Source organism: Liolophura sinensis, chromosome 6 (assembly GCF_032854445.1).
Source record: "Liolophura sinensis isolate JHLJ2023 chromosome 6, CUHK_Ljap_v2, whole genome shotgun sequence".
Lineage (NCBI taxonomy): Eukaryota > Metazoa > Mollusca > Polyplacophora > Chitonida > Chitonidae > Liolophura > Liolophura sinensis.
In genome coordinates, this window is record NC_088300.1 from 46,045,533 (window position 1) to 46,166,552 (window position 121,020).

The window sequence follows — 121,020 nt, forward strand, 5'->3', positions numbered from 1 at the left end:
CTCACAGATTTTGATTCGTTAGTTCTCTCGGAAAATCGATTACAGGTGGCTGTTATTCCTTGTACCTTGAAAGTATGTTTGACAAATAAAAACCTTCATTTTAGTTACATTTTGTGTTATGTACTGTTTCGTCTCTGTTCAGAGGAGTTTAGAGATGTATGTGTATATATGTAAATGTACACATGACTAAGGCTGTTTATTCCAGTGTAAATGACCTAATTCATATGACTATATCTCAACCCGTCATAAATCACAGGGACTCGTGAGTTACAGGTTCACATCCAGCCTTGGAAAGGAAATTTGTGGGTAAGAATCCCTGCTCTCAGTGTTTGTCAGGCCATGTTGATTTCAAGCGCTCGATGGTGTTTGTGCAGCCGCGAGTTCGCTGCAGACCACTTGTCTTCCACCAGTATCGTCTGCATATATGTACTTTACAGAAGAAAGTTTATAATTTTGATACCTTTGCCCATTATGCTGACCAACATTATGTACTGTAATTCTTCAACCATTTGGCATGTTTGCAAGGTGTTAATTCAAGCGTATTCAGAAGGCATTATTCTGTGTTGAGTGATGATATAATACTTTTTGTGAAGCAGTGAAACTATCCACTCCAACCAATGCAGTTTCATCTCCAGAATCGAATTAAAATGTGCATAGATTGCAATGAATGTTGCTCTTTTACATGTCAAAAGGTTGAGAAAATAGGGTAAGTGAAAACTTAAACAATCAAATAATTCTGCTTAGTGCATAAATGTATTTTGGTAACAACGTGTATGTGACTCAATTTATTGATTAGAATGGTAGTATACATGATCCTGGAAGGTAGTTAAGAATTATTAACGTAACAAACAAGCTGATAGAGCCATTTATTTATGATTTGTGTTTTACATCGTACTCAAGAATATTTCACTTTATAGGACGGCGGCCAGCATTATGCTGGGAGGAAACAAGGCAGAGCCCGGGAGAAACCCACGACCATCCAAAGGTTGAGGGCAGACCTTCCCACGTATGGCCTGAGAGGAGGCCAACATTAGTAGGGCTTGTTCTCACAGCAACCACATGGGTGGGAGGCTCCTGGGGAGAGGCCACTGTCAAGTACTATGCAACAGAAGAGGGAGTGATTGACACAATCTTGTTAAATGAATCACTAACTGACAGAGAACAACAAAACTCAAATGCCACACAGCTAAATTGATTGTCATGTACGTTGTATTTACAAAGGTGCACATGATAAACCAACATGCAGCATACTTTATGAACAAATTTGACTGACTGAGTTCGTTCTTCACTGAGAACAAAAAATCTAAAACATCGCTAAAGCTAAGACAAATAAACTGTACAGTGAATCTGCTAAGGTGCACACGTTAAACTAACATGCCTTATACATTAAACTGAATCAAATCTAACATAAGCTTAAATGTTTCCCAAAATGGATTCCAATTAACACACAATAAAATTTTGACTGCAGCCAATATTAAAACTTTATTATGATTATTATATAATGATTATCTAGGAGATGCAAATTGTGCTTACCAGTAAATTGTTTCACTGTTACAATTTAAATCACATTTCACTGTTTGAATCAACTGGAATCAGGATTTGTTCTAGTGAACATGGACATAGCTCTTTCCTGTCAGCGAGTAAGCATGTAGCATGCATCCTCAATCAGAGACAAAAAAAGAACATGATTTCTTGAATCAACTAAAATTGCACAACCCTTCATTCATCAAGACAGTGGTTTACAGCTTAATTTCTTGTGATTTGATCAGTACTTCTGGCGTAATGTTTTGTAATCTGTTCCTGTAACACTTCACTTGTGGTCTGGATTTTGATTGCATCACCTGTCTGATGTTAAGGTCAACTTGGGCTGCTTATTGCTGACATCCTGGGGAGCACAAGGCCGTTTTCTCTCCTGATTGGCACCCATCACTTTGCTGCCTTGAGATGGATTCTCTTTCCCCTAAAAAATGGAACAATAAAAATGTATGTATACATATATCGGGAGGGCATAAAAAAATGAACCGCACTTTGACACTCCATATCTCCGAAACCCTCTTACATCAGCTTCTAAAAATTTACACACTCAAAAGCCATTATGTCCTAAGTATACAAACCAAATTTCAATTTCATTCTTAAAGATTTCTGTTCATGGGACCAAAATCAAAAAATGAGTCAAAAACGCATGTTCCAGACATTTCGAAATGATGTTCTACCTTGTTTTACTTGACAATATGATCAATTGGTCCTCCATCTTCTCTGTAGATGGCGCGCAAACATTTCTTCCATGAACTGATTGAGTCCCAAATCTCCTTATGAGTAATTTTTTTCCTGCAGTCCTTGATGCGTGTCACTCATGACACCTGACAGGTGATGCAATGTGGGTCACTGAAACGTGCGTTCTTAAGGCAATGTTTTCTTTTTAACCCTGTGTACAGACTACTCAAGCTATGACCTTGAAAATTGGTCAGTATATTAACAAAATCATGCATTTGAATGTCTGAGGTTTGAAAATGTTTGAACAAAGAATAATGGAGCAATGCAGAATCAAAGTACGGCCATTTTTTTATGCCCACCTGATATACTTTACTGATATGTCCCATAACCTTAACCTTAGCCTAACCGGCTGCAATGTGATGACATGACTGCTATGTGATGAGATGACAGGGATAGCTCAACAAAGATAAAAACTATCACTATCATCCACATCTTTGAAACTTTGTCCACCTACGGCTGATACTACCTGAACTACCTTATCCTGCAGCTGATACTACCTGAACTACCTTATCCTGCAGCTGATACTACCTGAACTACCTTATCCTGCAGCTGATACTACCTGAACTACCTTATCCTGCAGCTGATACTACCTGAAATACCTTATCCTACAGCTGATACTACCTGAACTACCTTGTCCTGCAGCTGATACTACATGAACTACCTTATCCTACAGCTGATACTACTTGAACTACTTTATCCTACAGCCAATACTACCTGAACTACATGTGCCTTATCTTACAGCTGATACTACCAAAATACCTTATCCTACAGCTGATACTACCTGAACTACTTTATCCTACAGCCAATACTACCTGAACTAACTTGTCATACAGCTGATACAACCTGAACTATCTTATTCTACAGCTGATACTACCTGAACTACCTTATCCTATAGCCGATACTACCTGGACAACCTTATTCTTCAGCTGATGCTACCTGAACTACCTTATCCTACAGCTGATACTACCTGGACAACCTTATTCTTCAGCTGATACTACCTGAACTACCTTATCCTACAGCTGATACTACCTGGGCAACCTTATTCTTCAGCTGATGCTATCTGAACTACCTTATCCTACAGCTGATACTATCTGAACTACCTTATCCTGCAGAAGATACTACCTGAATTCCGTAATTCTTCAACCTTTTCAGATGTTTGTAAGGTGTTTATTAAAGCATATTCTAAAGGTATTATACTGTGTACTCTGTTAAATTTGCCCACCCAACCAATGTAGTTTTGTCTCCAAAAGGCGAAAAGCCTGAGGAATTAGAGTACCTCATCCTACAGCTCACACTGTCTTAACTGACTTACTCTATAGCCAACACTGCCTGATCTAGTTATAATACAGCTGATAATACCATATCCACCTTGCTGTGACTAATCTTACGCCTTACACCTTTGTTTTCAAGCTGGCCCTACCCAAACAAGCCTCCCCAGCAGCTGGCCTTACCTAAATTTATATGTTTTACAGCTGGTATTTCTTGAACAAATTACAGCCGAGCCTTCAAGACACAAATTATTTTACAGTTGCTCCTACCTGAATTGGCTTATCTTTGGCATGCTTCAGAGTCCACTCTTTGGCATGTTGCAGGAACAGAGCTTTGTTGTACTTGAATTCATCTGACTAGAAAAGAAACAATGAGTGGCGTTGATACACTTTATTTACATCAAATACCATAAAACTTCTTTATTACAATGACTATAAATGTTCATGATACGACAATTATTTCCTCATACAAGAAGGCATACAACTTTTGTTCAAAGAGGATGAGAGGATAGACATACAGCTTCTGTCCACAGAGGATAGACATACAGCTTTTGTCCTAGGAGGATAGACATACAGCTTCAGTCATGAGAGGATAGATGTACAATTTCTGTCCAAACAGAAGACATACAATTTCTGTCCCATGAGGATAGACATACAACTGTTATGAGAGAATAGATAAACAACTCCTGTACTAAGAGGATAGACTTCTGTCCTAAGACAATAAACATACAACTTCTGTCCTAATGGGATGGGCATACAACTTCAGTTTTTCCTAAGACAGACGGATATGCAACTTTTGTTCTGAGAGAACAGACAAACAACTTTTTTCCTCAGAGGATAGACAAATAACTTCTGCCAGTTTTCATTACGTCCTAAGAGGATTTAAATACAGATTCTGTCTAGAGCATAAACATACAATTTCTGTCATGACAGAACAGATATACAGCTTCCGTCTTGAGAGGAATTACATAAAATTTTGGTCATGAGAGGAAAAACATACAACTTCTGTCATGAGAGGATTGACGTACAACTTCATTCTGTCCTAAGAGGGCTGATATACAACTTCTGTTGCAATAGGATAAACATACAACTTCTGTCATGAGAGGATAGATATTCAACTTCTGCCATGAGAGGATATACATACAATTTCGGTCATGAGAGGGTCTTCTGGGTTAGGTTCAGCCATTAAAAGCTGCAGGGAGGTCAATACTGTGCTGATGTTTAGTGATGGTCGCCAGGCTCCCTACAACAAAGAAAATATGCATGAAATACCCTGCGGGTGAAAAGAGACATGCACATGTTTCTGGTCTCAAGCAAGGACTGTCATCAAGAAGCCCTTTGCTTTTCTTTTGATATGTTTAACACAAATTATGATACATCAGCTCTAAGTTACACTCCCTATAAAACAATGTCATATAAAAAACCAACATTACTTGTTACTCTCTTTGTTTTCAGAGCATCATAAGATAATACACATCAGTCAACACACCAAAATGTAACAATATGTGTGGTGTTGCGCAACGTCACGTGAATGGATCAGCAAGCCTGACAACAGTACTGCACTTACAACAACAGCCCTATGTGAAACTCTGGTGCGAATCTAGTTAGTTTAACCTTGACCTGCGGGCTAGCAAACTCAAAGTAACCTATTCTGTTTCAAGATACAAAGAAATATGACCAATCGACCAATGGAAAAAGCAATTGCTATCATATTTATCATTAAGACCACAATCCACGTAACTCATATAAAATTATATAACATGCCAATTCTATATTTATTCACAACAAGAGTTCGGGTGAACACAATATACATCCCAAAAAAGGCATTTGTTTGAAATGTATAAAAGAATACCAGCAGCACTGTGGTGAGTATAACCATGAGGGGAATCTTCATGGGTGTTGATGACAAGTATGTAGTCACCATGACAACCGCACAAGAGGACAAATGTGTTCACAACAAATAAGAATTCTATGGGAAAACAGTTCGAGTTCTAGCCCGGACACAAAATCATTTCGATTTGTTTAGTATACATATGAAAAATGGCTATCTGGTTACCATGACAACCATGGGAAATGGACAAATATGAATGGTAACACATCATCATCTGTTGATGTATGTATCCCACAAAAAATAAAACTCTACGTAGAAAAAAGTTGGTGTTATAGCCCCAATACAAAACCATATTTATCTATATAGTACATATAGGGAAACTGGAGATATGGTAATCATAACAACAGTGGAAATGAACAAACGTGAGTCAAGACACATGGTCATCTGTGTACGTATATATCCACCAAAAACTACAACTCCACACAGAAAAACAGTTGGAGTTATAGCCCGGACACGAATAAGGACGGACGGACAGACAGACAAAATCGCTATAACATAATACACACTGTGTAATGGCGGGGGCATATAATAAATTGACTGATCTGATAAATTATAGATTAAAAATTTTTGAGCAAAATGTTAACCACCAATAAATCAACTGATAGGGCTACCTGACTGACTCAATTCACATGTTTACCACAAACTGATTTATTTATTTCACTGGTGTTTTTATGCCACACACAAGAATATTTCATTTATACAATGGCAGCACAGTGTATTTTACCATAGGTTTGCTTGTGCAAATGTACTTTCAGTTTTTTTCTAATAAGAAATTATTCAACCTTCACAAAAAAAAAAAAAAATCTTACATGTATGACACGAAAAAGGCTGAACGTCAGGTGAAATAGAGTATTTCAAATAGCCAAAACAAAACAAGTATAATGTAAGAATTTTATATCTACTGACATATTGCATGGAAAATCAATGAACATCATCACCTAACACTTGTGTTAAGGGCAGCTGGTTAGGATCAATATAAATTCAGCACACGCTAGGTAACAAGTACATGATTGACAGCATTAACTGTGTATCACCTATGTACATATGCATGCAGTCCTGAAGTAGTCATGTGATTACCTTTGGTGGGAGCTTGAGAATGTCCAGACAGATTCTGCCAGCACTGTCTATGTTCGGGTGATAAATTGGGGTAATGAAGGATACCTTAGGGGGCTCAAAGGGGTACCTGTAACGTTACATCATATCATAATCAATATAATGAATATATCATGCTTAACATGTAGTGCTATTAACATGTACTTCCTATTTCACATAATTCCATACCCATAAAGTTATTGAGGGAGTGGAGAAACTAACAGAAAACTTTGGGTTCTTTGTTTACTTGGTGCTTATCCTCCCTTTGAAGCGGTTGTAAAAGGACAACAATGGCTGACTACGCCTTTCTGTGTATTTCTTAAAGAGATAGAACCAAGTGCATGTCAACATACTATAATAGGGGAGTTTTGAGTCTTTTCATCATTAAAGGTAAAAGAATTCCTACTGTACCATGTGACCTGATAAAAAATAGACAACTACTGATCACATTTATTATAACAAGGGCATCTGAAAAAAGTTTCATAAAAAGTAATTTAGATGAGGTGAATGATGGAAAAAAGTGAGCCTCTGAACATTTGTCAACTTAAGAAGTTCAAAGAGTAGAGAGGTCTCATTTGTGCCTTTGAAACACAGTGAAATAAGTGACCTTTAAATTAATGTCAACAAACTTATTTATGTATTTATTTTATAGGTGTTTTGAGGCGTACTCAAGAATATTTCACTTATACGAGAGCAGCCAGCAATATGGTGAAGGGAAACCCGGCAGAATTCTGGGGACAACGCTTCCCACTTACAGCAGTAGAGGAAGCCAGTATGAACTGGACTTGAACTCACAGCGACCGTATTAATGAGAGGTTCCTGGGTCATTTTACTGCGCTGGCATGCTCACCACGGAGGCCTCGATGTCCACAAAGGTTGCCCAACACTTTTCATAAGTCACATGATACAGATGGACTGTTTTTACCTTTAACGACAAAAGAATTAAAACTCGAAACTTCCCGATTGGGTTAGGCATCATATTTGGTGTTCAGGACAGCATTGTGTGATGGCAATGCTAAAATGAAACACTGCTGTCATTTTGACAGACAAAATGGCTGATGAGTAGAAATGCTCAAGGATTAATTTATTCAGCAATCAGTTTCTGTCTATTTAACATTTGTAAGTTGTGTATGTCTTCACTTTACGATTATCAGGTATTAACAGAGACCAATTGTTTAAAAGAGTGTAACGTTCAAACCAGGCTTTAACTTTAGTCAGAGCAAAGTTAAAATTTGCTAAGCACAACGATGAGACTAAAACAAACAATTAAGCTTTACTTTTTTTCACAATTTCACACACAACAATTAGTTACATGAGTACCCAAACTCATCATCTGAAGTCTGCCGAATTAATAACTTAAATTACCTTTCTGGTATCTGAATCTCCAATTTAAACAAACCATTATGGTATGGAGTGTCTTCGGCACCCAAAATCTCTGTCAAATACAGAAACAAAGGACTCGCTAGTAAATCCTTCTATTTCATACAACCTTCATATACTTCACACAGAGCTATTTTATGATTCATCATAAAGCTGAAAAGACAAGATTTCCCTCAGTGATAAAAGTGATATTTTACTCAGTCAGATATCACTTTTCAGGACCATAGCTAGGGTCACTTTGGTCCTGGAAAACTTTTGGGCTCCCAAACTGTAGGCCGCACAAAATAAAGAAGCTGTATTAAAACTAACAAGTAAATTAAACAAAAACATGATGATTTACCAATGAAAAGTTATATTTTCATATGGGCCTAAATTTCTTTCATGTAGACTTAAAAGCTCTTAGAAAGCACCATTTTGATCCAGTTGCATTTTTTAAATTTCATAGTGTCACATTAAAGTTTAAGACAGGAACCTTTGATGGTTTTCTAGATATGGCCCTGAGTTAGTTATTGCATTTTGATATTTCACACCAAGACGACTATTTCTGGTTCAGGAAGCCTCTCAACAGGTTAGTTAATTTGTAGAAAAATTTGCTTGAAATTGATTTATGCAAGGGAAGTTTGAGTATTTGAATAGTGGTGAATGTTTCTTATCGTCAATCAGACGATAGCTTAATGGATGTTACCCCACTCGGTAGTCCATACAGATGGATGACTGAAGTCTGAATTTATCCAGCTTCCACCAGCTTCATACTTGTGAGGATTGACGGGGGTGATACATGGGGACAGCTATCAGAAATCGATAGCTGAGACGATTATGAGTACGGAGAGACACATTATATGGCGGCCAACAGTAGTGTATTGAGTGAGTGAGTGAGGTTTTGACGTACTTAAGAATTTTTCAGTCATATGACGATGAAGGAGTCCTTAGAGTGCATGTGATGTGCCTCCTTGTTGCAGAACAGACTTCCACCACTCTTTTATCTAGTGCTGCTTCACCAAGACACCTTACCGAAGGCAAGTAAGCAGCCCCACCTGAGCCGTTCTACTCATACGGGTCAACCAGTCGTTGCACTATACCCTTCATGCTGAACGCCTAGCGAGGAAGTTACTACTTTCTCTATTAAGGTCTTAGGTGTGACTCGACCCAGGATTGACCCTTGATCTACCGCCTCCCGAAACGGACGCTCTACCAGTAGCGTATTCAAGCCAGCAGGGAAAGTACAGAAGTACAGTAAGCTTATGGATCAAGACTGGGCTGTGAAGAGCCTATGAGAGATATGAGTTCTCAGGAGTTCTGCGTAAGGGCGCTCGCAGATGTACCGGAAGTTGGGGTAAGAATCCTGGCGATGCCTTGACTGTTGAGTGAATGGAGCATTTTTTCTAACCCCAACTTCCAGTATATGCGTGAGCACCCACACTCGGAACTCCCGTGAACTTGTATCTCCCATAGGCCCTTATACATACATATGTATACGTAATCACTGCCCTACACAGCTACACACACACACATACACACACACACACACATATATATTATATATATATATATATATATATATATATATATGTATATGTATATATATATATATTATAATTTTTTTCCAGCCAGCTAGATTCCTCATTCCCGTTTTTTTTTTTCCCCATTTTGACATTTACCTGGCCGGTGGATGCATCCTTCAATGCCAGATATAATTTGACGAAAAAAATGGGCTAGTTACTAGCTGGCTTAAGTTATGGTCACTTTGTTTTAGTTTCACTTTCAAAGCTGTTTTAAGAAATGTTCACCTACGTGCTTCTAAGAAATCCAACTTGTCAGTTTTGGCCCAACAAGACACCCCGGGTGGAGGAGACTGGGTTAGAAGTTGAATTTCTCTTTTCATTCTTGTATTTCGCAGCATGATAACACATTCATCAGTTGATTGATCTTCGCTAAGAAATTGTGACCTACTTCCTCTCCCGCCGGAATAATAATGTGTACACAGAATTCCGTGACGTCATCATGATATGTGTTGTATACATACAGATTGACAGTTGGCACGTTGGCACGCTTCCTTCAGAAGCACGTAGCTAGAGAAGAGCGGGAGGGCTGACATGGATTGGTAAGACTGGTACTAGATGGTTTACAGTGAACATTTGCCGAATCAAACCTCAGGGATTACAAACTATTGTAGCAACTATGTCTTTCCAGTATCTGTGACCCCATTCCCTCCCTCTCCCCTCTATTCTGTAATGCAATGGCAGAAATTATGCTCTGTCCCTAAAGTGGTACCTGCAGTGGCAGTTGGACAAGCAATAAAAAGGATACGTGAAATGGTATGTTTTAATTTTTTAATATGCAATTTAGGATGTGTCCTGGCATGTGAATGTAAGAAAAAAGAATTGTAGCTTTCTTCTTGGTCTGTTAAAAATGTTTTTAGTACTCTACATGGCATTTTTCCTTAGTCTGAGTACACTGACTGTTGGTTGAGAAATATTTGGATACGCCATATTCATGGCTGCTCAACCTACAGTCAAAGACAAGCAGATTTGGCTAAATGTTGTGGAAAAGGTTGCGCCCGTAAATTACATATTAAAAAATTAGAACATACCATTTAACGTATCCTTTAATTGCTAGTCTAACTGCCACTGCAGGTACTAATTTAGGGACAGAGCATAAATACTGCCATTGCATTTCAGAACAATCTACCAGCCAAACCTGTTGAATGACAGAAGCAGCGGCAAACCCACAAAATTAAACTGCATGGGCCTGTCATATTAAACAGTCGCAAGATATGCCTGACATAACATTCCATGTCATTGTATAGTAAAGAGATATTGTAAATGTGCTTGATGTGGGACGCTTGACACTGTGTGTGCATCTCAGTAATCTGAAGATTGATCACCATGTTGTTTTCAGTGACTTTGGCCTGACAGGAATGGGTCGAGTGAAATTGTCTTTTTGTCACAATTACAACAAACACGAACATCTCACGAGAAAAAGGTTGTATAGTTTTAAATGAATGACTCCAGTCATCAGTCAAAAAGTTGAATTTCTGGCTGTGACAGTTTGAAATAACAGCAAAATATGGATAATTGCACATAGGCCCCACCCCCTACTTCCAGAAATCTCACGCTTGCACTTAGCTCTGTAGGGTTGTAATTGCATATACTAATTGTTGTACTATCACAGTCTTGTTCCATAACCTTACATCAAAGACCTCTGTAATTTCTGTGGTGTCTTTACTGGATTCAAGCTGGGGCCTTTAAAATGTGCCTGCCCATACTCATAGATGTCTTGGCTTCCAGGTAGGTGTCCCGGTGTTATCACCAGTGAATCCACAAGAGCCTAAAAATAGTGGAAATTTGACAAATTCCAACTTTATCCAGCCGACGTGTTTGAAAATGTTTTTCAAATAAGATAGCTTAAATGGCATCTTTACATATGTTTCTTTTCAGGGATCGGAATGGCAGGGGAAGATGAAAGCGTGGAGCCAGACTCTGGCACTCCTGGACAGAAGCTTAAGTCTGTATGTTCAGAACTAGATTCCTATGTGGAATTTTTCAACAGGACATCTCGACATGTTGACATCCTGTGGTGTAATTATGCTGGTGAAGAGGTGAAATATCAAACACTTGGGCCCAAAATACAGCTGCTGTGTTCAGACAGTGAGTCTGCTGGTGCTACCAGATACCAGCACTACAGTGTCAACACATTTGTGTCTCACCCATGGATTGTCCGAGACTCCAACACAGGGGCCCTGCTGCGCATCAATCAGAGAAGATATTTATTACCTGTAGCTTATGATGGGGAGGGGTACAGAACACATGTCTATATTGACATTCCAGGTAACCTGAGCCCTGCAGTGCTGTGATCACGCATACTATCACAGCCCTGTCTTGATCCATAAATTTACCTTGAACACCTCTGTACCTTCTGTGTTGTCATCAATACATCAAATTTCTGGACTGACTGCTGGGACCTTATTAAAGCTGTATATGTAAATACATTTTTCTCCCCCTTCTGGGAATTCTTTTTTACCTTCATAAAGAAGCAGCTATCCTCAACTGCACCACATTATAAAGAGGTAAATCATTTGCTTCATGTATTCTTTGAAGTTGTGTGTATTACATTTCATGTTTTTTTCATGTTATATCACATTGATTTAAGTTTCTTTCTTTTGTCTGGGCATTTTCAGAGTGATCAATTTCTTCTTTTTTTTGCAGGTGTGTTGGTGGGGGGGGTGTCTTAATAATTATAAATATTTTGGCAGTATACGTATTTAACATTTCTGCATCATACTTTCTTGTTGCAGTGTTCAGCTTGAAAGACAGATGTTTGGAAGAGATCAAAAAAAGGATGGATGTTGAACTCTTGTCAGCAACTGAAATTCCTGCAACTTTAATTCAATCCTTAAATGAAAGTCAAGCAGTGACGTGTGTACTTTATGATGATTAAGCAAATTAATGTCCACCAGAAGAAGTTTAATTACATTTACAGAATGACTCCCCTGTCAGACTACTATTTTTCTCTAAGGATCAGCCATAAATGGCTATCGTATTTAAAATGATCAATAACATATGTGCCCTGTCAGCAAGTAGGTTTCAAATGGGTTTAAGACATATATTTTCTAATTGTTTCCATAGTTGTCAGTCTTAATAGTCCTCTTTTAATTTTTTAATTTATTTATGTGGAGTTTGTATTTCATACTTAAGAATATTTCCCATAGGCTACACCAATTTATATTTTCATTTTATGGGCAGAATGAATCTATGTCCAAACGTTGAAGGAGGGTAAAAAATAAAACTGATAAATCATCTAACTAATGCCAGAAGGAACCTCTGTGACTCAGTTGCTTAGCACGCAGTGTTATGACCCAGGAGCTAACACCAGTGCAGTCACTATGAGTTCAAGTCTAGCTCATGCTGGCTTCCTCTAGAGATGTATGTGGGAAGGCCTGCACACATGTGAACCATATGTGGTGGGACATGCATATAGAATGAAGAAATCTAATTACTGTAACTCTTCAACATTTTCGCATGTTTTCAAGGTCTTTTTTCAAGTGCATACTGAGGACGTTATTCTGTGTCCTGAAATTGATCAACCCAACCAATGTAGTTTTGACAAAAACAAATGAAAGAGGTGCCTGAATCTCGTAGAAAGTTGCTCTTTCATATGCGGAAAGGTTCAGGAATTAGGGTAAACTGGATTACATTATGAATCTTCTGTAATCAGATGGATCCAATATTCCAAATATATTGATATTCTGCCTGGAGCTTTTCCTAAACACATATGCTATTAAAAGATAGTTTATTAGTTCTACTGTGCCGTAAAGTGGCAACTTTGATTGGCCAGGAACCAAACAGCATTCAAAGTGACCACTTGATTGGCTGAGTTCATTGGTGATCTGAACTGAGGCAGACGACTGTCTCTATCAGAGACAGAATCTCAGAAATATGACCAATACTCTTGACTGTTAATACCTTAACATGTAGGCTCCTTAACTTTGGTCATTAAATTTGGCTGATATTTGTATCATTGAATTGTTCAAAGTTAATTAAGTTATCACACAGTTTTTTTACTCAATGCTTCTGTTCTTCTGTTTCCTTGTGAATAGGGAGCTCTCGTGCATTAATTTAGTTTCACATGTTTGTAGAAGTTTGACACAAATATCCAATTATACATACCATTTCTAGTTAAATAAATATCAGTGTCAAGTGAAATGGAAGGTGTATTAATTCCTGGCTAGTGCTGTGGTGTAGATTGTTGTGGACAGCTGAGAGATTAGCCATGATCTATATGTATGCATGTATATATGCTTGGGGTTTTACGTCATACTTAACAATTTTTCAGTCATATGACGACGAGTCTTTAAGCGTGTGTACATATACTGTGTCTTCTTGTAGCAGGGTGATTCCAGTTCTGCTGCCACTGAAGTATCATGCCAAAGACACCAGACATGACACCCCACCCCATCACATTATGCTGACATTGGGCCAATCAGTTCTGTTTCATTCCTCCGGCCTGTCAGTGCTGAGCACGAAGCAAGATAGTAACAAGTTGGCTATGTTTTTCGCATGACTCTACCCTGGATTGATCCCAGGTCTCCCAGCTTCCAGGGATCAGTTAGTTTAGGGCAAAGATGGTATGGTTAAAGGGAGAATTAGACACTTGTTGAATGAAATGTATTCTCAATAATTAGTTGAATACTAAGTAAATGTTGACATTATAATAAATGTGGTCTTGTCAGAAGAAATTTTGTATTCCTGTTTTATTGATTTATTTATTTGATTGGTGTTGTACATGTTCTTAAGAATGTTTCACTTTCATGACAGGGACCAGCATTATGGTGACTTATTTAACTAAAGCAATCAAGCCATACTAAATTGTCCATTTCAAATATCCCATGCTTTAATCTGGCTTAATTTACTACTGCTGAGGATTACAGTCCGGCAGTTTGCAACTTATTTAGTGAAGAGCTTGTCTCACTTCTCTCAACCCAAAAACCTCACTGCTGTTGTACAAGTGAAGTATGATTGAGTACAGCTCGAAAACCCGATCAAATAAATCAAAATAAACGACAGGAGAGGAAATTATTATCAGCTAGGCTTAAACTCACAGCAACCCCGTAGGTGGGAAGCTCCTGAGTTACTGCGCCATGCTGGCATTCTAACCTCCATGGTCACAGAGGCCAATCTACTCTGTGACTAGTGTCATATGATAATGTTGGCACAAATTATATGCTTGCCAAGAAGTTTTTACATCCCGCTTTGCCTCAAGCAAGTTCTTTGCCTGTATGTTATAACATATGACTGTCAGGTTTTTGCCCCAGTCTCACCAATCAGTCACACGGTTTTGGCTTCCTTCATGTGTGCTTATATGACGGTTGCCTTTGTTAGAGGAATGGTCCATATCTGTCAAATTGGGCCGTCTCCTCAACATCCCACGTACCGGGGTACGGACATTTTCCCTCCCGGACATTCCCCCCCCATCCCATCCAGGACATTTTCCCCTCTGGACATTTTCCCCTCCTGCGCATTTTTCCTTCCCTATATATCTACATGTATGTATGATCAGTGGGAAATATAAATATGATCTTCTAAGTGAGATGTTTTGTAATGATTAGCTCAGGGGGTCCAAATAAGCAATTTTTTTTTATATATTCACAAAATTCACATAGTTGTCTTCATATGGTGAAGATATTATGTTGATAATCAAAGTGGAACATCCCATAATAATGCTGGGTGTCATCATATGAAAGGAAGATACGCATGTGTATGGTATATAAAACCATTCAATGAAACTGTGCAGTGAAGAAAAAGTAAAACAGTATTCTGATAAAAGCTTAATGAATAGACCTGGTAGACAGACAGTGGAGGAAACACTAAGAGCAGTGGGCCATTGCATCAGACTGTAACACATGAACTATGTCCTATAACGTATTTCACTGAGAAACTGAGAAACAATACTTGTTCTCAGCTTCTTGTACTATCCTTTTCCCATATAAGACCTAGTTTGTATCGACTGTTTGTATTACAAAGTGTTGATTTAATTGAATTGAATGGTACACATGGAAAAAAACTGCTGCAAGATTCCAGTTTGTAAATGTTTTAATGATTAAGATCTGCTCTTGACTATGGATAATGGAGGACAGACCACAGAAGATGACCACCATGACTCACCCAGACCTACACACTCTGCCTTACCGTTTCTGAATTTCTATGCCTGAAAAACTTGGAGAAGCAACTGTGCGCATCAAGGGGGATAACCGAGAGAAATCATGGAATGATAACTCTTTCAATACAAAAAAGAGAAGTAAGCCTGCGCAGTAAGTGCCCCGGTTAATCAGATCCGGCATTTAAAATCGTTGCCCGCTCCAATTGCTATCGACGAATTTTGGTGTTTGGATAAGAAAAGGGGGGCTAGCAAGATGATGTATCCATCAGTAGCAAGCACAGATCTTCATGGTAAAGATAAAACACGAATAGGCACCAGTTAAACTCTTTCAAACTCAAATGAAAAGCTAAGCAACGAACACCTAGCCGTTGTTGTTGTAGTCGGTCAGAGGAAAAACGATAAAGAAGAAAAATTGTTTACTCCTGTTTTAATCAGTTTTTTAACACTAAATTAGAGATATTACACAGGTGCTTGGATACATTTTATTCAGCATTAAATTACTCTTGCCTCGGACTGAAAGTGAAAAGACACATGAGCTCTATTACACTTCAGTCCAGTCGGATTTCTCGACACATATTGTGTGTCATTTAGTATGTGTTGAGAGACCAGATTGGACTACGCAAAGGTAAGAGGTGTGGTGTGAAAAGAGACACCAAAATATGTCATATTTAGAAATGTACTTTGCTGTTTTGGTTTTGATCACAATCCCTTGTATCAATCCAACAAATCTGGCCGTACTACGACATGTGTAGGCCTACTGTATGGATAAAGAAAGACAAGGTCAGACACAATTTTTCATCGATTTTAGAAATAAGATATTTCTCTGCTAGGTTTGCACTCATCTGTACTTCCTGGTGTCCTGTGAGTCTATTGTGGCCAGTAGTTTGTTGGAAATATCCACAATGTGGACATAATCCATCAAAACGTCAGCATGTAGATTAGTGCTTGATCTGGACACATCACTTTTGTTTCCTGACTGATCCATCCCATAATATCACTTCGGTCATGTTTTGTGAATGAGTGAGAGACCTTGTCTTTCTATACTCATACAGTAGGCCTACACATGTAGCAGTATGGTTTGACCTGTTGGGGGCCTGTGGTTTTGATTGTGCATTTACACCAAGTCCAAACATGGGGTCATTCACCATAGCATTTCAGTCCACCTCACATGACACTGTCTTACAAGAATTCAACTGGCAACACACACCTAGCAAAAATCGATGTACATCTGTAGATATGGTGAATGCCTTTTTGTTTGCAGGACATTTACTTGTGCAACCGGCTATTAATTTTGGTTCTATTGATCCATTAAATTTTAATTTGTTTATTCTGCATGTTCTATAGTACTTTGGATAACTGGTAATACTACTTGTTTTGAGCAATTATCAGGTCCCTTGTGAGGTGTGGTATGAAATGATCACCCATGACTATTTTATGTTTTACAGCATCATTCGGCAATGAGCCGATGACATTGGGTTCCCCAAGCAGCCCCACCGGACACCCATCCCAGTACCTGCCGGGTTACCTTTTAGGGGATCCAGCTCCCCTGGTTACCTCTGTTAGTACCCTTTCTACACAATCCACGTGTTCACATAGCTTCACTCTGTACCAGCAGCCAGCTTGTAATTGAACACATATATTTACACTGGGTGCAAGTAGCCTTGCCTCTATTGTCTACATGTAAATACATGTACTTATGTTATTAAATATGATTGCTTGTTGGCCTCTGTAAGAGTTCGAATACATATTGATATAATGTTATACTGGTTTACAGTTGACACAGTGAACTTATTTGTTCATTTTTCTTTTGGTACAGTCCAGGATTATGACCTCATAGTAAATGTTGTGTACTTTTAATACAGACATTTGTTGTAATTTTCTCTGTATTTATATCAGGTGGGCATAAAAAAATGGGCCATACTTTGATGCTGCATTGCTCCATTATCCTTTGTTCAAACTTTGCAAACTTTAGACATTCAAATGGCATGATTTTGTTAATATACTGACCAATATTCAAGGTCAAAGCTTGAGTGCTCTGTACACAGGGTTAAAATGAAAACATAGGTTCAAAAACACATGTTCTGGTGACCCACATTGCATCACCTGTTTGGTGTCATGAGTAGAGCGTGCGCTGCACCTGTGTGACGTGTCAATCAAGTGTTGTCTGGAAAAATTGTCTGGCTCTAGTGTTAGAGAAACCCTTCAGCCAGATAGGCACAAGTTTTGCTGAATCAAGATGGTTTTCTCTGCGGTGGACAAGGAATTGATCACCTTTTCAAGTAAAACAAGGTAGAATGACATTTTGAAATGTCTGCAAGATGTGTTTTTGACTCTATTTTGATTTTGGTCCCATTAACAGAAATCTTAAAGGATGAAATTGAAAGGTTTCAGAGATATGGAATGTCAAAGTATGGCCCATTTTTTTATGCCCGCCCAATATATGTATACATATATTAGTCTGGCTGACACTGATTACCTATAAATATTAATCCTACTATTTCAGCCCGGTCACAAGATGTGGTCAGCAGGAAGCCCCCCTCGCTCTCAGACCAGGAACTTAACCTCCCCCACCAGTGCTAACAGGTGAGCATCATCCCCATTCAGTTTGAATCTCCAGCCTCATTTCACACCCTCCACTAGCTTGCTCAATCAACATGTACGATGTTAAAAGAAAGGACATCAAGTATTATAATCTGAGTACTTCAGGAAGAGGAGTATAAATAGATCTTAATAGCCACGCTTTTTTACTGATGTGCTTGATAACTCCAAATCAAGTTTTAGTCATAAATCCTTATGTGGCTATTGGGTGCGCCACGTTCTGTCAATCATGCCCACAGACACATGATTATGGTGCAAAACAGGGTTTTGGTGACGTAAACCAAAACAACTACATCATAAGGTTATAAAAGGAATGTTATTTCAGTTGTGCAACATCACAAACGTGAAAGTGTTTGATTTTCAAACTTCATGTGGATGCTTTATCTTCACCAGAAGGCTTTTTCATTATGAAGCTGTTAAACAACTTGCGGTAAGACGATAGTCGAAGAATTCACCTACATAGCTCCATGTACGTTGACATGTCAGCTGTTTCTCATCTCTGTAAAAGTAGACATGGCACAGGAGTCTGTTTTATCTTACCCTCATATATTTATTGTATGTCTTTTGTATCTACATCAGCATGCTGGGTTCACACAAGGACAAAGGTGGAGCTCCTCCAATCAAGAGCCTGTTTGACACAGTTGGGAGCCCATCTGCAGCTGTCTCCAGCCCCTTCTCCAGACATGTGAGTGTAGTCCTCAGTCTGTCATCATTTGATGGTATTAATTACCCTGTTAAGCAGCATAGAGAACCATCAATACCTGATGCAGATAGAGATATCAAGGCACAGCTGATCAGTCTACACTCATATTAAGTGTTTGCCAGTTTGAGTGTAGCTTTAATTCAGGAGGGTTTTGTCTGGTTGTTCGTGGCAAGGCCTGACAGCAACCTGCAGGTCCTGCTCTGTTTTCTCCAACCATAATGCTGATTGCTGTTGTATATATGAAGGATTCTTGTGGACAGCATAGATCATCAATCAAATAAATTAAATCAAATTAACATCAGGAGTGTTGTCAGGTGCATGGCAATTGGTAGTAGTTTACTTCCACCCATTAAGCTGATCACTGAAGTGAAAAAGGGGCTATCTCATACTCATTTGGTTTGTTTCTCTGTACATGTGTGTAGGGGGTTCCAGACAGGAGAGGTGGGGGGTTTTCAGCATTATGGTTGGAGAAAACAGAGCAGGACCTGCAGGTTGCTGTCAGGCCTTGCCACGAACAACCAGACAAAACCCTCCTGAATTAAAGCTGCACTCAAACTGGCAAACACTAGGTAGGAAGGGGTCAGTAATGGGCTGTCTCCCACTAATACAGAATACAGAATTTTACACCTGTAAAATAATTAATCAACATGATACATATTGACTGACAGTTGTCTGTTATTGGTGTTTGGGTAATGTTTGTGCAACATTTGTGTAACGTTATTGACTACCTATTAAACCTTCATGTACTTTTGGAAGTGTCTTTCATAATTAACTCACTATTTGACAGTTCTTTCCAGGCTGTAAATTGACAAATGATTGAGTTGATTTGACCTGACACAGCTTCTTCTGTACTTACAGATGACTATGACTCAAGGCCCAGGAGGATCATTTATGGGCTCTCCGGCTCCTCCCACCACAGGTAGGGTCGCAGCTGGTGTACATGTGCCTTTTGCAGGTAGCTGGTTTACGTGTGCTTTCTATAGGTATGTTGCCGTACTAGTTGTCCGAAAGAACGTTGGAGAGAGTTCCTGCTTTCTCTATTATGTCGTTTTAAATCATATAAGAAGGGTGAAAGATTACATGATAATAAGTATCAGAAGACAGATTTAAGGAAAAGTGCTTAGGTCTACAAGCACAAAGTGCATCTGGATTTAAAAAGTATTTTTGAGTACCTTGAAAAGGTCAATTATATGAATAATTGTGATATTTATTCCAGGTTTATCAAAAAGTTTTAACTCAAGTGCATTGGCATCAGACTCCATGACGTATTCAGCTAACCAGTCCAGAATATCACAGTCACCAGCACAGATTGATCCATTTTACACACAAGGGTAAGAAAAGTAGATTGGTCATCCAATAAAGTTGGTCCAGTCTGTCAATACAGTCGAGCCTCAGTGCCCTTGTCTGGACAAAATGTATTAAAACCAGTAGTTTTGTTCTCGCTATACCAGCAACAGTGGTTGCAAATGATCCTGTTAATGCTGGCTAGTGTAAGCTTCAGATCACGGGTCATTGCACTTGTTCAATTCAGCTGTCACTGGAGGATTGCCGCATATGGTTTTCACTTTTATTGGACATGTTTGGTGGCTGTCTACCCCGACCACTTGCAGCAGGTAACAAAGTTTTCTCAATTTTGTGATGAAAGAAATCTTTTAAACTAGAGATAAAAAAATAAATGTTTTACTCCTGGCTAAATGGCTATGGTAAGGTAAAAACCTAACTAAAATGAATCATTCAATTTTTGAAAGTGATTTTATTTCACAATAATACCAATATGTTCAGCTACAGCTGTAGTAAGTTTCCTTGGCATCTGATTTTTCAACAGCTTTACATTACAAGGTTCTGAAGTTAAAGATAGGCTCCACATATGTAATCCAGTGTTCAGCTGGTTGTTTCACATATTCTTTCTCTTGGACCAAACACACAGTCGCAGCTGTATTCAGTGTCCAGATCATCATAACTGCATAATTTCTCTTTTACAGTGAAAAGATATATAGAGGGGATTAAAATATTAAAAGCATTTCATGCTTATGATATGGATCAATGTCGCATGCATTATTGTGTATAATATAGACATTCATTGTGCAGCCAAACTTGCTATCCTTCCAAGATGGCGTCAGTCCCACATAGGGTGTCATAATACAGTACCACTGCATTTTGTATCAAGGGCCATTCACTTGAAAGAGGTGCTTAAGTTAGTGCAAGACAGCTTTTTGCAAGATGTCACAACTATTGTGAATTTGCACTTGCTGTCAGCATTTGTTGTACTGAATTGGCTCAAATACTAAATGGCTGTTTCTCACAACTGTGTTTATTGGCATTTCCAGGGAAGCCCTAAGCACAGACGATGTTCTTGATGAAACTTGGGTCACTGTGTTTGGGTAAGATATTTCGTATCTTTCATAGTAGATCACATGTCTTCCACCAATATCATGTGCTTATCTGTCACATGTGAAAACGTTCATCAGTAACTTGTAAGGTTAATAGTTTTCTCCACCTATAAAACTGACAGTCAGCATACATGTAAAAAAAAAATTTAAGTATGGTGTTAAACAACAATCTAATAAGCTAAATAAATAAATTATGTGAAGGAAATACAATAAAGGTATTTGAATAATAGCAAAACGGCCTTCAATATCGCTGTCACCATTTCATTGTCTCAGTAAACTGATTGATTTATTTAGTGTCCTCCAACCTAACATCAGAAAATAATAGGAAATAAATATTTTCAGATAAATCACTTTGTCTCTGTATTTGTCATTGTAAGTTATGGATTAAGATAATTTGAGATGCTTTGCAGCATTGATTCTTTATCCTTAAGAGGCTCCCCAAGTCTCCTGTCCACCAGGTCTGTTTTTACGTTCAGTACTTTTGATTTCAGATTTCCGCCTTCGGCAACATCATATGTGCTACAGCAATTTTCACAGTATGGCAATATATTGAAACATGTTGTGAGTTTTTTTTTTTTTATCTGTGTTTTTTTTTAGTGTGTAGGATGATTTTGTCCAGTTTTAACCAGTTGATGAACTTTTTCTGTTAATATGTCTCCTTGGCTTTGCCTTGGAAAGATATTACTGACCTCAACCAATATCTACCCGTATACTCTTGGAAGGTCGTCATATAACTAATAATGTATTATTGTGATAATGTGTACGCCTGATGTGTATTTGGATGAAAAAAAAACATTTTGATGAGTTGAAAGTCCAAAGGAAGTTATGCATTAAAATGTTTTAGTTTTTACGGTTAATTGCTCGTAGCCCTGCTGTCTGCCGTTTGACTGATTTTGTTGAGAAAAGCAGCAAAACCCGGAAACATGTCAACATGTATACCAGTACTTCTTGTTTCAATGTGTTCATAGGCTGGAAAATTAATAGATAAACAGAGTGAAAACGCTTGTGAAATGTCATTTGTTTACAGACCTCATCAGATGGAAACTGGATGCACCTCCATTACCAGTCCAAGATCCAGGCAAAGAAAGCACTTAGCAAACATGGTAAAGTGTTTGGAGGGAACATAATGGTGGGAGTGACCCCATGTATAGACAAGGTAGGTGCTCCTCTTACCATATCATTACTCTTCCAAATAGCCTCGTCACTCTTACTGAGGATCGTCACTTGTTTTGAAGCAAGCTACAGTTGCTCGGTATTATTTTGAGCTGTATATGGGAGGTTTGGGTTGTCTTCATCCTGTACATTGATCTGGAATTTTCTGATGATGGTGCAAACATAGTAGCTGAAAAATAGATCAACTATGACTGCAATACTCAGAATGACTTTCCTGCTATTCCTGTTTTGGAATACTGCCAAGTTGTTTAATGCGTTGACAAGCACACTTGTAGGATATGGAATAGGATTTGGGTCCTTGTATGTATTTCCATGAATTTTTAAATAAATCTAAAGTCCGTCAGAAATTTTATGAATGGACAGGTTTCTGTGGCAGTTATTTAGAACCTTTTCAAGTGTGAATCTGTCTTATTATGCTGTTATCCTTATCCGGTAGACAGTGATGGTGGAGGAAGAGAAAGAGAACAGGTCCATGAGCCAACTATCATTTATGCAGACACCTGGAACCCCTAGCACATCATATGTGGACTCTCCTGCCATGAACAGCTCCCGTTACTCAGCTATCCGACCACTCACAGCCACATACAAAGCTGTTCGGAGTGAAAACGAGGTCAGTAATTTTTGTTGGGATCTGAACGAAATCATGTTTCCTACGTCCAAGAAAATCATTTTCTAAGAAGTAACTTTCCTGTCCGGTATTTAGATGTTTTGGAAATATATGATGACACTTTCAAAGGCTTTTGCTTGAGGGGGACTATTTAATTGGCTGGTGTTAGAATCGGTTTTCACGAAATTTTACTTGTAAAATGACATTCAGGTTTATGAGTGGATGGAATCAAGCAGAGTACAATAAAACTAGGGCAATTCTAAATAGCTGCAATGACTTTCATGTAAGTCATCCATCAAGAGCAAGGTGTGTTTGAGGTGGGTACTTTTTAGGTGCTTCACATTTGACTAACATTTCAACATTTATTTTTTTTTTGTTTTAGGTGCTTCCTGCCGGTCATGCTCCACAGAAAAGCAATAGTTTTATATCAAAGACAATGGAGTATGTTTTTGGCTGGTAGCAGGAAACGTACACTCTTAGAAAGCAGACATGTTACCATGGGCAATAACTCTGTATGTGATACAACTGCCTATGTTGTGATAACTAATGTTATATTTTCATATATCATGATGGAGCAAAACCTGTAAACTTCATCTTTGTATTAGAGATTATGTCTATATGATTCAAGAAATGAAAGTGATTGAGTGTGAACAAGAATGGAGAAGGAATGGTTAATGGGAAATTACATGAATATTTTATATTTCAACAGACTCTGGAAGTGCTGTAGCTTGTTTATAGCCCCACAATGTCTTTTTAATAAAAATGTCTGAAACTTGCTTATTTGTGAATTTCTAATTACTTAAAATCTCGTCTTGGCATGCCATGGTATGACAGTCTACAAACCATAATTCACCAATTTCATATGCTATTACAAGTACATTGCACTGGATATTTTATGATTAAAATAAATGAACTGTATGTAAAAATGTGTATGTGTTGTCATTTGAATGAACAGTCATCCAGCACATTTTACTCTCCTGAAAATGTGGACTGGATATACACATTTAGCATTTGTAAGGGAATGTGATGTTAAAATGACCATTAGTTCATGTTGACCTATTGCTCACCATGAGATATCATGTTAGAAGGAAAGAAAGTCTGGTAATCATAAGTCTAGGTGGTGACACTGTGGGTGGATGCACAAAAAGTTAAAGTTGAAGGTCCAAGACCGTACCAGCTAAAAACCGGACAAGAATGAACAAGAACAAGCTGTATTGGTAGAGAGCAAGTGATTAACAAAATTCATTCCAAACCACCTATAAAAGTGACCTAAGAGTTGTTGTGTGCATATTGCCATATCCCAAAACAGTGGTGTTGGAATTAGGTGTACTGCAGTTATTGCAGGGTTAATGGTAATGTACATGTGGTTACTATAGCACATTTAGATTGGACATGTGTCAGCAACAGTTGTACGTCAGATTCCAGGGCTGATGTTTGAAGTGCTTCCCAACTATAATACCTTCAGGCTGCAGTGGTGTTACAGATTCAAGGTTCAATCCTAAATCTAGAAATTCAGAATTTTTCAGTTGGTGCAGCAAAACACAAAAAAGAGTTGCATCTGACTCATAAATAAACCTCATGGGATTTCCAAAAAATGTCGAAAGAATTATGAGGGGAAATCCATCACTAGTCTAAACCTGTCCACCCGAAGAGATAAGATTAGGAAGCGAAAAAAATGCCACGGTGTAATGTTCACTCGTGAATAGGATATGTAAACAATACTATAGACTGAACATGAATCATATGTCTAGGGAACTAAATCCGCTCTTCCTTTTTATTGATAATGTATTTGCAGTATTGCATTTGCAGTTTGCAACAACCGGTAAGCCAGAACTGAAGTTAAGCGGCAGGCAGCATAATTACAACACAAAACTGTGCGTGACATTTGCAGTTTGTTTTACTGTCTTTTGGACAAGGGGAGATAACCCAGACAAAAACGTCAGTTCCTGAATATATCTTTAAAGGCAAAGAAAACATTAAAAGGAAATATAAATCAGATGGAAGATCATTAAAGACGCCTCGAAAAAAAGTTCCTTTTTCTACTGTAGAATTTTTCTAACCAAAAAATTTGAAAATATTTGATTATATGGTGTCCTGTATTGACCCAAAGGTTTAGGTGATATCACATTCCTGTTTTGCGACAAATAGTTTGTTTAAAGGTCCATTCGGCAAAAGAATTGACATATATGTATGTGCATCCTGAATGATGAAATCTAGCAGCATGTGTATTTAATGGTAAAATTCTTATCCGACGTCACTGGTCCGTATAGGCCACTGTAGAATATGTTTCAAATGGTTTTACTTGTCTTTCAAAGATTCTAAAAAAATAAATTGAACCAATTTTGTTTAATGTTCTTTCATTTGACGTATACTTCATGTTGGTGTTTTCTTTGCCATTGAAACTACCTTGTACTATTCTTGTACTACCTTATTTCGTGGTTGGCATAAGAAGAATGGATGAAGTAGGCCACTGGTTGGCCCAGTGTGTGTATAGTGTGACGGGGTGGGCATCATGCTATGTCTTTAGCATGACATTCCAGTGACCCAGCACAATAAATATGTTGGCTTCAAGTCTGGCCTGCTATAAAGGGACAAGGTCGTGATATGACCGAAATATTGTTGAACATGACATGAACCCCAGTTAAATGAACACATACACTAGAATGCCATGTCAATGACATCAGAGCGCACTGATCAGCATCTGGTATCCTCTGTTTCTGCATGCCGTCGAGCAAAGTAGCAAAGTTGCAGATTTCAGCTTCCCTTCCATTCTCCCTCTACCCATTTCCCTCTACCAATCTCCTTTATTCCAGTCATAGACCTCTTCTAGTTCCTCACCATGAGCAGCTAGGGGAGCATGAAAATCTGCACTTTTGCCATGTCTCCGTTCTATTCCATTTATCTACAGGTGATCTCTTGATCATATTAAATCCTGTAGCTAATAAACCCTACAATTAAAATTTTAGCTCTATCATCCAGTGAAATCTCTACTCACATCTTCAGTCATATGATCATAGCCATGTTACTTTCAAGTAAATGTTGTATGATCATGTGGCCAGAACTCTGCCTTGTACACTTAAGATGGCCACCGACTTCTCACGACAGCTTCTTCGTTCTGGCACTACCATTGTTGAAACGTGCTATATGTATTTGAACAAAACTCAAACTGCACACTACGGATTTATTTTCTTGGTGTTTTACTCCGTCATAGTCAAAAATATTTCACTTACAGGATGGCGATTATGAGCCCTAGATCGTCCCACATACGGCCAGAGAGGAAGCCGGCATGAACTGGACTTGAGCTCACAGCGACAACATTAATGAGAGGGTCATTGCACCTCAGCAACCTCACCGCCTGCACATCAAAGAAGCCAATCAACCCTGAAGTTCTGGAACCATTATCTAAAACCAAATTTGTTTTATTGTACTAAAGAATTTTTTTGCCTCTGCCAGCGGTTAGGTTTATGAGGAAACCCAAGTGCCCCAAATAAACCCCTTCCAACCTCCACGCAAATGTTCATGTTTTTTATCCCAATATTGACACAAATTTTACACTTTCATGGAAAATATACTGTTCTTGATGTCTTTATCTCATTTCTTTATATATTTCATTATAAAAGAAAGGTTTTGGAAACAAATACATGTCTCTCCACATTTTAAACATATAGTTGTGGATTCACGTCACATCGGGGGCTGTGAATTGTGCAAGGTTTGCCTTGAAATTCCCTAGATTGGAGAGTGGAGTTTCCCAGACCTTAAAAAGCCTGGTAACCATTGCTTTTAGAGGTTGGACCTGGAAAATCGTTGAAATTGCCAACTTGGCACATGTACTAAGGGCTGATTCATAAACAGACTGAAAAGACAACTGAAGCTACTGTACATAAAATGCTGACAATTTTGTGGTGAAATTCCACTTAATAATACTACAGTGTGCTACAAGAAAGGAGAAATTGTGTAGGAGTTTAATTAATATTCCAAGGTTGCTTCGAACTGTAATGATTCCACGAGCAGTCTTGAATGAGTGAGTCAGATGAGCACTGCCAACACTACATTTTGGTTCCTGGACCTCACATTACTGGGCGTACCCTTTGCTTCTTGTACGTGGGCCCTGGCGCCAAGATCCACACAACGCTGGTCGAAATTAACCTTCCAAACGTTTGTTGACGCAAAGCCTAATGTTTCTTCTTTCTTCGGGGAAAATGTATACCAAGGAGAACATGCCCTCTAAGATTTTGGCACTTGTGTATAAGAAGAGTTTTCGGCATTAAACTAATGAGGCAAGTTAAAACTGAAGTGAATTGGGATACTTTGATTTAGAAACCTATATGCACCAATTTTAGACTCTCAGTGATTGATGCAGTGCTGTGTGTATATGCAAGTTCAGCTAATAAGATCACTTCACACTGCTCTAAACTTGCGTATACAAACGTGGAATATTCATTCCAAGTAATCTGGAAAACTCTTGAAATCTTAAAACTTCAAGAGCCCATGCCAACCTTACACTATACAAATCGGTCACTTTTCTGTTTTTGGTAATAGTATGTCAGCAATAACCATGAAGGTAACAAATAACAAAACCATAAATATTCCAGTTTCCCGGTCTAGACAAGGTTGTATTGAACAATATATACCAAGCAGCCAGGGACAAAAAAAATTCACGATGTTCTTGTCCTTTAGTTTTAGCGCTTCCTTCTCATTTGCACGGTATTATTGCGCTTCCAGTTGGCACGACGTGAACCACCGATTGTATGATTGAAACCGTGTCCCTTGCCAAGACCACGGGAGCTCTTGCCGGCAGAGGTAAGGCCACGCAGCTCGCGGTGTTTGTGTACAGGCTTACACAGCCAGTTGATCTTGGGGTCTCGTCTTATGGCCTTGTGGAAGGGGTCCACTAAGACGACCTCGTAAAATTTGTAGGTGGAATCCTGAGCGACCCAGTAGGAGCTAAGGACCCGCAGACCCTGGCATTTGCGACCAACACGTTCCTGTGGATAGAAAACACAACAAGTCTGATTACTGTATAGCCACACATGGATGATAGGAAGCATTTTTCTTCACTCTCTACTGCTACAAATCCTACAAAGTTACAAAGTTTATAGGAAATTCACGTGTTATCGATATGTTTGGCATGCAGAAACAGAAAACAGCAGTAGTTGTCAGCAATGAATTGTAATACAGGTGTTGAAACTAGCGTCGAGGACAAATGATAAGGACAAAAATAGTTAGAAATGTAAGCATTTATTTCTCTCTAAAGAGTTGTACTAAAGAATATTAATCACTTATGAGACGGTGGCCAGCATTATGAGCATTATGACTGGATGAAACCAGGCAGAGCCCTGCGGAAACCCACAAACACCTGCAAGTAGCTGGCCTACCTTCCCACCTTTTCCCAACATGAGCTGGGCCTCAAAGCAACCGCATTGGTGAGAGGCTATGGAGTCATAGTACCACACTAGTATGCTGACCACTCAGCCACAGTAGTATAAAAACATCAGGTCAGGCAATTTTGTACAGCTGTTCTCACTGGGACTAGACTTCGTTCCATAAGAACACCCAATGTGAATAATTCAATCAAAATCATTACTGTTCTAAACAGGTCAATTGGATGTACCACACATTGGCTACATATACATGTATGCTCAATCTATCTACAACCTCACAGTGTAACAACTGTTTTACCAAGAACAGAATGACAAGACAAAGTGCCACTGTCACCAGAAGGGTTGGGAGTCATCCCTAGAGTCACACTGTAAGGCTCATCCATCTGACATATGAGAACTGTGAGCATTCATAGAGAACACATAACATGTTTTCTCTTTTCCAATTGGGTGAGAACAGTCTTAGAAATGTTTTTCATAAAAATCAAGCTCAGACAAAAACTTGCTGAATAAAGACAAAGTTCACAACACCACTGAAAAAGACAGAAAATTGTGGTACCTAGCTTTGTGACTTAGCTCCTAGACATTTGAAGTTTAGGAGCCAAGTGGAAAATCAGCAAATTTTCCCCTTATCAACCTTAGACCTACCTCAGCCACTGAGCGGTGAGACCTCTGGAACTTCAACTGGTTGACTCCCTGGTTCACGGGTTTACCATAAGTAGCACCCTTTGGAACTGGTCGCTTGCGGCCACCACGGCGGACTCGCACACGGTAGATTACATATCCTGAAATATAAAGTTAGAAAACAATGTGAATAGTAACATTAAAGTTTTCCTGCATAAAACAAAGATGATGTGTACAATCTTGAAACACAAAAGCCAGATAAAAACAATCAGCCTACAGACCTTCCAAATTTCCAAAACCACTTTTGGCTATTCATGTGTTACTGGTCGATGACAGCCACCACAAAGAAATGGCATGTTGTTTTGACTAATACAAAATAAGATGCCCAAGCTTTCCAACCCCTAGTAAGGAAAGTAGCAAACTGTAAATAAATCTTACATGTTTTCTAGGGACATAATTTTCAAACAGAAAAGTGGTTTGATGAGTAACGATTACAAGATCTTATCTATATATACATCCACAAGGTAAATGTTAAACTGTCTGATTCACGTACACATATGCATAATGCAGTTGCTGTTCAGTATTGCAACCGACATGAAATTCCCAGACAGTACTAAGCAACAGCTGTACATCATTGCTTTTTGACAGCCATTTTCAACTGACAAAATTCACCTAGAAATGTATGTAAAAGGGCACCCAAATCAAAGACCTGTATGTGAGCGTGAGCAAACATTAATCCAGCACCTAATAAAAAAAATGTCTTCTGGCACGACATTGCATATACTTGTAAAATATCTGCATATAATCAAATCCTGAAGTCTTTCAGTCATGTGATGAACTTTGTTCTTGACACTGGCTGATGAAAATGGTGTTTGTTTTCTTGTGCAAGAACTGATATGGATTCACACATATATTTGCATCAAATTTTAAAGCCTAAAGCATTTAAGATTAAATTTCTAAAACAACAAACACGGTTACCACTCACCTTGCTTAGCACGATATCCCAAGCGCCTTGCCTTGTCTGGCCGAGATGGGCGGGGCGCTCTGTGAACAGATGACAGCTGGCGATACTGCCAGGAGCGAATACGCAGCAGGAAGCGCAAAACATCACTCTGTTTCTTCCTGTATAACTCCTGCATATACTTGTAGGCTCCCATCTTGGGCTATTAAAAGCAAACAAAATGGGGTACAGCTGTTTAGGATTGCCATAACTGTAATATACACTGCTGGGCAAAAACTGTCACCTAAGGCATTGTGAGAAACAAACCTACCAACACTTCACCATGTTCCACAGAAATTAACTTCATTAACACAGAGCTTTGCAGTTGCTAGTCATTCTTCATGGTGTTCACCATTTGCATTATTAAGCACTGCTACTCTCGAACCAATCATATCATGTGTGCATCACTACCAGCCTAACTGCAAATATGTAACTCTGATCTGAGAGGCCCAGCCAAAGAGTTACAATCCTAAGCTACCTGTTGTGAGTTGGTTTTCATAAAAAAGGACATTTTCCACAGGATTTCTTCACATGAAAGTGACGCCTTCATTTACGACTGTGAATGTCGTGGATCAACCTTGCTGACAGAAAGATGGGAAACTTACACATATTGCATCTCATTTCGCAGATTGAAACATTTGTCAATGTATCAAGCTACTACATAACCATAATTTATGATGACACTTTTCCACATCCATTGCAGTGCCCCAATACACCGCCTCAAGATTTGAATAAGATGTTTTATTTATGCTCAGTCGTACTCAAAACCAAGAGCCATAGGTCACTTCCAAAGCATCATTAGTTTGTAGGATTTATTGTCACCAGTGTCAACAAACAAATGAACTTGTCATGTGAAAACTGGCACTGATGGCACAACAGTTGTAGTTGGTACTGGTACGTAAATCAAGTGCTGGCTTGACATGCAATACAACTTTCATGCCTGTACTCGGATTTTTTTTGCGCATTTTACCATCGACAATTCGGTTATTTGAGGCAGACATTAGTACCATACCGAATTAGTTCACCAAAAATGAAATGTTTTAGAATAATCGGGCCTATGTACAGAGAGCGTAACCACTGTTCACGCTGTGACAAAACACTCATGGAGAGACGGACATGTACAGATACATGCTAACCCAAAGACCCCCAAAATCTCGTTAAAATGTCATTTTTACTCAAAATTGACGCGGTTCATAAATATTTATTCTTTGTCTATTCCTGTAAATGTCACAATAATGTCAGATTATTGATAGAACTGGTGGATTTTGGCGGATGGATGAAGCGTATATTCACACGTACATGTATATCACTGGAGCCTCAACGTTGAAAAGGCAGACTCGATTTACGGCAGTTGACAGTTTACGACATTCATTTACGACAACCTCATACATGAATTTTTGCGGGAAACGATGGACTGTCAAACTGCTCAACTCTTGCTTCTGTGAAACATCAGGCTAGGAAGAGTGAATCAAACGATCTGAGAGATCAATGTGTATGTTAGCCTAAGAAACAAAACAACGTTTTCCTCACAGCACTACTATAAGTGTGTTTCATTCTGATTACATGCTGTAATTTGTGAGGCCAGGAACTCGATCTAGTGATGTGCAAGTCTGGATCTTTGATAAAATGCATGTGCTAATCGATTAATAACACTTTTGCAGGTACTGACTATAATCCAAAATGTGCCCCTCAAAATAAGTTTAAGAATATTTGTAATCTGTTGTGGCATGAACCTGAAGTGAAGTGAATTTTATTAAATATGAAAATGTCTATTTAAATTCATAATTTTAAGTAAATAACTGTTTTTTTTTTAGTCTAGTTCCAATTGGTGCTCACTTGGGGAAAATTGAACAGGCTGCCATGCTCTCGGTTTTAATCTATCAAGGGCGAGATATTCTCACCCGAGGAGGCATCTGTTCTGCTGTTATGTCACTCATATCTGTCTTATGACTGATTATTGACAGGTAATTTAGAATATGGTTATTTTCTGTTATGTGAGTCATGTGTAATACAGTTGTTTGGCATATGGCACATATGATTAACTCATATATTTATTTAATCAATTGTTTTTACTTACTTGTTTTTAGGGCCTTAGTGGCCTAGTGGTTATCGTGCTATTGCAGCACAAAGACCCAGGAGCCTCTCAACAATGTGGTCGATGTGGGTTCAGGTCCAGATCATGCTGGCTTTATACATGTGTTACTTGTGTAGGCCGTTCAGCAACCTGCAGAGGCCTGTCTGACATAAGTCATGATTATTTCTGCCATAGAGCCTCACCACTTGTGTTGCCCGTCATATTTTCATTTGAGATTGAGTGGGTCAGCAGCATACAGTTCAGCAGTTAAATAGAAGGTATACATGATACAAGTCCAGTCTCATTTAATTTCATATTCCAACTTTCTCAGTGGTGTCTCTTGGTTTGTGACCCAGGTAGATAGAATAGACCCTGCTCCTCTAAAAAATATTGTAACTTGAAATTTTTCTGTGATGGGAACATGTTCAATAGACAACTATGTATATTTTGTTGATACTCAGGTGTATATATCTACATAGTTAACTCTATTTTTCAATTGCCTTATATTTAAATATTTAAGAAATATATTTAAATAAATCAGGATATGTAACTACATTACCACATGTTATTTTCATATATTTACTGCGTCTTGTGTTGTTTTTTTTTTATATTAAAGCATCATTTTTTTTTTTTTTTTGTTCCAGTTGTTGTACTCATTTGATAAGTGATAACTCTTCCATAGTTCTAACATGTTCTGGCCACTACATGCCTGAAATAGTACATGTGTGGTAGTGAACAGATATCTATTGATATTGCATCTTGATTTTCAGGGGAGGCAACTCCTCATGACAAACATGGACTAAAAACGACAGTGAGTGAATAGAACTCCAGTGGGTTTGGACTGCCTCGTGTATAAAATGGTAATGGACATCAGCCTAAACAAGTTCTCCAACAATCGTATCATAGGAGATGTACTAATTCTAACATAGTATTGATCAACTAATTTTAACATTTGCAGTCGCTGTGAGTCCAGCTCATGCTGGATTCCTCTCCGGCTGTACGTGGGAAGGTCTGCCAGCAACCTGCGGATGGTCATGGGTTTCCGTCTGCCTCTGATCGATTTCCTCACAATTCTAACATTAGAGTATTCATTAGTTCCTGTGAGGTCTCTGGCAAAATGTTATTTTTTTGAGTTTCGCTGTGACCTGTGAGGTGGACTGGTCTGATGAAAGCCAAAGGCAGACCATTATTTATCATACGTGCGAGGCTCTCATTATTCATCATTATTTCTTAATCAGGTTAAACCATTACAAAAAAATAATTTGATTAACTTGGCCGTACATTATATGAAACAACATTATATGCATGAAGTTCCTGTGGTGTTGACTCAGAGGTTCTTAATAGACTTACTTATGGAGACTGTAACAATTACCTTGTACTTATAAGGTCACAGTACTGAACCTGTCCAGCAGGTGAACAGGATATATAGATACACTCTTAAAACAAATTTGACTTTTGTTTTGGCGTATTATTAAACATGAAAATGATTCTGTTACAGTGGTCAATATGCCGTGAGGAATACATTCTGATACCTTTACAGCTGCTAATACTCTGGAGAAAAAAAATGTAGCTTTTGTTGATAGTATTATAATGATTTCAAGCATGAAAAACTGTAAAAAAAATTTATATGAAAGGGTTTTGAGATAAGTAATTTTAGAATACAGTCAAAACAAACCATTTTAAAAAAAACCATCTTATATTTTGACCCATTTGATTTGTTTCAAACATTGTCCTAATGATATCCTGTATTGATCACTGAGTCAGTATTAAGGAAACCTCCTCCTGCTTTGTCGGCATGTAGATTACAGCGTGCGTGGGAAGGTCTGCCAGCAAGCTGTGGATGGTCATGGGGCTCTCCGGGCTCTGCCCGGTTTTCTCCCATAAAATAAATAAATCAACTGTAAAAGGAACGAGTCATTAAGGTAAGTTTGACATACATGATTGTTCAATATTGTTTTGAAATAGACTTTTTTCACTAATGAATAAAACCCTAATGGACATGTAACAAATTCATTACCATGAAACTGCAGAGGAGAAGTTTACACATTAATTTGCACTAAAGTGCCTCAATCGTTGATGGCTACGTGCATTTTAAAGTGCAAAGGTGACCAAAAATTTATTGGGAAAGATTCATTTAATATTAGTTCTTGTACCAATCTTTATGGGTTTAAAACTTCAAAAGATGAAGAAGATTAAGAAAACAAGGTGAATGCATTAATATTACAAAATTCCAAAAGGACTCGACTCTTTCTGATGAGGGATTTACATACAGCAATTGAGTTATGTGTATTATATCACATCAGTTCTAATGTTTCACATATAGCTAGAGCTGCTTAGTCGCCATGGACAGCTGCAATATTGTCGAGGTGGCATTAACTAAGCCATGGTCATTCTGTTTACCTTCATAAAAGTTGTTATGGAAAGGCTTTACTGTTCATTCTAGAGCTGCTTAATGCTACTAATTATCATTTTTGAGGTACCTAGCAGTGTTGTATGAGAGTTTGTTGCTTGCGACCTTACACGTGTATAAAAACCAAAGGGCTTGCCGTCAGTTATATTTTTGACATGATGCAGATTCAGCGTGTGGAGTTTTTTATTTTATTTTTTTTTTTGTAGTTCTCGTAATGCATTTGCTACACATGTGAGATTACTTTACACAGCATCATAGTAATTCTGTGTAAAGCGTTTTATGTGTTGCAGCAGCTGTTTTTATCCATTTCCTGTTTATTTCAGTCCACATGACGTAGTAGTGCCAGCTTCCTATCTATGTCTTGATGTGGTCTTGCAGAGTTTCCAGCCTGCATTTCTGACAGACCAGACCTAGTTCAGCCTAGATGAATTCCTTTTAAAATTTGTTTGTTTACTCCACCAAGTTTCATGTGAATTAATTTATATGAGCAGATAGTACATCTACAAAGTTGCTTTATATAGAAAGGCACATATAATTAATTGCATTGGTGAAAATCTTTAAGATAAGCTGTAGTAGACATGTACAGTCAATGTCATTTAAGCCAATCTGATTTTGAGATTATTTGCACAATACATACATACATCAGTGAAAGACACCATTTTTTATTACCCATTTGTTAACTTCAGTTTAGAAATAGCTGTTCTGACTGTATATCAAGACATAGCCCTGTAGCAAACTAGAGCACGCTTACATGTAGACTAAGGCTAGCCATTTCTTATGACCAACAGCTGGTTTCCATTATAACTGCTGATAGGCCAACTGGCTAAAACATCTGGCACATGACATTTTCTGTTAATCTGGTCAAATGTCATCTTAGTGAAGAATTTGTATTTGAAGACAGCAAAAACACTTTGAAATATGGTAAAAATAATACATTTTTCACATATAAAAGCATGCCAATTTCATTGCAGAAATGTAAAACTTCACTTAAAGAGAATAAGAACTAAAGGAAAGGTAAATTTGATTTCCAAGAACTCTAGGCACATTCTGAGATATTTTGTTTTTAACATTTCGCTTTGTTATTTGGGAAAAAAATTTTTTTTATTATTTATTTAGTATTTTTTGGATGTGAATCTAATGTACTGTGTGCTTGACTTTGGTCAGCAGAGTCTGGCAACAGGAAATTTGTCAGGTATTTCCTGAGGGCTATTGTACCTTGACCGAATGCAGTAAAATGCTGTTCATACATACCTGCATACCTATATTCATACATACATACATACGTATATGTTATGCTCTTCTTTGTTTGTATGTACATACATACATACATACATACATGTTTAATACTGGGTGTTCTTGTAAACTTGAATGGTGTAAGTCACTCATCATATCAGTGAATAAATATTATAAACTTTTCTTATAAATAGTTTACGACAAAAAAAAATCTGTCATGGCAGAAAAAAACCCACAGAAACGAAGTACATGTTTTATTTATACCTATTTTGTTGCATTACAATGCCAGCGTTCTTACTTTCATTGTTTTGGACTAGAATCTAAGTGGATTTCGTAGATTTGCTTTGCAAGAATCAAGTCCGAATGTAATGCCACAAACAAGTTGCTCAAAGTAATGGCTTTAATGCATACAAGTCTTGGGATATTTTAACTTCTGCATCAGTAACAATATATTCTGTTGTAATAAAAATATTAATGTGAATTTAGGCTCTTTTTTTAAAGGCTAATCCAAGCAGATTGCCTTAATTTTGGTTTGTGGGAGTTGTGGTAAAAATCTCATTCCCAGGATGCTCAAATGTCAAAGTAAAGGAATGCAGTGAAAACCAAAGGTAAATTTTCTTTTGATCGAAATTTCAAATTTACCAAAACAAACATTTTGCCCCAGTGCTGGAGAGAACCCTATCAACTGTCTGCTTGTGGCAAAATCTCCATTTCATTTTCTGATTATTTCTGAATATGCATGAAATATGAAATATGCATAGGTCTAGTTAAGTTATATTGTTTCTTTGTCTGCCTTTGTTATGTAATTCTCGCAGTAACAAAGAAGCAGAGTGCCTGTTTCTTTGTTCTCTCGAAACAAAGAGCTGTGAAATCACATTTGCATCATGTGCAAGTGAGATATTTCCCAACAGCTGAAAAAAAAGAGATTAGGAAAGGGAAAAAAATTCCTCGCGTATGGCCTGGCTGCTGGGCAGAAAGAAAGACACTCTATGCTTTTTTACCCTGTGGCTTAGTTGAGTTATAATTTGTGTGTGTGCATCTGGGACTGATGATTCATTCAACATCTTATAACTGAGCCTCACAAGGGAGGGAACAAACTGTGACAAAATGTCTCAGTTGTGTGAAATAATGTGCAGCCATAACCCCAGGTTGTGTCATGTTAGAAAGTGTGGCCTGTCCCTGTGTGGGACTCTGGAGGAGCTTCATGCAACCACATGTCTGTTGTCATGGGAACATTTGTCAATGAGTCAAATGATATTTACAAAAACTTATATACATTTTTCTGCTATAGTAAAACTATCTTTTGTATAATTGTAGAGGACAAAATTAGTCTTTTGTACACTCATTTGTTTAATGAGCAGTAAAATGGCAGCCTGTTAAAACTACGATTTATATATTTTTTTAAGTTATAATTATTTCTTAAACTGGAGATCTTTAAACATTAATCTGCTTTGTCAAGCAAATATATTTTCCTCAAAGTTTGTAATTCCTACCCAATGAAATAATATAAAAAGTACACTATGAGTAATTTTGTAAATTTTAAATTCTTTGCTCTTTTTTTTTCATCAGTATTTACCCTTATTTTATTAGAAATTGTTTGTCTGCCTCCTTGAAGTCACTGTGCCACAGAGAATCTGCTGTTTTTGCTTGGGCTATTTTAAAGGTCTGCTGAATGATGAGGTGTCTGGTTTTGTAATCAGCTGAATATTGATCTGTTTCCCAGGGCGCACCAGTGACCAGTAGCATTCTGAGAACTGGCCTGTGATTGGTTAAAATCCATGAGAAGCTATGAGCTCATGGCTGGGTTGTCACAGACAGGAGCCTGCAAACTGATATCACCAAGGTGTCATGCTGCTGTGAAGGTAAGGCCCTGGACCCTGTATGATTAAACCTGTCTGCCATGCTTCTGCAGCCGCCTATGACAGCATGGAGGCTGCTGAGGGGGATGAAGGCCATGTTTGTGTTTTTATGAATGTGGCTGATAGTGTGTGTGCGCATGGAGGTAGTTAAAGGCTGCTGAGTGTACATATGTTGATGGAGGTTAGCTAGACTGGACCTGTGTTCTCAAAGCTGACAAGCATAAATACTGTCTGTGTGCCTCCCTCTGTACTCCCTTCTGTCTGTCCCCCCTCACCTCTGCTGCAGCAGTCTTAGCAAGGAACCTCAGGGTAGGATTTCACTGCTGATTTCGGGGTGTGCAGCCTCAAAGGGGGATACAGGCCTTTCTGGTGCCATGTAATAGATGTACAGCTGAAGGGCCAAGTTAACCGTGAGTTCGTTCATATCACTCTGCTAAGGCTGTAACAGCCTCTCCCTAACCCTACCTCTTATTGATTTCTATCCCACGTGAGTCAGATGACTGGCCACATTACCGGCATCGGTTGGGTCACTCTGTCTCAACTGTCATCTTGACCATTGTATACTGTCATTACATGATCCCCACATCTGCTAACTGCCTGTAGTCTTCACACCATTTGGTATAACACCTTTCGTTTTGTCTCGCCTTTTTACAGTGTTTGCCTGGTAGTCAGCTGAGTTGGGAGCTTAGACCATTCTGTTTCCGGTGAGCGCGGCATCATAGTGCCGGGTGCTGTAGCTGTTTCTTCTACCTTGAAGGGAACAGAATTACTTCCAGACACTGCTGTGATTGGCTAGGCAAACGAGCATGGCTGACAAGAAGAAGCGTGATTTCAGTCCGGAGCCCATGGGTTGTCTTATCGGCCCCAATTCCAACCCTAACAGACCACGGGTCAAGTGTTCCATGTTTGAGCTCGTACCCGATGCATTCGATGGGAAATCCCTAAAGATCGGAGAAGAGAGTCCCACTAAGAGAAGACAAAACAAGGCCCAGAACGGCAAAGCTGAACCTGAAATTGCCAAAGAACCCACCCCTCCCCCTCAGCAAGAGACAGAGGAACCCCTAGTCGCACAGAATACGGTCCCCCAAGAGGCTCGCCCCTGGGACAATGTCGATAAGGTAGGTGACATTTGTTACTGTATTACAACAAAACGTCTGTAATAATCCGTTTGATGTATCATCTGGTTGTAACACCTGTACTGTACGGTTACTGTTCTACACCTGCATGATGTAACACCTGTTATTTGCTAACTTGTTATAGCATCTGTACTACCGATCCATCGTGTTATTACACCTGGGAAGTGTTACCTTGCCCTTCTACACATTGAAGCGTTAACTGTCATGGTAACACATACTGAAGTGATACATTGCCAAAACAGTTGTGCTTGTCACAAAGTTACGCACACTTTACAGATTGGACCCCAGGGGGAGTCGTGCATCACGCCTGTCATAACGGCCATGACAAGACATGATAAAAACATATGTTTACAAAGTAAATACGCTTGATGCAACATTGTGATAGCTTCACAGAATGGACAGTTGACCAGTTTTATGTTGTTATATTATGTGGTGGTTGGGTTGTCATGTCTGGTGTCTTTGACATGATGCTTCAGTGGCGGCAGCACTGGTGGCATGGACTTGCCCTGTCGTAAGAAGGCACAGTATATGTACATACACCTAATGACTCCTTGTCATATTTGACTGAAAATTGTTAAGTGTGAGGTAAGACCCTATGGATACATAACATATACATACATACTTTTATCTGCATGTATATTGTACCGTGACATTTAGAGTACCATCATTGGCACTGTACCATCATTTATACATCTTGTGTATACCATAACAACAGTCATATATGTATCATCTGGGGGAAGGGGTCCCTCCCTACATGCAGCTGTCACAGTTGTGCCTTGAGAACATCCGTCCCTGGTGGTCACTATAGTATTGGTTGACCACAAGATTAAAGACTCCAGTTGCTGGCTTTTTACAGAGAGGTTCGTCATTAGCAATCATGTTTTTGATGTTCAATTCAGTATTTTTCCTCTGGTTCAGTAGCAGTGATGGCAGGCATTTGGTATGCCACAAGCCCTATGTAGGAAACCCCATGCTGGCTTAGTTGTGCAAGGTGTCACTCTCTCTTCAGATGTCATGGTCTCGACAATGAGGTACCTTTCTTAAAGGCAGTGCAAGCCCGAAACGAAAGGCATTCAAAAGATGCCATATGATAACAATGCAAGGCAGCATCAACACAGGTTGTTTCACAGCACTTCAGTGGGCGTTCTAAGCCTGGGTGTTGGGATATCACTAGATCTGAGATCTTTCATTCATCCCAGTTTAACTTTCAGAAATGCAGATTTGTACTCTTCCATTTACTAACCTGGAACTTCTGCGTGTCCTGTCCTCAACATGTCAAAGCCGTACGTTATAAAAACATGTTTCCTGTAAACATTCAGTAATTCTTACTTCATGTCGCCGTGTTATTTGTGAATGATAAAGACCATAATGTCAAAATTTACTAAGATGTATCTGTTACATCGGCGGCAAAGCCAAAATTCACTAAATGCCATTTTCACTATGTGTTGGCCACCCTTGGCATCGTTCACAAAAAGAAAAACTTGTGGAATGATCTGATTGAAACCAGTGAGATGTACACCATCTGAAGGGTGATTGACAAATAGTTTGGGAGTCTTAACTTTAATTTGAAGGGTGATTGACAAATAGTGTGGGAGTCTTAACTTTAATTTGAAGGGTGATTGACAAATAGTTTGGGAGTCTTAACTTTAATTTGAAGGGTGATTGACAAATAGTTTGGGAGTCTTAACTTTAATTTAAGCAAATCACATAACCCTAGCAACTGGGTCACATGATTTGAAAATGGCGGCTTGCAAAGTTCTGATGCTGTCCAAGTGGGTGCATCGGTTTCATTTGTGTTATTTGCGATGTTATGGCCTTTATTGTTAACACATAATGAGGTATATCAATTCAGAATTACTTTTAAGATCTGGGGACACCTCATTTTGTGAGGTACAGTATTGGCACTTTGGAGACAGCGCAGATGACAGGACCAAGTTCCAGGTTAGTAAATGTACACTTCAGAGCATTTAATGCTAAGCTGGGAACATGGCTAACCAATCTCAGAACTAGAATATTACTGAAGTGTTTTGTAACATGACAGAATTTGAAAGTGAAAGAGTGAAATACATATATAGACTCTTGTCTGAAGTGCTGAATTACAACCTGTGCCCATAGGCTTGGGAAGGTAATGATTGACATACTGTTGGTCTAAAATGAAATGGGTAATGGTTTATATGGACAGTGTTTAATGGTCTGTAATCTGCCAGATACTTCAGATTAGTGTTCTCCATGCCACTAAAAGTAAAATACATAAACCAAAGGCCATTGAGATAATAATAATTATTATTTGTCACATTATTAATTCGTTCTTCATTCAGGTCAAAGATATTAGGAGTTATACAGCACACATTTAATAATATTGTCCAAATCCCTACTAGATCCCTACTCCATGAGCTGAACACAATGCAGTGGATAGTTGGCTTGCCATTTACATGTTTCAGTTACCCTGGGAAGATGCTCAAGACTGTGTAACAGACTGAGTGTTTTTTACTGATCATGCAATGATGTAAACCTGTGACGTAATGCTTGTCTGTCTCGCTAGTCCACCTATCCACAGCCGTTATTGATTGCCATGGCTGAAACCCAGATAATCAGAATAACCTAGCCAATGGAATAGTTTCATGTCATAGAGGTTTTTATGGTACTGAGGATAATTTCTTTTCTTTTAAGTGGAGCACAACTTCATTGAGTTTGACAGTTAAATGATTACATCTTGCAAAGCTTCTACTCAGTTTAACACAAAAAAAAGGAAGGTGGAATCCAAGACAGGACACGAATGTTTCTCTTTTAGTGCCTGCTTCTGAATATTTATGTATTACATATTTATTTAATTGTTGTTTAACTCTATACTCAAGAATTTGCGCTTACACAATGGCAGTCAGTATTATGCTTAGAAGGGCATTGTATGCATGGGGTGAACTACCAATCATTGGCAAGTTATCGACTAATTTTTCCACTTTGGACATACAGTTAGTATGCACACCATTTTGGTGGAAGACAAGGGGTCTTCAAGAAATGTTACGGACTGCCACACAGACACACACAGACTGCCACACTAACATGATCAACTACTTATTGTCGCTAAGGCCCCATGTGAGAGCAGCTAGGAGAATCTACAAATTCCTAGACCAAGATCGGTTTTGAACCCACGTTTTGAGTATGTTATTTTTTATTATATGCTGTTATTTTTATCTCTTTACCGAGTCGAGACTCACAGTGCAATTGAAATTCAGCAATCTTGTTTTTGTTAATTGATTTAGCAAAGATAATGTGCAAATTGTAAGCCATTCACAAGGTAGTGTTACAACCTTATACAGTAAAATAAAATGAGATCCCTATTAGAAACTTTAGTTGAAGTAGGGTATGGTTCAGTGGTTGGGTGTGCAACTTCAAAAAAGGCTGGTACATGAGATATGAGTTCAATCCTGGATTCGGACAGGAAATATCTAAATACTTTTGCTCTCATGGACACTGACAGTTATGAGGCAAATTGGAATATTACCCCGTCATTCGTTGAACACAGCTTTTTTTTCCCACCAATATGGTGTTTAATTAACTTCAGTACTTCTGAAGTGGCAAATTTTTTCAGTAACTTGCCAAAGGTTGGTTGTTTAATCTGACCACTTCAGTTTCCTTTACCAATAAAACTGACTGCCATTGTATCAGCAAAATATTCTTCAGTGTGGCATTGCGCAAACACAATTAAACAACAAAAATTGTAAAATCCTTTTTTTATGAAACAGTTCAATGACTAAAGCTCTAAGTACACCAAACTTCAAGATTAAACCAATGTCATCATAAGACTGGAAAATAGCCTGCAGTACAAGGATAGATTTGGCAGATGAGAAATAGCATTAGCTAGGAGAAGAGAAACAGTCATTCGAGACAAACATGGGAAGAAGAGTTGCCAGATGTGTGCAACAGGGAGACAAGCTGGACTCGGAAGATTTCTGGCATTCTGGACATATCTTTCTTTTGTGTTTGCGTCTCTGTCTAGCGGACTGCCAGAGTTCTTGGAGTAATGTCATGTAGACCCTAGGGCTTTTTTGACTTACTTCACAATGTTAATGACCTCTTGTCTTCTCTAAGTCCTCAGCAGTGTAGGTCTATGTATGGCAGTGAGATTACTTACATTGTACATGATGTAACGTGATCTTGTCTTCGGCAAATATTTTGAACTAATATATTTTTAGTTTACAGACAAAAATTTATTGAGTCTTTGAAATGGAGATATGAGTTTAATCCCAGCCTTTATGACAATTATGGATCAAATTGGAATATACCCTTATCAGTCGTTGAAGACAGCTTTTCTTTCACCAATATATCTGCACTTCAGAAGTTTGTGAGGAACAAAGTGTCAAAGTTTGTTAGAATGAATATTTTGATTCTGGAGACCTTCTAGTAAGGCTTGCTCTGGGACCGATTCTGCAAAGATGTGTTTGACTTGTTAAAATTCAAAATCTGATTTTACCTATTTGTGAGTTGAAATTAGGCATCCAATCAAGTGTTCAGTGGAGACAAAGAGATAACAATAGACCAAATGCTATATTATACATATTGAACTTCAAAATTTTGATTAAGGTTCAATTTGTGGAATTAGTCCCTGATAACTGTACATGTAGCTTGATCAAGTTTTGTTAAGATCATATGAATTTAACATGTTCTCATGATGTACCTGTAGGCACCGGTGATTTTTTTCTCTGTTACTGTTACCTGAATACCCAAATGTTTGAAGTCTTTGATATCTACATATACCCCAGTACATTACTTCGTTCTGCTAAAATTTATTAAAAGGCTGAAAAAAACACTCTAGTCATTAACACATTCAAGGCTGTGGTTGTTTTCTATGATGGAGACGTTTCTGACATTTCTAAGGAATATGTATAGAAAATCATATAGTTATTACCCATCACCTGCGCTGACAGGGGAAAAGTGCCCAGATCATTGAGAACCTTGTAACCCCACAGGTAACATCATAATTGCTTCCCTGCCTATGATGACTTAATAATCTCAGTGACCTAGTATACAGGGGTTGATAGGAGGGAAGAGGCTCAGTGGCTTATAGATTACAGGTGTCTGAGTAGTAAGCTGATAACACAGGATAATACTGGCAGATATGTCAATAGGGGTGAGTTATTGAAATTCTGTGATTAATGTGTAATTTCACTTATCATTCATTATAACTTGTTCTAGGTTAGTAGTTTTGTTCTGAACCTATGAGTTGTTATGTACATGTATCACTGTTTTGATATATATATATATATATATATATATATATATATATATATATATATAGAAGGACCCACATTTGACCATGTGAAACTCTGTGGAATATGATGTTTCCTGCATTGCATGAAAACCAATAAGTCATGTAGTTGCCCTCATGTGGATTGACCGGCCGGTATAGCACAGATGGTAGAACGTCCGCTTCGGGAGCGGTAGATCCAGGATCAATCCTGGGTCGAGGCAGACCTTTAAAAGAGGGAGTCGTAACTTCCGCGCTTGACGTTCAGCATGAAGGGAATAGTGTATATCAGTATAATGGCTTGGGCGGGGTGGCTTACTTGCTTTCGGTAAGTCAAAGTGAAGCAGCACTAGATAAAAGAGCGATGGAAATCCGTCCTGCACCAAGGAGGCACATTACACACACCCTAAGGACACCTTCGTCGTCATATAACAGAAAAATTGTTGAGTACGACGTTAAACCCCAAGCACCTTTGAAAGAGGAAGTTATATCTTCCTCACTTTGCGTTCAGCATCATGAAGGGGATACTGCAATGACTGGTTGACTTGTATCAGCCTAATGGCTCGGGCGGGGCGGCTGACTTGCCTTCGGAAGTCGTCTCAGTGAAGCAGCACTAGATAAAAGAGAGTTACATGCACTCTAAGGATTCCTTTGTCGTCATATGACTGAAAAATTGTTCAGTTCGACGTTAAACCCCAAGCACTCACTCACTCACTCACTCACTCATTTGGACTGAATTTGTATCGTCATTTACAGCTATAGCTTTTTCCTCGACCCTGTTCTACAAAACAGTCATTTGATAAGTTGGTTGACACTGTTTTAATGACAAATTTCTTGCACATATACGTGTCTTCAGAAAGTCCTCATTTACCCAGCTCAGTGAATTTTCATGTGATCAAGTCTTATAAAGCCCCATTCACCTGTGTACAAGTATACTCCATTGTTTTGGGGCGTGGTTCTCCTGTTGTGTCATCTGTTTTCACCTGAGAAGGGAGAGACCTGTCACCGTGTACATACATTGTATACTGATACCACACTTGGATGGAGCACCTGACTGCCACTTTCTAGTACGATTTTTGCAGTATGTGAAGCTTATAACATAAAGAAACCCTCATTGCAATGTTCATTTTTCATTTAGTTTGCTGTTGAAACCAGAAATATGATGGATGTTACACTTTTAGTGTTTCTCTGGTCACTCATTTGTGTGTGGACTGAGTTTAATTACTGATACTCAATCAGTTATCCTTGTCAAAGTTGTGAGTTCAAGCGAATTTCATTCCTTAGTCAGATTCTGCTTTTGGAGAAGAAGCACCACACATACATAGTTTAGCTATCTGACTCAGCAGGTTTGGTGTACTAAATTGCTTTTTTGGATGACATTTGTAGGGAAAAAAAATACATTTCATGTCTGAAATTACCAATCTTTGATCTGAAATAAATTTGCAGTAATTGAGTGAACAAAGTTGTAATTCATCTAGCTCTGGAAAGAAGTGTGTGGTTGGCAATGATAAGTGATGAAGACCAAATTTAAACTGGCTTGATGGACATATCACACAAAGGTGTATGCTGGATAAGGTAATCTGAGCTAGTAAAGGGCCATTTTTTGCTGACTCACTGGCTATTGAATTAGGGAGAATTTCTAAATGGAAGATTTGTTTAATTTTTGGTAACATCTTTATGTCAAGAAAAAAGGAACATTATAATGTTACATGTCTCTGGCTTAAGCTGTAGAGATAGAAAGTAGCAGTGATTGAGTAGACCAAGACCTAGTTCAATTCAGCTTGTCCAGAGAAAATTTACCAAGTGCACGGAACTAATTCATGGATTTAGTGTTGACGGGATGTACACTGGACATCCTCAGTTTATTACCTGAGATTAAGAGACCTTACCTGGATTAGTGTCATTGAATAAGCTCAGGGTTATTCGTCGGATGTTTAATGAACTTCATATGAATATAGAAAGATGTGGGAAATGTTTGACGCTCAGCAACAGACTTCATGATTGTAGATCTACTGAGCATCTTCTATACATTGTAGAAGTTATTTTGAATGTGGAAATGAGGTATCAGGTGAGTTTTACACATGAACATTGTACTTCCTCATTTATTTCCTCTTGGATATACACATAGTTTTTTGTTCATCTACATTTACTTTTGAACTATTTACAGAAGTTCAATTTTTAAAAATTTTTTTTGAAATTGATTTCTTTTTCAGTTGGTTGGTAGGATGTCTGAATTGTAGTAGATTTCAGTCTATACTTGAATGATTGCCGCTCTAAATATTTCCTTAACAGTCAGCATAGGAGATTCATTTGCAAATGTTTAAAAACAAAATTTTCCTACTATAGTAAAAACACCGCATAACACAAAACATTAATGACCGCAGGGGTGGAAATATTTAATTTTGAGTTGGAAGCCAACAATCCTTTGATACTGAATTAACTGGTACCTTGGAATATGCGGTTAAGTGGGACAAAAGATTTTCCAGGAGCAAACACAGAAATCTGATGAGGTGTCGAACAATACCTTTAGACATACCTGTAATATAAGTAGTTTTCAAGCTTTTTATGATCCTTAATATATAGTCTGTTATTAAACTTAGTAAACCTTTTTGTGTAAATGATAATTTGGAACCCTTTGAGTGTATGTGTGTCTTGGTGTTCTGTTTCATGTAGATGACAAGATGTCTATATGTATAACAGAAATTGTACAGTTTTGTGTAAACCTGAACACCCCTCTTCACTTAGCAGTGAAGTGCCAGTAGAGTGCATGTAGTGAAGGATGAAGAATGACTGGAGTGGGTGGTGTCAGCTTTTGTACCAATCCCAGAGGTGTTGTATGAAGGGTTAATTGTTAAAGAAGGTGTGAGAAGGTCAAGCACAGATTTTGGACGGTAGCCATGGTTAGTTGTCATCTATTACACAACACACACATGTAACTGCACACTGCTGAGGCACACTGTGAAGAATGGTGACTGTGTAAATCACTGCTAGGATTCGAAAGCCCTGACAAATCATCAACTTGGAATTTATTACTGCACCCTGTTTAGACTGACTGTTCATTTTCTTGGCGTTTAGCCATATGTGTAAAATATATGGATGTCATACCATAGCCATTTATTCAGGCTCATCATATTAATTTGTCTTCTTCTGTATGACTAATATAATGAACATGCTTATACTATACATGTACCAGTAATATCAAAATAGTGACCGGGGAGAGTTATTTTCTGAACATAACCTGATACACATTCATAGCCATCTTCAATATTCTATCATCTTTTCCCCGCTTTAGGTGTATAGATTTGTTTGTACATGTGACCTTGTCATGGAACATGTAGGCGTACATGTATTTGATTCAACAGATAGCGCTGTTTGAAAGACTGCATAGAGCATGGATATGTGGCTTACATGCTGTAGTAATGGCAGATGCCTGCACGGCCTTTAAATCTGCCTCATTCCACAGTATATGTGATGCATGCGCATGATGCCATTGTAAGCATTTGTATTCTACACAGCAGTTGCAGCTGTGTCTGCACCTGCTCTTGAGACAGGTCAGGATTAGTTTGTCTGTGAATATTGATCCATTGTCTGACCACCAGCGCTGGCATCTAAAGTGTATCAGTGTTGTGTTTGTGGCTACATGGTTGGACATTACGTCGCCCTGTTGATGTCATAAGACTCTGCAGGTGCTATTTGTGTAGGCTGAATTTGGCACATTTGTAGTTTGCATCTGTGGGTGTTATGCCCATACAGCTGTGCTAGAGCCTGATGCAGCGTTGCCATCAAGACCAGTGTTGATTTACAAATGATAAACTATGGGAATGTCGGCGTTGTGTATTTACTATTACCATGGCAGTTAGACTGGAACTGCCGAGGGATCTTCCACAGAGACTATATGCTGTAGCTGCTAGGGAAGTTCAGTTCATACCAGCAGTATGACTTCCTTAACTTATAGGTCTCTCTCTAGTCTTTTGGACAAGGCCAAGGGTAAAGGGCACAAATTGGCTTGTGTATAGGATGTAATCAGTTAAACTTGTTTTGGAGATTTATATCTAAAACATCTTTTCTGCCATGTGGGGACAACCACGATATACAATATAGCATACATGTACGTTCTTCAAGATGGCACAAAATTCCAAACAAACAAATAAAGACGTGCTTCATTCATTTTGTTGTACACCAAAGGTTTGGTAGTGTAGAGCCGTTGAAGATTATAATTTGTGATTGTTTGATTAGAGAGTAAGTCAAACATTAAGCACACTACACATCTGTCTTTCACGAATGTTGAGGCATGGCTCCATTGTCCAAATGTATGAGACCAGTTACAGTGTAATAAAACTGTTTCAATTTTCCCCGGGGGGGGGGGGGGGGGGGGGGGGGAATTCAAGTTTAGTTGTAATCAGCAACATTCCTGTATGATGATCTAAGATGGCTAATAATATGGAAGCAGCTCTGTGAAATTATTGCAGTACTTCATTGCACAGAATTGACATGGCTAACATAACTTTTTTGTATATTTAAATCTTTTTATTACGTGTCATCTCACTTCTCTGAAACTTTGTTTAGGTTGTGAAATATTGAGCCATCAAGGGTGTGATCAGTGTTTGGTGTAATGGTTAGCATGTCACGGCGTGTGATTTCTAACTACAACTACGAGTATAAACTAATCTTCCATCATAGGAAGGGTACAGCAGCCGTTTCCAGTTGACCAATGAGGGTTCATTGCCTGTTTTGTAAATCTCAGCTCAAACGATGTAATGTAGGCACACTAAAATATTAACATAGGTGAAGAATAATTTGGAATTGGAACAATATTGTTTTTTATCGTTTAAATGTGAGAAAACACATTTCTGCACCTGAACAGAGTAACTGTGCATCTGCCTTAATCTTCATTTTTCATTGGTGAATTTCAGTGTAATATTCTATCAGGCCATATTTGCTCAAATATGAACATCTAACTTTTTGAGAGGTGTAACGGTAGAATTTATGAATGTTAGACTAAAAAGTATTGAAACTTTGCAGCCAGAATAATAATTTTCTCAAATATTATCTGTTATCTCAGTTAATATTTATTCATTTGATTTGTGCTTTATAATGGGGACCAGCATTATGGTAGGAGGAACTGAGCAGAGCCTGGGTGAAATTCTCAGTTAATATCATTTTGTCATGATCTCTTGTCCATTTATCTGACCCCATCATATCATTCTGCCACAAGGGTGAGGGGGAGCCAACCAAGATGTCTGCCTGATTGGTGACACTGAGCAGAGCCTGGGTGAAATTCTCAGTTAATATCATTTTGTCATGATCTCTTGTCCATTTATCTGACCCCATCATATCATTCTGGCATAAGGGTGAGGGGGAGCCAACCAAGATGTCTGCCTGATTGGTGAAAATCAGTTGGAGCATCATTAGCTGGGTGTCACTGGCATTCTTGGTGATCAGAAGATTAACATCTGACATGGGTCATGTTATCAGGTATTAATCAAGTGCCTTGCAATACCCTTGCAAGGGAATCAAGGTTTCCATTACGGTTAGAGTTGCAAGTGTGGCATCATTGTTACCAGTGTAGTAGTACAACTTTAAGAGAGCAGAAAGCAAACAAAAGAAATAAGGGTCCTCAGAAGGAAAATTGTTTCAAAAAGGTATCTGCCAATTGATTGATTTTTTCATGTTGAAAGTCCTGCTAAAAGTTTAGATTCCGAGGTGGGCTTTATCAGGGTCTTATTTTGCTATAATAATGGGAAGGCATTTTTAAGTCGAACTCAATTGTTGTGAAATATATTGATGTAATTTTTTACATGACAATAACCATAAAGCTGTTAAATCCGATATCAATACAAAGATTTTGTTGTAGGAAAATCATGATGTAAGAAAAAGATCATGATTCTGCATAGGGTCAATAAATCCCACCTTAGAATGGAAACATTTAAATCCATAAAGTTAGGTGAGCAAAAATCTTAGTACGCATAATTTATATAGAGTTTCTAGTGATCTTTGCTTATATTATTTCATTTTTTCTTCCACTTTAATCTAGCTTTAAAACTTTAGAAACATTCAGTGCAAACATGCAAACCATGCAAACATGGTCTTAAAAAAAAATGCATTTATTTTTTGGAAAAGCTTAGCCCACAGGCCATTCATTTCCTTCATTTACAAGTGGCAGCATTTTTCATGAAAGTACTGAGAGTAGCTGGCATTTCATACATTTTGTACAGATTTTAATGAAGAGTTTTAAATGTCAGACTTATGGAATATGGAGTATCTTCTGGCTTGCTCTTTCCTGTTGACATTTATTTGTTATCTCCATGCTATCCATTTGACATGGGAGTAGTATCTGTGACATCCTGCACATGGGTGGAAAAGGCCTTAAGCTTAGCTGAGGCTAGTTCCGGCATATCATATTACAGTGCAGTGCTTTCCTTGGAAATGGTTCATATTTCTCTTCAGGTTGGTGTGGTTTCTCCAATCCTATAGTTGATTCCTTCTCAAAACAAGACAGTAACTCCTTAGTGTTTTTCAGGGCAAGGACAGAAAAGCCCAGGCGAACAATATGGGTTGTTGGGTGTATGATGAATAAAATAGTCCGACAAGTACACTCCCTGAACATTCCTACATACTGATCACTTCCAGTCAGACACATTTTCCATGAAAATTAATCTTACATACCTTTTCTGCCTCAAACTGTATCCTTCTTAAAATGATGTATTTGTTTGTTTTTGTATCTACAATGTGCTCAGAAATATTTTTTATTTATGTAGTGAAGGACATATGTGGACGGAGGATGACTAAATGTTGAAGAAATATAGTTCAAGAGTGTACAGCGAGCTAATAGCAATTAACCATTCACTTGAAAACTAAGGAAATATTGTGTTCAAAAATTAAAGAATTACAAAAAACAGTTTATGAAAATTTATTCTGTATCTTGGAAAGCAGTGCTTAAAACAGATATGAAGTGAAAAGTTATGTTGTTAGGCAGATTGTATCTTTCAGAAGTTCTCTCATAGGTTATCTGTCCATGCTGTTGAAAGTGAGAAACATAAGATGACTTTATTTATTTTGTTAAGAATATCATTTTGATCAGATTCCTAGAATACATTAGATCACTGACTGAATGAGTTGTGGTTTAGAGGAGGGGTACTCTGTAGGACATGAGGTCAGAGGTCATCTAAATATTTGGCCCAATCCACAGACACAACAGAGCAATCTGGTTCCTGTCAAGCCACCTCATCAGATAACAAAGTTTACAATTGGTAGTCATGTGTCTATCAAGTTAACAGAACTGCTGACATGAAGGACATACAGGGAGTTGGGGTCCACCAAGTAGCTGCTTTTTCCTGAGGTTGCCATAGATATTATTTAGTAACTGAAAAGGGTTTTGTAAAAAAAACAAATGTGTGGTCAACAATACCCTGTCAGCAATAGAACATTTTTAAGTCAGTGCAGTCTGACATAGTTCACTTAGACCCTCAGATTGTTCAACAAACATTTTGAAACCGTTTCATAATAAATGTCATTAATTTTACCAAAAGTAGTAAAAGATAAAGTAGAGAACTATGTATGTATATATATGTGTATATTTGTGGCATAAAGAATAAGGATATGTGTAATTAAATGTGTGAAACTGCAGCAGATATAATAATAAAAATATGTTTTAATTTGAGGGTAAATAAGTGTCCTAAATATATTTGTTTATGGCACATACTTTATATAAAATTATAAAAATATGTAAACATAGGAAGGAGTGAAGCATTCTTGATTATTTTCTAAAACAAGCAGGAAAGAAATGTATGTAGATGCCAAGTTTTTGGCTTTAATTACATAGCGCTGTTTTTAAATGTCTTTTTTCCAAATTTTGTCTGCTTACATGCTGTTCACTCTGTCGTACTTTAACTATGGCCAGTACTTAAGGTGAGCACTTTTTGGGTTTACCACTCATGTCTTTCACTGGGTTGGGTTTCATACATCATAGTAGCTACAGTATTGAAAGTGTTGGCAGATGTTGTCTTATCTTATGACTCATACACCAAGTGATTAGTTTGGCCTGGTATGAGACTCCATCATGTTGATCACTGACAGTTCTGATTGGCTCACACAAGAACCTCCTGCTCTGCCTGACAACCAGACTTTCTGGGTATTGCAGGCAAAGGGCCAAAGTTGTGAAGTAGCCAAGCTGTTGTGAAGGCATTCCTCTTACATAACAGACTTCTAGTCAGTTTGACATATTGTAATCTTAACAAAAACTTTTTGCCACTTTCATAAACAAGGTTTTGTAACTTTTCATTTACATACTTGGCAGTATAACATGTATATCCGAGAGAACTACGGGGTGTTGAGAAATAATTTTTGTACAGCTTTCATCCTTTGTAACACAAACCAACCTTTTTTCGCATCATTTTCATAAAAAAAATGCGTGCATAAGTTTCACCGAAAAAAGTGCTTTAGAGGCTGAAAAAGTTGAAGATGTACAGTACATAGAAAACATCATATAGATGAACATAATTTCTGGTAGGAGGGAGTTAATTTGGTTTTCATTCTAACAGAGGTAGTGAATGTAATGACAACCAGATGTAGTTACTGTGCTTTGTTTTCACAGTTGATATATACAGGTGGTATGGGCACAACATTTTCTTAAGGTTTGTCTTTTTTTTGACCTGAGGGGTGTTTAGCATATATTCTCATAATATCTTCCATGTGCATATATACTGATATTGTATTATGATTTCAAGTGGTCCTTCAGCTATGGGTTTGTGATTTGCAGAGTACCATGTTTCAGTTACAAATTGTCTAGTTCTGCAATATATGTTTAACCCATAAACCTGACCACCGTCAAATAAATGAAAACAGTAAATAAATAAAACAGGTCAAAGTGTTCAACACCAATCAATCAATCAGTCAGTCATTGATAACCGGCATCTTATATGTTTATCTTAACCGATATACTGAAACAATAACATCTCCCCCACCCACCACCATCACTGCCATTGCACAAAGTAATAATAAGTGTTACTTCCTAGTTACCTTAGTGACAATATTGTCACCCAGTACTGTATATTATTGTTCTCCATAGGGTATACTGTACAGAGAGTTTTATGTATCTGACTCCTGCTCACTAGGGGCTACTCTGCAATATGGCTCCTTAAACCTCAGACTGTTAGCAGAAAGATGGAGGGGCTAATGAGTTTGACTGAATTTTTGCTAGATTCTGTTGGTTATTTACAGTATACATGACTATTTGTTTGGTTGTTATGGTAGAGACCTGAAATACATGTAATGGGTCAGACCATCTGTTCAGGGAAATGTGATATGATGGCATAAAAATGACTAGGAGATGGTCAAACTTATCTCCACATCAGGGGGGATAACCCATGTATGTCTTGTTTCTTATGTTCATGTCACACCCAATCTTTCAAATCAAAGTGATATGTGTGACTTATGTTGTGACTTGTGTCATTTAGTCTCATGTGATTGTTCATCTTTCATTTTCACTGAATAACATAGTAATTTTATGCTGATTGACATTATATGAACATTATTCATGTAGATCTATACGTTACTTATTTACTACTCAGCTGAGCTATTTATTCACCATACAAGTTCTTATTCACACATTTGTACTTTTTTGTTTTAATAATGCGATAAGCTGCATATGCCTCAAAATACCCTCTCTTGCAAAGCACTGCACTGTATGTCCTGTGGAGTTTGCATGCATGTTCTAATTCAGCTTTGTTGAGCTGGGTGTATTAGAACGTTTTTGTTGGAAGGTTAGCGATTGTACTTCGAGATGCAAGGCAGTTTCACCCGCCCCATCCCCAACTCCGCCCCCACCCCACCCCCCACCCCAGCTCTGCACAGCTTCCTCCACTATAAATCTGACCATTATCTGAGGAAGATTTTCTTGTGTACAGCAAATAAATGAGAATAAATAAATATGAGGGGGGGGGGGGTGTAATGCTGACATTTTTATTTTTTTACAACCAGTACCAACGTTTCTCAAGCATTATTTAGAATGCAGACACACGGGTCACATTTCTTATGGTTACAATTCTTATGTTGGCATAATACATATTCATACAACTGTAGAAATATTTGCATAAAATGAGCTATGGAATTATGAGTGTCAGTCATATCGTCAGTGATATGGATTTTTAAACATGGTGGAAAGACACTTATAATAACTGAAGCAATTGAAGTGATCAGATTTTCATATATTTTTTTATGAATGAAACCAGTTAATTAACAGTAATTACATATGTCAGAACATGTGGAACAAATCTATCAGCTCTGAGGATGGAGACCTAACTCATTGACAGAAAACTTGCTCCTGATTTGTTGACAATTTTTTTCATTACCATATTTTTATCTGATATATGCCCAGTATTTAAAAACATTTGTTTAGAAAAACACTGTAATTGTTATGTGAGGCACATACATACAATATTGATGCATTGAAAGGTAAGTACATCACTAAACCATCTGTGTCACTTGTGTTGAGTTAGCGAGGGTACTGGCACCGTGCCTGACTTGATTGTACATGTAACCAAGCAATTACACCCGGATACAGTCAGGTTATTTCCTGTCTAAAATTAGCTCATTTGTTTAACTTTATTCAGACAGTTGGCTGTATTTGAATAATCTAAACATGCATGAGCATCTGTGCTCAGAGTGTGGTGGATTATTGTTCTCTGAGGAGAACTAGAACAAAGAGAATATATTATGGCCATACAGTGAATAGTCCATGATGTTGCAGACCCATGTGAGTGACATCTCATGAATATGTATCTCTCTGAAGCAGCCTCTGCCATCCATGTTCTGGGGCCCACAGCTGTGGGTATTGATTTTTTTTTTTTTTTTTTGCCTCCCTGAGACCAGAGGGCCTGGGGTTCGGTAATATTCATAGGGCTGGTCTAATGATAAATTCTTGGGCTGGGGGAATTCTGTATTGTGTATAGGCTTGGTGTTATTGGTTTGGTGTAATGCTGGTGCATGGCAAGCTATCCAAGCTTGTGTTAGCAGCTTACAGTGCCTGGCTGTAACAGTGGAGAGTGACTGGGGCTTTAACTGGGTTGTGTGTGCTTTGTGTGAGAGTGTACATGTATACCTCTAACCTGGGCAGTTGATGCATTAGGGTGATATAGTGGCCACAGAGAGACAGTGAGAGCGTACCCACAGGCCTGTGACTGCCTCACTCACCCACCCAGCTCAGCCTGCACCCGCTGTCCGCTCCCCATTATTCCTGTACTTAAGCTGCTATCCACCACTGATCTGTTTGATGAGACACCCCCCATATGGTTTTACTTGTGTTTAGCTGAGCAGTTTGCTGCAGGAATCCCTTGTGACTAGTTGTGGCTGGCAGTTTTACATACTAGGGGATGTGAGAGAGGAGAGAGGGCGGACGAACAGCGAGGGGAATCATTTTATCCAATCAGGATCAGTCTGGTGGTTGTACAATCAAGCACGCCGACAGCCGGCCGGCCAGTTATTTTTGTATGGAGAACCGTTATTAGCATTGTGACATTTAATGCATATAATAGGAGAATTGTTCACGGCTGGTGGACTCCAAAAGCTAAGGCTCTAGCTGTGTGTGAGTGTGAGATACAGTCTATATGTTCACACCATAAAACCACACAGCCAGTATACACACACTTATATGTAGGAGGATTATATAAAATAGGAAGCTGCCCTCGTGTAGAGGTCACCCAGATTTGATTTCCCACCAGACGGAAATTATCTACACAAGGTTTTCAGTTACTAAGTGGATTTATCACTACAACAACAACAGCAGCAATGTCAATGAGCAGTCGAACGCCCGTTAAGAAGGTTCCCATTCACTTACAGGTAGGTTAGTCTGTATGCTGATCAGCATAATTTATTACAGAACATGTGATCTGCTGATATATAATTAAATCAGGATGCTTGTTTGAGAGTGAGCTCAATTAAGCCTGATTTGTATGATTGGTATGATTTTGTGCAGAGCTGAGCTTCTGAGCAATTCAACTTGCTCTGATAATCCTAACCATTCAAGTGTTAATAATTATGTGTCTGATGTATTAAAAATGGTGATGTATTATTGTGATCAAATATACATGTTAATGTATTAGTGTGTTCAAACACACATGTTGATGTATGTATTGCAGGCTTGCATATGAGTGGGCTCTAGTTGTGTGCATTTAGGCCTATGTTGTGATGACGATATCAAAAAAGTTACACTGTTACAGGTGTATAAAGTCTTAATGTCCATGAAAAGGAGGAGCTGACCACATTATATTGATTTTGAACCGTTCACGTCAGCATTCAAAGATGTAGGTCATGCGATTACAAGGTCTTGCTGCTCCCTTCTGAACCGGCTTGGCACGACTTCTACTTGCACGTGGATCTGAGGTCGCCTTTGTTTAATCTGTCATTAATGACTTAATATAGGACTTTCCAGCAAAATTTAGACTCTCAGGATAAATTAGCAGTGCAGAGATACTGTGGCAAGAGGATTTAGGCTAGGAGCGCTAATTAGGGTAACACTGCAATACAGCTAGAATTAAAATTTTCATCCTGAACTGAAAATTGCTTATAGGGATATACAATGCATGAAAACAGAAGTTAACATTGGACATTCAGATTTTACAGCTAGCATTGGATGTTACAACAATAGGGTCAGATTTTACAACTAGCATTGAAGTGTACAGCTAGAGATTACTAGGATAGACATCGCATGTAGCCAGGGGTGTAGACATTCTGGGATGTGTGTAACTCATGTGGTAGGCTCGTATATGTACACATGCATTAGTCATTTCCCGCCAGCCCACAATAGCTGCAGCTGTGAACATCTTAGTTGAATAGAATCATTGGGTGTGAAAGACGTTGTACTTATAGATGTACGTAAGATGACGTTTAAATACTGTGCATTCTAGTGTTGTATAAGGATGTCAGGACTTATATTTATACTCCATGCGACTATCAACCTCATTGTTGTAATTCACATTTTAAATTCAGTGTGATATTTATAAAATATATTAGTGTTTAGATTATGCATTTTTAAAGAGTCTATAGATAAAGTTTTGGTGTTTTCTTGGCTTTACGCAATTTATGTTCAAGCCCCATTTAGCATGTATTGTGGGACAACCAGATGTATGGCAGAAGAAAACCTAGCTGGTAGAGTCTGATAGAAAGTTACCCACCACACCTTGCCAGGTACCTGAGCATTGGTCTAACACTGCCCTGGTGCAAATGTCTGTGGTGAATTCTGTCTACTTAAACTATCAGTTACTGGGCTGTTTTGCCTGCCAGAAAGTGACTAAGCACACCGGAACTAGTCCAAGGCATTCATCTAAGTTAGATTGGTTCCAAAGTAGCATTCGTACTAAAATCTTAACACAAGGTTTCAATTAGCCTTGGGTTTTTTTGCCAAGTGTCTGTTAAGGTACAGTCACTTGTTTGGTTCAGGATATGTATTTTTTTCTTTGTGTGTCAGTGTTTGTGGGACTCTGACTATTTAAAGGTTACTTTTCTGCTAGTCTGTTGTTATTGTGGCGCTCTCTTTCGGTGCAGCGCTAAGTATAGGGCAAATCAGATAGTATCTGTTACATTGCACTCTAGACTATGTGCATCAACAACCTGTTGGAATACTACAAAAGAGCAGGCAAACTGCATGTTTGTCCCAAAGCTGCCATACATGTACATGTACATTATATGAGGTATTTTTATTGCAAATTGCATTATAAAATTATGGAATATTTGTAAGAATCTGAAGGAAAAGAAAATAACAGTGGTACCTAGAGGGAAAGAATTAAAATATAAAATAAATATCAGGTGGAGTGTTCTTGATGTAAACTTCAAGATAATAATGTAGTTTTGGAGTGATTTCTAGTTTAAAGTTGCAGTGCAGTAGCTACACAAATCACACATGACTGAAATATTATAGAATCATTGTGCACACTTTAGTGTTTAACCCTGGGCACCTTGTAAGTTGAAAGTTTTAACCATTGTGGACAGACCTGTGCTGTTGAAATAAAAGATGCATTCTTGTTAACTTCAGGTATATGTAATTAGTACCAAAATAACCTGTGGATACAAAACTATACAAATTTTTTCCTGGCCCTTTGGGCATAGAATTAGGAGATGAATTCCAGTTTGTCTGGTTGTTGAGGATTATATTTTGAACTTTTGCAATATGTTAGAAATTCAAATTTAAAAAGCTACTGATGTGGAATGAGGACATGATTTTTTTGCTTTATTCTTGTCTGTAAACAATTCTCATGTATTGTGCATGATGATATCCTCACTAATTAAACCATCCATCACAAAGTAGCTTTATTCATCTCTAAACACCAAACTCCTCATAAGCTGACAGACTTGTGTGAAGTTTTGACACAACTGTCGCTAAGAAAAACCTGTTTTCTCTCATTTTTGCAAAATATGCGGAGTTAAGAACTCAGGAATTCTGCTGTTTTTTTTTTTCTCATGATTGATTTCACCTGTACTTCTTCCAACATAATAATACCTGTCCTGGTCCATCTGTTACAGCATAATGAAGTATTTGGTGGTGGAAGGGTGAGGGGGATTTGAGTTATACAGGAGTTCAATGCAAGACCAGCTGTGCTCCTGCTGACACATCACCAGCTACCACAGTCATAAGCTCAGCACACTGCTACCAACAGCTTGAACTGTAATTGTACATGCAGTAATTGCCAGTAATGATGAAGTCTATATGTACCTGTGACACTGAGGGTAGTGTGATGTTGTGTACATATTATTTCATGCATAAACTGTACTTCACCTAAAACTTGTTGTGTAAAAAGGCACTTCCTATAAAACACCTAAACATATACTTTTGATAAGAACACTTTGAATTTTTCTAGTAATAATCTAATCAGACAATTAACTCCAAAGCGACCAATGAAGGTGGATGAACCAATCAGAATAAAGCAAAATGTGTCAATTGAAATATGCAAGACTTTGGTGGAATTGCATTAGATTTAGATATCTTTGTGAGAGCATTTAAATGTCTTTGTGATCAGTAATTGAGTGATTGATTGACTCATGAATTGATTGATTTTAGTCAACATTATACACATATTATGCATGAATATTCTGTGTGCATACTCTGCAAATTGATCAGAAACACATGTATTATAGCTACAAGTACCTTAACTTGACTTTTCACAGTTATATGAATGGGAGCAAAGTTTGAGCATTTAATCTCACAGGGCCGTCAGAATTGAAATGAAGCAGACACATATCCTGTCATACACAGTCCATATACACTGTATTCAGCAGTCTCCCATGAGGCTAGATTTATCTGTGAATGTCTCAAGACTGAGATAAACCAGATATTAGTGTGTATGTTTTCCTATAAAATATTTTGGTTTGGTCTGCCTTGGTGTCACAGTCCTAGAGGCTGCATGGGGCGTGACTGTAGCTGACAGGGAGATAGAGGCCAGAACCAGGGCTAAGGGCAGCCTCAAGTGAGTGTATACAACCAGTAATAAACTCACCATTGGAGTGTGTAGCCCGGTAAATTACACCAGGACAACCAGACCAAATTACCTTCATGGAAACCCATAGCCTGCCTCAAGGCTGTGGTAAGGCCACACCGAGTTTATTTCTCGCTACTTGACTGACGAATTTGGTGGATTGAGAATTTGCTATCAGCTGATAGATTGCACTGGTTTTGGTGATAACAGGCATTGTTGTGTATTGTGTCAGCATGGCCCTTTACCAGGAGCTTGTTGATTGCATAGGCCTGTTTCTAACACAGTCCTGGTATGACTGACGTTTTCAGTGCAGTAACTCCTGCTGCCCATTGTTATGTATGCCTTGTTTTCATACTTCCACTAGAGAACAGGATTAGAGTCATATCACCGTTCCTGTGGAAAAGCAATTTTATTGGACACACACACAGGTGAAAACTTGTTACTTAACAGTTTTCATTGAAGTAATTTTCTTCTGTAATACATAGTTGTGGATTGTTATGATCAGTTTGTATATTAAAGGCCATTCTGAATAGTTGTGTCAGTTCTCAATATTCAAGAACTCTAGGCTGTAAAGTCGTTCTGACAGGATAGCTGGATTGTGTTTCCCTGTGACAGGTTAATGCTGGATTATTCAGGATTAAGTCTCTGTGGGGGATAATCCTTCTTTCTTCTGATTTGCTGATTATCAAATTTAATGATGTCTGAAATTATATAGGAAATATGGTGCTTATGATTTTGGACACTTTGCCAAGCAGTGAATGCATATTGTAATCTGGACGTCATGACTAGCTAACACACGCGTACAATTTGGGTACATAACCAAACAATGAAAGTGAAGCCTTATGGTATTCTTCCCTGTTCTAATTTTTTTTTTGCACTGTGGGCTCTCAGACACAGATATATCTCTATTTATTTATTTATTTGGTTGGTGCTTAATGCAGCACTCAAGAATCTTTAACTTAGGTGGCAGCAGCCCAGTGTATGGGTCGAGGCATATACATGTATGTGTGTTATACAACAGGCTAATGAGTGCTAAACTTGTCATTTAGTCATATTATGCCACATGAGCATGGAACACCCAGATTTGCTCAGGCATACATTCTCATCCATGAGACTGAGGCTCAGATATCTGATATAGCTATTGGTGGAAACCAGGCTACATCAAGTGCAATATTATCTCTAAGCCAAGGACACACTACAGGACATACTGGTCTAAATTTATGTGTTATTCAGATCTGCTCTGGCACATTTGTTACCTGACCAATCTCACTATGAGGCTAAAATTGGTTATTCTCATGTAGTGCAACTCTAACTTGCATGTAGTACAGTCACACTGATTCATCTGCATGTACTCTGTCCAACAGAAATTACATTAGCCTTAATTCTTAACATTTGACCAGAATAGCATAACTCCTGTTGTATTTTGAAAACATAATGAAGAAGGTAGGTAGTGTCACCTAAGGCTCTAAAATCAGTTGCTAGCATTAGTGGTCCATGTAGGTGTAGATTGAGAAGAACTGATCGCACTTTTTTTTCATCTCAGTATACCATGTCTCTTGTGCACAGTAAAGTTCTTTCATTTGTTGTTTATGCTGAATAGCATGTAAACTTCTGCAATTGTGAACAGTGGTGGGAGTAAATCTAATTTGTGACCTGTTTTCAGGAGGTTGACACATGCACATTCCACTATCTAGTTGACATAGATATTGCGCTTTCTCACGCCTAAACATTTAGCATTTTACTCCTTTATCTTTAATTAAGTTGCCTGAATAAAAAAGATGGCATTGCTGCTACTATAATTAATGACTAGTAGAGCATCTACTGTGTGCGTGTGGAAATGATTGGGTCTTAATTAGTGGAAGACAAACGACCTTCACCTGGTTAAGTGTGATGACAGATTGTTCAGTTGTACTCAGCACCATGCCAGCTAGCTAATGGCTCATTAATATCCAAACTGTCTCCCCATCTTTGTACTTGTGTTGCTGGGGAGAGCCTGTCCCAGTACATAAGACAGATCAAAATGCTATACTGCTTCGGCAAGGGAGGCTGGGGAAAATGGAAGAAACTTTTTCATGAATATCAAAGTCAGCCAGATATTGCCTAGTGTGGTCTGTACAATGAGCTCAGCAGGCACATATTTATTGATTTCATTGGAAGGCAGGATGATATCCTACTGGAGAAATCTGAATATAACACCCAAAGGACAATTTTGGATAAAATTTTTGGGTTAATACCATAATAATAATGTTGAAGAGCTTTTAAGTCATTGGACATATGTCTGTAACATAGGGAAGCAAAACGCCTGCATCAGTTCTTGGAGTGGAATAGAAGCTTAAGGGAAACATATATCCCTAGATTCCGTTGGTCAATCAGAACAGACACTAAAGCACAGAGTATCACATTTAATTTATGCATGGTTTAATCGAGATCAGGTCAACCCTCTATTCACCTGATGGTTGGCCAGCTGATGAGACTTGCCTGTTTTGTGTATTTTAGAGAAGCCTACTACTCTGTTCTGGTTGATATATTACAGAGGCAGGGTTTTGGAGCACCACTTTCTCCCATGTCAGTTTGTGGGGAAGCTTATCACCCTCTCCACCCAGGCCAGATTCCTTTAGGCTGTGTCAGACCTAAATATACAGAAGATGCAGATGATGAAGATCTGCTGCTGCTGCTGCTGCAACTGCTTGAGATTCCACAATGTGCTAAGTTTTAACTGTAAGGAATGCAGCTTCCTTCTTGTATACACCATGAGGTGCAAGATGTTTGCTAAACCAATGGCACTGCCCTGAATAATGGTATCTGTAATGTGCAGGTTTTGAGTGTGGCTTTTTACTTGCAGTCATGATCATGTTACTCGCTTAATTACATAACAGCCTGCCTCCTACCAGAATATTTGAAGAAACCATGTCATTTCATCAGTTATGTCATTTCTGCTGCCCATTGTTGAAATGTGTGGCTAAACTTAGACTTTACTACCTGCCAAAATTAAACCATTGTTTGTCGCTAGTTTCTAAGGCACCAGTAGACCACAACAGCTCCATTGCATATATTAACAGCCAACATGGCGTGCATTCTGCTCATATTCATTTATATGATTGTCTCAGAGATTCATGTTTGACATGTACAAGTGTCAAGTACATCTGATTCATTTGGGCACTTCTTTGAGTTCCATAATTTGGGCTAAAATTGAAACATTGTCAAACTGCATGTATCTTTAACATTTGGCTACATGTGCAATTTAATAAAATGTTTGAGATGTTTTTAAATCACACATTTTAACCATCAAATTAAAATATATTTTATCAGATGAAGATATTTTTAAAACTTTGAAAAAATTTTTTAATTTTGAAGTTTGGACTTTTTTGAAAGGTAGGTTCCAGATCACAAACCTTTTATGGGCATGAAGAACTGACTGGATATTTATATGCATGCATTTCCAGTTCTAACATATTATTGTCCACTACCATTTCCAAGATACCTTGGACATACATGTTCTCTGTGACCAACAGAATAGTGTAACAATGCCTACTGGACATTATCAGTTAATTTACTCATTCCAAGCCACTTGTCTGGGTTTATCCACTGGCTGAAGACATGGTCATCTGGACTATCTCATCTTCAGACCAGTGCTACCATGTTACCATAGTGACCATTACTATCTGGTTACTTGGGTGACTGGCTGACATGTTCCATCACCAGCTGAGGAATCAATGTAGTGGAGTCTGTACAGCAGTGATTGTCCACTCAGACCTTAAGGAATCAAGATGCGTTCTCTGGTCTGTGTGACTGACCAGAAAGGCAATGTGCAAAGACATAAAAGTTCGCATAATGTACACCCTAATATGGGTGCACTAGAATGCTCTGGTTGTCTGCTGATGATATCGATGTTTAGTCTAAATAGAAAAATTTAGTCTCAAAATGGACAATTTTGTATGTCCAGTTTGGCCAAATCGATGTTGCTGTTGCTTTTCAAATCTCCACATGGACTATAAAATAACTGTCCTAGCAGGTAGTAGATGATACCATGGACTGTTTATTTACGATTATGATGGACATCAGCTGTCATAACTTTTTTATGTGTTAATTGTCTGCACGACTAATGTATCCATCAGTTGCTTAGCCACTCGTGCTGTTTATTTACTTGTTTATTTGATTGATGTGTTACACTGTGTTAGTCTTAATTATTGATAAAAATAATAATAAATAGTTTAAAAAAATCTTGATTATTTCAATACTATTTTTTCTATGGACTACTGCTTTCAAAAATAAAAATTATAATAGTTAAAATGAAAGCCATGTATGTATACATGGTTGTTTATATCCCATGTACATGTAGTAATGGAAGATGGTCTACCAGAGTGTGTAGCTCTGTGTGTAGTTTCATGCTGTGCGCCCTCTGTGAGTGGGTTTTTTTTTCATCTCTTCATAGTATTTTTTCTTAGGCACCAGCTTCTGGTAGCATATTTTGTGGCAGCCTCTTTGCTCTGAGGTTAAACAGTTATTTAGAAGGCATTGCCCTGTCACAAAGCTAATGCCTTTGCCAACAAGAAATTTAATCTCCTAGTTTCTTAACTTGTTATTTTTCAAAGTTTACTAACTGGGTTAAGCACACAGTTTTATATTTGACATTTGTTTTTGTGTGAAGTGGCACGTTTATCACAATCCTCCATGTTTTACAAAACCTTCTAGTCAGGTTTGTTACTATGGTTATACTCTGGATATTATTGAGTGAAATATTTGACAACTTCAATTTGTCACTTTTTTAAAAAATTTTCTTTCTGTCAATAAAAGTCACTTGAACTATGCTTTCAAATTACATATGTACATTTTCAACATACCTACACTGAAAGAAAGGAAAAGTCTTTAATTGGTATGCATTTATCTTTTAACAAAGAAAATGATTCCTGTAGGGTAATGCAGATGGGGGGGGGGGCAACTGTTTGTTAAATGGATTTCATAAGTTTGAAAAAGGAGGTAACATGCAACAACTGACATGAACCCACCTTTAACAAAAATGCATTAGCATAAAACACTCATTTTTGGATATGTGGCGTACTGTGAGAAGAAATGCTATTGTTATTTCTCATCATGGTACTTAATCATGTACGTCAAACTTTCGTTTGACCAGTTGGTCTTAATAACCTAACTGCTCATCATGTAAGCAGCTAGTGTGAGCAAATCACCTGGTCAATTGGGCATTAATAGTTCGCCTAATAGCCTGTAGGACGACCATTACCAGTGACCAGTAAGTGTTGATCATTTGGGCGTGTGCCTATGAATATACTGATGAGCACAGGCCTGACTTAGCCATGGTAACTGACATTTGGCACTTAAGTGACAGCAGTGGAGAACTGACTGATCAATATTCTGCCAGCTGTAAGAGAATGGGTATTGTGTACACTGGAGTGTAAGAACCACATACGTTATGTGTACGTGTATATCTATTAATGGCATCTATTAATGGCATATAGGCTATAAACAGACAGAATAAATCTGCTGAGCACATACATTTGCATATATAAATATTACAGCTGATCTGATTTGTTGCAGTGCATTATAGTGTCATTTGTTGTAAAGTACACATTTGTGTCTTAAAATTTATTTATTTATTTCATTGGTATTTTACGCCGTACTCAAGAATATTTCACTAATATGTCTGCGGCCAGCATTATGTTGGGAGGTAACTGGGCAGAGCCCAGAGGAAACCCACGACCATCCACGGGTTGCTGGCAGACCCTCCTATATATAGCCGAAGAGGAAGCCAGCATGAGCTTGACTTGAACTCACAGCGACTGCATTGGTGAGAGGCTCCTGGGTCATTATGCTGTGCTAGTGCGCTAACCGACTGAGCCACGGAGACCCCTCGTGTCTTAAAATAAGGCAGGGCAAAGGTAACAATACTAGATAAGGGATATAAGCATTAATGTTTAAATTTGTTCAATGTTTATACAGAGTGTATTATGTCGAAATAAATCACATAGAAATATTACAATAATATATTGTAACCACATCAGTTCAACACTCTAAATATTGATTCCCCTCTCTTTTTCTTCCTCATGGAATTTAAGAAACTGAAATATGATTTTGTATTCAATGATTATAATTAGGGTCAGGCCGTTGTGTGTTTTGCTCTTCTTTGTGGTAAATTTATGGAAGTCTTTATGACTGCATTTATTTTGTACCTCCTTTTATCTGTTCCTGTTTACTACATATATGCCCTATACTAGAGTATGAGCTTCATATAGCTTGTCCTGGCCTGGATGTGGGCTGGTCTCAGCAAACAAGGGTACATTCACCAGTACTCTCCTTCCTCTTCTAACTGATACCATAATGTTACATATGGTTTCCTCTCCCTGCCTGAGAAAGCCCTGTCTACCACAAGTCACTGGCGGGCCGGCTTAAATTTCACACCGTGTACACATGTTAAAACATTTCCCAATAAACCCCGCCTTATATAATGTATATATAGCCAGGGCTTTGAATGATTTATTATGTACGATTAAGAGATTATTTCCTAGCTCCTGTATAGCATGTTTGCAGGCATTATGAATTCTTACCATCAATATAGATATAATTGCATCATACAACATGCATGAAGATGAGTGTAAGAGAGCAAAATGTCTGAGTGTAAGAGAGCAAAATGTCGAGAATCGGTACTTGTGTTGAAATGTGTAGCAATTTGCCCTGCGTATGCCTGCATGCTGATTTCTAGTCAGCAAATTCAGATTTACATCAAGTCAGGTAATAAATGGACTCTTGATTTTTAGGCCCAGGATAGGCCTTTTGCATACATGTAAATATTTTAAAGATTCATGGGGTGAGGCTGCCTGAATCGTATCTAAAAGAAGATACCAGTATCCATGTTACATGGCCTTATGCATGTACATCTAGATGTTTACACAGCCTAGGAATCAACATGTATACCAAATGAGTTGTATACTGTGTACAATAAGCTCAGTAAGACTGTATGGGATAGGGTCTAATATTACATGTATTGTTATTCCTGGTTCTGTCCTTGGAATTTCATATTGTTGTTGATAATGCTTTTATTCAGATAAAGAGTTTTTTTCCCCTTATCAAATTATGTGTCTAGATTAATAATAGGTCTCAGAGTTTCTGGGGAGCGTTTTGTGCTCAAATATGTGCATACTGACAGGCTGAGGCACAAATGGCCTAGCCCCTATTTTCATCATAATAAAGTATTGTCATCAGCTGTTCACATGTTAATGGGCAATTGCTGACTCAGATGATAGCAATAATGTTATTCACATTTGTTAATGTGCGTGTATCAGCTTGGATGTATTATATATTGCCTTTGTAAATGTTTTCCCACAAGTAATTTCCAAATGGCACATTTTTATCATGTGACATTTTCCGCACGCTACTTTTTAACTATGCATGATTTTTCCCACCTGAAGTTTTCTAGAGTTATAATGCGAACTATATAAAAAAAATCAATATTGAAACTTACTACATAGGGTAAGATAGATATACATCTAAAACATTAACCTGTTTTAGATTTAAATATGTTTAACTGATTTAAGGCAGCAACTTTTAAGTAAAAAATAAAGTGTGGAAAATATCAGTGAAATGGCTGGGAAGGAGGGGATTTCTCTTGGTGAGGGACGGGGTGCTGATGCTGATTGTAAAATGAGGAAAATGTTTGTCCCCTAGGCATCTGTTGATGAGAATGTGATGAATATTATATCTCATTTGTCATTATGGACAGATGTGTGTAGTGGTACAACTAGCCATGCTGTGTCTGTGCTATAGGATCTGATAGCAGTGCGTACCTGGATATTCATCAACAGAGTGATGTTATGACTGGAAAGGGAAAGTACTTAACATCTATGTGTGTGTATGTGGAGTAAGCTGAATACAGCATGAAGGGGGGGGGGAGTGGTGGCAGTGCTTCTGGGAGGGGGGGGGGATATGTGTCATAGCTAGATTTACCCCCTGTTTAAGCATCAGACTTCGTGTTGACTGACACCATGGCTGCTTTCAGCTGTCCATATTTTAACCACTAGAGTATCTAGTTTATTTCTATTACATAAGATGAACACACATATACTTTGAATTGAATATGAAAATAAATCTCCAGTCTTGATCTATGTTATGGACGCTACGACTGTTCATCTGGACCTGACAATTTGATGGTCATATCATAATATACATTATATGCTGCAGCAGCGTGATATTGAGTCACACCTTAAGTAAGTATGGTCTTGTAATTATTCCACCTTTTCGCATGTTTGCAAGGTGTTTATTCAAGCATATTCTGAAGGCATTATTCTTTTTAGACTGATAAAATTATACTTTTTGTGCAGCTGTGAAATCGGCCAATCCAACCTATGTAGTTTAGTCTGCAAAATCAAATTAAAAATGTACATAAATTACACTGAAAGTTGTTCCTTCATATGCAAAAGGGCTGAGGAATGATGGTATTCTCTCCACTATTTTGCTTATTTTACAACATTGTTAATCTTCCAAGGTTTAAGTTATACCTGTTCAGATACCTTTTACATATTTTTGTGGTCAGATACATATAAAATCTTGTCTGTTGACATTTGGTGGGAAATAGCAGTATTATTTTCATCCATGATTGCGTCAGTATAGCTACCTCCAAATATCTATCAGTCAAGCTGCTTGTCACTAATTCACATTGCTTTATGATTTGTGAATAAGTACATGGATGCACAGTGTAGTCATGTACCACATCAAAGTATGTTTATTCCTCATTCACTTGGTGATAGCCTTCAGGGAAGGGGCAAGGGTTCCAGCTGCACATATACAAGGGGGAACCTGCTTCATAGCCTCCTACACCCATGTGTTTCCAATCAGGATTCACCCTGAGGCATGATCTCCTGTCATGGGTAATTACCTAACACTTCTGTGCAGAAGAACTGAGGTCAAAGATTAATTGGACAAGTCCATTTACAGATGTTTCACAGGGGATGTTTACACCTCTGGACTCTTGGGGACAATGTGGAATGTGCCATTCTGCTTTTCATTGGACATGTACATTTACATGTACTTGTATATGTTAATACATGTCGGTCTTGTAGGGGACAAATGTTGTTGCATTCCTTCCCATATGCATTATACGTCTACTAACAAAATAACTTGACCAAATCTTTTTGTATCTATATCTGAAGTAAGCCAGTGAAACAAAACCCTAAAATGAAGTTCTTTTTCGCTCATTTGTTAACATACAATTGTCCAGAATAAGGGGGAATAACTACTGCCAGGCCAGCAAGTCCAGAATGTTTTAACCATAAGAATCTTGCAGATAGCCATGTACATGTAGGAAGTGTGTTTCATAGATTGAGTCATACTGGCCTCACTCCAACTTGCTTGCTGTTGGTATATAAAAATAGGAGTTCTGCCCCCCTGACTGAGATGACAACAGACATCTTGGATTTTCAGGGGGTAGCATTTCTCTCCCCTTCCCCAGCTAATATATCCACTCATACATTCTGTATCCCAGCAAGCTATAGACACATAAAGTGGCAATTAGGCAGAAGCCTTTGTTTTATCTCAATGGGTTAATTTGTGTCATTTTTTTCACCAATATTTGGAATGTCAGTATTCCGGAAGTAACCTAGATTAGACCCTGCACACATTTGTGTTCACATATTGAGGTGAAGATTTTTATTCATTGATAAAGTAATCTAAATTTAGAAAATATTCACACTTTTTCTAGCCATTTCATTGCACGGTCAATGTGCCGTGTGATAAAGTAATGTATTTCAAGGCACTATCTCCATGTCCCCTGTCTTGTTAATTGCACTGACAATGTGGAGAACAGACTGGTCTCCTTACCTTACACTTGGCTCAGTGATTAACACCCTAAGGCTGTAGAATGCAGGTGAAAACCCTTACATCCACATCGTTAGCATGCGAGCACCAAGGTAAAGAGAGCCTGAGGCTGGGCAAATCCCAGGCTCTAATGTTTAAGATAAACACACTGAGGTGGCTGGACAAACACAGATAACTTAACAGCGTATACTGCTCGTCTTCAGGCTGCTATGTGCCCTCTCACTATTTGCATTACATTATTCATGCTGATAAAAAGAGCAAGTGTTCGGCTTTTAAACATTTATAAAGTTATACATGTACTCTGTATAAATTTAAATTTCTTATAGAGGATTATATACATGTACACTCTGGAGCATTTTAATATCTTACAGTATAGCTTGTATTATGTTACTGCCCAGGAGACCTCCACCAATGTGGTTGCTAGGAGTCCAGCTTATGCTGGTTTCCTCTCCAGCCGTATCTGGGAAGGTCTGTCGGCAACCTCGAGATGCTTGTGGGTTTTCCCCCGTGCTCTGCTCGGTTTCCTCCCGCTATAGTGCCGGCCGGCATTGTATAAGTGAAATATTCTTGAGCACGGCGTAAAACACCAATCAAATAAATAAATATGATGTTAGTGGCAGTTAATTACTTGTGAATGTACAGAGGCCTGTGTGGTGCATAACAGGAGTGGTACATGTAGAAGGAGACGAAGATTCATAAGTCAGGGCCCGTATTTATGAATGTCTTAAGACTTAATTCATACACAGCTACAACTGAAATGTTTTGTTCTCTGAATTTAAAAATTTGTACACTGATTCTTCACTGCAGAACAATGTGCTGAGTTTTACTTCTTAAGGACTTCTTAAGTTTTAAGTTGAATGATAAATGGTCACTAACCGGCAGTTCAGGTTGCAGGTGGGCAGAGATGTTAAAAAGCAATAACCCTGTGGTTAAATAATGGTTGTTTAGTAGAGTCATGGTTACATGTGAACAGACAATGGCCTAATTCCAGGCTAAGCACTAGGCACATTTCCAAATCCTGAATAACCTTCCAAAGCTTCCTCCACTAAATATAAAACAATCACAGGTAATAAAATAATCAAGTTGTGTTTAAAGGTCACAGTTCATTATTGTTCCTTTAATTTGGCTGGTTTATCTTCTGCTTAATTTTGTAAATATTTTATGAATTACTTCCATATATGAGACTGCTGAGAAGAATCTTTGTATATGATTGGTAACTTCAAAACAAAATTTCTTCCTTTCTTTGCATATTAGTCTGACAGTGGAGTGCTTTTAGTAAAATGTGACGCTTCTTATCATCTAGGTCAGTTTAGGCTATTTGTGAATATAGAGATCAAAGCAGCTTGGTTTGTAGGTCTCCCCCAAGAGAACCTCCTAAAATCTCCACCTTGTGGGAGTATCCAGCAGGCTGTCACACCCATCTCAGGTTGGAGAAGGCCAGGCAGTGAATGGGTTAGATCTGTTTGTAGGAGGGATTAGTTTTAAATTCAATTTTTGGGGGCTGTAATTACAGGTGACAAACTTATCGTACCTAGGATTAGATTACAGCTGACGTTGTGAGTTACTTAGCTGTGTCAGTCAGACCTACATTCTCAGACTTGGCTTCAGTTATATCAGTGACCTTCATAAACTCACATCTGCTTGACTATTACTTTGATCATCAGACACTGGTCAACCAGGTGTACAGGTGTGCTAGCAGACAACAGATCCAGCCATGACTGACCAGGTGAATGGTCAACAACAGGTAACTCTGTTTTTAACATTGTACATCTTAATTCTCCTGGAATCTGCCCAGTGACGTGCATCAACATGCTCTAATTAGTGGTGGGAAAACTTCAGTTGTGTCTGTGTACTTGTATACCGGTGCTGTCACTAAGCATCACTCAAGACAACCGTCAACAATGCCTCAAATAACAGGCTCTGCAGTACAGTAATTTAGACATGACATGTCAGAATCGGTGTAATTTATTGAGTGTTTATCATTGTATCTGGACATATGTTGACTTCAAACACAAAACTGCATCAGCAGGTACTCATCAGACAAAGCCGTGTGAACTATTTCCGTTCATGCCGGTAAATGCTTGGATGCACGCAGCATAATATCTCGTATCTGGTCATGCAGAAATTCAGTTGAAAATTTGAATGTGTCTGTGTGTGTTAGGAGCATGACTACTTTATTATAGATGGCTCCTGTGCTGATGACATTGAAGATCCCAACATGGGTATTATACTGGGGAGAAGTGGTTGTGGGGAGAGTAGTGTCAATATTGACAGAACCTGACGTCCTGTCCTGGTCTAGATCTATATCTCCTCTCTATGTCTGCACAGAGCATAGATAAAGTTAGTGACCGGCTGCAAAATCCACAGGTGCATCACTGACTTGTGCAGGCTGCTGTTCAGCCCATGGAAAGCATTCATTGTTTAGAAATGTTCATTGTGCACAAATCTGACTGCATTTCATCTAAAGTTTGGTACCGTACACCAAAATGCACTTTCAGAAACGCATAAAGGTGTTAAATTGTTACTTGAAGCCAACACTTGAATTTTTATTGATCAGAAATTAATCAAACTTCACAAAACAGATCTTAAGTGGGTGGATGAATCTAAATGTGTCAATTAAAAATGCTAAACTTAAAATGAAATACAGTCATTACAATTGATAGACTGCCAAATATATCTCAGAATAAGACAGTGAGATACATAATACTTGTATTTAGGTATCCAGTTTACACTCACTATTTAGTAAAATACCAATGTAAATGATGAGTAACTGGAAGTCGTCCTTAGCAAAAACTGGAGAGAAAAAATTCTGATACTTGTACATGCATTTGTGTAACAAGACGTGACCTTTTTGTGTTAGTGTGATAGTCCAAGGCTTCAGTAGAGGTATTTGTCAGGGTAGGAGGCCTCTTATCTGCTGACCCCACAACTTAAGTTTGACCAAGCTTCCTTCTGGGTAAGACGATTAGACATAAATAAACCCACTTGGCAGTAAGGTCCTCAGAGCAATGTTACTGTAGCATAGGCTGTGATAAGAATGCCTTACTGTGCAAGACAAAGGCTTTGTACATGACCAAGCAAGCAGACATACTGTGTGTAGCACTAAGGAGAAATGATACCTGTCAGTGAATTATGCAGATACCGGATGGGTTATTACAGAATATATTCCCAATAACCTGCTGACACTTTTCAATTGACATATAGTGTTTGTACCTTATGGTTTCAGAACGGGTTTGAGTCACTTTCAAAACTGTATTGCTAATTAACCTCTGCATCTTCTGTAATAAAACAAGCACAAGTTTGCAATACAGTACAGTTTAAGGGAAAAGTCAAACCCAGGCAGGAGGTAAGTGCAATCCTAGAGGTTTTATAGAGTGGTTGTGACTGAGCATTGGTAGGCCTAGGTACTGGCTGTGGGAAGTTGTCGATGGAAAATATAGTTTCTTTGTTAGAATGATTCCAAAGATTTTTGAAAGACTAACACAATGAATACACGAAACTGCAGTAAAATATCAGATGTATGTGCTTTTGATCGCAAAGTGGCAGTCTCCTTTTAAGTAGTGATTTACAAGTGAGTCCATGCGAGATTTGTAATCGATCACCATGACTACTAAAACTAGCTCAGTCTTCATCCCCCATAACAAGTTAAAAGATGGACAAATATCTTTTGTTTCTTCCGTAAAAGGTTTATCTTGTTGTGGGAGTCATTTCGCAGTGAAAAATTATCTGCCACTCAATCAATTAGAACAATAAATTGATACTTTGAAGCTGACACACTGTGCAACAACAACAACAACACAGTATTACAATATGAATTTCATGTAAAGAAGTGGTAAAAAATACAAACATGATACAGGACAAGTTAAATTTTGTCCATATGACTGTTGAGAATTTGTAGTTTGCATGAAACCATGTAGGAAAATCACCCACATAGTGAACGCAGGAAAAAAAAAATTATTTGTTCTAAAAGTTTTTCACACAAAAACAGAAATAGTAATTTCCCATTTGCACCAGGATATTTTATTCAAACTTTTGGCTTACCAGGCACAGTGTACCTTAAAATATTTTCTTTTCTGACTTTCTGTTACTGCAAAATGCTTGCATGGAATTCATTCCACTTTGTTAATTTATGCTTAACAATACAGGGTTTGCACAGCACCCAGATGAATTCGGATATCAAATTTTATTTGTGAACTTGAATAAAAGTTGAGGCACAGTATATGTGAATAACTTATACATGTATCAATGAATATATGATTATGAGTTGTGTTTTTTTTTTTCAGTTTGGATAATAATGTTTTGGTGTTTACTATGCTTGTGTGAAAAATATCATGGGTGTTTAATAAGCAGCAACAGCAAATTAGATTGTTTCAGGCTTTTTCTGGGATTAAGATATAGACGTCTGTCTTAATCCCAGGCTAAATTAAAATATTCAAAAGTGTCATGCAGAGACTTGGAAGAAGAATTCAAGTAGGCTTAGTGTCTAGCAGCGACACTTTGCAGAAATTGAAGAACAATAGGCATGCTGTATTGGAGTAGGTAAACAATACTCACAAGCGTCAAACCTTATTAACTGACAAACATTGTATGATTTTGAAAATCATGAACAATAGGAATAAATTAATCTCTGAAAACTGGCTGCTGGGACTGAATTCACTGTACAACATCCTGGGTGGCAGTTTAGTCAGCAGCTGAGCATGTCTGTATAGACAATCGATGTAGGCTAATCTTGGAAACTTTGTCAACACAGCACTCAGATAAAAAAATATACACCAGCCATTTCAGGTTACTTGCTGAAAACCCTGATTGCTGCGAATAGCGACTAATGTGTGTCAACCGGAAGTAGTGTACAGTAAAAGGTCTGCAGCCTGCTGGTTTTTTTTTTTTTTTTTTTTTTTTAGTTCTTTTGACGTGAGGCTTACACAATCCTTGCAGTAGTATGAATACATGATGTTATTTTTCACGTCACCTTTGTCCAAACGCAACAAATGATAAGACATCAGTGCGAAGGATCACGCAGAGGCACAGCCACAAGAGACTGCTGTCTGCCTGTGTTGGGACGAGAAGCGCACGCTGTTGCACCTGCTTTATGCACGAGAAAGTCATGTTGGTTTGTGAAATTTATGGGAAGTTTTGGCCAGTTTATTATAAAATATTTGTTGCATGGTTCTATATGGCATAATATAAATGTGTATCAAAATTAGTGTGCCGAAAGTCGACACCAGTCATTGATTTGATCGCGTATTTAGTCCCTATAATCAGGAAGATTTTGTTGTGCACAGGTAGATTACACATTGCAAGATATACTTTCCACTTTTCGTGGTTAGTATATGTTCAAATACCTGAAACACGGGATGCACCGTCTCTTGCAAATAAGGGTGTGTCTGTAGACAGAACTATATTCACACCTTCGAATGATAATCCTGCGCACCTCAATAGGTGTCCGACACAGCCCAGTAAATGGTTTGTCATGCGCCACTGGAGTGTTAATGAGTATCTTGGAACACGATACAAGCGGTAAAACAAATGACTTTTAGCCTGAGTTGTACTTACCTGCAACATCCCACAGAATGTTGTTGATGTAAAAATAAATAATCTAAAAAAAATGAATGATTCCTGTTAAAGAGATAGGACGTCAAACATTACCCGACCACTCCACCAACAGACAGACGGACAGTGCGACCACAGCATTGTGTAAACTGATAAAATTATACTGTTTGTGAAGCCCTGAAATTGGCCGATCCAACCAATGAAGTTTTGTCTCCAAAGTCAGATTATAAATGTGTATAAATTGCACTGAAAGTTTCTCTTTCATATTCAAAAAGGGTGAGGAATTAGGGTACTACATGTATAAGGTACCTAATAAATATGAGTACTGTCAGATTTTGTTTATTTGATTTAAGGATCCGTCTCTTAATCTCAGGTTTGACATAATGTACTGCTATGCAGACTGAGGTACATGTATGTTTTAGGAGTTGTGTGAGAGTAAAACAGATTTATCCAGTGATTTGGAGATCATCTGTTGTTGGCAGCATTGATGACATAATTGTGTATTGAGTAGAGAACAACATCTGCACTGTGCTAAACAACCTCACAGCTGTATCCAGTGAGAGATAGAGCTGACACTTCACTCTGTCTCAGGTTCACAGCTTTAAACTGGGTAGTACTACAGTGCTAATAGGCAAATATTCTATTTCTTCAACCTTTATGCTCATGAAAGAGCAACACCTAGTGCTATTTTTGCAAATTTTTAATTTGATTTTAGAGACAGAATTACATTAGTTGAGTTGCCCATTTTTCGAGCTTCACAAAAAGTCTAATTTTATAAGTCTTCATAGAATAATGCCCACAAAGTATGCTTGGATAAACATTTTGCAAACATGAGAACAGAATGAAGAATTCTAATATCGAAGGCTTTAGGATTAAAAAAACATAGGACATTGTGTTATGTATTGCATAAGTTTTGATATGTTGATGTTATATTGAGATACATATGCAAATCTTGAATAGAATTTTAATTGTTAGCAGAGGCAATAGGGATATTGAAACCTGACTGTATGCTGATTGATGTCATAATTTTAAATTCGCCTGTGTGAATGACACTCTGCAGAATGACGGAGGGAATTTGACTCTTTTATTACTTGATGCGAACTTGATGTTAGGAAGGAAGGAGTTAGCTTCCTGTGTGAGGAAGACCATAGAGCTGATATAAAAGCAGGATAACACCCATTGAGCTCCTGAAAGCTACTAGACTTTGGCGTGGCTGTACAGAGTACAGCTGTTGCCCCAAACTGTGTCTTTAGTGAATAGATCAGTGTTAAGCAGTAGATTTCAGTTGATATATATGGTAGACTTTGGGATCCTGGTGTATCACAAAAATATAGGATTTGCAAACTTTTAAGATCTGTTTGAAGCATGTAGGGACCATTGTGGAATTCTGGGTTATATAACTGTGTATATCAGTTTATATGAGTTAAGGATGCTACTGTAGGAAGCTTACATTGCCAGTCAGTTTTTCGATAAGACTTTGAGATCTTTTGTCAGTGTGACATTCACATCTCCTCATACGATCTCTTGTTAAGTCAGTGTAACATTGACTTCCTCATGACAGATTACACGTCCCTAGGGGCTGAAGCTCAGGAACCTCTCAGCGGTTGTGTATCCTGTAAGCGGTGGAGCTGTAGCTGTGACGAACATCGTGTAAGCAGTGTAGGGCCATCGATTCTATATTATCATTTGTGATACAAAGTGAATTTCACTGCTACACAATGTGTTGTTGTTGTTGTTAGAGTTCAGCATAATTTATCTGTGGTTTTTTATACCTTTCAGAGTGCCCAAACCCGACTCCTCATCAAAGGAGGCCGAATCGTCAATGATGACCAGTCATTTGATGGTGACATTTACATAGAGGATGGACACATCAAGTGAGTCTGAATTTTACAAGCCTTATTTCTCTGCATAACTTACCATATTAGGAAAAAGGCCCAGCAAAAGAGCAATGATTGACATAAATGATATCATTGATGATCAGTATAATGAAGTCTTGGAAACATAACTAGTTTGCTTGAATCTGATGTAAAGTAGGATTGGGTCAGTGAACTTTTTTTGATAGTGTTTTGTAGCTTAGACTTATTCCGATGTGATCTGTTTGTGATTTTCAGGCAAATTGGACAGAACCTGGTTATCCCTGGAGGTTCCAGGACCATTGATGCTAAAGGGAAACTTGTTATTCCAGGTGAGTGATTCACTATGCCAGTATAACAAGTAATGTCTGAAAACAGGTCATGATAGACAGCAAGTAAAACAGGGCAACAGATATTGACACACAGCAAGTTAAACAGTAATGACAGACAGCAAGTATTACAAAGCAACAGGTAATGACAGACAGCCAGTGAAACAAGACAATAGGTAATGACAGACAGCAAGTAAAACAGGGCAACAGATAATGACAGACAGCATGTAAAACTGGGCCATGGGTCATGACAGGCAGCAAGTAAAACAGGGCAACAGGTAATGACAGACAGCCAGTAAAACAGGACAAGAGGTAATGACAGACAGCAAGTAAAACAGGACAACAGGTAATGACAAACAGCAAGTAAAACAGGGCAACAGGTCATGACAGACAGCAGGTAAAACAAGGCAACATAAAACGACAGACAGCATGTAAAACTGGGCAACAGGTAATGGCAGACAACAAGTAAAACAGGACAACAGGTAATGACAAACAGCATGTAAAACTGGGCAACAGGTAATGACAGACAGCAAGTAAAATAGGGTAATAAGTAGTGGTAGACAGCTAGTAAAACAGGGCAGCAAATAGTTTGTGACAACTAGTAATGACATGCAGAAAGTAACACATAGCAACATGTAAATACAGACACAAGGGATATGCAACAGCAAGGTATGATTGTGACAGGCAGAAAGTAACATATGGCAGCAGGTAAGTACAGACACAAGTGACATGCAACAGCAAGGTATGATTGTGACAGGCAGAAAGTAACACATGGCAGCAGGTAAGTACAGACACAAGTGACATGCAACAGCAAGGTATGATTGTGACAGGCAGAAAGTAACATGGCAGCAGGTAAGTGCAGACACAAGTGACATGCAACAGCAATGTATGATTGTGACAGGCAGAAAGTAACACATGGCAACAGGTAAGTACAGACACAAGTGACATGCAACAACAAGGTATGATTGTGACAGGCAGAAAGTAACACATGGCAGCAGGTAAGTACAGACACAAGGGACCTGCAACAGCAAGGTATGATTGTGACAGACAGAAAGTAACACGTGGCAGCAGGTAAGTACAGACACAAGTGACATGCAACAGCAATGTATGATTGTGACAGGCAGAAAGTAACACATGGCAGCAGGTAAATACAGACACATGTGACATGCAACAGCAAGGTATGATTGTGACAGGCAGAAAGTAACACATGGCAGCAGGTAAATACAGACACAAGGGACCTGCAACAGCAATGTATGATTGTGACAGGCAGAAAGTAACACATGGCAGCAGGTAAATACAGACACAAGTGACATGCAACAGCAAGGTATGATTGTGACAGGCAGAAAGTAACACATGGCAGCAGGTAAGTACAGATACAAGTGACATGCAACAGCAATGTATGATTGTGACAGGCAGAAAGTAACACATGGCAGCAGGTAAATACAGACACACGGGACCTGCAACAACAAAATGTGATTGTAACAGGTACCCTCATTCTTCAACCTTTTCACCAACCTCTACAACTGACGTTTTGAAACATTCTGAGAGAATTAAGGGGTGCAGAGAAATAGATTGCACATTTTTGTCAAGCTGATGTCCGTAATGGCACAAACAGATTATAAAAATGTGCTTTAGAGATCGAGAAGGGTGAAAATTTACAGTAATGACAGCCAGCAAGTAACATTTTTGGCAACAAGTAATGACAGCCCCCAAGTGATACTTGCAAAGCAAGTAATGACTGACAGCAAGTATCATGGTAACCTTTCATCAGTACATCAGTACAGGGGCACTAGTCATCTTTATCCCTTGTTCACACGTTCAGCGAAGTGTTTTCTGGCCACACCCTGGCAACCCAGGACCAGTGAATTCATGGACTTTGATCCAGCTCTTGCTAGTTTCAGCTGCAGCTTTAAGTCAGAAGTTTGTTGGATACCTTGTTAATAACAATACCTGATGTCTTAGTTATTATGCTTATCGTCAATCCATTCATATATATATATATACTTACACAGGTACTTGTGTGTGTCTTGACTGCAGATTTGGAGACTTTGTGAACATGATGTACCTTTAAACATTGTTGAAAAAGCTCCCTCTGCTTCGTGCGAAATTTGCTTCTTGTTTTCACATCTCGATATGTCAGAGATAAAATAAAGAGGGATCAGAAAGAAAAGAAAAATGAAATGTTCAAATGGACATTATTGTTGGTTGTCCTTTTTGTTACAGGTGGTATTGACCCTCATGTCCATTTCCAGTTCCCTTTCATGGGTACAGTGTCAGCAGATGACTTCTACAGTGGGACTAAGGCAGCCCTGGCTGGTGGAACCACCATGATCAGTTAGTACATGCCACTGGTTGTCATGGCAACTATGATTACCCATGATGACAAGAATTTTCCTTGTCCAAAATTCATCTTTGAACCATAAAATGTAGAAAATATTCAACAGCTACTTCAAGAGTTAACATGAAAACCAAGATAAGTACCTCAAAATGTTCATGTTAATGAAAAGTATAAGCTGTCGGAACATGATTCTTGATTGTAATACGTTTCAAACCTTGAACTCAAAATACATCTTGTAGCTATATTCATTTTCTACCAATTTTTATTATACCTTTTTGTGTGTCAATCCTTTAGGCATATCTCACCGTTTTTCCTCCAATATAGTCATCACATATTTCAAAGGGACTACCATACAGTTGGCAGAAAAGTTTTGATCTCAAGACTCATGAAAAAGACTCTATTAATTATCACTGACATGGGTAAAGACCAGTGATGAAACTGTTCAGAACTGCTTTGTATAAGCTTGTGTTTCTCTGGTTTATTTTTCAGTTGACTTTGTTCTGGAGAAGTCCGACTCTCTGCTGGACTCATACGAGAAATGGCGAGGTCGTGCTGACCCCAAAGTTTGCTGCGACTACGGGCTCCATGTGGGTGTCACCTCATGGAATGAGAATACCCCCAAAGAAATGGAAATACTGACTAAGGATAAAGGTATGTCTCATAATAGGGGAGAGTCTTGGAGGCGATGTTGTCACCTGAATTAGTGGATGACTGCTTAGGTCTTAGCATCTTAAGAGCCCTGGTAGCAAGATTACTGAAGTGCCATGGCAACAAACATGAAAGACATGCTTATTTCAACTAAAGTTTTTCCTATAAAAATGCATTTTTACTTTTAACACCAACATTTAAGTTTTCCTGATAGAAATTAATGAAATTTTCCAACTATTAGGTGGCCCTATAAGGTGGATGAATCAATGAGAATCAAGGAAAATGTGTCACTTTAAGAAAGCTAAATTTTGAACGAAACACAGTACTTAACCAGAATAAATGGGCTTAACCCAGCCTTATGATTACTGTGTAAAACAGGGTCTAATTACTCAAGCCATATTGTGCTAATGTTAAAGGAGATGAAAACATAAAAATGATGCCAAAATCAGATGAAAGAGCGTCAAAACTTACTTGCAAATATGGTCTTTAATATTTTGTTGGATTTTTATTCAAGAGAAAAGTGTATTTGAAAATATTTTTGTATGATGGGTATTTGGGACCAACTTTTGGTGTTTGTCATTGTTGCATAATAATGTTCTAAATAAGGATGTGATGGTTGTCAAATAAATTTATTTGAATGTAAATTTGTTGTTTATATTGAAACATATTTTCACGCGTCTTTTTCTCCTTAAGGAAAAATTGGAAAAAATATTGAAGACCACATTTAGGAATAACTTTTCGCACTCTTTCGTCTGAACTTTATGTCATTTTCATGTTTTCTCCACTGTTAAAACTGGTAGCACGTTCTTGTTGTCAGGTGTGAACAGCTTTAAGATGTTCCTGGCGTACAGAGATGTTTTCATGCTGGAGGATGATGAGCTCTACCAGAGCTTCCTCACCTGTAAGGCACTGGGCGCTGTGGCCCAGGTTCACGCTGAAAACGGCAAGATTATTGAACAGGTGAGTGGATTAGAAATATGACAGTTATCATACTAAAGCTATAAATCATCAAGACTATCCAGACGTACATAGATTACATGCTGGTCAGAAAACAGAAGACCAAGGTTTCCATCAAGAGTCAGTGTGCTGCGCCAGGATTTCTGAACTTAGCAGTATGTAGAAGTCATGGTTTGTAAATTATTGTGGTGATGTAATTGTGGCATTTTCTCTCAATTGATGGCAGTTACAAGTATTCAGGAATTGTTATATAAGGCTATAATTACAAGGATATTTCTGATCATAAGTTATTTTCTATTGTATTGTTTCTCACGACTGTTGTGGCTCTAAAGGTCATCTGATTTTACATTATAGAAACAACAAGAAATAGTGAATATGGGAATTTTGGGACCAGAAGGGCATGAGCTGAGTCGACCAGAGGAGGTATGTGTGTCATCTTTATAAAATAAATCTTCCAAAAAAATAAATAAATAAGTGAATAACTAAATAAAATAAACTGTTCAAGGTTTGACTTGATGTCTGACAATACATTGTCAAATAAATTTCTTTAAGAAATGAGCAAATATTTAATTCAATTGGAATTGCATGCAGTTCATAATTCTAAGCCTAGTGAAATAAAACAATATTTGTCATGCCTGTGTGGTATTTTCTTACATTTTATTTCATTTATTTATCCTTTTCATGTGGTTTGTTGTGGGCATGTTTGTAGTACGCATACAGTGCCAAATCCTAGAATTAATTGTCAGGATTTATTGAAATCTTCACACAGTGTTTTTTTGTGTTGTGGTGGGCACACATTTCTTGTAACTTGTTTCCATTTGAGGCTATGTCTTGCTTTGTTTATTACATGTGTGTATTTGTGAGCGCATAACTCTTCAATCTTCTGGTTACTTTCTGCTTAATTTTTGTGCAGCACAAAATTTCATTTCCTTTATTTATGTGTGAGCGTAAAATTATTCAGCCATTGTGTTGTGTTTACTTTCATGCTGTGATTGGCTTATTTATTTGCTTATTTACCACTGTATTTTGAGTTTGCATGCTCTCTCTCTCTATCCTTTTGGTTGCTGTGTTCCCTCCTAGGTGGAGGTAGAAGCCACCCAAAGGGCGATCACCATAGCTAACCAGTCTAACTGCCCTCTCTATGTGGTGCATGTCATGAGCAAGGGGGCAGCAGCTGCTGTGTCTAGTGCACGCCGGAAAGGTTTGTCACACTCTCTATGTTTGCGGAAGAAACAGTTATCCAGCTTGATATGCGTCTGAGCAATGTAATGTTATGTAACATACGCACATAAGGCTGGATAAGTGCTTGAGTTGAAAATCTGGATTGGTTTGGATTGCGTCACACAGCTCAAAATGAAAAGGCTAACAAATTTTGAAATGCTTTTGTTGACACAAAATGACACAGTTACCAAATTTTTCAGAATTCTGTGTAGAACTTGAGAAAGCTGTGTGTCAGTCCAAATTTAATCCTATATAGTTCCTAGTGTTATCATTGTCCTGACTTTTGCTACCATACGTACATTTAGGTGGAAGGGGAGGCCACCCAAAGGGCAATAACTGTGGCTGCTCAGGCCAATTGCCCACTGTACGTCGTCAAGACGATGAGTAAAACCTCTGCTAACATTATCGCAGATTCTAGAAGAAAAGGTGAGAACTACTGTAATTGCCTTTTTATTTGTGTGGTACTATTATTCGCGGATTTCGCTGCAAACACATATAACCCACGTAAGTAATTTATGAATGTAACATGCGTTACAGTTATAAATTCGTTAACAAGCACTACAGTTCTAATACTTATTAAAACACTCTTTTAAGGAGGCTTAGCTCCGTCTTAAGTATTGCCACAATGCGATGTTGTTGTTGATTTATTGCCACGGTTAGGGACATATAAATCGATAATTTGTACTGGGCGTATGTTTGTGATACGAAATACATACGATCAGAAAGGCTGTTTTGTATCGACTGTACTTGCCTTCCAGTCAGATCAGTCGGTCGCGCCCGATACATCACTCTGGGCTTTCCACTCTTCAAACTTTCTTTTCATAATGCTGATTTCTGAAAAATTTACTCAAATCTGTCACAGTTCACTTAAAGTTTCACTCACACAGCTGATGCATGAGAATTGAACAGTGGGATTTATTTTAATTTAATCCTTCGTCGTCTCCCAGAGTGAGTGACAAGAATGTTTGCTAAAACAGCAGGTAACAGTCTTCAAAAGATTAAAAGCTTAGGAGGATTAACTTCCTTTGTCTGATCAAGCTACTGTATTGTATAGTTCCATATCCCTTGTGTCTGTATTTATTGTAATTTTTGTCACATATTACAGGTACAAAGAAATTTAAACGATAATATTGTTACTTGAACGCTTGAGTTGTTTTATTACTTGACGTTTCTGTATTGAAGTTTGATCAAAGGTCCAAAAATTCTGTTTAGATCCGCGAAAGTTGATTCCTGCGAATTTGTTTTCTTACCAAATCCGCGAGAGTTAATGCCTGCGAATTCGAAGGGCATTTACAGTAAAACATTATATGCTTGTAGCTTGGATTAGTTATTATTAAACACATACATTACATACAAAACAAATGAACACAAGTGAAAAATGCATCTATCGCTGAACTATCAACATATAAACCTTTTCAATGTATGTCAGGATGTCTGTCAGGCGTGGCGATTTGTCCTGGAATGTCTAGGCTCAGTCCAAGTATTCCCCGCCTTGTCTTTTACCACTACTGTATAAATGAATAACAAAAAAAATAAAATAGTAATTAAATAATTAATGCGGCTAATATAGTGCCATAATTTTGTTAAAGGCTTTAGTTCTGTGTGCACAGATATAACTTCAGGTGATAAATACACATGTCTAAGTGTAGTACTCACAGTTATGAGTATGCGTTTCACCGTGTAAGTGGACCTGCGAAAGCCTTGGTGCCAAATGATGTATGTTTCTTGTTGTTAGGTAATATTGTGTTTGGTGAAGCCATTGCTGCTGGTCTAGGGACGGATGGAACTCACTATTACAACAAATGTTGGCGACACAGTGCCGGTCACGTCCTTAGCCCCCCGCTGAGACCTGATCCCACCACACCTGGATGTCTGATGGATTTGTTAGCTAAGTAAGCATATAAGCAGTCATCAGGGTGTAACACTCGGAGGGTTGTCAGGATAACTCAAGATAATTTTGTACCTCATAAATGCAATTTTTCGAGAGAATTAGAGAATTACACTATTGTCATTTGTAATTATCAGTAAGAATGTATCAGTACTCAGCGTTAGAGGATAAATCAGTTGTACATCAGCTAGGTGTCAGTACACTTTGGCTGGGTGGGTGTCATGTCTGGTGTCTCTGGCATGGAATTACAGTGAGGCAGCACTATAAGTATGTTGACATTGAAGGTTGTAGACACCAATGTGAAAGGAATGAAATAATGTTGAAAGCAGCATTGTACTCCAAGGAAATAAACAGAAAATAAGTAAAAATTTGGTTGTACTGTAATGATGTATACATGTATATCCTCTTTCAGTAATGACCTGCAAGTAGCCGCCACAGACCACTGTGTGTTCAATGCTGATCAGAAAGCTTTAGGAAAAGACGACTTTCGCTGTATTCCAAATGGAGTGAATGGTGTGGAGGACCGTATGTCCATTGTCTGGGAGAAAGGAGTGGTAAGTCGAGTTATCGGTGCAAATATCACTCAGTTAATAAGGATTCACAGTGGCCTGTTCCCAAATGCTGGTACACTACATATTTCCCTCACTGCAGCACTGTTGTTTTGGAACAGAAACTGTGTTATGGTGAAGTGAACCGTGTTGTATGATGTATGATTAGCCTTTGACATATGATACAGGAAGAGTCATAGTTATGCTGGATGTTAGGTGTAAACCAAATCAGCATAATATCAAGGTTTTCATTGAATACCATTTCATTAAAAGCTTTTGAGCGAAATGGATTTGTAAAATCTGAAGGGATTGTTCCTTGAAACATTTGAAAGTATGTACAGATACGTGCAACAAAAACTTCATCAAAAATTGCTGTCTGTGTTATATTGAACTGTGTGTTTTGATGAAGCCTGTTATTATGAAGGGGAAGTGTATTAACTTTTCATAGTGTATTCGTAATCAGGGTAGGATAGCTACTATAGTCACAGCTATCATATCTTGCTGTGTAGCATGTTTCCCAGTATGTTTTAACAGTGGAGGAATTTTGCTAACAAGTCCATTATTCATACGGTGTTATATACTGTACTTACTATTGCAGCAATCTGGAAAAATGGACCCATGTCGTTTTGTGGCTGTAACAAGTACAAATGCTGCCAAGATCTTTAATATTTACCCCCAGAAGGTGAGTTTCCTTTACACATGTTCCAGTGTGTTGTCAAATTACTGTTTAACACCATACTCAAGAATTGTTCACTTATATGATGGAGGTCAGTTATTCAATAGCAACATCTGTCACTTGCCATTAGCCATACAAGGTCATTTTTGAACTTTATAAACTCTACATTGAATATATCCTTTAAAAATTTCAAGACATGCATGTTACACAGAGCAAGCAGATTTTGTATGCTTATAGAACCTCTCAAGTGATCTATCCTGTTGGGCACGTTATGCCACATCTCCAAAATCAAGTTTAAAATATGCATAAATTCCACTGAAAGTTGCTCTTTCATATGCGAATAGGTTGAGGAATTAAGGTAGCTGAAGTATTGTGATTGACAAATCTTTCGTGACTGATATTTGGGCTAATTCTGACATGACATAATGATTCTATGAAATAGGCTCAGCTGCTTGCGAATTTGCATGTGACATTAAACTGTTCAGCCCTTCACCTTGGCATAGAATAATTGAAGGCCTAGTTCACACACTTACCTGTACCTGTATCCTCATTTTAGGGTAGGATAGCTGTGGGCTCAGATGCTGACCTGGTAATTTGGGACCCGGAGAAGACCCGAGTGATTTCTGCGAAGACCCACCACTCAGCTGTAGATTTTAACATTTTCGAGGGGATGGAAGTGCACGGTGTGCCCCTGGTGGTCATTAGTAATGGCAATGTTGTTCTGGAAGATGAACAGGTAAGAAAACAAAGCATTACAGTTTATGCCTGTAGTGGTAGGCCTGAGTGGGTGTTGGTCGGCTTCACAAGTCTTTTAGCTTATAATATCCTGATGGAAAACATTGAAAAATGTCCAGACCTTCCAACAAGCAGTTCAAAATTCTCTCCAGGAAATGGAAGTCCAGGAAGGTATCCTGAAGATATTTTATTGTGGAGAAATCAGAGGAGGGGAGAGAGAAGGCTCAGTGAATTTCTGTATGTGTAAAGTGATGTTTTTTTTTTTTTTGTCCCTGATGTATGAAACTATTCTTCCTAGACAAATGGTGTCAGTGAAAGAGAGAGCGAGGTAGCATGGTACTCAGTCTAAGATCTAAGTCAGTCAGTCGCTTAACTTTATCGTTTTATGGTGTGTTTAACTAACAATGGTGACAAATGCGTATCCTCATAAGTTTCATGAGCACGCATTGTAGAGGGTACATGTGACGACTCTTCGGCCGTTTGTGGGAAGGTCTGGCAGCAACCTGCGGATGGTCGTGGGTTTCCCCAGGGCTCAGCCCTGTTTCCACCCACCATAATGCTGGCTGCCATCGTAGGAGCGAAGTATTCTGAGTATGGCGTAAAACGCCAATCGAATAAATAAATAAATATATGTGACAATTCCATGTGCAATTATTTATTGAAGACTTGTTCAGTGTGCAAGTAATTCTTCATCTAATTCATGTTATCTTACAACAAATACATGTAAATACTGAAGTTTATCACACACCCGTACCGTTTTATTGATTTTGCTTATGTTGTTGTTGTAGCTGCGAGTCACACAAGGTGTGGGCAGGTTTGTTCCAATGAACTGCTGGCCTGAGTATGTGTATGGCCGGGTGTTAGGAAGAGAGAAGGTAAGTCTGATATTGAACAGTAGCTTCATGGTTCAATTACAGTTTCTAACGCTTTCATTTCATTCATAAAGTTGTATTACATAAACGTGACTTCATAATCGGGAATAAAAATAATTAACAGTGAGTAGATGACTTCCCAGGCTAACAGGTGTCCTGTATTTTCCATATAACCCAATGTTTCAAAATGCAGACAAATGCACATCTGTGTATTATGCGCTAATACCTGTTGTTTTTCTGTAAATAAATCTAAAGTTATATTCTGTTTTAATAAAGCGTCAATTATGTGCATTAGGCTATTCTAACACATGGTTGTGTCCAAAAAATCGGAGAATCCCATTAAGCAAGAAGCCTGGGTTTTAGATCCAGAATCCATTACTTGAAACTTGCCACTCCTGATGCTCAGCATCAGCAAATAATAGTTCAAGTATCATGTCTGGTATCGTGGACGTGGTGTTCCAGTAGTGCACCACTGAAAACATGTTGGCATTGGAACCCATTGGCTACAAGATTAGGGGACAGTTTCACACAACTTCGCGAATTAATTTTTTCGTAATGTTTCTCGTAAATGACGTCGCCTTTTCACTCAAACTAGTAATGCCCCAAAATATGTGAGCTTCCAAATCAGCTTAGAATAGGCCATGAGGATGGATATACTATCATGATTGATCAGTCAACCCAATATGTTTTACAGGCTAACAGGCCATGCAAAGTGGAGCGTGACCCCTACACGGGCCCTGTGGTGGAGGCTAACATACAACCTGTCAGCAATGCCAAGACATTCACTAACCCCATCTTGCCAGAGCCAGGATCTGCTGCGTTCTACCACAACCGGCCCAAAACAAGCAGTGGCGGTAGGAATTTGCATGACTCCAGCTTTGCTCTCAGTGGTAAGATTTTTAACAAATGCTTGCCTGTTTACCTCTTTCACACAAGTTGTTTCTGGTGGGTGCAGAATGAAAGCACATTTACAATAGCCCTAACCCATGATTCATCATTGCTTATTTACGCCGGTAGATTCTGGGATAAACACCAAAGTGGAGGCACCCTTTTCTTTTCTTTTTTTTGTGATATCTGGCTTGTACACTATGTACATTTTTGGGAAGCTGCTTGAATTTGACTGTTAACATCCAAAGGTGAGGAAGATGTAACTGAAAAATCTTTAGCAGATTCCGGATACCATAGCAATGAAGTGAGAACCCGGTTATTACCAACAGTGCCTTGCGATAAACAGCTGGTAATTATTTATTTCTGTATTTGGTTGGTGTTCTATGCCATACTCAAGAATATTTCACTTATACGATGGCGGCCAGCATTATGGTGGGTGGAAACCGGGCAGCGCTTGGGGGAAACCTACGACCATCCACGGGTTGCTTGCAAACCTTCCCACATACGGCCGGAGAGGAAGCCAGCATGAGCTGGACTTGAACTCACAGCAACCGCATTGGTGAGCTGGTAATTATGTTTTAGGGCTATTGGGACATCAGCATTTTCACCCTCTTCCTTCTCAGTCCTTTGTGTAGTTCCATTATGGACTAAACAAAAGGTGCGTTTTGACACCCACAAGTTAACATTAACACACAAGATCTAGCTAGTGAGTCTGATGTTACCACAGAGAGAGCGAGTGTTTTTGCTTGGATGTCCACGTGATTGTCTGCTTTTGTCATTTTTGTGAGTCTCATCTATTCAAGAAGAATTTTGAAAACCCATTGCATTGTAGTTTACTATTATTCTACATACATGTAGAAATCGTGATTGATTATGAAGTTACAGTCAGAATTGAGAGCATGCTAAAGCTTGAGTGTGGCTTATTATGGACTGCTTATTTGCAATATAATCTTCAAACTTTTCAACCACGAAATCACTGTTTTCAGTGGAATTTATGCATAAAATTAGTATGAAAATGATGCTAACGATTTGTTTCTGTCATTAAAGATCCAAGTTTCATAAAATTGTGAAAATTATTTCTCTATACCTCACAGTTATCTCATAATGTTTTAAAATACTAATTGCAGAGGTAGTTGAAGAATAAGGGTACATGTACATATATGGTTAAAGGTTTGGTCATTGTCAGCTGTTAGAAGTACTCTCTAAATACTTTCATTGCGTTAGTTTAAATCACAAATCGATTGGCTTCCCTGTTTCATTCTGTATAAAAACAGAATGATTTGATCAAATGAAAAGTGGAGATACACATGTAATTTGTCAGGTGTGTATGATGTGATATAATCTAATGATGTGGATATTGTCAGTCCAAATCAGATACATAAGGGTTTTAGGAAAAGATATACTGGAAAGGAAATACTTATTCCGATGTGCATGGTGTATAGATATGTGAAGTAAGAAGCAATGATGTGGATTGTGCTATGCCTACAACCATGCAAATTAGATCAGCAACAATTGGAGGAAAAGATATATGTAAGATATATGCCGTGTACAAATGTAGAACAACATCTAAAACATCTTGCATTCAAAACAAGCTGTGACCTCAGTTATCTTTTTTGGTTTGGGTGCTTAAACAAGGGATCAGTATTTTATTACATTGAGTAAATCACCGGTCATTGTGGGCATGGATTTTAGAAAATATGTTTTAGATATATTTTCAAGTTTTCTTTTATTTCAGGTGCACAGTATGATGACAAATCTCCAAAGCGTCCGCACACTCGAGTCAACAATCCCCCTGGTGGTAAATCTACAGGACTGTGGTGAGAAGGGGAGATAAGCTAGCATATGTATTCCAATTGGTATAATGAAAAAGGCAAAAGGCCATGAGCTTTTCACAACATTTTCATCTTTGTGCTTAAATGGCGCATTTTAGTTGTTGTGAAATAAGTATGCAGAAAAAAAGTATAAAAAAGATGCAAAGCGAGCTTGATGTGGAAAAAGTCTGTCAAATGTGTTGTTGACAAAGTTGGGGTAATTCAAATCACTAACCCAAAAGACCAGTTTCTGCTGTAAATCCAGCATGTTTGGTACAAAAATCTATAGCCTGTAGAAGTGAACTGTAGTAACTAGAGTGCAATCTTTGTATATAACAAGTAGCTATTTAATACATGTACCAGTATCATATATTGATGGAGCAGTTGTGTGGCTGATGAAAATTAAATGTGGAAGATATTGTCTAAGTCTAAATTTTATATGAATCATCTTGATTTTAAATGGTTGCCTATAAATATGATACCTATTCATCTGGTGCCTACTATAAATTGAGCAGGTGATTCGTGTCTGTATCGTGTTGCAGATTTCTTCAATAAGCAGTGGATACATATTAATTAAAGCCTTTGTAAGGTAGAATATTTCACTGGGTTTGATGGTAATGTAAGCAAATATCACAAGCCACAGTTCAGCAAGTTCAGGTTACAATCCATGAGACTGGAAATCCATGTCACAATCATTGGGATAGGAAACTGTGTTACACTACACAAGATGGAACATTGTGTTACAATCCATGGGACTGGAAATCCATGTTACAATCCATGGGACTGGAAATGCATGTTATAATCAATAACACTACTGTTACAATCATAAGGGAAACTTCTTCACATTTTAACTTCCACTTTTTCTCCAAAGATTTATTTATTTATTTGATTGGTGTTTTACGCTGTACTCAAGAATATTTCATTTATATGACGGCGGCCAGCATTATGGTGGGTGGAAACCGAGCAGAGCCCGACGGAAACCAGTGACCACCTGCAGGTTGCTGGCAGACCTTTCTCCAAAAAAGTTGTTAAATATACAAGTAACATGCATATATGGTACAGGAAGGATATAGTGTTTAGAGTCTGGGGAAGGGTTTAAACATTGGGTGTAGGAGAGAGGTTAGACATTGTCATTGTGCTTGCAATTAGATTTAAGCAGCTAGAGTCACCATCATCACTTTTTGTGTGCAATGTGTCTGATTTACTTTATTTCTCAGGACTTCATTATATTGTGACCATAATATTATGCATCTTTACCACACCATTTCTGATACGTAATGTTTGTTTTCTCTCTGTTTGCATTTGATTGTTTTCTTCGAAATATGAAGTGTATTGTTGTATTAGCAGCCCTAATTTAAAAAATCTAAGAAAGGCATAATTCCGGGGAAACAGAGCTGTAGTACACTGTTGCAGGTTATTCTTAAAAAGAGTTGAAACCTGGCTTTCTTTCATTTGGTGTTTTTCTTTGTTTTTGCATCTGTTTCATATTAGTTTCATGAATGAAGGATGTTTGTCTAAAGTAGTTACTCCATATTGCCTTTATGAAAAAAAAATTACAAAAATGCAAATACAGTATCTTTCACGTGATGAATTGTCAGTATAAATTATTTCTTGAAGCGAACGTCCTGTTGTGCACCATGTTTAAGCCTATGTCGTTTACGTGGCGGCAGGAGCAGTTGTAAGGCTCACAGACATGACGATTTCAGAGTGCGAGTGCAGCTACTTGTGTAATTAATAATAAAGTCCTGGCTTCAGTGTTATTCTGCCCTGTTTTATTCCCGTCTTTATTTGAAAGCATGTAATATGCACAACTTCTAATCACAAGGCACAGGTTCAATCCCAGATTTGGACATGGAATTCGCAGATTGACAGAAAGCGGTTGATGGATTTGTGTGACCATTTACACAGTCTTACAACCGGTATAACACACTTGGAAAAGTTTATCAGAAAACTGTCAAATGCCAGAAGATTTTCTTGTATAGTTAGGTTTCCTCCACCTATGAATCTGACTGCCATGGTACACGTGAAAAATTGTTGGATATAATGTTAAATAATATGAAAATAAAATGAAAAAAAAATCTGACATCTTGTGAAGACAAGTTGTCCACAAGAGTGTCCCTAGCTTGCAGTCATACATCAAATGTCTCAGATGTAAGTTTGTAAGCCATTTTGACGGTGCTTGTGTGACGGTCATTTGTGTAGCCCTACATTTCTTTATAAGTGCTTGTCTTACACCAACATGGTGTCTTTTATGTGATACATCGCACAAGTTGTCAACATTTACCATTGACCCGAACCTAGGGCACTCCTCCAATCATAAACCTGGTATGGCACATTGTTACTTGCCATTCAACTGCTTTGTCGCCAAGAAGCGAGTTCAATACCATTCTGATAAAATGAATTTTCCTGACTCTCCTACTTCCAATGTTCTCTGAGCCTTTATGGCAAGAGACGGTGAACAATGCATTCTTGTGTTGTTTAATATGAAATTCGCTGGACTGGGCATTTCAAAAACAAGGTGGATGTTGGCTCAACTTGTTTGATTCTAAAGATGAAACAGTTGAACTGCAGTTGAAAGATGCTTTATCGATGCTGGCTTTGACATGCCTACACCTTGGATGACTCTGGGAATTAGTGCATATCAAATACAAAGATGCGGCTGAGCTGTTACTCTTAAAGAAATTGTCAGCCAAGTGGTGGGCTCCATCAAGCTAGCTTGGGCTAGCATGTGGTGTGACTCTCCAGACACTTCTTAACTGGAAAACAAGATGATAAGGCTCGCATGAATGGGACACATTATGGCAAAACTTTAGCTCAATGCATAGCCAACTGAAATCGTGAATTTGGTAATTTACCATAATGAATATAATCACAGAGCATCAGCGATGGAACATCCCCCATATATCATTGTGCTTTATATGCATGTAAAATTTCAGGTCAATACATACAATACTTTTCAAGATACCAACCCTAACAGTTTGTTTATAAACATTGATTCTTATACACAATACACATCAGAAATGCAGTAATTTAGCGTATTTAATATGCACACACTGAAATGACGATGGAATATTGTTTATTATTGATTCATATACACAACACACTAAGTCAGGAATGCAGTAATTTACAGTACTTAATATGTACACGCAGAATCAATGATCAAGTATCCCCTTCATGCTATCCTGCTGTATATGTGTGCAAATTCTGAGCTCAATACGCAGTACTTTTTGAGAAACCATGCCTAACACTTTGTTTAACATTGATACTTATGCGTAACACACTAAGTCAGTAATTCACGGTAATTCATATGTACACACCGAATCAACAATGGAGTATCCCTCTCATGCTATCCTGCTCTATATGTGTGCAAATACTGAACTCAATACATGCCGTACTTTTTGAGAAACCACCCCTAACACTTTAACATTGATACTTATGCGTAACACACTAAGTCAGTAATTCACGGTAATTCATATGTACACACCGAATCAACAATGGGGTATCCCTCTCATACTATCCTGCTCTATATGTGTGCAAATACTGAAATCAATACATGTCGTACTTTTTGAGAAACCACCCCTAACACTTTAACATTGATACTTATGCGTAACACACTAAGTCAGTAATTCACGGTAATTCATATGTACACACCGAATCAACAATGGAGTATCCCTCTCATGCTATCCTGCTCTATATGTGTGCAAATACTGAACTCAATACATGCCGTACTTTTTGAGAAACCACCCCTAACACTTTAACATTGATACTTATGCGTAACACACTAAGTCAGTAATTCACGGTAATTCATATGTACACACCGAATCAACAATGGAGTATCCCTCTCATGCTATCCTGCTCTATATGTGTGCAAATACTGAAATCAATACATGCCGTACTTTTTGAGAAACCACCCCTAACACTTTAACATTGATACTTATGCACAACACACTAAGTCAGTAATTCACGGTAATTCATATGTACACACCGAATCAACAATGGAGTATCCCTCTCATGCTATCCTGCTCTATATGTGTGCAAATACTGAACTCAATACTTTTACTGATGAGCTAACAAGGACACACTCGACCACTATCATTAAGGGAAACAAATCGGCCCAAGGTGGAAATTCCTTGCTTTGAAGCTGTATTCTTATTTCGGATGGTCATAATTAGTCAGTGAAAGTTGTTAGATTTAATACACTTAACACTAATGACATTTGTTAGAATAAAGATAGATGAGATGTGATCAGAAAAATGTATTTCATCAACATTGCCCTGCCAAATTTCTTAAACACACAAAGCTATTAACATTCATCATGCAATGTCGAGTACATTTGTGAAACATATCTCTGACTGGCTCTGCTTGTCGTGTCAAATTCTGTACCATGGAAGGTGCAAACATCATATGCTCGAGGGTTATGCTAATTTCCTTCTACTGTAGAAATGAAAAAGTATTCACAGTATAGGTGAAACATTCTATAGTCAAGCATAAACCAGAGCCATAAGAAAATGCTATTCTGTCAGTAGATCCCTGCCACAATATTAAACGCCTGGTGACTTCGAGATGTAATTACCAGTAGTAGTGCACTGACACATGTACATGTGTATTATGTAAAGATACAGGATACCTGAAAGAGAAGACTGGTTTTAACAAGAATTTAGAGATATGGCCACAATATGAGAATAAATTTTGAGTCCTATTTTATACTTTCCAATACCCCCTTTCTTTTATGAATAGTTTGCGTCAATGGTTGGAAATGTTCAGAAATGACGCTATCAATGAACACACTGGGAACTGGGATCAGATTAGCGCCCCCCAATTCAAGCTCTCCCCTTAACAAAGTTGTTTTGATGGCTATCACCATTGACATCGCCAAAGCAGGCTACTTAATTTCTCAACTGATCACTGGGGCCTTACAAAAAACATAGTTTAAACATCTTTTTGCGCCTAAAAAAAAGAAAGCTGATAAATGTTTTTTGTACTTTCACATTTTAGGCCACCTCATACACTCTGTACTAAGAAATAAAACCAAAATTTCATGCATCCTATAAAAAATGTCATGTTCTAACATGTGCTTTCGTTCGTGAGGTGTCTGGAAAACCTTTTGACGACGAAATCTTATTAATTTCATGTAGAAGTTAAAACAGGATAGGTCTAACCATATGTTGGCCACTATTATCTCTTAGACATCAGTACCTGTATGTGAGGTGCACAAAAAAAAAAACAACCAAGTCAAAAATGCTCATCACTCCTTTCTTTTTAAGAGTATATTTCAACATTAATCTCAAATTTTATATAGGTATGATGATAATAAATAATAACTTTTCTAATAGATCAACTGATGGAAGTGTGTCTGGCCATCACATCTACTAGCTACCCTACCTCATCTAATTTTGGGAACCTGGTCTACATTTTAGCCAATATATATGTAATTGTAGGAGGAATATTGAGTGTCTTTTTTCTCACATGGGTAGGCCATCTAATAACAACATACTTATACCTTTACTTTTCCAAAAGGCTGGAAAAGAAATGTAATATTCCACTTTCAACACTACTTATATCTGTCCCAAAAATTAGAAGACTTATGGTATGCATGTATAAAGTTATGATTACAATGCAAAGCCATGAATATTTTGGGTGCCCAACTGATTTTAGCATATGTACTTAACAGCTCTCATACATTTATATACAGATGTTTATGTGTCCCTGAATATTTACAAATGGTAACCGTATTAACAATTTGTATCCATGCCATTGAACACCGAGTGTTGGCACATTTTATGACCTTTAAAAGCATTTTCTCGAGGAAATTAAATAAATTTATGTGGCAATCAAATGGAACAAGTGAATCCACCATATATTTTCTGTATTCATACATCATATTGTTTATGGTATTTAACAGAGAAATAAACAACCCAAAAAATTCAGAATGATAAAATGAAGCTTAAAAAATGTTGTGATAATGCTCTAATTCCATCAAAACTGTATCCTGACGAAGATCGTCTGAATTTTTAGACAAATGGATAAATCTCCAACAGCTGACACAAGCCAAGGATAGGAGTCCAACACAGATAGCGAAGATCCATCGATTTCCATGCTGAAATACATCTTCATGGAGAAGCATTAAAACAATGCAGGCTATTATGCTGATAGGAACACGAAACCAGTTCATGATAACCGATCTGTGGGTTTCAGGTAAGACGCGACTCCGCAGGAACCCCATGGCTGGAAAGTACATGCCTACTGCTAACTCCAGGAGCAAGTACGCCCCAAACGACATGTTGAAGCTCTGTTTATCTGGGTGAACAGAGATGACCAGAATCACATTGGCCACGAGAGCGATAGCAGTAGACACCAGCAGCAAGTTCTGCACTGCAAAGTGATACATGGACAGAATCTGGAACACAGCTGAACCAATCAAAATACACACCATGAAGCAGGAAAAGACAATTCCAAGAGGAGGCATACCAGGCTCCAAAATAGGTGTCCATAAAAAGATGGTCACATATATGACACTTTCAAACAAAGCTTCTATGACACCTATCACAAAGATACGTTCACTTTTGCCAATATTAGAAAGTCCTGCAATACAGAGTTTGGAGAATTTAGTTTTATGGCCACTGTAATTCTCATTCCAGTGACTGTAGATTACTATCCCCACAAATATCAAAAATGGCACAGCCATCATGTAAGGAGCGACTGGTCCGAGTCCAAACCATTCAGACGCCAGACTAGATGTCAATCCAGCCACAGTAGCCAGAACTCCGTTCCACATGGAAGCTTTGGTAAAGGTCACTGCGATCCACTCTTTGGGGAAGTCATGGGTTTCCACGTGTTCATGAACATACCAAGCCTCAAAGGCAGAAAACAGCACAGAGGTGGCCATCCCTCCCAGTAGTCGCCCGATGAGAAGAATGCCATAGCTTCTGGACAGTTTCAGAAAGCAAGACACCGAATAAAGCACAGTGAATGCTATGCACAGCTTCTTACGTCCAAATTTATCTGCGGCCACAGGTGCCCATGTGCCCAAAAGAACTGTGGAAGCAAACCCAAACACGTACAGAGTAGCAATTTGATCTTCTTGGAATCCATAGTAGCTGTAGAGTTTGTAAAGGTATGGGCCTTGCAGCCAGTCAGCAAACATGGCCATCAGATACACCACAAAGTACCCTCTCTGGAACTTGAGAAACTGGGGGTTGTTTCCAACCTGGGCTTCCTGTCGATTCCTTCTTGCCCATAGCTGTAGAGCCACAGCGATCCCTGTTAATACCCCAAGGGTAATATATGTTAGGATTAACATTATGGGACTTCAACAGCTTTATCCTGGGTCAGGATTTGTTTCTGGTAAATTCCTTTTCATGCATTACACCCTCATGGCCTCAACTTTACCTGAAATGAAAATATTAAAATAAAAAATAAGGTACATGTCTAATAACAAACAAAAAGACATAAATCCATCTATTTCAATATGTAAAAATGTATTCTTCGCAAACCAAGGCAACCCATAAGGAATAGGTGTCGTGTGAGATTTTTATTTTGTGATCAAAATGAAAGTGCTGTATAACACACAAGCACTCCGCCAATAAGAAAATTTTTTTTCACCATTGTTCACGATTTCATCAACTTGTTTTCTAAGGGCAAAAAAAATCTCAAAAAAATTTTAAAAAAACCCATGTTATGAATGGAAACCCAGTAATGTGGTCTTTTACTGTTATCAGACTATAAACCAGTTGGGTATTTTTCATTGGTTGATCACAATTAAGTATGCTGTGCAGATACCGTTCTGTTTTAACAAATCATAATATCCAATAATTACTCCTCACAGTGAATGATTGTAATGGTGTTCTGTAGCGGCAGATTGGTAGACTGAGTAAGATTAATGTAATTTGACACAATACTTGCAGACTGTGCAAGTTTCCTTTGAGTATCACAATTATTACTAGAGTCACCATAGAGAGTATTGAATACAACATTAAAATTTAACAACATTCAACACTGCAATCTGAGAACCTCACCAGGTTTTGCTTAGCCAATATTTTTGATTTCTCATTTAACATTTTTAATGATTTATCTCGGCCTTGCTGAAAAAGCTGTTAAGACAAATCCACAATTATGCCCCTCAAAAAGTCATCTATAAACAATATGAATCAATCTTGAGCATGTAAACATAGCTCTGTAGTGCTGTGATAACATATATCACAGTCCACGTAATCATCGTTCTACTAGCCCTGGATGACTTAGTCTGAATTTTCTGACTAGACCGTGCAGCAGATATTGTAATTTTAATTTTTAAGCTTGACAGCATGCTGCAGTTCTAGTCAGAAGCCGCTGCACTTAAAAGGATTAAGAATTTCACAACAACCTTGCTAACACTTAAGTACTCTCCTTATCTTATTGTTCTCTACAACTAATCTTATTGTCTTTGACACTTCTTCTCCGTGCACGCTTTCACTTGTACCTGCCAAGGTGTGCGCGTGAACCGCTTAGGTCACGTGTGTTATACACACTGAAACTCTTAATCATTCTAGATGGCACAACTTCTGGCTAGAACTGCAGCATGCCATCAGGCTGCACTCAATATCTGCTGCAAGTTTAGAAAATATGGACTATGGATGGCTCTGTTCACTTTTTTGTATTTGAATTGGGGTTCACATAAACCGATAAAATCCTGGCCTGTTGATGTTTAGGTGAGATGTTACAACGTCGATTTGACCAGCTGAAGAAAGTGGAGTGCTAATTTGGGCTGCCATTTCTTCTTCACTACGTTGAGTATCTTTGAACTCAGTATGGCGAGTTCAAATATTCCTTGACCAACGGTATACTTGGACTACATCTACACATGGCAAATCACAAGCACTGGAATCATAATAATGCCTAACAAATATGATATTTCCTCCACAACTCATCAAAACAATAACATAGCGTACATGTATTCACTATTTGTGCATGGTATTGAGCTAGTCCGAATACCTGACACCAAGGACAACATATTCTTCGTGTTGGGGTTGTCATTAACCCCAACACGAAATACATGTTGTCCTTGGCGTCAAGCATTTGGACTAGTGTTGAGCTGATGTTGTTGTTGCAATTCTCCTGACACGTCACCCTTGTCATCCTCATTCATCAAAATGAAACTAAGTCCACCCCTAAAACACAGGCCCACAGGCAGAGAGCGACCTTCCTCTCTATGGAAAACAAATACGCACAAGTTGAAACGTGCTGTTAATCTAACGGATTAACTTCAGATGGCTCCAGAAGATTACAAATCGAAACTTGCCTTTCGGAAGTCTTGTTTACGGTTGACATATCATACTCTCCAACTCACCCTATGCAGTGAAAATGAACTTGTAATGTAATGAAAACCTAAAAAAATCTCGAATGAATTTAAATAACCTTTATTAATGAAAATTTTGGCAGATCAATACAATGTTATACTGTACACATTTCTTTGTTTTTTCTAGCAAAGTTTTGTGTGGGAGAGTATATGGCCATGTGCTGGCTTTGGCTAGAGTAGGCCTACCTGGTGGTGTTCAGAGATAGTCTGTTGAGAATTAACGTAGGCCCCCTGAAGATACAGTTTGACAGAATGGACATAGATGTCAAGCTACCTCAGAAGAAATTCTACCGACAGAGAGCCCATTCTAATCCCATAGCTGATCACAGTTTTGATTAGTGAGAAACCACATACTGAACTTCTGTGGCCAGCAATGACAACTTGAATGATTTTGTTAATATTATTCTTAATTCCTCCACTATGAAAGTTTACAGGTGGTTCTCCTCTTTGGACATTATGATTTATACTGTCGTCATAAAAGTTAGTTTTCATCAAGCAAGTTTGATGTCAAAATTTTAATACTCTGTGTGTGTGTGTGTCTGTAGTTTGTGGCGTCACAGGCGTCATACACACTAAAACTCTTAGCCCGTTTAAATGGAACGACTTCTGACAAGAACTGCAGCATGCTGTCAGACTGAACACAGTGCTGCAAGTTCTAGTCAGAAAATTCAGAGTATAGAACCCTCCTGCCAATATTCTGCTAAGCTGTTTTTGTTTAACTATGTTAAACCACAAACAAACAAACAAATTTTTATTTGCAGCCCTGTCCGTCCCAGTGATTATGACTGGTCAAAGTTATATCCAGATTACTTCAAACCAAAGACAACAGAAAGCAGGCATGATGACAACAAGGATATAACAGAATCTTCTCAACCAACAGCTCAAGTAGAATTTGCAGACATAGGATGTGGCTATGGTGGTTTGTTAGGTATGTAAATTAATCTATGGATGTAAAGGACAAGACAGCACCAGGCTAAAACATATTTCAATCAAAAGCAGGATTCTCAAGCTTTCTAAAAAGTATCATACTTTATTATTTTAATGAGATTTAACTGAATAACATGTAGAACAAAATGTCATTACTGCACAAAAGGCTGGTGGGAATCTAGGCATCTTCAGAATTTTATCCAATCAAACACGTTGCGATTTCATTATGTATAGCCGTGGGACCATTTCACACAGTCTTATGGGACAGGTTTGTGTCCTGTACGCACCACCACAGACGTAAAATTAGTTCATTTACAAGCCGTGTAATATTCAACAATGATATCACAAATTATGTCAGACAGAAGCACACTGTCTCAGACCAAACCCATTCATCTCCCCAGTAGACCTTAGGCCAACTTAGACACGCTGTTCAACTTAAACAGATACACTTTTTGTCTTTTCTTTTACCGCTTAGTCAGCGGTTTCTAAAAAAGAAATATAACAGTGTGAGTGAAAAATTCATTAGAGTTGTTGAAGGAAGATGAGAATGAGAAGAGGGTATCTCATTGGACAGTGCTTAAACTTAAGTAAATCATGATATAAATTTGTTTGTCTAAGTTTATGAGAATTGAAGATTTATATTTTGCTCCGTTGTCTTTCGTGCATGCAAGGGTTCATTTTTCATTGTTTTATAAAATACAGTAAAATCATTTTGAAACACTGTGTTCAAGCCGAGATTCTTTTTCTGATGATCGTGATAACTAGGTCAGCAGAGCTCCCATCTTAGAAGCCACCACCACAAAACTGAAGCATAAAATTCAATGACATTCAAATGTCGGCCTAGATCAGCCTCAGTGGTGCTTAGATTTGCTTTGTTTCAGAATTGAGCTTGAATGTAGTTGTACAACAATAAACATTGGTCAGGTGCTGTCTTTCAGTTTAATTGTGCAGATTTGTTCAGGCTGAACTACATGTGTTTCATTCCCAGTACTGGATTTAGTTTTAGTTCAACAAGTGAGTTTTATTTGTTTACAAATGAGGTCACACCGATTTAAATTGTTGTTTTACCGGCAGAATAAATCTTTTTTCAGTCTCATTGGAGGGTAACAATAGAACACTTAAAAGTCAGCTAATTTGTGGAAAATTTGGACAGTCCCAGCAATTTTTCCTGTTGAAGACATATTTACATGATTAAAAAAACTTGAAAAAAAAAAAACCCAGGAAATTCTTATAAACTTTCATGATTGGACAAACTGAAATGGCAGATTTTCATCTTTTATTTTCTTCCATTTTGGACTTTCTTGCATTGGAGTGGCCAGAGAACATAAAATATAATAGGTGCCACTGAATAAGAGAATTCAATTCCAGGCAAAAAAACTATTGCATTTTATTATGCAGGTAAAGTTCCTTTGCTGGACAAACTTTTGTTGAACATTACCGACAAAAGAGGTCAGGGGAATATCAAATAAATATATGTACAAAAGGTGTGATTTGTAGGCTAACAGATGTCATTAATCATGATATGTAAATCATGATTTGATTACTTTGAAAACTGCTAATCATATATCTAATCATATGAAATATACACATGTAGGCTGTACTGTTGTTATTTGGCAAGTCTAATTCTACCTGACGATTCAAGAAATCCCCCTGGTTGAATGTAGCTTAATCTCATTATTGAGAGGGGTCCTCCATGGCCTAGTCATTCACATGCTGGTGCAGCACAGTGACACAGGAACCTTTCACCATTGCGATCGAGTCCGAGTCCAGCTCATGTTGACTTTCTCTCCTATCATACGTATGAAGGTCTTTCATCAACCTACTGATGGTTGTAGGTTTCTCCCACAGTCTGCCTGGTTTTCTCCCACCATAATGCTGGCCACAGAAGTATAAGTGAAATGTTCTTGACTAGGGCATAGACCTCCAATATAATCAAATCAAATGGAGGTAACAAGCAGTTCTCTTATCGAAACAGTAGAGAAAACCGACATGACAAAAATCATGTGCCTTAATCTGATGTGCTCCATATATACTGACAGCTTCATGCATCTGGAAATTGATGTATATTATGTGCAATAAGCTCATGAATTGATAATAAACTTTTCTGTGCTTAATATCTGATGTATATTTGTGATTGGGCCTGTTAATAAAAGGCCTCTCTCTCTCTCTCTCTTGGTTTCCAGTGGAGTTGTCTCCCCTCTTCCCAGAAACACTGATGTTAGGAATGGAGATTCGTGTAAAGGTGTCCGATTATGTGAGAGACAGAGTAATAGCTCTCAGGAAGAAGAGTCCTGGAAAATATCAAAACATTGCCTGTTTACGCACAAACGCTATGAAATATCTGCCAAACTTCTTCTGTAAAGGACAGGTATGAAATGGGGTTAACAATTGTTGTAATCGAGTTGCTGACAGGCCTTTCATTTATAGCTTCATGGCAATTTGTGGATGATTGTGGGTTTCTACCAGGCTGTGCCCTGTTTCACTATAATGCATCGTAGTATAAGTGAAATATTCTTGACTGAGTACAACTTAAAACACCAATCAAATAAATAAGTAAATATAGCTCCATGGCATAATAATTCTGCCTTAACAGTATTAAGAAATCATATATGCCTATTTAGTGTATATAGTTGATTTTTTTCTTTCATTGCTGTTTAGTACCTTGCTCAAGGGTTTTTCACTTGTACATTGGTGGATAATTTTATGGGTGGGGTGACCTGTGTTCGGTCTGTAAATGAAATATGAATTCCATTATACGGCAGTAACTCTTAAACTGAGGTACATCAGAGAAGGCCGTGTAGTTGTGTCCAATGTAGTTTATCATTTTACATTTTTATTTTGATTTTTTTTTTTTTTGTTTATTTTTGTTTTTCAGCTGACAAAGATGTTTTTCCTGTTTCCTGATCCACATTTTAAGAAAACTAAACACAAGTGGAGGATAATCAGTAGAACATTACTGGCCGAGTATGCATATGTCCTGCGCATTGGGGTAAGACATACAACTGTCCTAAGAGAGACCAGCCCAGCTTACCTTCTTAATATACTGCATTCATCTAAAGTTTAGCATTTTCAAGTGACACATTTTGCTTGATTTTGATTGATTGTTTTTGTGAAGTTTGATTAATTCCTTATCAGAGAAACTTAAGGAACCTAAAGGCTGTTCGTCATCATATGACTGAAAAATTGCTGAGTACGACGTTAAACCCCAAGCATGCACGCACGCCTAAAGGCTGTAGATTTACATTACTATGAAAACAAACTGGAAAAAGTGTAAAATTTGTGTATGATGCCAAATTCTAAGTTGAATTTTCACTGGATTCTTTTTTTGATTATCTGCCCCCCTAACCAGTAAGGTCACATGCTCATTGAGCATCAAAACCTTTCCCTTCCCTTCCCATACTCCTAACACTGTATGTACTCGTTTTTCTTGCTTCACTGCCACCTCTAGACAAGCTTGACCTTTGCAGCCTGTGGGATGCATACAGGCTTGTTTAGGTTTAGCCTCATCACTGGTGTGTAATTAATCAGCATTTGTCAGTAAAATTGTTTCAGGTGTTTGTTAGAATCATCTTGTATATACCTTAGGTAAAGAGAGTGCATGTGTATAAAGTACATATCGTAGGTAAAGAGAGTGCATGTGTATAAAGTACATATCTGAGGTAAAGAGAGTGCATGTGTATAAAGTACATACCTTAGGTAAAGAGAGTGCATGTGTATAAAGTACATATCGTAGGTAAAGGGAGTGCATGTGTATAAAGTACATATCTTAGGTAAAGAGAGTGCATGTGTATAAAGTACATATCGTAGGTAAAGGGAGTGCATGTGTATAAAGTACATATCTGAGGTAAAGAGAGTGCATGTGTATAAAGTACATACCTTAGGTAAAGAGAGTGCATGTGTATAAAGTACATATCGTAGGTAAAGGGAAGTGCATGTGTATAAAGTACATATCTTAGGTAAAGAGAGTGCATGTGTATAAAGTACATATCTTAGGTAAAGAGAGTGCATGTGTATAAAGTACATATCTTAGGTAAAGGGAGTGCATGTGTATAAAGTACATATCTTAGGTAAAGAGAGTGCATGTGTATAAAGTACATATCTTAGGTAAAGGGAGTGCATGTGTATAAAGTACATATCTTAGGTAAAGAGAGTGCATGTGTATAAAGTACATATCTTAGGTAAAGGGAGTGCATGTGTATAAAGTACATATCTTAGGTAAAGAGAGTGCATGTGTATAAAGTACATATCTTAGGTAAAGAGAGTGCATGTGTATAAAGTACATATCTTAGGTAAAGAGAGTGCATGTGTATAAAGTACATATCTTAGGTAAAGGGAGTGCATGTGTATAAAGTAATAATAGAACCAAAGGTTGTGACAGACATTTTTTTTTTTTGTGCCATACTACTGGTAGTAATGGCAAGTTCAGTTTTGTACAAGTTTTGTGTTTTATGCTCTCTGACACAGGGTATTGTGTACACAACAACTGATGTGAAGGAGCTGCATGATTGGATGGTGACACATTTCACAGAGTTCCCGTTGTTCCGGCAAATGACAGAACAGGAAATGGTACTTATATTATCTGTCTTTTTTCTGCAAAGTAGTAATCTTCCTGCTTGAAATAACTTGTTCTGGCCCAAGGCTGGGTGAAGTACTGTACTATTGAAGATAACAAAAGTCCATGACAAGGAACCTAGCTGGGAACTGTCACATAGCGAGACAAAAAAATTGTATGCTTGGAAACGTACTCCAGTGTGTGATAAATTAACCATAGATGTATGGACTTGTTTTTAATTTGACAGCTTTCTCTACGTCTGTTTTTTACAGTTGCACAATATGAACCGTGATTGCATTGTTAGGAAAAAAATGTAACAGAATAAAGTTACTGTTGTGTCAAATTAAAAAATCCTTTGTGTGCCACAATAGAACAGATTAATTTAAAAAGTAAGATCTGCTATGACATATGTGCTGCATGTGTTTTCCTGTGACTTGGCATAAAAATGTACAGTACACTTCATATTCAAGAAACCATGCAGTTGTAGCTACCGGTACTATAGGTGAATTATCAGTGAGCTTACCATAATCTGCAGGATTTAATTTTAATCTCAACGTATCCTCTGGTTTAAAAAGAACCACTGTAGACTTAACTCTTAGCTAATCTTTAGATGCACATTTTCAGTGTGTGTCAAAAATTCATGTGTTTGTGTGAAAGGTTACCTTCATAGAATCTTTTATGACAAATTACAATTTATTTATTTATTTATTTGATTGTTGTTTTACGCCGTACTCAAGAATATTTCACTTAATACGACGGCAGCCAGCGTTATGGTGGGAGGAAACCGGGCAGAGCCGCGGGAAACCCACAACCATCCGCAGGTTGCTGGCAGACCTTCCCACGTACGGCCAGAGAGGAAACCAGCATGAGCTGGACTTGAACTCAGCGACCGCATTGGTGAGAGACTCCTGGGTCATTAAGCTGCGCTAGCACCCTAACCATATGAGCCACAGAGGCCCTGACAAATTACAAAGAATGCAGACCATTAAAATGGGACTCAGATAGAATGCTTTATCCGTAACTTTTAGATTTGGATGTTATAACATGTACAAAGTATAATAATTTGTGTGACATTTTTTCCCATCACATTTTCATTTATTTTCTACCACAGAAAGCTGATATTGTGTGTGACAAGTTGATCAATAGCACAGAAGAGGGGCAAAAAGTGACAAGAAACAAGGGCGAGAAATTCCTGGCTGTCTTCCAACGCATTGCTGATCCAATAACATCATGACCTTGTGATTGGACTGCTGATCAAGACTCCGTTCCCATGTGCCTGGGTTCCTTAAGCCAGGACAGTTTGGTAGAACTCTGAGTTCTGGGAGGTGGTGGGGGGGGGAGGGGGGGGTGTCTGTAAATACATGCAGTACCATGGAATGTCGGAACATTGGTTACCAAAGTGATGGAATGATCACAACTGCCAATCAGAATACTTCATCAGCCAATCAGAAAACTTCATGTTGAGGCTGCTGTTTTGCTAGTCAGAATATACCTGTCAAGAGTAGAAGTGTGAAGGGTGTAGTAAATTTTGCTCTGGTGACTTTTTGTTGAGACTTCATGCTGATGACAGACACACATAACATTTTGTGTACATTCGACAGAAAACATTCTACACATGTATAGAGAGTTCGGCAAAGTGACACATACATTTCAGGACTGCACAGTCTTCTCGATTTATCTTGTCTAAATTTATCTTCTCCAGAATTTGTTTACCTGGCAGATGGCATTCCACATAAATGGTTTTACATTTGACAGAATTGCCTAATGTTACATTGGACAACATACACATCCTTTGGTTGTATAAGATGAACATGCTTGTGGTTGGCATATATACCAATATGTCAAGTCCGATGTGTGCTGTGAGGTGTGCAGACTCTTATCTGAACTGCTAGTTAAAAGTTAAATAAATGACCGTCTCCATTATAGATGCTTTAATCACCACAAGACATGATTACATGTGAATAACATGAAATTAAATAATTTTCTGCAGGAAATGTACAGCGCATGTATGGCGCCTGGTGCCAGGCCCTGAGAGTGCTCACATCTGCACCGAGGCATCTACAGCGCCTGGTGTCAGGCCCTGAGAGTGTTGACACTTGCACTGGGGCATGTACGGCACTTGGTGCCAAGCCCTGAGAGTGCTCACACCTGCACCAGGGCATGTATGACGCCTGGTGCCAGGCCCTGAGGGTGTTTACCTCTCCACTGGGGCATGTACGGTGCCTGGTGCCTGGCCCTGAGGGTACTTACACTTGCACTGGGGCATGTATAGTACTTGGTGCCAGGTCCTGAGAGTGCTTACACCTGCACTGAGGCATTCACAGCACCTGGTGCCAGGTCCTGAGAGTGCTTACACCTGCATTGGGGCATGTACGGCGCCTGGTGCCAGGTCCTGAGAGTGCTTACACCTGCACTGGGGCATTCACAGCGCTTGGTGCCAGGCTCTGAGAGTGCTGAGCCTATAGCTGTCTACTAATTATGGTTTGTCTTGGTACCTGTGCCAACAAAGTCGTACACAATTTATTTAGTCCACTAGACATACTTCTGAGAGTGTACCCCTTTACTACACTACTGATGTACATATTTGCTTCACTGCTGACATTTCTTGTAGGTGATGTGTAGATTGTCTTCCATGTTTATTTATTTGATTGGTGTTTTATGGTATATTCAAGAATATTTCACTGATAAGACGGCAGAAAGCATTTTGGTGGGAGAAAAGCAGGCATAGCTCACGGGAAACACACGACCATCCGCCTTACAAGCCTAGCATACATGTAAGAAGCATACACAGAGATAGCAGTTTCAGTGTGTGTACTATGTTGCAGGACAAAGAGAATGCTTGAATGCCTGAGGTTTTACGTTGCACTAATAATATTTCAGTCAGATGACAACCATAGGACAAATGGAATATGACATAACATGGCTTGGTAAAAGCATTGTAACCTTTGACATCACACACAATTCCTGCAAAACAAATGAGAGTTTATGACATCAGAGGACTCTACATGGGCTTGAGCATACATGTTGAAAATTTAGAAAACTACACATAAAACATAGGACTGAGTTAAATCCTGGGCTGTCTGTAGTGTTGAAACATAGGCATACATGACCATGTGCTTTTGTTTATTCCATGTGTCACACAAAACAGTTTATGCAATATCAGGAGAAGCTTGTGTAGATATTAACGTGCCAATCATATCAATATGGTACACGTAATAACTTGTTCGTTGATACACTACAGAGTGATTCTTGGTTTTCATCGGTAAATGCACAGTTACATGATATTCCACAAAACATGATGTACAACAATCACACGCTATAGCTTAGCAATGTCATGCTGACAAAGTAACATTCCACCTTCAGGAGGAAATGTACTAATATCCAACGATCAAGTGCGTTATTCTTCTGCAGTTACATCCCTTGATGTACCTCTCAGATGTTTGCTTGCTTGTAAAGTAAACAACTGGAGGATGGCTAGGTCTGATATCGATGTATAACTTGGACGATTTACAGTACCAACTGAGCAAGTTCATTTTTTTTGGGACCACTACATGTAATATTCAAATCATGCTTCGTACTCGTGACATATCACTTCTCTCTGGCTGACAATTCCTGATATCCCATCCCTCAGCATTCACTACCTGTATACCTGTATTATCAGCAGACTAAAATACAAAACAACTTGGAACAAAATAATTCCTTGGGTAATAGTTCAGTGTTTCTACTACAGTTCAGAAACCTACTAAATATAACAGAGTGAAAGACAACATTTCTGTGAATAAAACATAGTCCATGTATTTTATTTTACCTCCTTTAGGTACAATGTGGCTTGTACACAGGGTTAATATCTACAGTGAAGAAATGAGTCGTACATGTACATGATGAGTAGGATGACCTGATGAAGGCAGCCTGTAAGATATACACACAAATTACACTTTCACCTGGCTTTAGATTCTCTGGGTGAAACCTGAGTCTGAGTAATTTATCAATAAATCTGAGTGTTAAAACTGAGAGTTAATTGGGTCAGGTGTAAGTAATCAAGTCACACCAGTGAAAATACCAGTGCCTCTTAACCCTTTAATGCACGCTGTTTATCGCAAGAGAAGTGCCGACAGAAGTAACTGAAACTTTATTATAAAATATACACGTAGCACTGTATTTCTGCGATACATATTACATACCTGTACACTTTTATATCTACACAAACAATTTCCCAACAAAACTTGATTCTTCGAATCTTGGATTTCCAGCAATATCACTTATCAAAATTTATCACCATCACAAACCTTGGTTTGTATTATGATATAAAGCAGACTTCTGAAAGCACTCCACAATCATGGCTTTATACAATGACACTGGGATCAACATATCAAAACAAAATTGCATGTATTGTATTAGACACATCAAACAAGAAAATTCCAGCTAAATTTAAAAGAAAATACTGAACCTTCATTTTTCTGGGATATACTCCCCTTAAGTATCTAGACTAGCACTTTTAACTTCATATAGTCACTAGGTTTTGAAAAGTTGACAATTTACATCGTTCATTTACTAAGGGTATCATGAACCAGACAAATAAACCTTTATACGAAGGCCATAGTTCCAGCATGTACCTCTCAATATTTGATGTTCATTGAAGTCGTGAGAATTTTCATCAAAAATTAAATTCTATTCTAATATGACTTCTGCAGTCGATAAGACCTATACAAATACATCTATGCCATACTGATACATAAATAACCGCGGACCAGTTTTTCTGCTTTTGTTACGCCTATTTTTCAGAAATGCCTTGCATGTTAAACGTGAGATTTCAAAATGTATACATCATTGGTGCGAGGCTTTAGAAGTAAAACATACAATACAATGGACAGAATAAATTCACTATATTCCAACCCTAGACACTGAATGTGGTTTGGAGATCACTACCAGTATATTGTGCAAGGTTTCAAAGTTTTCATACACTTTACATGTGCTCAAATAAAAATGTTTTACTGAAGTCTCTAAATATCGCCCCCCCAAAAAAGAAGCAATATGATCTAATTTACTGCCTTAAGAACATCCAGAAAGTAAAAAAATTTAAATTACTGAGTACATGGATATATACTCCACCTGGCCAGGGATGGAACCTTGCTCAGTAGATGTCCAATCAAATACTGCACCTTTCTTTTTTAGTTCATAATTTTCATAGAAAATGTGAAAAGTGCAACTGACAGAGAGTACTGAACAAAGGAACACCAAATTACATGTACATGTAGATAACCCCTGCAGTTGCCTCCTGAACTACCTGCTGTCAAAGTATACACAATACAAATGCAACATCAAACTGGAGTTCAAATTTACCTTAGCCTCTTTATTACACTTTCAACTGCCATATTTGAATGTAACAAACACCTGAGGAACACAATAAATGGTTCTGAAGATGCTTAGACTTATCCATGTACATTTTAGAGAAATAAATATCAAACTGACCTATCCTTTCAGGCACTGTGCACCCAAGTGTTTGTTTGCACATGTATATTAATACACTGAATCATATCAGAGGGTAAGATTATTTATCATCCAAAATTTAAGTACAATAGAGATTCCATAATATGTTACGTTTTGGTAACAAAAGCTAACTGGTGACCAAACAGACAATGATCTCTCTGACACCAAACATAAACACATCACTGACACATTATGGTTTATTCGTCAAGAAAGAAAACTAGTACAGTGTACTTGAAAACTGGTATTTACTGTATCAGTGTCCATGGATTGTTTTCTTGAAACATGGGAACATAGTGCATGGTCAATTTTAAATTCAGAAGTGAATGGTATGGCTATTATTTTAAGTGCATATACTCAAAATACTACAAAAGAATAGCTGTATACACGGTTGTTCAGGTCTTGCAGAACACATCATTCCTTCAGTGCATTCAAAAACAATACTGTTGCCCCAGTATATTGAAACAGTACAACCTTGGGTATTCAACAGTAAAAGTCTATCTCAATATAAACAATTTGTGTCATTTAACTAAGTATCACTGTACTGCACATAAAACAAACTAAATGCAAAAGTTACATTTATACAAGCTGCATATAAAAAATGCAACTGCCATAAAACTTAACGATGAATGATATTAGGGCATCTTCACTGAGTGCAGCCACAGAGGATTACACAGTAGACAAAAAGTAATATTTACACAGGAAGGCTGGGGTTGGGGGATTTCAGAAATGTTATGACTAAGAGACATTGATTTGTGGGATGTAAATATGGACATGAAGGGAGAGATCACACTTCTAGACACACATGCTATTGACATATTTACAAAAGATGTGCACTGAGCATGAACCATATTGTACGCAATTCATGAGACGATATTTCCATGAACTGCTCTTCAGGTAAAGCAAACAGATCAGGGTTAGTCTAGTAACAGAAAATCCTCCATAGTAAAGGAGTTTAAATGAACTGGAAGTCATTGCTGAAATGCTGGTTTACAATCATATACAGTATAAACATATAGACAGTATCTGCCATCAAAAAGAAAATATTACTCTACAACCAATCCTGTCAGTACAGTTATAGCATGTTGTGCTAGCCAACTGTCAACATCTAAAATAGAAGACAATCTCTGATATCTTTTAAAAAGTCATAAAAAAGTTATCTGGTTCCCATTGTGTGTAGGCAATCTTTATTTCTGGCATTCCACCTTATGTTAATAGATCTTTGAAGCTGAGTATACCTATCATATAAACATGCAATATAACCGGTAAGGTCCCAATGCCTGCTTTAGGTGTGCACTTTCACACATGATCATCAAATATAATCTGTTCATCATCATTCAAATAATCATTGCAAACAAATCTTCAACATCCACTCTAAGTCTCTAACGCATCCATACACACAAGAGGATTCGTGGAATGTAAAAAGCACTTTGATTGGTTTCACACTTCACGACTTGCTGACAAAGTGAGGTCTCCAACCACTGTATTCTTCCACTGTCAAGAATTCCCCACACACTGAACACATAGTAGAGTCCTATACAGCTCCTGTTCATTCCAAGTCTGGTAAATGTAGTACAGATATAGAATAAAAAGGGAGACAAAATGATCCGTATCAAGATGGCTTCTGGAAAAGTAGTCCTGGGCTCTAAGAAGAAATGAGCCAGCCCGTTTATGGCTACACACTAATCCGCTTTGTTTCAGTCCTTGAGCGAGAGGATTTTCTCATTGTGAACTTGGAGTCTCTGCAGTGCTGACAGACAAAAGTGTCAGGAATGTTTGATTTGCGGATTTTTGCACACGACAAATGGATCCAGGTTTCACACTCTGAACACTCAATCATTGGTCGGCCTGCATACGGTTTCAAACAGTGACATGTGATCAGCTCCCAGGAATCATCTTCTGAAACATTAAGAGCAAGACAATATAATGAATGAAAAACATTTTAAATCTTTATTTACAGGGAGAAACTCTGTCAAAATGACCAATTTGCTCTTTCCTGAGATCTTATAGTGTGCATAATCGCGTCACTGAAATACAAAGAATTCAAAAGTAAATCTTTAGAAAATCTAACTGTAATTCTTAAATGAAATGTTTTCAAGTTTTCTTTTTTGTTGCTTTTTTAAATAAATTATGTTACTCATTTGATTAGTACACTTAACTCCAGAATTATTCACTTATATCTCGGCAGTTAAGATTATTTACAGCAGAGAATTGGAGAAAACCACCACCTTTCATCAGATGCCAAACAAAACTTCTACATTAAGACGCAAAGCAACCACTGATCAGGAGGTGCTTTGTACAGTAAGAGCAAACCTTTAAAATATGCAAAAGTTTGAAATATTGTTATAAATACTGTGAGAGAAATCAAGAAGTAATTATGCAAGCTAGTTGTTCAGGTACCTGCATCAAGTCTGTCTACATGGGAACTGTCCAGATTAGACGAGGAAAAACTGGAGGAGGTAGAGTCAGAGGAGTAACTCTCAGCTGTGCTACCTATACTGTCCAGGGGGCTGAGGTTGTGCTGAGCACGCATTTCCTGTAATAAATATGTCACAATATTACAACCATTTTCTTCAAACATATTTCTACAGAAGATAATGAGTAACTATGAAATCTATTACAACCATAAACACTAAAAGACAAAAGTCCTTATTTTTTCAAGTAGTGGTTTTTGAATGCTCTATTAACTCACACTTTTTGCATATGAAAGATCAACTTGCCATTTTTTGACCTTTTGAATTTGATTTGAGAGAGAAAACTTCATTGGTCCGTTGCCCAATGTCAGGGCTTCGTGGAGGGTATAATTTCTGTTTTCATCAGTCTACACAAAATAGTCTATCAGTCTGCTTGAATAAACACCTTGCCAACATACAAGAAGAATGGAGAGTTACAATAATATTAACAGAATTTTGCATGTTGGAGGGGGGGCAACAGTTATCATATGTGCATAGGGAATCTAAGCTGCTCATGTCTAGCACAGCCAGGACGAAAAGGAGATTTTTAAACATGTGCAGCACGTGAAATTAGCACATCAAAACTGCTCTGGACAACAGGCCTTAAGCAGGCACCAGCACTAGATGAATGGCCGGCCTAGTTTTACAGCAGAACCTTGATCCCAGGGCCCTAATGGTGTTAGCTCAGCCTGACATGTTGTATTGCAACAGGCTTTATCAGGAAATGGGGTCAGAAAATAGTCCCTCCTTGGAAATCTTATCAGCATGGCCAGGCTGACCTCCTTCATAAGGCTATATGTATAAGACTCTACTGCCTGCTATCTCTACCTGTGCAGCCAACCAATCAATGGAAGTAGATTTCCCGCGATAAAAACACTCAGTCCTAAAAACACTGCAATATAAAATAGGTCTTGGCACAATGCCAGCAGATTATACTCATACTCCTATTTCTGCGCAGATACCATTAACATAATACAGGCGTATTTGAGGGTGGGTATTGTGTACACAAGGAAAAGCTTCATTTATAAACCCTATTAAGGCTGGGCTGTGAACTAGCTGGTTTATTTCCACAACAGTTCTACAGCCTGGACACAGCACCGTTAGAAAGCTATGACCTATTCAATGTAGAGTCAGCAGTGATCAAACTATCAAGGAGCAGCCATTTTATGTGTGGATCAATCCTATCCTGGTTTTTCGGCTTTGTCAAAAGCATTTCAGCAGTATTACTTCTGCCTGGAGGTGAATACGCAGACCAGTGTATTATACAAAATTGTCTATTCATAAGCTATGTAAACATACAATAATTTAACACTTCTTTGTAACAAGTCCAGTTAAAAAAGTGTGACATTCAAATAAGGTCACGTTGTTGTTGTAAAATTACTTTATGAAATTATGCATCTACACCTGTAAGTGAGGAGGCAAATAGCTCTTTAAAATCTCACTAAAACCTAACACCTTGATTACAGCAAGGGGTAGTTTTTATATCCTCTCTTCAATGGCATGTTTTGTACATGTGGATACTCAAAAATACATTTATCCCACATTATTCCAAGCCACAACAAAATACTGGAGTTAGTTCAATACTAAAATAGTTTAACACGACAGTGCTTAATTATACAGGTATGTTTAGTAATTACAACAGACCCACTGGCTGTATTTTGTGTTGTTTTTGCTGTCTTGCTGTCATTTGCACATGTGTGATAAATGATAAACAGCTGAAAAGACTAATCACATTTTAACCATGTACAGGAGACTCGGAGAGTGTCTAAACTCTTTGACAGGACAAAAATAATCAGCTCTTGATGTATTTATAACACTAACAACACTTGGTCTTGGAATGAATAAGTTTTCGTGATGCCGAAATGGTCAATCATTTTAATACATATATGTAACTGTTTTCTACATGCCTAACCTTCTGATGTAATTAAACTCAACCAAGCACTTAGAACCAGTTTGAGTGATCAGCCTGAACCACATTAACATACCATTGATCTACTTGGTACTACACCCTAGTTTCAGCAAAAAGCTGCATTTGCCCAACCTCCTAATCGAATTAGCACCAGCAAAGTGATTTTCACACTTTTGGCGACGTATCGCCGGGTCAAAACTACTTCTTAGATGTTTCATTCGTCCTGTTCGCATTCAATATCATTAATGATTAATGTTATTCAGCTACCAGTTATTGTTATTATTTTTATTCCAACAGTGCAGGTTGAAGACAAATTTATCCTTTTAATACCAATTGAGCAAAAGGCATAAAAAAGAAGGAATCACACCTGATAATTCATACTACAATTTCATCACAACTAATAATTATATCTCAATTACATATAATAAGGAATTCAAATATTACAAATTTTAAAATTAAACGGGTACAAAGAAATTTAAGTAATGAATTAATATCGTAAGCGATTAGGGCTGCAGAAACTTGTGTGGAACTCTTGTACCAATCAATTTTTCTAGCCTTCTAGGAATGGCTGGTCAAAGTTGATCATACCAGTTTCCTGATATGCTAAACGCTTCAAGTGTCCTAATACACAGGAAGACACCTTATCTTGCATGACCTATTAAAGAAGAAGTCTGAACTATTTAATACCTAACCAAATCAAATATTAATGTCAAATCTGTTCATAAATTGCAGGAGCAATGTCCTGCACATAAACGACATTGACACATGATGTCTGGCTACTGTACATTCTATCCATAGTTACCTTCGATGTGCACATGTCAATATCAAGGTGGTCCTGAACCAATGAGAAGTTTTCAACTACATAGGAGCTATACATATCCAGGCACTGCAACCTAAATTCTATTTTCAAGTATTGTAACTTATCATTGATGCCCGGCAATTTTTTGTATCCTTAAAGGCATGTTTATTACAGGGACAGTCAGGGAAAATGAGTCGTGAGTTTACTGTCCATTTTCTCGCACTCAGACACATTACTTTATACTTTAATATTGACAGGACAGTCACATATTGTGAGAATATTCTCACAATCTCATTAGTACACTATGGAAGTTTAATTATGAAGGTTATAAATAAGGGAGGTTTTCCTACACCATTGTTCAATGCTTCTTTACAGATTTAACAAAAAGCGTTCAAGAAAATCGCTCAAAACAATTCCTTCTGTCAGTGGATATCTTTCTCGCGTAAACTTCATGATGCTTACAGTAACCAACTTAAACTAATACCTGGCTTCCTCATAAGTACAACTTCACCTGCATGACAGAATATGGCCTTTACAATCATGCGGTAAAACACAGAATTTGAGCTTCCCTAACATCTCTGCAATAAGAAGATGTAATCATACATGAAAATTACCAAACTTACCTCTTGCCTCTGAGCTTCGTACTGTGTGTACTGTAATACTATGTTACAAAAAGCAACAAAATCATCTCTGGTCCTGGGTTTCTTAGGAGGAGATCCGTAACTCTGAAAGCACAACATTCAATGGTTATACATAGGTGTCCAATACAACTACCCATTTGCCTAACTGAGGATCGTTATAGATGACGTTTATAATTGTGAATTAGTGTTTTTTCTGTTTTTTTTTTTGGTTTTTTCTGTTATATTGTGATTGGAGACACCAGGTATCATTGTGAACCGAGATAGAAATGTCCATAACAAATAGGATGTAGCAAAATCCATAGTATTACAGATCAAAAACTCTGCTACAGAAAATACCTGTTAGAGCAATCCCATCTGGAGAAAAATAATAAATGTTGTCATTACAAACAGGCTTAGCTAATGACAACACTAAACATCATTGTTTTGACTATAATGATGAAAAAATCTGACAATGCACTCTGGAATATCTGAGAATGATATATGTTTGCTTGGTGTGAACTGTAATGAGACTACACAAACATACGAAAATGCTGCTTTATCTGTGAGTTTGTTGTCTGTCATTAATTTTATTATTTACCACTAAACAAGGCTGTTTAAATCTCAACTTTGATCGATTCAATGTGAATAAATTGTGCAGACAAAACATGACGGCCATCTTATCCCACATATTCACCATACAGTCAGCTTCGTCATGAAAACGTTCTCGCCGACTTTAATAGTAATCTATCTTGAATCTTACCTTACTCAAAACGATCTAAGTATTTCTAGAATGCCAAGTAAACACCGGTAAATATACATAAGAAGACAATTTACCTCATAGTCATTCTTCACTAAAGAGCGCTTGGTCTTCGGGGCTGAAAAGATAATCACAACATGCTGTAAAATAAAGTGATTTGAAGCAAAAATAATATGGCTCCTTTCGACCCAGTGAGAGCAAATCCGACATGGCGTCGACTGGGCACATCAGTCGACCGACACCAGTCATACGAAAAAACGGTTCACAACAATACTACACAGCTTCATCTGGGACGAGTGGTCGCAATTTGTTCCTTGTGTCTTACAAAATCCTACCATTTCAAAAATTAGAGAAGATACACACTGGTTTAGTCGTATGTCAACTAAGTTCACTTCGAGCTAAGGATGTAACTGAAAATAATGGAGCTGTTGGTTAGCCGAACGTCGGTTCACCATCTTCGACAACTGCACAGAGACACAGAAACGACAACTTTGAAGAAATTTCCACTGAATATGGTAGCCTACCTTTGAATATATCTTCTGTCATGGTTGTGATGAACCAATTCGAAGTAGTTTTACAAAATCCAGCCAGAAAATGACAACCACTTCCAATTCACAGCCACCATTGAATCGGTCTCAGTACTGAAATATGAGACAACGCTACAACCCACAATCAGAGGTCATGACCACCGGAATTTGCATAGAGGTCAGGGGTCGAATGACGTCAATCTCAGCAGGTTCCCGTCTTTATGGCGGATGTAAGTGAACCAAGTGCGTAAACAGGCTGAAAATTCCCAGTTGGTGTTTTTCATCTGCATCTGTAGTGTTTTCTGCTCTTTGCAGTGGATAAACCGTTAGATCTTTCGCAATAGAAGACCCTTCCTCTGTCGATCGTTCCATGATTCCCTCTGATCGCGAAATACTGGACATCAAGCCTTGCATAAACCGCTCCTGCACATTCCTTCACCACGACGCCTATCGACGCGTATGAATTGCGCTTGCTTAAGCCCCTAAATCCACACGATCCTTGACCACGTGACACACTATCAATCATTGTACAGAAGCCTTGTACTCGTAAACTATATTAAATTATAACTTGGAGTTTGACCCCTCACCCCTTCCTCCAACACACACACACACACTTTTTACGGGTATTAAATATATATTCCGTCCTAAATTTATAAAATTACAGACCTTCATTCTTACAATCATCAGGCGAGATTCCACAGAACTCAAAGCCGCGGCCACCTATAGGTTCATGTCTAGGAATAGAATAGATTTGTAAAGCACTTTTTGAACCCGTAAATAGATTTTATTTTATTTTATTATATTATTTATTTATTGGCAGAATACAGAATATAATATATAAAGGTGTTTTCTTGTATTAAAGAGAAATGTTTAAAACTACACATTTTAAGCCACTTTGCAAAATTCAGTGAAGCCTGTAGGCCTATATTGTCCTTGGATTTGCTGGCCTGGAGTGGTATAGGGCTAAATCTAAACTGTAGATAGATTTGTAAAGCACTTTTTGAACCCGTAAATAGATTTCATTTTATTTTATTTTATTATCTATTTATTTATTGGCAGAATACAGAATATAATATTTATAGGTGTTTTCTTGTATTAAACAGAAATGTTTAAAACTACACATTTTAAGCCACTTTGCAAAATTCAGTGAAGCCTGTATATTGTCCTTGGATTTGCTGGCCTGGAGTGGTATAGGGCTAAATCTAAACTATATAGATCTATAGTAGGCCGAGATGTCATCTACATGCTTATTTTTTTTATTCCGGCCTATATCCTATATTTAGAGTTATTATTTACTTTAAATAGATTCGCAAATAGTGCATCTGGCGTTAAAATTAAAAGTACATCTTGTGGCCTATAAAGAAGTACACAGCCTCAAGTCGATCAGTTATTAGGTTAATTGCCGTTAATTGTCGCTTCTCATCCTTCCCTTTGTTACCGATACCTTTTTTTTTCGAGTTGGACACTCCAAGAGATCGGGGGTTACACCTAATGTCAAATGCTTAACCGATCTAGCTGGATATAGTTTCAGGCTAATTCAAGGATGGGGGTTTCAGAGAAGGAACCGTTATAACGTGAACTATTCCTGTTGCCATCATGAGAATTGCGGATGGTAGCTATGTGAAAGTGTTGTATAATTGTACCCAACCTGAAGACATTGCATAAGCATCTGCACGCTCAACGTATTTACAGATAGACCTATTTGATCCAAGGTCATTCCAGATATTTATTTATATATTTGATTGCTGTTTTACGCCGAACTGAAGAATATTTCACTTATACGACTTCGGCCAGCATTATGGTGGGAGGAAACCTGGCAGAGCCCGGTGGAAACCCACGACCATCCGCAGGTTGCTGGAAAACCTTCCATTCCAGATATCAACTCGCATATAATATATACATGTGTAGTCGGACGAATAACATGCAATCATGCAGTAAGCCTGCATAATACATGTATGTTAGTCTCTCACGCAATGAGTATAGTCGTACTAAACGAACCGACATAAAATTATATTAAACAGAAACGGCTTTAATGTTTAATGTGACCTAACTCTTAAATGCGACGATACATAGCATTTTGAACAATTCTACAGACTAATGACGTCTAATACTTTACATAAGTGCAATATGTGTATTTTTATTACCTAAAACTGCTTAAGCAATGGTGCCAGAGGGCAAGTGCGTTGATGCTTTTTAGGCATGAACAGTCAGAATGAAAACCGTGCCTGGTCAAGTGTGTGACAAGTGACGAGTGACAAACGGCCGGAATTCACTGGCAATATAACCGTGTAACCATTTACCAAGCACCACAGTGCATGTCGCCACTGCTTTGCCTTTGTACTCTCTATGCTGTAAGTATTTTTAATGCATTAAAGGAATTATATGAGTGACTGATCATATACGGTTGGGACATGTATATGCTGTACATATATACGCGAAGCTTTGACTGACAAATATATATAGCAAAGGTGATAAACAGCCAGACTCAGTGCGGTTTGATTTATTTTCTTTATTTATCTGAAAATTTAATTTTAATTTCATTCAGTGTCATTGGCGGGGGAAATCGGACTGCCCGAGGCAGTAAGTTATATATACTGTATGACCTTTCGCAAGAAACTGACGAGTTTTCCCAAATTTGTTGCATACAGGCTTGCCTGCGGTATATAATTAAATTAAACGGTCCCGTGGAACCGAGAGCCGTCGACAGCTTATTATATATGAGGTTTCCTTTGAAAGAAAGATCGAACAACTTCATTTACTTTAGCCTAAAGTTAAACAAACATTAATTGTTGCGCTTGGATTCGTGCGTGTCAAATTTATTTGGGATTTGGCTTGAAGCTTATATTTGGTATAGGCCTATACACATCTACAGGACCACAGCCATATTGTTTCACTGAATCATTCTTGGGTACAGTGGAAAACATCATGACACACGTAGATAAATAAAACTCATGCGATTTTGTACAACAATATACGACAATATATGGACAGATATATGATACTTTAGACGTCAAAATTCACACTTGCTTTTATTATTATTTCACTGTTTAAGTACTTTGTGTTGGTTAAATTTGCCACTGTATATCTAGATTTTCAAAATCTTGTGGCAAGTGGTTTACACAATCCAAATTACCATGTTTTCTAAGGCATATGTAATGTAACGCATTGTTTCAAATTGTTTGTGTCTGAAGGCCTAAGGGTATAGATCAACCCAGTGTTGACTGACACACTGTATTTTATCCTCTTGAAATAAAGCCATTATTAGTATTATCTGGGACTAATCTAATCTATATAATGTTATATTAGTTCCCGAGTTCATATAATCAGACAAAATTAGTCTTAGTAATATATAAATGTATGGATTGGTTTTCCGTTCCTCGGCCACAAGTTGTTGCATTGCAATTTTCATGATGGTCGTTGTTACATGTACGGCGAAATTTTCGTAATGGTTGACACAGGCTGTTTGCTTGTCAAAACCCTTATAATTGTCTCGTAAAACGTAACTTTATACCTGTTTTAATGGTTTAACCTTTTGGTTTCGCCTTCAGTTAATGCCATATATACGCTAGGATTCCAACTATAGTTCAATAAATGCCACAGAAGATCGATAAACAACATTGTCCTTGGAATAGGTTTTGAGGGCTATTGGTTTAATTGCTGTAACTGATGTTTCCTATAGGGGAATGACAGGTATCGGATCATAATCTTAGACTAATATGCAATCTTTACGATGATCGAAGAGTCGCACAACAATGTTTATATGTTGACCTGAATTTAAGGAAAACAGTAACGGTATATACCTGTAGTTCATAGTCCAAATAATTACCTTTCTCTAATTATCAGCCTCTTCATATTACCATTTAGAATCGGTAATGATATTCCTAAAATTTATAAAGCAGGCAATATTATACACCTTAGAATCATTTATTTATTTGATTGGTATTTTACGCCGTACTCAAGAATATTTCACTTAAACGACGGCGGCCAACATTATGTTGGGAGGAAACCGGTCAGAGCCCAAGAGAAACCCAGAATCATTTAAAGACTATGAATAGTCAGGTACGAGA

General features: G+C 38.0%; 9 protein-coding genes across 15 annotated transcripts in view; 5 read left to right on the top strand and 4 right to left on the bottom strand.

Annotated features, from left to right (window-relative positions):
- The window catches only part of LOC135466478 (pleckstrin homology domain-containing family F member 2-like), a 12,769-nt gene extending 12,660 nt beyond the window's left edge, over positions 1–109 (top strand). The window contains exon 9 of the mRNA XM_064743974.1: positions 1–109. This exon is cut by the window's left edge and continues 2,861 nt beyond it. The gene's annotated coding sequence lies outside the window, so the exon portion shown is untranslated.
- Positions 110–1,382: 1,273 nt separating this feature from the next.
- Positions 1,383–9,856, bottom strand: LOC135468557 (ubiquitin-conjugating enzyme E2 T-like). The gene is made up of 6 exons (XM_064746883.1): positions 9,697–9,856; positions 7,891–7,960; positions 6,511–6,616; positions 4,687–4,785; positions 3,813–3,899; positions 1,383–1,960 (listed from the first exon to the last, which is right to left on the bottom strand). The coding sequence occupies exons 1-6, from the start codon at positions 9,803–9,805 to the stop codon at positions 1,838–1,840; spliced, it is 594 nt and encodes a 197-aa protein (XP_064602953.1). The 5' UTR covers positions 9,806–9,856; the 3' UTR covers positions 1,383–1,837.
- Positions 9,857–9,925: 69 nt separating this feature from the next.
- LOC135468539 (von Hippel-Lindau disease tumor suppressor-like) lies at positions 9,926–14,131 on the top strand. Its single transcript, XM_064746844.1, has 3 exons — positions 9,926–10,006; positions 11,343–11,732; positions 12,200–14,131. Exons 2-3 carry the CDS (start codon positions 11,351–11,353, stop codon positions 12,340–12,342), a joined length of 525 nt encoding a protein of 174 aa, XP_064602914.1. The 5' UTR covers positions 9,926–10,006; positions 11,343–11,350; the 3' UTR covers positions 12,343–14,131.
- Positions 14,132–15,729: 1,598 nt separating this feature from the next.
- Positions 15,730–24,188, top strand: LOC135468723 (nucleoporin NUP35-like). Its single transcript, XM_064747121.1, has 11 exons — positions 15,730–15,851; positions 17,007–17,119; positions 18,065–18,144; positions 18,739–18,844; positions 19,721–19,781; positions 20,079–20,193; positions 21,190–21,243; positions 21,744–21,813; positions 22,280–22,408; positions 22,862–23,035; positions 23,415–24,188. Exons 1-11 carry the CDS (start codon positions 15,815–15,817, stop codon positions 23,490–23,492), a joined length of 1,017 nt encoding a protein of 338 aa, XP_064603191.1. The 5' UTR covers positions 15,730–15,814; the 3' UTR covers positions 23,493–24,188.
- A 3,430-nt stretch (positions 24,189–27,618) lies between these two features.
- On the bottom strand, positions 27,619–31,365 carry LOC135468523 (large ribosomal subunit protein eL15-like). The gene is made up of 4 exons (XM_064746820.1): positions 31,334–31,365; positions 30,020–30,197; positions 29,059–29,195; positions 27,619–28,017 (listed from the first exon to the last, which is right to left on the bottom strand). The coding sequence occupies exons 2-4, from the start codon at positions 30,189–30,191 to the stop codon at positions 27,712–27,714; spliced, it is 615 nt and encodes a 204-aa protein (XP_064602890.1). The 5' UTR covers positions 30,192–30,197; positions 31,334–31,365; the 3' UTR covers positions 27,619–27,711.
- Positions 31,366–36,214: 4,849 nt separating this feature from the next.
- On the top strand, positions 36,215–91,351 carry LOC135466489 (dihydropyrimidinase-like). Of its 7 annotated transcripts, XM_064743993.1 has the most exons (17): positions 36,215–36,359; positions 37,475–37,613; positions 38,265–38,728; positions 76,607–76,701; positions 76,939–77,012; positions 79,233–79,343; positions 79,837–79,998; positions 80,813–80,955; positions 81,307–81,375; positions 82,479–82,599; positions 83,909–84,065; positions 84,474–84,615; positions 85,208–85,291; positions 85,842–86,021; positions 86,809–86,895; positions 87,587–87,782; positions 89,516–91,351. In XM_064743993.1, the coding sequence occupies exons 3-17, from the start codon at positions 38,417–38,419 to the stop codon at positions 89,599–89,601; spliced, it is 2,019 nt and encodes a 672-aa protein (XP_064600063.1). In that variant the 5' UTR covers positions 36,215–36,359; positions 37,475–37,613; positions 38,265–38,416; the 3' UTR covers positions 89,602–91,351. The 7 variants fall into 7 exon arrangements, with proteins under 7 accessions (XP_064600063.1, XP_064600065.1, XP_064600066.1 ...); XM_064743995.1 differs by lacking the exons at positions 36,215–36,359; positions 37,475–37,613; positions 82,479–82,599 and adding exons at positions 37,770–38,020; positions 82,033–82,153; XM_064743996.1 differs by lacking the exons at positions 36,215–36,359; positions 37,475–37,613 and adding an exon at positions 37,776–38,020 and having other exon boundaries at positions 87,587–87,746.
- Positions 91,352–92,491: 1,140 nt separating this feature from the next.
- LOC135467759 (molybdate-anion transporter-like) lies at positions 92,492–96,976 on the bottom strand. Its single transcript, XM_064745597.1, has one exon. The coding sequence runs from the start codon at positions 96,889–96,891 to the stop codon at positions 95,536–95,538; it is 1,356 nt and encodes a 451-aa protein (XP_064601667.1). The 5' UTR covers positions 96,892–96,976; the 3' UTR covers positions 92,492–95,535.
- Positions 96,977–99,104: 2,128 nt separating this feature from the next.
- Positions 99,105–105,723, top strand: LOC135468964 (tRNA (guanine-N(7)-)-methyltransferase-like). The gene is made up of 6 exons (XM_064747461.1): positions 99,105–99,263; positions 99,687–99,853; positions 102,036–102,220; positions 102,728–102,841; positions 104,317–104,418; positions 105,516–105,723. The coding sequence occupies exons 1-6, from the start codon at positions 99,178–99,180 to the stop codon at positions 105,636–105,638; spliced, it is 777 nt and encodes a 258-aa protein (XP_064603531.1). The 5' UTR covers positions 99,105–99,177; the 3' UTR covers positions 105,639–105,723.
- Positions 105,724–109,740: 4,017 nt separating this feature from the next.
- On the bottom strand, positions 109,741–116,972 carry LOC135467263 (PHD finger protein 23A-like). The gene is made up of 5 exons (XM_064745028.1): positions 116,951–116,972; positions 116,504–116,544; positions 115,673–115,774; positions 112,289–112,424; positions 109,741–111,787 (listed from the first exon to the last, which is right to left on the bottom strand). The coding sequence occupies exons 1-5, from the start codon at positions 116,970–116,972 to the stop codon at positions 111,564–111,566; spliced, it is 525 nt and encodes a 174-aa protein (XP_064601098.1). The 3' UTR covers positions 109,741–111,563.
- Between the last annotated feature and the right edge of the window lie 4,048 nt (positions 116,973–121,020).

Excerpts from the sequence above, each read along its gene's own strand:
- LOC135468557 (XM_064746883.1), bottom strand. The coding sequence starts at position 9,805 with ATGCTGCGAAATACAAGAATGAAAAGAGAAATTCAACTTCTAACCCAG. Across the intron at positions 6,617-7,890 it reads GAGATTCAGATACCAGAAAG|GTACCCCTTTGAGCCCCCTA; the intron begins GTAATTTAAGTT and ends GTAACGTTACAG. Across the intron at positions 4,786-6,510 it reads TTCTCAAGCTCCCACCAAAG|GGAGCCTGGCGACCATCACT; the intron begins GTAATCACATGA and ends TCTTTGTTGTAG.
- LOC135468539 (XM_064746844.1), top strand. The coding sequence starts at position 11,351 with ATGGCAGGGGAAGATGAAAGCGTGGAGCCAGACTCTGGCACTCCTGGA. Across the intron at positions 11,733-12,199 it reads TGTCTATATTGACATTCCAG|TGTTCAGCTTGAAAGACAGA; the intron begins GTAACCTGAGCC and ends TTCTTGTTGCAG.
- LOC135468723 (XM_064747121.1), top strand. The coding sequence starts at position 15,815 with ATGATGTATCCATCAGTAGCAAGCACAGATCTTCATG. Across the intron at positions 18,845-19,720 it reads CCAGCCCCTTCTCCAGACAT|ATGACTATGACTCAAGGCCC; the intron begins GTGAGTGTAGTC and ends CTGTACTTACAG. Across the intron at positions 19,782-20,078 it reads TCCGGCTCCTCCCACCACAG|GTTTATCAAAAAGTTTTAAC; the intron begins GTAGGGTCGCAG and ends TATTTATTCCAG.
- LOC135468523 (XM_064746820.1), bottom strand. The coding sequence starts at position 30,191 with ATGGGAGCCTACAAGTATATGCAGGAGTTATACAGGAAGAAACAGAGT. Across the intron at positions 29,196-30,019 it reads GGGATATCGTGCTAAGCAAG|GATATGTAATCTACCGTGTG; the intron begins GTGAGTGGTAAC and ends TTTATATTTCAG. Across the intron at positions 28,018-29,058 it reads CTCACCGCTCAGTGGCTGAG|GAACGTGTTGGTCGCAAATG; the intron begins GTAGGTCTAAGG and ends TTCTATCCACAG.
- LOC135466489 (XM_064743993.1), top strand. The coding sequence starts at position 38,417 with ATGGCTGACAAGAAGAAGCGTGATTTCAGTCCGGAGCCCATGGGTTGT. Across the intron at positions 38,729-76,606 it reads CCTGGGACAATGTCGATAAG|AGTGCCCAAACCCGACTCCT; the intron begins GTAGGTGACATT and ends TATACCTTTCAG. Across the intron at positions 79,999-80,812 it reads AATACTGACTAAGGATAAAG|GTGTGAACAGCTTTAAGATG; the intron begins GTATGTCTCATA and ends TCTTGTTGTCAG.
- LOC135467759 (XM_064745597.1), bottom strand. The coding sequence starts at position 96,891 with ATGTTAATCCTAACATATATTACCCTTGGGGTATTAACAGGGATCGCT.
- LOC135468964 (XM_064747461.1), top strand. The coding sequence starts at position 99,178 with ATGGACATAGATGTCAAGCTACCTCAGAAGAAATTCTACCGACAGAGA. Across the intron at positions 99,264-99,686 it reads GCTGATCACAGTTTTGATTA|CCCTGTCCGTCCCAGTGATT; the intron begins GTGAGAAACCAC and ends TTTTATTTGCAG. Across the intron at positions 99,854-102,035 it reads TGGCTATGGTGGTTTGTTAG|TGGAGTTGTCTCCCCTCTTC; the intron begins GTATGTAAATTA and ends CTTGGTTTCCAG.
- LOC135467263 (XM_064745028.1), bottom strand. The coding sequence starts at position 116,972 with ATGACAGAAGATATATTCAAAG. Across the intron at positions 116,545-116,950 it reads GACAGAAGATATATTCAAAG|CCCCGAAGACCAAGCGCTCT; the intron begins GTAGGCTACCAT and ends TTATCTTTTCAG. Across the intron at positions 112,425-115,672 it reads ACGAAGCTCAGAGGCAAGAG|GAAATGCGTGCTCAGCACAA; the intron begins GTAAGTTTGGTA and ends TATTTATTACAG.